The sequence below is a fragment of the Typopeltis vanoorti genome, chromosome 9 (assembly GCF_054136105.1).
Source record: "Typopeltis vanoorti isolate ZY-2024b chromosome 9, IOZ_Tvanoo_1.0, whole genome shotgun sequence".
NCBI lineage: Eukaryota > Metazoa > Arthropoda > Arachnida > Uropygi > Thelyphonidae > Typopeltis > Typopeltis vanoorti.
In genome coordinates, this window is record NC_143557.1 from 100849153 (window position 1) to 100972254 (window position 123102).

General features: G+C 34.9%; 1 protein-coding gene across 1 annotated transcript; it reads right to left on the minus strand.

Annotated features, from left to right (window-relative positions):
- Nucleotides 1–11950: 11950 nt before the first annotated feature.
- On the minus strand, nucleotides 11951–106481 carry dup (chromatin licensing and DNA replication factor double parked). The gene is made up of 11 exons (XM_090398439.1): nucleotides 105722–106481; nucleotides 93557–93844; nucleotides 81178–81332; nucleotides 73984–74217; nucleotides 67282–67451; nucleotides 59353–59537; nucleotides 59046–59234; nucleotides 47470–47601; nucleotides 31349–31461; nucleotides 24706–24794; nucleotides 11951–12072 (listed from the first exon to the last, which is right to left on the minus strand). Exons 1-11 carry the CDS (start codon nucleotides 106439–106441, stop codon nucleotides 11951–11953), a joined length of 2397 nt encoding a protein of 798 aa, XP_090254565.1. The 5' UTR covers nucleotides 106442–106481.
- Nucleotides 106482–123102: the final 16621 nt, after the last annotated feature.

Here is a 123102-nt window from a genome sequence, read left to right on the forward strand (position 1 = left end):
TTCCAGCCTATTCAAATAATTCTGCAAGTACTGCATATCAGCAGCATTCCTGATTATCCTACCTATCTTTGCATCATCAGCAAATTGCTGTATGTCACCTGTCAAATCCTTCCCAATATCATTAATATACAGATTGAATAAACAATGACCAACGACTGATCCTTGTGGTACACCACTAGGTACCTCAAATCTTACAGACTCATCCCCTGTGTACCACTTTTTGATGTGTCAGTCAGTTATCCTCTTAACCATGCTAACATTTTATAATCCAGACCCATATTCTCCACTTTATGCAACAGTCTTCCATGCTGTATTCTGTCAAAATCCAAAAGTATCATGGTGTATCCATTCCCCTTATCTAGTTCAATGGCATTATTATAGAATGTGACCAAGTTGCTAAAACATGACCTTCCCTTAGTAAACCATATGCAGTGAACAATATGTTCATTGCAAAGTAGAGATTCCTTGTTAACCCATTTCTGAATGCAAGCCCTGACCAATTTTTCCAAAACCTTCACCAATATCAGGCCTAATGCCACTTTCTTTCATAATGCGATCCATATAGATGATGAATAAGAGTGCAGATCATGTGCATCCTTGTCTTACTCTTGATTTTACATCAAACCATATTCCTGTATTTCCTTCAATTCTAACTGCTGACTGACAACTTAAATATAGACTAGGGGTGGCCAACTATGCATCCTTTTGGAGCTAAAATAATTCCGGTAAGAACTTAGAAGAGCCGTAACCTTAGAGCAATGCAATGGTATGGGAGTAAGTGAGTGTGTGCATGGCGAGGTTGTAACGAGCTCGTAAGAACTGCTTTGACTAATTTGACTAATTACACACCTAATTTTAAGGAGCATACTAAGAAAATGGATACAAGGAAGGCCTCTACTAGTAAATAAGTAACTAAATTTATTGTGTTTCAACTTTAAAATTATTCTAATTGTTCAAAGCAAACTTCATTTTAATGTGTTTCGAATTCAACTTTTTTTATTGCAGTAATTTTTATTAACCCTGTTTTTCTCTTTTTTTTATTTTGTTCCTCTTTTTTGGTATCTCTTCTATTTTTTCCTGGTAAATCATGACGTGGACGTGAGCTGCATGCGGCTCACAAGACACATTGTGGCCACCCCCTGATGTAGACTATGTATTGCTTTGTATAATTGTAATGTTTCAAAAAGATTTTCTCTGGGCACCTTGTTGTGTGCCTTTTCTATATCTATAACAAACTTAAGTAGAAATCCTTGTCATATTCCTACAATTTCTCAACCGTTAACCCATTTCTGGATGCAAGCCCTAACCAATTTTTCCAAAATTTTCACTACCAGTAAGTATCAGGCCGAATGGCATTTTCTTTTATAATGTGATCCATATAGATGATGAATAAGAGTGGAGAGTTTTAAAGTGAAAATCTGATCTTGACATCCTCTATTTGGCCTGAATCCAGCTTCTTCTCCATTGATTGCATAAATACCTGGAACACTTAGTAGAGAAATTCCTCTGTAATTCTCACTTGCATTTAGCTTTATTCCTTATTTTTTTATATAGATGATACTATGAGAGTTCTACTCCAATCATTGGGAATTTGACCTACTCAAAAGGCACTCTGAATTATGCATTGTAGCTCCTGCAAAACATTTATACCTCAATTTTTAAACATTTCTGGTCAAATATCTACTCCAGCTGCCCTTCCACATTTAAAGTTTTTGACAGCTTTTTTGTACCTCAAGTATTGATATATATATATATATACTCTTTGCATTCCTCTTGAAAATTTTCTAGTATAGTTCTGTCACTGCTTGCTTTTTTTAACAGGTTTTCAAATTACTCCAGACATCTAAGATATCCTTATTGTCATTTTTATCATCTTTGATTCCTTTTACAGTAGTATTTCCTCCATTCTAAGCTTCTTCAATAACCTCCAGAACATTTTGCTACTTCCCTCATATTTATCTTCCATACTCTTACCATGACTTTTGTTTAGCTAATTTTACAAACGGCTTGGCTTTCTTACATTTTTCTCAGTATTATTCTTTTAGGATATCTGCTGACTTATTTGCTGGGAACTTTGGTATGCTTTCTTGGAAGATTTTTTTTTTTTTTCACTTGGTTATACTATAAGTTATATATTTAGTTTAATTCTTTATCCAAGTGCAAGCAAACAAAGTTTGCACCTGAATTATCTTCAGGACTGGGGCAACTTGTGGCAAAGGTGGACTGACTTCACATCACTTGCCTTAGTATCCCGTAATGCAAAGCACATCTCCTTGCGGACATGTATGCTGCTACGCATTATGGGAAGGGTCACCACCCAGACCAATTTTGACCTTTATTGAGGTCTCTTCAGTGGGAGCCAGACCCAGAGGTAATACCAAGGTAGAAGCAATGCAGAAATCATATTTCCATATTCGAGCTGCCAAAAGGTGTCAGACTCGTCTCACCTTCCTTTTACCCTCTTTTACCTTGCGGTGTCGAGGGTTAATTAATCATCAGACCTCAAACTGTTCACAGGATAAGGTTGTCAGCTCTACACTCCAGTGTATCCTATATCTGTAGTGTTAAGTTCTCAAGGCCGGTTTGTCTGCTTTGCGGGATGAAAAACCTTACTGTCCATGCCCAAAGCTGAAGGATCTTCCTCGGCCATAGCCGAGGAAGATCCTTCAGCTCCTCATGTCTCCGATGGGAATTGAACCTAGGACACTCTTTCCCCAGGCATATGGTTGCGAAGCGCACAGCCACTACGCTAAATGCACGGATAAGGTATCCACCTTATTATTAAATTACTCTGGATTAGAGAAAGATGTTGGAAGTTTTTTTTTTACTTGGTTAGACTATAAATTATATATTTAGTTTAATCCTTTATCCAAGTGTAAGCAAACAAAGTTTGTACCTGAACTATCTTCAGGCCTGGGGCACCTTGTGGCAAAGGTGGACTGACTTCACATCACTTGCCTTAGTATCCCATAATGCATAAGTGATGTGAAGTCAGTCTACCTTTGCCACGAGTTGCCCTAGTCCTGAAGATACTTCAGGTGCAAACTTTGTTTGCATAAACTTGGATAAAGGATTAAACTAAATATATAATTTATGATATGCTTCCTTTAACAGGACTGCTTCTCTAACTTCTTGTGTTCACTATGGTGTTCTTATTTTTCTATCCATGCAGACAATTTTACATATCTCCCTAGCTGAATCAATCACTGTCTTTAGAGTTTGCCACTGACACTCCAAGGTTCTTGTTTAGGAGTCACTTAAGGGTCAAAGCCAAATAACTGGGAGGAGACCTCCAACATTGTCTTTCAGGAATGCAACGAATCGACTGGGGCTTCTGACCTAACATCGAATCCTCACCTTTCATGTGGTTCACCCTGTTAGTAGGTATCTAAAAACAAAGATGGGCTAGCAGTTTAGGACTTAGCCGACCAAATTGCACTCTCTATTGGCTTAAACCACAAATGTTTTGATATATACATACATATATCATCATCCAATTCCTGTACACCCCTTGAGGATGTACAGGAATTGGATGATGTTATATATGTTCTATCACATAAGGATATGATAGAACTACATGAAAAACTTACATCATTACTAACTTCCTATCTACAATTTTCCTCCAATCAATTTGTTACCTGTCAAGACTCCAGCATTATCAGATTTTATATTTTTATCTTCTAAGGCACTTTTTACTGTATAAATCCACCTATATCTTGGTCTTTTTTCTGCTAACCTGACAGAGAACACTTGTTTTGCTAATCTTTCCTCTCCCATTCTGTTTTAGTGACCATACAAGCTGAGATTAGCCCTGCTAACACATTACTCGATGCTAAGATGTCAAGTTCTTTCCTAATATCCTCAGTTTTAATATGATATTGCCATTGATGCCATCTGTTCACGCAGTTAATCTTTCTCAGGACTCGTATCAGCACATCCTAGTCTTTGGTCAAGTGTTTTCTTTCTAACCCAGCTCTCAGATCCATAATGGTGTGGAATTTGTGGATGTGTGGAGTGAGTTCGATGGGTGAAAGGATTTATATAAGATGGACGGGTTACATTTGAATGGATTTGGTGTACGGAGGCTTGAAAAAGTGTTGATGAATGAAGTGGAAGTGGATGTACAGACTCAGTGAAACTAGATTTATTAAGGGGGGGGGGGAGTAGATATGCAGATTTTAGGGAGGCAGTTGAGCGTATGAATGAGTATAATATGCCGAGCGAGTACGAAGAACAACAGATCAGAATGGGACAGTATAAGGCATCAAAGTAGGGATGGGACTAATGGGCTTCTGCAATTCATGTACACTAATGCCAGGAGTATTAGGAACAAGAAGGAAGAGTTTTTGGCCTTGGTTGGCATTTGCAGGCCACAGGTTGTTGGTATTAGTAAAACATGGCTGACAGAAGATGATAAAGCTAGTGGGATTGAATGCGATGGGTATGGCGTGTTCAGGAGTGACAGGGAGAATAAAAAGGGGGGAGGAGTGTTATTGATGATAGCTGGAGTTGCAGCCAAGGAGTATAGAAGTTGAACTGCAGGATAGAGAAAAGAGCACATTTGAGGCTATTTGGTGTGAGATAGTCTAGCAGAACAAAATATACAATTGGGTGCTGCTATAGACCAGGTGATGGAATAGATGGTAGGGATAGTATGCATAGGCAAATAGAAGAAATGAGTGGAAGGAGGGTAATTATTATGGGTGATTTCAATTATGGTAACATTGACTGAAAAGAGGAGAGAGCACATGGGAGGAAGGAATTGGATTTTATGCGGTTATTAAGGGACAACTATCTGCGACAGCATGTAGTGGAAAATACTAGGGGGCAGACAGTGCTTAACCTAGTATTTGCATCTGAGAATGTGGCTGTAACGAACATGACCATGTTGCCACCAATTGGTGAGAGTGATCACATAAGGTCATGATTTGGGAGATGGCTAAAGGAGTGGAATTTACAATTAAGACAGGGTACATGTGAAATTACCGGGCTTGTAAGTATGACAAGCTTAGGAGTGTGTTTGGCTCAGTGCCATGGCATGTAAAACTGCAAGAGCTGGATGTTGATAGTGCATGGGAGGTGGTTAAGAAGTGTTTGCAGGAAGCAATGGTTGACTGTATACCTAGAGTCCAAATAATAAATCAAGTAGGGGTTAAATGGATGAATGACACTATTAAACTTGAGCTGCAAAAAAAGAAACAATTGTGGAGGGAATTTAAGGAGAAAGGTGACCAGCAGGTGCAGGAACAGTATAAAGCTCAGGCCAGGATGGTAACAAGGGTGGTAAGAAAAGCAAAAGCGGACTACGAAAGAATATTGGCCATGCAGGCTAAAGAGAATCCCAAACAGGTTTTTCAATATGTTGCAAGTAAAAGGAAAAATGTTCATGGCAGAATGATTTTAAAAAATGCTGAGGGTAGGGAGGTAACCGAATCAGTCGATATAGTGGAATTACTGAGCAAGCACTTTGCAAGAGTATATCATCCAGGTGGTGACATTGCAGGAATGGAAGAACCAACAGCTTAGACTGGAATTGAGATGAATGAAGTAGAGGTAAATAGTCTATTACAGAACCTCAATATCAATACATCTGTGGGATTGGATGGTATACCAGCTCGTGTTGCACGTGAAGTGGCTAAAGAATTGTCAGTGCCCTTGACCATTTTGTTTAATTTGAGCCTTGGGTCTGGATGAATCCCAAGGCGGTGGAAAGAGGGGAAAATAGTTCCGCTGCATAAAGGTGGTTCCACGGCTGCTGTTGAAAATTACCGGCCAATCAGCATAACAGGAATTGTTATCAAGGTCTTGGAGAAAATAGTCAAGAGGAAAATACAAGATTGGATAGATGAAAATGGGATACTGTATCGGGGACAGCATGGTTTTGTGAAGGGTAGGTCATGCCTCAGTAACTTGCTCACGTATTATAACATAGTGACAGCTGAACTGGATAAGGGTAATGGGTTTACAGTGATTCTACTGAACCTTGCTAAGGCCTTTGACAGGATACCACATGGAATTCTAATCAGTAAATTGCAGTATATGGGGATGGATGTAGGGTTGGTGAGATGGATAGGAGGGTTGACGGAATATCAGAGAGTGGTTTATTCAGGAGTAGAGTTCCAAGACGGCCTGTGACTAGTGTGCCACAAGGATCTGTTCTTGGACCACTGCTGTTTAATTTGTTCATTAATGATATAGAAAAGGATCTGAGAGGAACAGTTCATTTGTTTGCAGATGATGCAAAGTTGGGTAGGGCAATAGTGAATGCAGATGATGTCAAAATTTTGCAGGATGATTTGGATAGATTGGAGGTCTGGGCTAAGGAGAATGGATGTCAATTTAATGAGGCAAAATGTAAGGTTATACATTTGGGGGTGAAAAGATTAGCAGCAGTTTACTACATTGGTGGAACTGTACTCCAGGAAATTGATAAGGCATGAGATTTAGGAGTGTTGGTGGATAAGGAGTTGAAGTTTAGGGGCCACATTGTAAAAGTGGCCAAATCAGCTCATCAAATCACTTGGTTGCTGAAGAACATGTTGACAAGCAGGTTATTTTTCCTCTGTATCGAGCCTTGATAAGACCCCATCTCGACTACTGTGCCCAGATTTGGTCACCTAGGTTTCTTCTTGATGGGGAGGAGGTTGAGAGGATCTAGAAGCGAGTGACCAAGATGATAGCAGGTCTGTGGAATGAACCTTATGAGAACAGGTTGAGGATTTGTGGGTTGCAAAAATTGGTTGATAGGCAGAGGAGGGGAGATATGATTGAGACATTCAAATTACTGAAGGGTTTCTGTAAAATTAATTCAGAAGATATATTTGAGCACAGGGCTGGTTGTGGGAGGACTAGGGGACATCCATGGAAACTTGGCAAAAGTGTGGTTAGTAAAGGTGTTAGAGCTGGGTTCTTTACTTTTAGAGTGGTGAATGCTGTGACAGTGAATGAGTTTAAGGTGAGGTATGATAGATACCGTATGAATATCGAATAGTTGTGACGAACATGATTTGGGGCCTCCCTCGATGAGTCTAAGGACTCCCTGGAGTTGCCCGTAATAATAAGTGAAAATTGGTTTGAACACTGTCTTGTATACAGCTAATTTAGTGTTTTGACTAATTTCTCTTATTCCATATATAAATTTATTCAGTTGACTTTCTACCATATCAACTTTGTTGATTCTGTTGTCTATTTCCATATTTAATTTACCATCTTCACTAAAAATTGTGCATAAAGCACATGAAATGTTTTACTTGTTTTATCAGTTCTACATTCACAATGTAGTTTATCTTTTCAGTGCTTCTGCCTATTTCTATTGTCGTTGTCTTGTTATTGCTGACTTTCATACTGTATCTATTAAAACAGTTATTCGATTTAGTCAGGGAATCTTGCAGACTTGTAGCAGATTTATTTAGAAATATAACATCATCCTCATAAAGCGAAGAGCTGAGATTAACACCTCCAATTTTGATATCAGGTTTAATATCACTTTCCTTCATAATGTGATCCATATAAATACTGAATAACAGAGGAGATAATGTACATCCTTGTCTGACACCAGATTTAACGTTAAACCATTTTACTATACTTCTTTCAATTGTAACTACTGACTTAAAACTCAAATTGCTTCATTTAGCACTCCAAAGTAATTACTCCATACATCAAGGATATTTTTCTCCAGTTTTCATGTTACCTTTATCATCTCTAATTCCTTTTATAGCATTCTTTCCTCCATTTCTGAGCTTCTTCAACAACCTCCAGCATATCTCGCCACTTTCTTGATATTTATTTTTCTATGTTCTTACTAAAGTCTTTCCATGACTTTTGTTTAGCTAGTTATACATCGTGTTTTGATTTCTTACATTTGTCTCCGTATTCTGTAAGAGCACAAGCTGACTTATTCGCCTGGAACTTTTGATATGTTTTTTTCTTTTCTTTTGCTGCCTCTTTAACTTCCTGTGTCCACCATGGAGTTCTGATTTTTCTATCCTTGCACACAACCTCACCACATGCCTCTCTGGATGAATCAATTAATGTTTTATTTAGGATTTGCCACTGAATCTCCAAGGTTTGGTTCCTCTTCTCAAACTCTTTCATTTTTTCTTCAATTATGTTTCTGCATTTTAGTCTACAGGTCACATCTGAGAGCTGCTCAACTTTTATTCGTTTTAAAACTTTCTTACATGTTTTTCTTTTCAATATGAAATTCAATTTTATCCTGCTCAATGCTAAACGGTGATCACTTCAAATTTCAAATCCTCTGTACACTATGGTGTCCTGCATGAGAGAGAAAACATCACTATCAACAATAACATAATGAGACTTCTTATTACTTGCCTCTTCTCTCCATGTTTATGTTGGAACATTGTGTTAGTAATAACCAGTTCATGTCCTGAGCAGAAATCCAACAGGTATTTGCAATTATTATTAGCTTTCCTCTTTTCTCCAAATTTTCCCAAAATATTTCTGTATGTCTCACAGTCATTTTCCTACTCTGCTGTTTAGATCTCCCAAGGATCAACTTTTCCACTTTCAAAGTGTCAGTTGCTTTCTCTAAAGCCTCAAAAAATGCCCCCACTTCTACCTTAGTAGAATTTTCTGTTGGACCATAGGCACAAATAAGTCTCATTGTTCGATTCCCCATTCTGACATTTGCCCACATCTCTACTTGATATTGCTTACCATTCAAGGTTAGCCTCGTATTTTGTGTTGAATACTATGGCTACTCCTTCTTTTCCTTGATTGTCATTGCCTGAATATAACATTTTGTATTTATTGCTCAGAAAGATCTCACCAGTTTTTGTCTCAGTCACCCCTATCATGTCAATCTGGTACTTATCCAATTCCTCAGCTAGCTCCATTTCTTTGCCATTCAGGCTTCTTATGTTGATAGTACAAATCTTGAACTCTGGTGATGTTGAGTTAGGGTGTGTTTTAGAATTTGTCCCAGTAGCTGACTCTTCGCTGTTCACCCTGGAGAAAACAACAGAGGTCTTGTTTAACTGAGTGACACCTCAGCTGGCATGAAATTGTGTCATGTTGCACCATAATTTTATATTGTGGTTTAAGCCAATGAGAATACAATTTAGTTGCTAGATCCCAAATTGCCAACCCATCCTCGTTCATTCAGCATCTAGGTAGATACCTAACGATGCACCGCAAGAAGGTGAGGATTGGACATTGCGTCAGAAACTCTGGTCAGTTCTATACATTTCTTTAAAGGCTGTGTAGAGGTCTCCTCTCAGTTATACAGCTTTGACCCTTAAGCACTCCCTGATATATATATATTTACACATCTGATATGATATATATCTAAATCAGCTAATGCCTTTATTTCCTTATAGGGAGTACGCAAGGCCTTTTAATCCTATCTAGCTTTGGAGACTGAGTGGGCAGTTCAATCTCCACCAGTAGCCAATCAGCTGGCCCAATCATTAAAAAAATGTAAACTATAGTTCATTAACATTTTTTAATGTTTTTAAAAATTTATTTCTATAATTATGTACTACTTTATGGAAACTAAGAAATTTTAAATTCATATGATGGAAAGTGATTTGAATGAACAGAATTATCAAAATTCTCTGAACGAAAAGATTGATCACTTGTCATTTATTCAAATAAGCCTACTGTATAAATATTTCAGATTTTCATGATTTCACAAATCAGAAGGCTGCATAACATGTTTATAATTTAGAAATTAAGTAATAAGATAAGCAGTAGTTAGAGTATTGAATAATATAGAGGGAGTTGGCTTGAACAGCTGAGCCGGAAATTAATCACCATATTTAGAGAAATTTGAAGAAAAAAGCAAGGCTAACAATAATAGTAAGTACTGATGGCTGGCCTCCTCAGGATGTGGACTAGTAAATGCTTATGTTATTGTTGATAGGAATGTCTTCCATATGGTTTAGAATACAAGTGTCTACATAGAATATGGAAAAGGAAGTAATCACAACTTAGTTTTGTGACAGTATAAAAATGAGTATCACAATGAAAAGATTTTTAAAAACCTTGTTTTGTTTTTTTTAAAAAAAACAAAAGGTTTAGACTTGAACTGCATACCCAAACCTTACAGAAGTAAGGTTTCAGTATGCAGTTCAAACCTTACTTTCATTGCCCTATAGGGAGTAGACAAGGCCATTTCATCCCTATCTAACTTTTGGAGACGGGCAATTCAGTTTCTACTGGTAGCCAATCAAAGATAGCTGGCCCGACTATCACTAACTATACATGCCAACTGAAGAAAAAGTCCATGAATGTAAATGCAGATCACACTTAGGAGCAAAATCTGAACAAAAATCTTCGATGGAGTTGGTAATAACATTTACTCTTATTATTACCAATTAAAAGATGCTGAAACTATGGCTATATATACACCCTCTATCCTAAAAGAAACCCAACTTTTCGAAAATAGAAACTAGTGGCGCCACCTGTTGTATCTTTTTTTGTTGTCGAAAGCAGCAACCTTCATTAGTGTTGTGTCAACTGTTTATGACATTTGTTTCATTAGAAGTCGAGTTATAGTGCCAAGAGTGACTGTTTTGACGAACAGTCAGAAAATGAGTTTCAGAGAGCTGCGATTGACTTTTGTGTTAAACTTGGTAAACGTTTTACCGAAATGCATTAAATACTTCAAAAAGCATACGGTGATGAATACTTATCCTATACTCCAGTTTATGAGTGGGTTTAAGCGATTTCAAAGTGGTTGTGAGATGCTTGAGGACGAAAAGCCGGGCTGTCCAAAAACTGGACTGAGTGAAGTTAAATCCAAAAAGTGTGATTTCATCAAAGAAAACCCGAAATCGTCCGTGAGATCGATTGAAGATGAATTGCAGATTCCAAAATCAACTGCACACAACATTTTGACCGAGAGTTTGGGCCTTCATAAATTGAATTCGCGATTTGTTCCCCACAAGTTCACTTACGACCAAAAAAATGTATCGAATTGAACACTGCAAGGACCATTAAAACCGTTCATAAGGACTCAAACTTCCTTGAAACGATCGTTACTGGTGATGAAACGTGGTGTTTTGAGTATGAGCCCGAAACAGAGTGCCGAGTGGAGACCACCAGAAAAGGGGCATCCAAAAAAAAAAGTCGCTTGGAGAAGTCATAAGTAAAGACAATGCTCATTTATTTCTACGATTCCAAGGGTATTATCCACAAAGAATTCGTTCGGCCTGGTCAAACGGTCAATGGCGAGTTTTATCTCTAAGTTTTGAAGTGAGAATTTTTTGCCTTATGGCATTAAAATCGTGATGCAAGCAGTTGGTCACTTTTGCACGATAATGCACCATCTCATCATTCGAAAATTGTGAGACAGTTTTTTGAGCAAAAACCAAGTTTGTGTTGGATCACTTGCCGTATTCAATTGATTTAGCACCCTATGACTTCTTTCTTACCCCCCCCCCCCAACTTCATTTGCCGATGAAAGTAAAACGATACAACATTGAAAATGTTCAAGCAGCAGTGACCACGATCCTCAACAGTATCTCAAAAATTGATATAAAAAACTCATTTAACGAATTAATTGACTGCCAAATGCTGTATCGAAGCTGAGTATATTGATTGAAATAAATGATTTGAATAATTATTATTGGCCTGTGTTTTATTTTCTATCAAAAGTTCAGTTTCTTTTTGGACATAGTGTGTGTGTATATATAGTAATTTAAATTATGCCATTTGATCTCTCAGTGTCATCTTACCATTTCTCAACTAATTACAAGGCCCGAGTAATAAACTTGTTATACACAGAATTTTTTTTTTCTGTATGACAGTAACCTTGGAATAGCAGCAATTTAATTATTGTGCATTACTATCAGAGATATTTAGGAAAGAAATTTATCTTTTATCTTTACTATATCACATGGTATTTTTCTCTGTTTGAAAACTCAGATTTTTCATACAATCAAATCAGTACAGAACATACACAATATAGAAACAAAAAATACAATTAGTGAATGGTGCCATTTGTATATGGAAGGTTAAGTACTGGAGAAAAAGGATTATGTGGAATGTCCTCTTGTGATGAGTCCTTAGACGTGTCATACATGGGTGGTCTCAAAATTTCTTGGCCTGACAATGAAAAAACGAATTTATAATTTCAAAATTATTCTTATTTTAACAATCTTCCATAAGACTAATATATTTATTCCAGCGTTCTCCAGTGCCTGTAGTGGTTCTCAGTAAGATCTGCAAAATACCCCTCTACAGCTGCAATCACCTCTTGATTTGAAGAAAAATGCTGACCAGTGAGGAAGATGTTTAGTTTTGGGAAGAGATAGAAGTCAGAGGGAGCCACATCTGGGGAATAGGGTGATATTCCAATTCATAGTGCAGATTCCTTAATTTTCCCATTGCCAAAACTTTGTGGACAGGTGCATTGTCCTGATCTTACATGATCAAACAGAGTCTTTTCTCATGAATTTTTTCGTCCAGTCTGGCTAAAAGATCAGAATAATATTCCCCGATTATTATTTTACCCTTTTCAAGATAATTAAAACACATAATGCCTTTAGCATCCCAAAACACCAATGCCATTACCTTGTCTTCTTTGGCGCTGAACAACCGACTTCTGTCCACTGTTTTGACTGCTGTTTGGATTCTAGTGTGCAATGGTGAATCCAAGTGTCATCCATAGTAATAAATCGACGCACAAAATCAGTTTTATTCTTGTTAGCACATTTTTGATCTGCGTGGCATCCATCTTGCACAAAGCTTTTTAATTTGTAATTCTTCATGCAAAATGCCTAGACTATAGGCATTTTGAAATGCCTATTGTCTCAGTAATTTCATGCACTTTGACTTGCCGTCATCCAATACCATATCATGCACTGATCAATGATTTCTGGTGGTGTTGCATTTTTTGGATGTCCTTCATGTGGATCATCTTCAAGGCTGGTACAGGCACGTTTAAACTCAGCAGCCCATTTCTTAATTGCCGAAAACAAATGAGAAGAATGCTCAAACTTTTATGAACTCTGAATGAATTTCTTTTGCCGTTAAACCTTCTTTTACAAAGAATTTTATAATCGCATGATACCCAATTTTATCCATTTCAAGGGATACAGACAGCACTTTTGTTTCAGACAGCTGTATAAAAAAAACTACTTGACAGAATGACTTGAAATTTCACATGGATGCTTATGACGGATGTACCAACTTAGAGAGAGGGAGAGAAGAAAAAAAAAAAAAACATTTATGGTCGAGGCCGAGAACTTTTCAGACCACCCATGTATATAATAATAATATGGAATGATCTGCAATGTACATATTTGAAAAGATGGACTTCAGGTTTTATATAATATGCTGCTGTTCTGGCAGCTAGTGTTTAAGTCATTTTACTTAAATTTCACATATACTTTCATAGTTAGAATTAATTTGGCTTTCTATAATTTCATTTTTTTTAAAACATTTTTTAATGAATTGCATTGCTGATAAGGTTGACATTACATTTCATACAGCACTTAAGATTACAGATTTATAGGGATTTAATCAAGATCCTAAAGCATGGAACTGCTCTGGCATAGATTGCATCTATAATCTGTATATTACATTCTAATACCTCCCAAATTCTCACATTTGAGATTTGGAAACTGAGGTGGCTGTACTCCATAATTTCAACTTTTTTTTTTTTTTTTTTGCAACACCAATAAAGAAGTTTCTAGCCGAGTAATTTATATCACATTATGTTATGTATGCAAAATACCACAATATATGGAAACAAGTACTAAAATTTTAAGAAATATTTATTTTTCCAAAACATTTGTAGTCTTACAATCATGCTAGGCTTCTTTATGAAAAAATTGTTAAAAAATGAAGACAATAAAACATCAAGCAGCAAATAATGTTTCTTGATTACAGCAGTACAAAATATAATACAAAAGAGTAAGGGTTGATGCATCAATAAAAATTTCTCATGCAATAAAAATTGGTCTTGCAGAACAAATCACAACCAATGAAGTAGCTCATTATAAAGCATTTATAGTGATAGAATATAAAATAACATAAAAACTAAACATTTCTTGTTTAAAATATTTCAATGTAATAAAATAAATAGCATGCTTCATTTTTAATTGTAAGGATAGAATATTGTGATAACATAAGAACTCATTTTATCAATTAATGAATTTTTCTTTTACATTATCATGTATATAAAACAAACAAAAAAAAAAAAAACTAGTTAAAACTTTTTAAACTCTCAATCAGGCAACTAGTGCACAAAGTGCTCTACAGTTTGAATATATAAAATGAAATATAACTACTAAAATCCTACTCAAATTTTCTGTTTTCTATTTTTTTTTTTTTTTTTTGGAACACATCCAGCATACTCAGGGATAAAAACAGTTATCCTGAAAAGTTTGAAATATTCTACAGTGATTTCAATCTTAGCTAACATAACTTGACTATGAATCTTTTTGAACAGCTTAATATCCACCATACAGAGGCAGACTATGACATACAAAAAATTAAAAATAATACAAAAATTAACTATGTATACTAGTGACTGTATTGTACATGACAAGGTTTGCTTGATATTTTTTTTTATATTTATGTAAATTGCAAAAATTTAGACAAATAAAAATTGCATATATTAACTGTTGAATAATAACAGAGAAAATAGTTTACTTTCAGTGATGTTGAAAGGAGGAAGGGAAAAGAAAGGTTAAAAAAAAATAAAATAAATATATAACATGCATTAATAATCTTTCTTTATGAACAATGCTATTATTACAAAGCAAATCATCACAGTAATAATATGTGAATTAATAAATGTTAATGAGTAAACATTAAGTATATAAGTGCTATTTAAAGCAGAAATGTAAAACAAAATATTTGAGAAAAAAAACGAGTTCCTGTCTTTAGAAGATGCCAAGTAACAAATTTGGTAATTATTCTAAAAAACATTTACATTTACATTTAGCATGGCAGATTTTAACATTCCACTCCTCAAACATTTTATTTTTGGTTTGTATACATTCAGAACTAAGAGTGCAAAGCAATTAGCAAAGATGACTTTTTCAAAGAATGCCACAGAAAGGATTTTTTTTTTAAAAGTAAAAATACTAAAATGCATAAAATTGCTACCTTTTAAGGGTACCCATTTTTTCTTGATTAATACCATTTATATCAATACTAAAGTACCAGGTACTTTTACTGACATAAAAGGTATGATAAAAATAAACTTTGTGGTATTATAATTAACAAATTCTATACTAATACCAATAAATTTGAGATATAATAAAAGATAAAAAGTGATTAAAAAAAACACGCACACATACTATAGTTTTCCTAGCAAATCTTATGAAGTATAAAATCTCAAAGGTGTAAAAGTCAAAAGTTTTCACACCAAGAAATGTTGAGTATTAAAAATTATGTTCCAAAATATAAACATTTAAAAATATCCACATTATTTGTACATCTAAATAACTTATCCAGCTTAAAAACTTCTAAAATCCATATCAATTAAAGCAGCTTATTTGAACTTTTCTGTTGCTGTTTTTATCTGATGATTAAGCACATTAAGGTCAGTATTTTTGTTAATCTTCAAGAAAACTCCTTTGCGAATAGTTACTAAGAACAGCCACTCTGGTAAAAGCTCTGCCATCAAATGCAAATGTTCTTGCACTAATTCTAGAAATGGATATTTGTTGAATGTGTATTAACCTTTAATATAAATATAAACCTTTAAAAATGATAATGTGAAACTATGTATATTAAGGAATTTATAAAATGCTTAAAGGATTTAGATTTACAAAACTAATTTTATAAATTCAGAAAATGTATTAGTTTTTTTTTTTTAAAGAAATATAAATTTTGTTATTTGACATTTATTTAATATATTAATTTATCTACACACACACACACACACACACACACACACACACACACACACACACACACACACACACACACACACACACACACACACACAAGGTATATTTGAAATTCATTTCTATTAAAAAGGGTTTACAAATTCTTAGGCCCCAGAAGAAAAGGGATAAAAGTTATAATCACATTCATTTGCATAACATTTTTAAAAAAATAATCATGAATGTAAATAATAATGAAACAGCTACAAATAGAAAAAAAATTGCTTAATCTTAATTCAACCTTGAGATGGATATTGGGCTTACTCTCAAAACAAAGAACTTGATTTAATAAACCTTCTTCCAATGAGCACAGGCACAAAACTATACATAAGCACAAGAACTGTTGCTGATCATACATGCTAACCGATCCTCAGATGAAAAGGCTTAGGATATGAACCCAGATCTTTTCACCAAAGGGCAAATATTGTAAGCAATTAAGTACTTCTTAATTGGGGGTGCTTAAGGGTCAAAGCTGTATAACTGAGAGGAGACCTCCACATAGCTTTTAAAGGAATGCGGAGAACCGACCAGGGCTTCTGACCTAATGTCCAATCCTCACCTTCTCGTGGTGCACCCTGTTGGGTATCTACTTTGATACTGAATGAACGAGGATGGGCTGGCAATTTGGGATTTAGCCGACCAAATTGTATTCTTATTGGTTAAACCAAAATAAAAAATGATGGTACAGCATGACAAAATTTCATGCCGGCTGGGGCGTTGCCCAGTTAAACAAGGCCCCCGTTGTTTTCGCCAGGGAACCAGGGCGAACAGCGAAAAGTCAGCTACTGGAACAAATCTGAAAACAAACCCCAACTCAACATCACCAGAGTTAAAGACGGTACTATCAACGTAAGAAGCCTGAATGGCAAAGAAATGGAGCTAGCTGAGGAATTAGATAAGTACCAGATCGACATAATAGGGGTGACTGAACAAAAAAGACCAAAACTGGCGAGATCTTTCTGAGCAATAAACAATAAATACAAAATGTTATATTCAGGCAATGACAATCAAGGAAAAGAAGGAGTAGCCATAGTATTCATCACAAAATACGAGGCTAATCTTCTTGAATGGCAGTCAGTCTTAAGTAGAGTAATGTGGGCAAATATGAGAATGGGGAACTGGACAATGAGACTTATTTGTGCCTATAGTCCCACAGAAGGTTCTACTAAGGTAGAAGTGGAGGAATTTTTTGAGGCTTTAGAAAAAGCAACTGACACAATGAAAAAGGAAAAGTTGGTCCTTGTTGGGGATCTAAATAGCAGAGTAGGAAATGATTGTGAGACATACAAAAATATTTTGGGAAAATTTGGAGAAAAGAGCAAAGCTATTAATAATGGCAAATATCTGTTGGATTTCTGCTCAGGACATGGACTGGTTATTACTAACACCATGTTCCAACATAAAAATGTGCACAAATTCACATGGAGAGAAGAGGCTAGGAATAAAAAAAGTCTCATTGACTATGTTATTGTTGATAGTGATGTTTTCTCCCTGGTGCAGGACACCAGAGTGTACAGAGGATTTGAAATTGGAAGTGATCACTATTTAGTCTTGAGCAGGATAAAATTGAATTTCATATTGAAAAGAATAACATGTAAGAAAGTTTTAAAGCGAATAAAAGTTGAGCAGCTCTCAGATGTGAACTGTAGACTAAAATACAGAAAGATTATTGAAAAGAAAATGAAAGAGTTTGAGAACAGGAATCAAACCTTGGAGATTCAGTGGCAAACTCTGAAGAAAACATTGATTGATTCTGCCAGAGAGGAGGCATGTGGTGAGGTTGTGTGTAAGGATAAAAAAATCAGAACTCCCTGGTGGACACAGGAAGTTAAAGAGGCAGTGAAGGAAAAGAAGAAAGCATATCAAAAGTTCCTGGCAAATAAGTCAGCTTTTACTCTTACAGAATACAGAGACAAATGTAAGAAAGCTAAACAGTGTGTAAAACTAGCTAAACAAAAGTCATGGAAGTACTTTGGCAAGAATATAGAAAATAAATATCAAGAAGGTGGCAAAATATTCTGGAGGTTGTTGAAGAAGCTTAGGAGGAAAGAGTGCTGTAAAAGGAATTAGAGATGATAAAGGTGACATGAAAACAGAAGAAAAAGTTATCCTTGAAGTATGGAGTAATTACTTTGAAAAACTGCTAAATGAAACAAGCAGTGATGACAGCACAGTGATAAAAAACACTGACCAGGCATGCAGTCAGGAATACATATCCATACTTGAAGTAGAAAAAGCCATCAAAGGCTTGAAATGTGGAAAGGCAGCAGGAGTAGATGATATTCGACCAGAAATGCTGAAGTATGGTGGTATAAGAGTCTTACAGTGGCTGCACTGCATAGTTCAGAAAGCCTGGAAAGAGGGACGAATTCCCAATGATTGGAGTAGGGCTCTAATAGTACCCATATATAAAAAGGGAAATAAAACTGAATGTGAGAATTACAGAGGTATTTCCCTACTGAGTGTTCCTGGCAAGATCTATGCAAGCATACTTGAGAAACGGTTGAGAAGAATTGTGGAAGAAAAGCTTGGTGAAGAACAAGCTGGATTCAGGCCAAATAGGGGCTGTCAGGATCAGATCTTCACTTTACGACAAATAGTCGAGAAAGCATGGGAATATAACAAAGATCTGTATTTAAGTTTTGTCGATTTGGAAAAGGCATATGACAAGGTGCCAAGAGAGAAGCTATTCAATATGCTGCAGTTATATGGTGTCAATGGGGCATTATATCAAGCAATACTTAGTCTTTATTTGAGTTGTAAGTCAGCAGTACAGGAAGATGGTTTAATGTTAAATCTGGTGTGAGACAAGGATGTACATTATCCCCTCTGTTATTCATTATCTATATGGATCACATTATGAAGGAAAGTGGTATTAAACCTGATATCAAAATTGGAGATGTTAATGTCAGCTCTTTGTTTTATGCAGATGATGTTATACTTCTAAATAAATCCGCTACAAGTCTGCAAGATTCTCTGACTAAATTGAATAGCTGTTGTAATAGATATGGTATGAAGGTCAGCAATAAGAAGACAAAGATAATGAAAATAGGCAGAATCATTGAAAATGTCAACTGTGTTGTGAATGGAGAACCTGTGGAACAAGTAAAACATTTCAGCTACTTAGGCATGATTTTTACTGAAGATGGTAAATTAAATATAGAAATAGACAACAGAATCAGCAAAGCTGGTATGGTGGGAAGTCAATTGAATAAATTCATATGGAATAAGAAAGAAATTAGTCGGAACACTAAATTAGCTGTATACAAGACAGTGTTCAAACCAGTTTTAACTTATGGATCTGAGAGGTGGGTCAGAAGTAAAACACTTGACCAAAGACTAGAGACCGCAGATATGAGAGTCCTGAGAAAGATTAGAGGCGTGAACAGATGGAATCAATGGCAATATCATATTAAAAATGAGGATATTAGGAAAGAACTTGACATTGTCAGCATCCAGGAATGCGTTAGCAGAGCTAATCTCAGGTGGTATGGTCACTTAAATAGAATGTGAAGGAAAGATTAGCAAAACAAGTGTTCTCTGCCAGGATGGCAGCAAAACGACCCAGAGGAATACCACGATATAGGTGGATTGATACGGTACAAAGTGCCTTAGACGATAGAAATATAAGATCTGATAATGTTGGAGTCTTGACAAGTAACAGACTGATTTGGAGGAAAATTGTAGATAGGAAGTTAGTAATGATGTAATTTTTTCATGTAGTACTGTCATATCTTGTACACCCCTTGAGGGTACATGGCAGGAATTTGATGATGATGATTAAGTACTTCTTACTAAATGAGGCATCGTTTTCTATAAACTCATTGGGTATTAGCAAATAGTTGTGTGTTTCTGTGCAATCTGGCATTCCACTCATACTTGACTATTGGTAAGAAATAGTGCTAAATAATTCACATTTCAAAATTCATTAGCAAATGAAGATCAATACTACTTCATTAATTCAAAGGAAATCTTTTCCCCAAATCTCAAGGGATATATCCTCGAGCCAGTTGATATTTCTTTCATGTAGAAAGACTGTGTGCAATCACATGAGAGCTGAAGATACCATCTTTTTTAAATTTATTATTATTTTTAATGAACAATATGCTATATTCACTATTATTACTTAATGGGTCTTATATAAAACAAACCTTAGAGCTAGAACACAGCACTGTCCTATAACAGTTGTCAAATAAATTTATTTCGCATTTCACTGCAATATCAGTTGTTATCCATATGTTTCCATTTGAATATATGTCTTTCATGCAGTATTGAGGAAACTGATTGCTAATGGCTGCTCATGATTTTGAATGCTGGGCTTGAAAGAGTATTCTCTAGCAGTTAAAAATTTTACATAAATAAGTTATGTCTGCAAATGGTGTTTCAACCAGGTGACATTCATTAGTGTTGGGTAAACTGATCACTGGTCTGTATGTTACAAATGTGTTTACATTATGCTTAAGCTCTTAGTACTATTATGAGTGCTAATGTCATCAGGATTACAGTAGGCCCCCCCGTATCTGCGGGGTTTGGTTCCATCGTCTTCCGCAGATAGTAGCGAACCCTATATATACTATGCTTTTTCCTATACATAAATACCTATGACAAAGTTTAGTTTATAAATTACGCACAGTAAGAGATTAACAACAATAACTAATAATAAAACAGAACAATTATAACAACATACCGTAATAAAGTTATCTCAATGTGAACAGAATCTTAGCAACCCCAGATGTGTGTGTGGCTTTCACCACCTTTGAAACGAGTTGCCCTGGTGTTGGACAATCTCTGCGATCATCTGAACTGTCTATCACTAAAAGAAAGAGCCATACGGCTTAATTTCGGCAATGTAAAATTACACAAGCAAAGTGGATATTAGATCCAACATTATTTCAAAGCCGAATATTTGTAGAGACTATGAAAGTTTTGTAAGTTGACCTTTCGCATGTTAATATCTTCGGACCGGGGTTGACCGTGGATATGGGGGTCCAACTGTACTTTGTCATGGCTGGTAACAAATAAGAGGACTCATCTATTACTTATCTCACATAAGTATAAATTGGAAACAAACCCTGGACTGAAAAAGAATGACACCCCAAAGCAGAAAAGATACAACCAAAACATTAGTTCTTTAACATGAGATGCTGCACATAAAGATAAGGTGGAAAAAATATTAAAGCAATATGATATAAAAATAGCTGCCATTAAAAACTAAATGATTATTCAAATACAATGGAGCAAGGTTTCCCAAACTTTTTTTTCCGTGATAAGGTTATTTTAATATTTCATCTTCGTGACCCACTAAAATTTTTATGGCCAATAGGTAAAATAAAACAGATTTGAATGTTCATAGAGGTTTCATTTATTATTTATTTAGAAACAATTATAATAATTACGGTTGTTCAGCCGAACCCATCAGGCAAGTTACACGTAATCGGTAAATACAAAAAAAATACGCTAACTCCAAGTGTGAGCAAACAAAGTTTGCACCTGAAAGTATCTTCAGGACTGGACTGTTGTACTACCTTACCCCAGTCCTAAAGATACTTTCATGCACAAACTTTGTTTGCTCACACTTGGATAAAGGATTAAACTAAACTTATTATAGTCTAACCAAGTGAAAAATAAACTCTCATCATCTTTCTCTGAATCCAGAGTAATTTAATAATAAGGTTGTACACCCTTTGGCAACTTCTATAGGTTAAGATGACCTCTCATTGCTTCTGCCTTTGTGTCTTCACTACTGGGCCTGGCTCCCACTGACCAGACCTCAATAAAGGTTGAAACCGGTATGGGTAGTGGCCCTTGACTTAATGCATAGTGTTGGATTCTGAATGAAGAGAAATTTAAATTATTAATATTCCTTTCAGAATCCAACATAATCCACCATACCAAAGGCTATACTTGTAAATATTATTTGATATTAATCTTTTGTTATAAATTATTATTCATGTAATTGCCTTGAGTTTATTTATTAAATTTTCTTAATTTAAAATATGTGTTAGCAATAATAGAACTCTGTATTGAAATATTACTCTGTTTATTTCTGATTTAATATTATGAGAAACTGTATATATAAATTTAATATGCCTTATGTGAAATATAATATTTTAGTTTTTATTTATTATTACCAGTGTGTAAAGGTATAATGTTATGCAATACTTCTGTTTTTATTTTATTTTGTTTGTTACTATGGAGACGGGCGAGAAATAGCTGGCGCGTGCGTGAATGGCAAGATATTGTATTGAACTGAGAGAAGGAATTTGACATAAACAAGAGCACAAGAAACATTTTGGCAGGAAAATAGAAGGGAGGTATATAAGCTAAGAGCGGAGAAAACTGGGGCTGTTTTTTTTATCAGGACGGATCACTCAGGGATAGGAGAGCATTTTAGTATAGCACAGGCAGACGAGGAAAATACGGAGTAGCAGAAAAGGAATGCAAAGATTGCTGTAACTAGAACCTTGGTGCTGTAATTAAGCTATTAAATTACCGGGAAAGTATTAGGCAACTGAGAATAATTCTAGAAGTTAAAGAATTACTGCGTGTTCCATTAGTTTCATGGAACTTTAACAGAGTGCTGAATTAATCAAATAGTGTTAAGGAAGGAATGAGCATTTTCCTTTATCCAAATATGTCCATACATGTAAAGTGCAACCATCAAAAGTTCAGTTATCATTGAGAAGATTTATTCTAATTAGTGCTGCCATAGCGTGCAAAATAAATACAGTTATTAAGTATGCCCATAGTGAAATTGATGAGCAAGGATTTACCCGGTAAGAACTGTCCATTTATGTGTTACTTCAGTGCAGAAATATGTGCGATTCCTCCTGTTATTCCCCACATTAACTATAACGTTTTTTGCTGAAATCAGTGGGAGTAAGAAGTATGAAAGTGAATACTTGTGAAGCAGTTGTTGCCACCATTAATATATTGAGACTTTGCTGACTGTGTGATAATAGTAAAAATTGTTATTAAGAGATTTTGTGATATTGAACTCTATTAGAAGTTAATACAATGTTGTGAAAGCTGTAAGTCTGATAGCAGAGTGATCATAAATTGAATCTATAAGATGTTGTAACCTGTATACTAAGATATTTATATCATTTTCTTGTCAGAGTTGAGCTTAAGTGTATATTATATGACCCTGAATTAAATATTTTGTTTTATTGATTTTAAATTTGTGTTTGCCTGAATCTTGTTTATTGCACCGTTCATAAAATTATCGGACCTAGTGGGAGCCTTAAAATTAAGAGATAAACTCGGTCTGTATAAGAAGTAAAGTTACTATAAAAAATTAGTTATTGGTTGGTTCCACTATATTCCAATAGACTAATCTAGATATACAGTGGCGCAGTCTAAAAATATAAATTTCTCTATATTAAAATTAGTAATCAACCAGCAAACTAATCACTTGTTTAAAAACTAAGTTAAAACAAGATGGCGGATCGAATACAAGGAAGAAGTATGATTCAACAATAGCATTACACATATCTGCAAGGAAATGTGCTTTGCATTATGGGAGATACTGAGATAGGAGTGATGAGAGAGCTTTTTCCACATTTGCAACGAGTTGCCTGGAGTTGTACTACCTTACCCCAGTCCTGAAGATACTTTCAGGTGCAAACTTTGTTTGCTTGCACTTGGATAAAGGATTAAACTAAATTTATTATAGTCTAACCAAGTGAAAAAAAAATTCCATCTTTCTCTAAATCCGGAGTAATTTAATAATAAGGTGACACACCTTTTGGCAACTCATATAGGTAAATATGACTTCTTCATTGCTTCCACCTTGGTATCACCACCTGTGGGTCTGGCTCCCACTGACAAGACCTCAATAAAAGCCGAAACGGTCAGGGTAGTGGGCCTTCTCTTAATGCATAGCATTATACATGTCCGCAAGGAGATGTACTTTGCATTATGGGAGATACCAAGACAAGGAGTGATGAGCTTGGTCCACCTTTACCACGAGTTGCCTCAGCTTCTGGTTACTTACACAGAATGGGAGAGGAAAGGTGTGCAAAACAAATGTTTGTTGCCAGAATGGTAAGAAAAAGACCTACAGGAGGAAGATCAAGATCTACGTGGGTTGATGTACATTGTCTTAGAAGACAAATATGAAACATCACTGGGGATATAATATGAGAACTGTAATGATGCATACATAAAAAATGCAAAAAAATAAGTGAAGAAATGAGACTGTAAGTCTAAAGTCATATGAAAGGATGCTTTCTGTGGGATGATGGTAGGTAGACTTGGCTGTTAGGTGGTAGAGCTAAGAATTACCAAACATCAGGAAGTGTCACATTTGTGTTCTTCAAGATAGATGTCAGCAGATCTTCCAGTTGATCAGGTTGGAAGAATAGGCAACCTTGTATACATCTGAAACAGAGAGAGAGAGAGAGAGAGAGAATATATTTACATATTCAAAATAAATTCAAATAGGGTTTGAAAGCAATGTTGAGAGGGATGTAAGATGCAGGGAAGAAAAAATCTGCTAATTTAAAACACAAACCATATCATAATAAATATGGTTGTGTGAAACTTCTCAAGATTTGGGAAAGTACTTAAACCTCCTGCCCAACAGCCTTAGCACAGCCCACACAGGGCATCCCACTCAGAATTTTAGGCTCCCAGTCTAATTTCTTCACTTATATAAATTGCAAAAAAAAAAACATCCCTCTTAGGACTTAAAAGAAAATTTATCATTACTATTATATTTTTAATGATCAAATATTTCAAATGATTAAAATTTATATATCAGTATTTTTCAGAAAAATTAAAGTTTATATTGTAATTTAAATTAAATTGCAATTAAATTAAATTTTACTCTTACCAGGAGAAACTGTAGAATGATAACTGTCTGCTATCTTTTGTGTTGCATCTTCTAAAGAAATTGCTGCCTTACGTTCTGCTATGAAATAACTATCAATAACAAGTTAAAGGAAATATTTACTTCATATAAAAGATATTATATGCAAATATAAATATCAAAAGACGCATACAATCAACTTTAATTATCAGATTAACTGAAATGTTGGCGGGAGGTTTAAATGAACTGAACTTCATTAAATCTGAAGCATTTTGAAAAAACATAAAATGCGCATCATTTTTAGCTAAACTAAGCTAAAAGTTCTGTATTATTTACGGAAAGGAAAAATATTTGTTTCCTTGAACTGAAAGCAGCATTTTGCAGAGCCTTCCAAAGAGTTAACATATAATTTTTCAACACACAGGAAATTTTGAAAAATTCATTTGTGATAAGAGTAACCAATTTCTGGTTTACACTTGATGCAATCAATGAGTGTGAACAAAAATTGTACATGCTCATTCAGCTGAAAACAACAGAATGATGCCAAGATCAACAGAAACCACAATAACTTGTGTTATTATCAATCAAAGTGTACACTGTGTTCAAAAAAAGTAGCAGAAGGATTTTAACTGCATGAATTCGCTTTCCTTTCCATTCTGTATATGCGACCATACTACATTGGATTAGCTTTACTCACACATGCTTGAATGCTAACAATGCCAAGTTCTTTTCTAATATACGAAGTGTGACAATTTAATTCCTAGAACGACCGCGTACCGCCCGTGTGGTGATTTGGTTGGAGTCACGTAAGTAATCGTCTTTGTACACATTTTAACTAATGCGTACGTAATTTTCAAGCCAATAGAGACATTTGCTCGTTGGCTATTGCAAAACCAATAGAGATTTGACTCTAAACTTTGGTAAAAATGTGTAACTGAAATTTGGAGCAGCATGTTAACATCAAATTTTGCATGAAAATAGACAAAGCTGCTACTGAAACATTGGAGCTGTTGAAAGTGGCATATAGTGTGGATACTCTGAAAAAGTCAAGTGTCTTTGTGTGGCATAAGAGATTCAGAGTTGGGAGAGAAGATGTGAACAACGACCCCAGAAAAAAAAAAAAAATGAACAGAGTGCAAGATAGTCTGACAGACGATAAAGTGTGTGATTAATGGGCGATGAAATGCAAATCAATCGAGATACAGTCAGAGTAATTTTAATTGAAGAATTGGGTATGCGAAAGATTTCTGCAAAGTTTGTGCCTTGGTTCTTGACGGACAAACATAAGCACTGGTGGCTTCGAGTTGCAACTGATCTTTCTGCAAATAAGCACATTTCTAAGAGAAATTATGGGCGACGAAACCTGGTACTTCCAGTATGATCCCAAAACAAAATGGGCAGCGCATGCAGTGGAAAACCCTGAGTTCGTCATGTCCAAAAAAAAAAAAAAAGCACACATCACATTCGTAGTTCAATACCTTGCTGATGTGTTTCTTTGATCAGGGACAAACTGTCAACCAACAATGGTATGTGGAGGTGCTGAAAAGATTATGAGATTCTGTTTGGAGAAAAAAAGACCTGAATTATGGCTTGACAAGTGGATCATCCATCACGACAATGCGGCAAGCCACAGTGCGCTCATCATGAGAGAGTTTCTGGCCAAAAAAATCGATTACCGAATTAGGTCATCCTACTTTTTCATCCAACTCAGCTCCCTTTGATTTCTGACTGTTTCCAAAATTAAAGACTGTGCTAACAGGACAAAGATTTTCTGATATCGCTGATATCCAGCATAATGTGATAAAGGAACTCAAGAGTATTCCAGAAAAAGAGTTCCAGGCCTGTTTCCAAAAATGGGAACACTGTCTAAACCAGTGTGTAAATGCACTAGAGGATTACTTCGAAGGTGACAGTAGCCATTAATGTATAGTTCCGAACGTAGGTTTTCTACAGCTGCATTCTGGGAATTAAATTGTCACACCTTGTATTCATTTTCAATATGATTCTGTCATTGATGTAATTCTTTTTTACTCCTCTAATTTTTCTCCGAACTCTCATATCAGTGGTCTTTAGTCTTTCATCAAATGATTTCCAACCCAACTTTCCGATCCATAAGTTAAAATTATCATCATCATCATCATTTAAATGTATTCACTGTCCCTGCACTCCAACACTCTCAGGCAATGCATTCCAATCACCCACCACTCTGCATGCAAAAAATCTACTCTTCATCCTCTTGCTCACACCCACCTTATACAGCTTCTAGGGGTGGCTTCTTGTTCTCCCCATGTCTCCAGATATTCCATGAAAAATCTCATCCACACTGATCTGGTAATTAACTCTTACCAGCTTATATGTCTCGATTATGTCTACCCCTCTTCCTTCTATCCACTTAGGCTCAAATTCAATTTATGCTTCATATTCATCTTATTTCAATGGCATTCAATTATGATTTCAATTTCATTGGACACTTTCCTTCATCCATGTATTTATTAAATGCAAACACATTATGGATAGTATTAGAGTTTGCCTAAATATACTGCTAGTTCAAGTGTTCTAGCCAATCTCTCTGTATTTCTACATAAATTTATTCAATGACTCTCCACCATACCAGCTTCGTTTATTATATTATCTATTTCCAGATTTAATTTACCATCTTCACTGACAATTGTACTTAACAGTTGAGGTATTTTAAATTTTATTTATTCTATAGGTTCTCCATTAAGAATGCAATTAATGTTTTTTTTTTTACAGTTCCAGCCTATTTCCATATTTTTTTTTTCTCTTTTTACTGCTGAATTTCCTATGAAACTTGATTACAGCAGTTATTCAGTTTAGTTAAATCAAGAATCATGAAGACTTTGATTTACCTTTGAGAATAAAAACTACATACAGCAGTGATTCCCAAACTGAGTTCTGCAAGAATTATTATACAGGAACAAAATTGCAATAAAATATTTTATATTGTATCAAACACAATAACAAATCTGGTGTGTGTGTGTAAATCAGTCAGCTTTTTTTGAAAAATTTTCAGTTATTCCAACTCTGATTTATGGGCAGAGCATGATTATTGCTTCATTACCACCTTTTGGGTGATAACCAACCCACAAAAATCAGATGTAAGACAAGTATGCAAGTTATCATCCTATTATAATTCATATAGGTAAACCAGATATTAGAATAATTGGAAATATTCACCTCAACACCTTCCTTTATGTCAATGTTTCCCACACTTTTTACTGTGGTGGACTCCCTAAAATAATTTTTCATACAAGTAAACCCTCATATATATGTGTGTTAAAGATACCAAGAAATTTTATTCTTAGTTTTGATCCTTATCCCAAGGAAGCAAAAACAGTGTTTTGAATGTGAAATATATTCACAAAAACATTGTTTTTGCTTCCTTGGGATAAGGATTAAAACCAAGTATAAAATTTCTTCGTATCTTTAACGTATTTTTCTAAAACTTTCTACACACATATTGTGTGTTCATACATACAGATTCCGTAGTCTACTTCTAAGCCAGCTGTAAATGTCAATAAGATTCCAATTCATTCTAAGTGGTCCACCCATGCTCACATTTAAAAAAAAAATGCACAAAGTATCACGTGCGCAGCGTGCATTTTTTTTTTTTAAATGTGAGCATGGGTGGAACACTTGGAATCTTATTGACATTTACAGCTGGCTTAGAAGTAGACTACTGAATCTGTATGTATGAACACACACACATGTGTAGAAAGTTTTTTACCTTGGGTTTATTATACGTTAAAGATACCAAGAATAAAATTTCTTGGTATCTTTAACACACATATATATGAGGGTTTACTTGTATGAAAAATTATTTTAGGGAGTCCACCACAGTAAAAAGTGTGGGAAACACTGACATAAAGGAAGGTGTTGAGGTGAATATTTCTAATTATTCTAATATCTGGTTTACCTATATGAATTATAATAGGATGATAACATGCATACTTGTCTTAGACCTGATTTCATATCAAACCATCTTCCTCTACAGCAGTGTTTCCCAAGGGGGTCCACGGGATAGTTTATTTTCATTAAACTTTATGCTATTATGTTGCTCATAACTGGCCTAATTGATATGTTCATATTCTTACGAATATCTCCATTTATAACAATATTGCATTGTTATAAATGACACATTTAGTGTTGTAAAATTGTATTACTTCATCTTTATGATATGTAAAATATAAAAAATTTCCGTTTCGGATTTTATGGGGCCATGGTGAATTAACATTCGCTACAGGGGGTCTGCGGCATCAAAAAGGTTGGGAAGCACTGCTCTACCGTATACTTCCTTCAATTCTAATATTGCTCTACATACCATTTCATTCACAATTCTATAATCTTCACATCACTTTTATTTTGCTATTTACTTCATACATTGCTTAGCTTTCTTACTTTTTCTCTCTCTCCCATATTCTTATTATCCTACCGACTTTTTTGTGTCCACCATGAGGTTCTGATTTTTCTATCTTTATAGACAACTTCAACATATGCCTGTCTGACTGTACCTGGCCGAATCATTGTTTTTCTCAGATCTTTATATTGAGTTGGCACATGAACATGATACTTGTTTTCAAAATCTTTCACATATGTTTATTTTAAGAATATCTGTATATTTCAGTGTGGAACTCACTTCTGAAAGCTACTTGATTCTGATTTTATTTAAAAAATCATTGCACATAGTTTTCTTTCCAATACGATATTCATTTTTATCCTGCAGTAACTTACTTTTCTTTGTTCTATTGGTTCCCTGATGAAAATAACAGAGGATTTGTTTAATCAGGTGATAACCCAGCTGGCATGGCCACTTCATCACATTGTACCTTCATGATTGTTGTGGTTTAAGCCAATACAAAATACAATTTTAGTCAGCTCAGGAGAAGAACACAACGAATCCTGTTTTCGAGACTAAAGTTTTTCCCCCTCTTAACTGCTTCGAGCTTCTAATTATTCTAATATCTAGTTTACCTATATGGATTATAATAGGATGATAACATGCATATCTTACACCTGATTTCATATCAAAAGTATCCCACTAAGTAATGAAAACTATTATTTATTTATTTATTAATTATTATTATTTTTAAACACTTGTGAATTTTCAAGGCTGGAACAAGTTTTATAAATATTCATACTAAGGTGGAATTTTGACTCACAGTCTGCAGAAAAAGCAGTACGTATTTTTCATGTTTGCCTTTTATTTATTTATAGGTACTCCACAGAAAATGGAATAATAAAACCAAGCATGGGATTTTTTTTTTTTTTTTTTTTTTTTTGTGTGTGCATGAGAAATCTTGAGATTTTATTCGATAAAATCATGTATCAAGTATAACTTACTTGTCCCCACACTAACTAATTATGAGATAGAGAAGAAAGAAAGAAATTCTGTGTCCTAATTTAAAGAACACATCAATTGGATTAATCTATGGCTGTAACAGATTATCCTATTTCCCAATATAACCTAATTTAAAGAACATAGTCACTTCTGAAAAAGAAGTTTCAATACTAAGAGAAACCAACTATTTTCACATCCAAACATTTTGGCATAATCTCAAGTCAAAAATAAAAATTTTGGGAACAATCTGAAAATGAAATAGTTTGTGTGAAATAAAACAAATATTAATATTCCTATATAGAATATTAATTTACATTTTTTTTTATAACCACATAGATTTACCTTTAAAGATATTATATTATTCAGACTTAAAGAATCAAAAGCAAAATTACACATGAATAGTTTATATCTAGCAACTAAGTTACCGTGAGTTGTTTCACAGCGAATTCTTTAATAACTGTTAAAGAAAACATCTGCAAGTTAATTAAACCATCAAACATAGTATGGGTCTTATACAAAAGCTATTCTTTGCATTGATTAGCAATGATAGCTTGTGTCTAATAAATATCATAAGAAATCAATGGATAATCGAAGGTCGGTATATATTTCAATAATCAGACCAAATAACAGTTTAGAATTTTTCCTGGTTTGTATTTTCTCATAGCCTTCTATGTTTTTCAGTTGTGCATGTTTTGTTTCCAGCTTTGTTTAATTGTATTATTTTCTTCTAATGCTAGAAAAAAGTAAGTACTGCTCTCTAACTCTTAAATTCTGCTCTCATTTATGAATTCATCACTGACCTTCAATTCAAGTAAGTACAGTGAGAGATGATTGCACTGACTTTCAAGTAAGTATTGCCAGCTCTTACTATACCAAAGTCATCATGATCAAAAATCAGATAACAGAATAACACTAGCTTTTTTTTTCCTTTTTTTTGTGAGCAATCTTGAGATTTTATTTGATAAAATGATGTATCAATGCATCACTGTGCCCAATAAGCACAATGCTATTCTAAAAGAAAATCACTATGGAAAACTTTCTGCTGCTCCTTCCACATCTGCTATAGCGAGAATCAACTGCACATAAAAAACATGAGATTTTTATGCTTTTCATATTTCTTCATATAACTTATATGAAATAATCAAGACATATGTCTCTCATTGAGAAAATCAATTTCTACTGTCAAATTTTATTTAAATAAATATAAATGCACTGTAATCATTTTTAAAGAAAATACATGAATAAATTAGTTATGAATTTATTAAATACATGCAAAATATAATAAACAATTTTGATTAACAAGGATACGTTCTTAATATACGAATCATTTCTGGGAGACATGCCATCATCTGAAGTCGCTTCTCATTTGCAGGTGAACGGGTCATTTCTTTTACTATGTGAGCAGCTTCTTTTGCCCTGATCTAATATAATGGAAGACATATTTTGATAAGACACTGAATCTTTTGTTTAACATGATACTGTTTTCTTAGTTAAGCATAAGAAATGCTGGCTTTCTAAATGTCAATGAATTCACATCCAAAAAATTACCTGAAATGACATTTGAAATAAAGAAAACAATTTGTCATCATCATCAAATTCCTGACATGTACCCTCAAGGGGTGTACAGGATATGATAGTACTACATGAAAAATTTACATCAATACTAACTTCCTACCTACAATTTTTTTATCTGATAATGATAAAATATTATCATTATCAGATCTTATTGTTTCTATCATCTAAGGCACATTGTGCTGTATCAATACACCTATATCTTGGTCTTCCTCTGAGTCGTTTTCCTGACAACCTGGCAGAGAACACTTGTTTTGCTAATCTTTCCTTGCCCATTCTGTTTAAGTGACCATACCAACTGAAATTAGCTCTGCTAATGCATTCCTGGATGCCGACAATGTCAAGTTCTTTCCTAATATCCTCGTTTTTAATATGATATTGCCATTGATGCCATCTGTTCACGCCTATAATCTTTCTCAGGACTCTCATATCTGTGGTCTCTAGTCTTTGGTCAAGTGTTTTACTTCTGACCCAGTTCTCAGATCCATAAGTTAAAACTGGTTTGAACAGTGTCTTGTATACAGCTAATTTAGTGTTCTGACTAACACGGTAAATTAAATATTTCCATATTTAATTTACCATGTTCACTAAAATTCGTTCCTAAGTAGCTGAAATGTTTTACTTGTTCCACAGGTTCACAACACAATTGACATTTTCAATAATTCTACCTATTCTCATTGTCTTTGTCTTTTTAATGCTGACCTTCATACCATATCTATTACAACATTTATTCAATTTAGTCAGAGAATCTTGCAGATTTGTAGTGATTTTATTCAGAAGTATAACATCATCCGCATAAAGCAAAGAGCTGACATCAGCGTCTCCAATTCTGATATCATGCTTAATACCACTTTCCTTCATAATGTGATCCATATAGATAATGAATAACAGAGGGGATAATGTACATCCTTGTCTCACACCAGATTTAACATTAAACCATCTTCCTGTCCTTCTCACAACTCAAATAAAAACGAAGTATTGCTTGATATAATGCCACATTGACACCATATAACTGTAGCGTATTGAATAGCTTTTCTCTTGGCACCTTGTCATATGCCTTTTCCATATTGACAAAACTTAAATACAGATCTTTCTTATATTCCTATGATTTCTCAACTATTTGTCGTAAAGTGAAGATCTGACAGCCTCTATTTGGCCTGAATATAGCTTGTTCTTCACCAAGCATTTCTTCCACAATTCTTCTCAACCGTTTCTCAAGTATGCTAGCATAAATCTTACCAGGAACACTCAGTAGGGAAATACCTCTGTAATTCTCACATTCAGTTTGATTTCCCTTTTTATATATTTTATATATGGGTACTATGAGAGCTCTACTCCAATCATCAGGAATTCGTCCCTCTGTCCAGGCCTTCTGAACTATGCAGTGCAGCCACTGTAAGACTTTTATACCACCACACTTAAGCATTTCTGGTCAAATATCATCTACTCCTGCTGCCTTTTTGAAAATTTCAAGCCTTTGATAGCTTTTTCTACTTCCAGTATGGATATGTATTCCTGACTGTATGCCTGTTGAGTGTTTTTTACCACTGTGCTATCACTGCTTGTTTCATTTAGCAATTTTTTGAAGTAATTACTCCATACTTCAAGGATATCTTTTTCTCCTGTTTTCATGTCACCTTTATCATCTCTAATTCCTTTTACAGCACTCTTTCCTCAATTTCTGAGCTTCTTCAACAACCTCCGGAATATTTTGCCACCTTCTTAATAGTTATTTTCTATGGTCTGGCCAAAGTCCTCCCATAACTTTTGTTTAGTTAGTTTTATACAGTATTTAGCTTTCTTACATTTGTCTCTGTATTCTCCAAGAGCACAAGCTGACTTATTTGCCAGGAATGGTTGATATGCTTTCTTCTTTTCCTCAGCCTCTTTTACTTCATGTGCCCATCATGGAGTTTTGATTTTTCTATCCTTGCAGAGAACCTCACCACATGCCTCTCTAGCTGAATTAATCAGGGCTTTCTTCAAAGCTTACCAATGAATCTCTAAAGTTTGGTTCCTGTTCTCAAACTCTTTCATTTTTCATCAATAATCTTTGTGTATTTTAGTCTACAGTTCACATCTGAGAGCTGCTCAACTTTTATTCGCTTTAAAACTTTCTTAAATGTTATTCTTTTCAATACGAAATTCAGTTTTATCCTGCTCAAGACTAAATAGTTATCACTTCCAATTTCAAATTGGAGGTGATCACTATTTACCAGAGTATACAGTATCCTCTGTACACGTTGGTCTCTGCACAAGGGAAAAAACATCACTATCAACAATAACATAGTCAATGAGACTTTTCTTATTTCTTGCCTCTTCTCTCCATGTGAATTTGTGCACATTTTTATGTTGGAACATGGTAATAACCAGCCCATGTCCTGAGCAAAAATCTAACAAATATTTGCCATTATTATTAGCTTTTGCTCTTTTCTCCAAATTTTCCCAATATATTTTTGTATGTCTGACAATCATTTCCTACTCTGCTATTTAGATCTCCAACAAGAACCAACTTTTCCTTTTTCGTTGTGTCAGATGCTTTCTCTAAATCCTCAAAAAATTCCTCCACTTCTACCTTAGTAGAACCTTCTGTGGGACCATAGGCACAAATAAGTCTCATTGTCCAGTTTCCCATTCTCATATTTGCCCACATCACTCTACTTGAGACTGCCTGCCATTCAAGAAGATCAGCCTTGTATTTAGTGCTGAATACAATGGCTACTCCTTCTTTTCCTTGATTGTCATTGCCTGAATATAACATTTTGTATTTATTGCTCAGAAAGATCTCACCAGTTTTTGCCTTTTTTGTTTCACTCATCCCAATTATGTCGATCTGGTACTTATCTAATTCCTCAGCTAGCTCCATTTCTTTGCCATTCAGGCTTCTTATGTTGATAGTACCAATCTTTAACTCTGGTGATGTTGAGTTGGGGTGTTTTTTCAGATTTGTTCCAGTAGCCGACTTTTCGCTGTTCACCCTGGTTCCCTGTTGAAAACAACGGGGGCCTTGGTTACGGGCGACACCCCAGCCGGCATGAAATTTTGTCATGCTGTACCATCATTTTGTAATTTGGTTTAAGCCAATAAGAATTATAATTTGGTCGGCTAAATCCCAAATTGCCAGCCCATACTCGTTTGTTCCCTACAGGGTGCACCACGAGAAGGCGAGGATTGGACATTAGGTCAGAAGCCCTGGTTGGTTCTCAGCATTCCTTTAGAGGGTATGTGGAGTTCTCTTCTCAGTTATATAGCTTTGACCCTTAAGCACCCCTTTTAAACAGTAATTCTGTTTATTTCCTTTTTATAATAATAATCTATCCATTGTTAGTTATCCATCTCTCTAATATCTATCGTTTCTTTCTGTAAGTTCATTCTGATAATTATCCCAATTTTTTCTATGAAGTTTTTTTTTTGTCTTTTTTTGCTATTACTCTTTTCCTCTTTTATTATATTTAGTCTTCCAGTTTCCTTGAGGTATGCCATTTAATATATGCAGTTTTTTATTTTTTTAAATCTTCAATCATATTCTTGATTTCATCATTCCATATTCAGAGTCCATGTTTTCTTTTATATTTTTTTCCCTCAGAATTTTTTCTGCTGTTTTATGTATAATCAGTGCAGATTTTTCTATTCTTCTTCTATCTCTTCTTTGCATTCTGTTTCTGTTAGTATTTATTTATGTTTTCTTGGTATGCATTCTGTTTGCAGTAAGAGATATATTTTACATACATGTTCATTGTCATTTGATTTTCTTTTCCTTAACAAGTTTTTTGGTGGTACTGTTATATTTCCCATGACCAAATGATGATCAGAATCAATATTGTAACCTCAGTAAACTCTAACTACATTTATTTATTTTGCTAGTTGATTATTGGCTATCAAGTAGTCGATTACTGATTTTTGATCTCTACCTGACCAGGTAAATTTATGAGAATCTTTATGTCTAAAAAACTAATAATTATTCTTATGTTACTATTACATGAAAATTCTATTAATCTTTTCCCATTTTCAGTACGACAATTTTCTCTACAATTATTCATCACAGATGGTATTGATTCATTACCTATTCTTGCAATTATGTCATCTGCTATTAGTATAAAAACATTTGGGTTTATTTTATCTAGTATATCCTATAATATCTCATGAAATTCTTCATTTTCTTCATCTTCTACTGGGCATATGCTCCTATAATTGTTAGGTGACCTCTTTTTGTTTTTATTCTTGTTTCTAATAATCTTTCACTTCAACTTCATGTATTTTCTTTCCAATTTTTTTATTTTTTCATTATATCATTAATCCTGATCTAGCACACTCTCTCTCTCTCTCTCTCTCTTCTCTTTGCAATATATCTGAACTTAATGTCCTGATTCTTTTTGTTCCTTTTAATTTCTTTTTGTATCAGTGATTATTGCTAAATCAACTTTTGTCTTCTTTAGTTCTACATCTAGTTCTTCTTTGTGTGTTATGATCCTAATGTTCCAGGTAGTAAGTCTGATTTTTCCATTTATCCATTTTTGGAAACCATTATTTGGCCCTAGGTCTTTATCCAAAAGAGCTGTCCTTGCAGACCTTTGAGTAATATGATTTCCCTCAAGTTGGTTACCAGCTAAAATGACACAAGTTTGGTGGTAGGGTTACCACCTCAGCCTCCAAGACCAGTGCTAGGAAGACATTTCTTCCAATCCAGATGTTATGTTGTCAATACGTGGTCATCAGAGCCCCATTTGCTTATTTCAGCAATTCTAGGAAAGGAAAAAATGCAAAAAGAAATAAAGTAAATAAATATAAGTAGAAAAGAAACAAAAACAATGTGATTTCACACTCAACCTATACTGGGAAAGGAAAGCGAAAGCCAAATCTAAAAGGGCGTAGGAAAAAATCTTCCTCTTAATGCATGGCAATATGCCTTCTGGTTCTTCGGATGTAACTCCTGTCACCCATGCATTCATCTTCTCTCTCTCTCTCACACACACACCTAGATGTTACCATTATAATATCATCCAAAAATAAATCTGACTACCTGGCATCATTCTTTTCTTCCAATTCTTCTATAAAATCCCATGAATGGCTTTCCACATGCTTCCTCTGGTCTTACTTGTACAAATAAGTAATGGGCTCTACTATTTTGTTGCATATTTCAAGGATGCCATCAGAAAACATACAAGGATTAAAAAACTAACCCATGTCACATAGGTCAGTCATAAAAAGAACCACTATTTAGGTTCAAAGAAAATAACAAACAGTTATGAATATCTAATCCGAAAAGTATGTACATCATTAAAAACACAACACAATACAGTCCAAACAATTCTGAGTTGGATGAAGAAGCAATGTTTCACATGTTTACAGAAGAGATCATCAATCCAAACCTGATTGCCTTATTCTAGTTTGGTACCAATGAACTCTGACTAGTGCAACGGCATGATGTGCAAGGTCAGATTTATCAGATTCCAAGTCTTTTGATATTAATCTTTGTGTTTTTAAATTCTAAATCTCAGAAGAACAGTCAGCTTATTCAAAATAAGATGCTTGATATGCACAATGCAGCAACAGATCAGGTAATTTGTCCATGGGAGTAGAGAGAATGACTTTACAAAATGGTTTGAAATGGTACATGGATTAAATTGTGAATAACCTGTGCTATCTACTCTGGTGCTCAGACTTATATGTTGATTATTACACATGATGATTTTTGATATGACTAAAAATTTATTTTTTGCAATTTTTTGCCAAAGTTAAATCAGCATCTTCAGGGGAATAACACACTTGTATCAACATGTGCATGCTGAGAAAGGAGAAATACAGGGAGGCTTAAATTAGTCCTAAAATTATGCCACCTATTGGCTGAGGTCAGCAGATAAGAGGCAGTTTGATGCAACAACCATACTTGTTTAAGTTAGGATAATTCACAAGGGCAGAAGCAGATTTGAGGAAAGCCTCTCAAATTTAACTTTGCTTTAATCGAGTAAGGTGGTTTTTTCCCACCTGATTCTGTGTGTGTGTGTGTGTGTGTGTGTGTTTGGGGAAGGGTCAAATCCATGCTTTTTTTCCCCCTTCTTGTGTCTTTTCTCTCTCTACATGAATTTCTACATATCTTTATGCTGAAACATGGTATTAGTAATGATTAGTTCATGATTATGGATGATGATTAGTCCTGAAGAAATCCAGCAGGTACTTGCATTATTATTAGCTTTGCTCTTTTCTCAAAACATTTCTGTTTGGGAGTTTGGGATTCATTTCTTACCCTGCTGTTTAAATCTTCAACAAGGACCAGCTGTTTTTGTTCTCTTTTTCTCAACTGGCTTCTCTAATGACTTGAAAAATCCCTTTCATTCTTTCTCAATAACATCTTTTGTGGGATCACAGACACAAACACATTTTATTGTGCATTTCACCATTTTGAAATTTGCTCACATACCACTACTCTGAAATTGCTTGCAAATCAAGAAGTTTATCTTCATGTTTAATGCTGAATGCTATCACTACTCTTTCTTTTTCTATAACATCCCACATGCCTTTGTGTCCGCAATAGCAATTATGTCCAAGTTGTATACTTCTCTAGTTTTTCTGCCAGCTTTGCCTTCTTTTCCATTAATACTTCTCATTTGGTTTCTTGACAAAACTGCAGAAGCCTTGTTTACTCCAGTCAGCATGACATTTTATTGTGCTGTATCATCATCGTTGTTTTTGGTTTGAGCCAATACAGAATGAAATTTGGTTAGTTAAGTCCCAAATTGCTAGATCATTCTCATTCATTTGACATCCAGTTGTGATCTTCTAAGATCATGACAAGAAGGTGAGGACTGAACATTAGTTCAGATGTCTGGTTAGTTCTCTGCATCCCTAAAAGGCATGTGGATCTCCTCCATATTATCTAACTTTGACTCTTAAGCAGTCTACTGGTTTAACTGATGACATTCAGTAAAAAAACTGACAGAAATTGTGTTCAGTGTATCAGTGTTTTGATAATTCCTATTTTCTATGATGGATGATGATGCAAAGATCATTGATATATATTGGTCAATAAAAGTAGGTTTCTAACAGAAACTTACTTTTTACAGAAAACTGAATAATATTAAGCAGAAGTACTAGTTATTAAAGTATCCAGGAATGGGAAGGAGTTGCCAGATTCATGTTCAATGGTTAACTTGATATGGTTGTACAAGAAGTTAATTTTATTTAAAACCTGTCATAATTCAGTCTCTGAGCATGATCAAACTGCAAAGATGACTCTCTCCTGATGTTCCATAAAGTATTCAAGTAGAAAATATAGGATTTTCTACTTGAATATAGGAACACCAGTATAGAAATATAGGAATACTAATGCAGAAAATATAGGATTAGCTACTTCAATTTGTATAACTTGTTGTTACAAGTGCAACAGCTTGCATTAATTGTAAATTTAAATAAGTTAACATCTTCAGGGAAATTTTCTTATAAAAAATTAAGTTTCTTGGAAAAGAATGTTGGCAAACAAAGATATTACATTCAAGGAGAGAATTATTTTGGTGCCAGGTAAACAGAATTCTTCTTATTTATTTTTTTCAAATGAATGCAGCTACCTTTAATGTTAGGATTAAGGTGGTAAGTAAATTTATAAAGTACATCTAAAATACATCCCCCTTTTCTGTTTTTTAATGTGTTAAATAGCTCTTGATTTTTATAAGTATCCAATGTATGTTTCTTTAATAATTCAATCTCCTCTGGCCTTTTTGCCATACAACTGTTGGACACTAACTTTTTTTCTAACAACACCATTTTCCCCCAATTGTACTCCAAAACCAGCATATGTCCTATATTGCTTAAGAATCTTTCATATTTATCCATCACCTAACTTAGAGCATTGAAGCAAGCTAACATTCAGCCCATTCAACTATCGTCCCATTATTCTCACTTCCATTTCTCAAAAATAATGAAGGTAAACTTCTTCACTGTATCCTGCAGTCCCATCAATTTTGTCACTATTGATCTGCAGCAGATCTAGTCAACATTATTCAGCTTTGGACATAAGCAATGAAAAAATTATGGAAAAATTTATGTGGTGGTAATTCTCAACATTTCCAAGGCATTTGATAGTCTCTAGAACAGAGGTTTATATACAAAACTACCACCTTATGATCTGCCAACACTCTTTGCAATTGGGTTACCATTTGGTCCTCAAATTACGGCACAGTACATGGCTTCTTTCTTCAGATTTCATCACAAATGTTGGTGTACCACAAAGCTCTGCACATTCCTCCGCTCTCTTCTTTCAATGACCAAGCTCTATCCATTACCTTCATCTTTTTTTGTTGATAACAGTACATTCCATTTCTCTTCTCAGTGTGACAAACAGTGTAGTGATCAAGACATAAACAATGTCTTATTTTATCTTCCTTCTCCTCTGATGATATTCAGATCTCTAGTCAAGATTTCTCTTCTTTTCTGGATATTATCCTCAGAGCCTTCAAAAATTTGGTGTTCCCATTTTCTGTTCTAGAATACCTCTCATCTACACTTCTACTCTATATAAATCCTGACTCAATCTAGCTCTGGAATACCAAACATCTCTCTAAAAATACTTGATACTATCCAGAAGAGGGCAATCGGATTGCCCTCACCTCTCTCATTAAGATAACTCAAATCAGTTTGTCATTCTGTTTCTGCCTTTGCTAAAAGAATTCTTATGGGTTTTTATTCTTTAACATCTGGTCTTTGCTAAAAGAATTCTTATGGGTTTTTATTCTTTAACATCTGGTCAGTCCAACTTGACTGGTTTGTGACCAATGGTCATAGTCCATAAGCCAGACTATGATCATTTGTTGGTTTGAAGCTGGACTGCAAATGAATGTTAGTCTGATGCTGCTCACATTTTTTTTGTTTAATTAATCCACTGGATTAATTAAATGAAAAAGATTATTTGTCTTGGAGAAAAGTAAGCTTTTCAGTATCAAAAGTGAATTAATAAATCTTGGGATTTGCAAGCTAAGTTCAGTTTGAATTGTTATGGAAAAACTAGTGATTGAAGCTGAGAAAACTGCTGAAGTATACTGCATAACTTCGTTGACATTGAGCTTGACATTATTACCATTCAGGAATATGTGAGCAGAACTGATTTCAGGTGGTATGATCAATATGGTAGCTTAAACAGAATGGGAGAGCAAAGGTTAGCAAAACAGGTATATATTGCAGAATGTAGGAAAAAGATCCCGAGAAAGATTAAGCTCTAGATGGAATGATACAGTACAAAGTGTCTTAGACCTGAAATATAAGATCTAATATATTGGAGTCCTGACAGATAACAGATTAATTTGGAGATAAATCATTGACAGAGCGTTAGTAACAACGTAAACTTTTCATGTAGTACTATCATAATATCCTGTAGCCTCAGGGGTGGACATATTAGGAATTTGATGATGAATCACAGTGCATTCTCCATGTATGCAATATAAAGGAAAAGTTTAAATGCAACATAATAAGAACTAATATAAACAAATACAACAGAATAGGGACTAATATAAACAAATACTGTAACAGCAAATAGTTACATCTAAGTACTCTGTGCCAATATGGAATGACAGTCAATTGCTCATATAGCAGTTGGCTGCCATTTTAGACAACTTGAATTATAAGTCCTATGATCAATGTATCAATGTGATACATTGATCGTAGGATTACTTGGTTATGTTACTGAAAACACTAACAAGCAGAGACAGAGGTTATTATACCTCTTTATATCTGTAGAAAGAATCCAGAAACAAGTGATCAAGATGGTGGCAGGTCTATGGGATGCAGTGTAGATTTGTGGGTTACAGAAACTGGCTGATAAGCAAAAAAGGGAGTGCTATAGGATTCATAAAGAAGAAATTTTTCAGTACATGATTAGTGAGGGGGAAAATTAGTGTCATCTCTGAAAATTAAGTAAGAGCATAGTTTTTTTTCAATCTAGTCTGTCCTGCATAAGCATATCAGGTCTGTTCTGATATGCTTATGCCTGTTCTGCTTCCAAAAGAGCTTGGAATTCTTTTTCGTTCTAAACTGAACTTTCCACCCAACCTTAGAATACCGTTCCCACATTTGAGGTGATTCATCTAGGACAGGGATCGCCAAACTTCTTCGACTGTTGACCCCTACGAGTTCCTTGACTTTTTATCGACCCCCTCTATTTTACTGTTACGTAATTATAATAGGACAAGCAAAAATGATGCTGCTTATGCGAGTTTTTAGATTGTTTATTTTATAGTTACAGTTTTATTGTATGTATGATATAGTATATATTGGCTTAACATCAAAGGGATACATTTTTGTTTTTGACGTCCTTCTTAACATTACATATTTGATAGGAGGGATAAATAATATATAAAATATAAAATTTAATTTAGATAACAAAATAACAATAATACAATCTTCCTTATATATATATGAAAATAAGACTTTTATTAACTTAGTATACAATTTACTAACGTTGTCAACGTGAAGGGTGTGCTTCGTGACTCTTGACAAGATTAGCAATGTTGGGTTCAAAATTAGTAAGTTTCAGCCTTAAATTGCCATGGAATTCTATATCTAGTTTATTTCTTTATTTTGTTAAAATGGAATTAACATGGTTGAAACCAGCTTCAACCATGTACGAGCTTGGAAATGTAAGCAAAAAAGGGGAGTAACACTTCAGAAAGTTTTGGATATTTTTCTACATTTATATTCGTCCAAAAGTAACTTAAAGTCCTATTTTTAAAAAGCGTCTTAGCTTCAAGATCAACTGACAATTCAATAAGTTCATCTTGTAAGTTACATTTGATATTTTCAATATCTGCAGAAAATGGAGTGATAACCCAATCTGGAATGTGCATGTTTTCAAATTTTCATGACCTTGCTCCATCTTACAGGTCCTATTCATGTCACTGTTCCCACGATTTACTCTTAATTGTCATTCAGGATGGAGATAATCCAAGTTAACCGAATTAAATATTACCCGTACAATGATGTTTTATATTTTTCAATCAACCCCTGGGGGTCAATATCAACCACTTTGGCGACCAGTGACCTAGGACCTTGCTTAGAAGGCATGATTGATTAAGAAAAGAGCAATCCACTTACTTGATGACTCACTCCAAGCCACTTTCCCATAGACACTCTGCTGCATTATTTCTTTTTCTATTTTGTAGGTATTTCGACAGGCACTGCTTCACTGAACTGACTACTATCATTTCCCCACTTTCTTCTAATTATGTATGAACATGAACAGCTGCTGGTTTACACTCATATACAGTTCAGCTCCAAACTACTCATTGAACTAATTTCTCATCTTCTTCCTTCATTCCCTACACTTCTGCTCTTTGGAAGTCTTTAACAAAAACAAAGTACTGTCATGTCATAGGTCTTGGGATCTCTTGTGCATGTAGGTTGGTGCATGTGTATGTGTATTAAAAAAAATGTTAGCAAGTGTTCGATTCTGAATATATAGAGATTTGAGTAATTAATATTTGCTTCAGAATCCAACATGATCTTCCATCACATAAGCTAAACTTGTAATTATTACTTAATGTAAATCACTTGTTTATAAATTAATATTCATATATTATTCATATATTAATTAAGTTTATTTGATATTTAATCAAGGATATGTATTAATAGTGAAAAGACTCATAGGTCTTGGGATCTCTTGTGCATGTAGGTTGGTGCATGTGTATGTGTATTAAAAAAAATGTTAGCAAGTGTTCGATTCTGAATATATAGAGATTTGAGTAATTAATATTTGCTTCAGAATCCAACATGATCTTCCATCACATAAGCTAAACTTGTAATTATTACTTAATGTAAATCACTTGTTTATAAATTAATATTCATATAACTACCTTTAAGTTTATTTGATATTTAATCAAGGATATGTATTAATAGTGAAAAGACTCTGTATTAAAATATTATTAAGTTTATTTTATTTACTGCTATGTTAATATTGTAAGAATTTGTATCCAATATTTTAACTGCGTATTAATTGAAGTGTCATTAAATACAAATTTTCTCTATATTTGGATTAGAAATCAACTAGCAACTTATTTTTTGTTTAAGAACATCGTAGTGACAAACATGTCGGATCCAAAGTATGGGTTAAGACGAAATAGGATCCAACACAAGGGTGTGAGGGCAACATTTTTTGCTTGGAGAATGGTGAATGAGTGGAATAGGTTACCAAAGTCAATTGTGAGTGCTCTGTGGTGAATGAGTTAACAAAGTATGATAGGTAGTGTAAATGATGGTTAGTGTTTGGTGAATCTTAGTGGCTCTCCTGCTACAAGCCTACAGACTCCATTAAGGTAAACATATATATAGTAAGCATGTTTACTGAAATTATGTAATACTCTTAAGCATTAGTAAACTAATTTCATCTGGTATGATTTTACATGCACTTCATCTACAAGATTTTAAACTTTATTAATCATCATCATCAAATTCCTGCCATGTACCCTCAAGGGGTGTACAGGACTACATGAAAAAAAGTACATCATTACTAACTTCCTATCTACAATTTTCCTCCAAATCAGTCTATTACTTGTCCAACATTATCAGATCTTATATTTCTATTGTCTAAGGCACTTTGTACCATATCAATCCACCTATATCTTCGTCTTCCTCTGGGACGTTTTGCTCCCAACTCGGCAGAGAACACTTGTTTTGCTAATCTTTCTTCGCCCATTCTGTTTAAGTGACCATATCACCTGAGATTAGCTCTGCTAACGCATTCCTGGATGCTGACAATGTCAAGTTCTTTCCTAATATCCTCGTTTTTAATATGATATTGCCATTGATGCCATCTGTTCACGCCTATAATCTTTCTCAGGACTCTCATATCTGCAGTCTCTAGTCTTTGGTCAAGTGTTTTACTTCTGACCCAGCTCTCAGATCCATAAGTTAAAACTGGTTTGAACACCGTCTTTTATACAGCTAATATAGTGTTCTGACTAATTTGTCTCTTATTCCATATGAATTTATTCAATTGACTTCCCACCATACCAGTTTTGCTGATTCTGCTGTCTATTTCTATATTTAATTTACCATGTTCACTAAAAATCGTGTTTAAGTAGCTGAAATGTTTTACATGTTCCACAGGTTCTCCATTCACAACACAGTTGACATTTTCAATGATTCTGCCTATTTTCATCGTCTTTGTCTTTTTATTGCTGACCTTCATACCATATCTATTACAACAGCTATTCATTTTAGTCAGAGAATCTTGCAGACTTGTAGCGGTTTTATTTAGAAGTATAACATCATCCGCATAAAGCAAAGAGCTGACATTAACATCTCCAATTTTGATATCAGGTTTAATACCACATTCCTTCATAATGTGATCCATATAGATAATGAATAACAGAGGGGATAATGTACATCCTTGTCTCACACCAGATTTAACATTAAACCATCTTCCTGTACTTCCGTCAATTCTAATTGCTGACTTACAACTCAAATAAAGACGAAGTATTGCTTGATATAATGCCCCATTGACACCATATAACTGTAGCGTATTGAATAGCTTCTCTCTTGGCACCTTGTCATATGCCTTTTCCAAATCGACAAAACTTAAATACAGATCTTTGTTATATTTCCATGCTTTCTTGACTTTGTCTTAAAGTGAAGATCTGATCCTGACAGCCTCTATTTGAACTGAATCCAGCTTGTTCTTCGCCAAGCTTTTCTTCCACAATTTTTCTCAATTATTTCTCAAGTAAACTTACATAGATCAGATCTTGCCAGGAACACTCAGTAGCGATATACCTCTGTAATTCTCACATTGTTTTATTTCCCTTTTTTATATATGGGTACTATTAGAGCTCTACTCCAATCATCGGAAATTCGTCCCTCTGTCCAGGCTTTCTGAACTATGCAGTGCAGCCACTGTGAGACTCTTATACAACCATACTTCAGCATTTCTGGTCGAATATCATCTACTCCTGCTGCCTTTCCACATTTCAAGCCTTTGATGGCTTTTTCTACTTCAAGTATGGATATGTATTCCTGACTGCATGCCTGGTCAGTGTTTTTTGCCACTGTGCTGTCATCATTGCTTGTTTCATTTAGCAGGTTTTTCAAAGTAATTACTCCATACTTCATGGATATCTTTTTCTCCTGTTTTCATGTCACCTTTATCATCTCTAACTCTTTTTACAGCACTCTTTTCTCCATTTCTAAGCTTCTTCAACAACCTAGAGAATATCTTACCACCTTCTTGATATTTATTTTCTATGTTCTTGCCAAAGTCCTCCCATGACTTTTGTTTAGCTAGTTTTACGCAGTGTTTTGCATTCTTACATTTGTCTCTGTATTCTCTAAGAGCACAAGCTGACTTATTTGCCAGGAACTTTTGATATGCTTTCTTCTTTTCCTTCACTGCATCTTTAACTTCCTGTGTCTACCATGGAGTTCTAATTTTTCTATCCTTGCAGACAACTTCACCACATGCCTCTCTAGCTGAATCAATCAGGGCTTTCTTCAAGGCTTGCCACTGAATCTCCAAGGTTTGATTCCTGTTCTCAAACACTTTCATTTTCTTTTCAATAATCTTTCTGTATTTTAGTCTACAGTTCACATCTGAGAGCAGCTGAACTTTTATTTGCTTTAAAACTTTCTTACATGTTATTCTTTTCAATACGAAATTCAATTTTATCCTGCTCAGGACTAAATAGTGATCCCTTCCAATTTCAAATCCTCTATACATTCTGGTCTACTGCACCAGGGAGAAAACATCACTATCAACAATAACATAGTCAATGAGACTTTTCTTATTCCTTGCCTCTTCTCTCCATGTTTATGTTGGAACATTGTGTTAGTAATAACCAGTCCATGTCCTGAGCAGAAATCCAACAGATATTTGCCATTATTATTAGCTTTGCTCTTTTCTCCAAATTTTTCCAAAATATTTTTGTATGTCTCACAATCATTTCCTACTCTGCTATTTAGATCCCCAACAAGGACCAACTTTTCCCTTTTCATTGTCTCAGTTGCTTTTTCTAAAGGCTGAAAAAATTCCTCCACTTCTACCTTAGTAGAACCTTCTGTGGGACCATAGGCACAAATAAGTCTCATTGTCCAGTTCCCCCATTCTCATATTTGCCCACATTACTCTACTTGAGACTGCCTGCCATTCAAGAAGATTAGCCTCGTATTTTTGTTGTATACTATGGCTACTCCTTCTTTTCCTTGACTGTCATTGCCTGAATATAAAATTTTGTATTTATTGTTCAAGAAGACCTCACCAGTTTTTTGTCTTTTTTGTTTCAGTCACCCCTATTATGTCGATCTGGTACTTATCTAATTCCTCACTAGCTCCATTTCTTTGCCATTCAGGCTTCTTATGTTGATAGTACTGATCTTTAACTCTGGTGATGTTGAGTTGGGGTGTGTTTTCAGATTTGTTCCAGTAGCTAACTTTTCGTTGTTCACCCTGGTTTCCTGGCTAAAACAACCAGCCTTGTTTAACCAGGTGACGCCCCAGCCGGCATGAAATTTTGTCATGTTGTACCATCATTTTTTATTTTGGTTTAACCAATAGGAATACAATTTGGTCGGCTAAATCCCAAATCGCCAGGCCATCCTCGTTCGTTCAGTATCCAAGTAGATACCAAACAGGGTGCACCACGAGAAGGTGAGGATTGGACATTAGGTCAGAAGCCCTGGTCCGTTCTCCGCATTCCTTTAAAGGCTATGTGGAGGTCTCCTCTCAGTTATACAGCTTGACAGCTCCAAGTGATGAAAGACAAAAATTAATAGTTTGCAATTTATTTTACCACAGTTATCATTATATTTTTAGAGTAAGTAAAATATGCTTTTTTTTTTTTTTTTTTTAAATTACACTTGATTTTTCTACTACTTTATAAACTTACCTTCTCTAATAAAGCACTAGAGACTCCTTTAAGAATACCATTATTTATTTTACCAGAGGATGCAGACACTATTTTTCTCTCTGATGTACAATTCAAATGCATACTGGCAACACTTTTGAGGGCTTGTTCAACCTAATTTTTTTTTTTTTTTTTAATCAAATGAAAGAACAATCAAAATAATAATACAATTCTTAACGGAAATGTAATAATTACTTGAATTAAAAAATAATTATATACTGTAATTGGGAGTTTATTATGTATATGTTGTGTAAGAATTATCATGACTTGTTAGATTACATCAGAGGTAGAGAAAAATTCTGAACTTAACCAACTAACTGCATTATATAAAATACCACAAATTTTTTGCTATTGTATGAAATGTAAAAAAGTTTCACAGAAGAGCATGATCAACTGACCTGCCACTTGAGTTCAATGGAAAAGATGTCCGGAATGAAGAACAATTCCAAATATCAAGTAAAAAAAGTCTGTTTTAAGGAGATGAATAGTCAAAATATTCATTTTTGGATGCAGTACAAAAATCTTGTGAGAAATGACATCAGAGAGGGTGCAGCATCATGTTCTTCCAGTCCTCTTTGTTGGCAGCTCTTCTTTTTGTTTCAGCACAGTCACGTGATTCTGTCCATGATCTTATATCATCAAACTGCATTCTTCTTTTATTTTTACCTCTTGATCCTTTTCCCATAATCTTTCCTTCTAAAACTATTAGTGTCTCCTCTGTCCTGCTAATCACCTCAATACATGTCCTGCCAGTCTCACCTTTCTTTGGATCATTTCTTGCAATAAAGATTTCTGTGTTTTTATTATCTGTAGTACCTCTGCATTTGTCACATGCTCTGCCCATGAGATTTTCAGGACTCTTCTGTAGCACCACATTTCAAAGGCCTCTATCTGCAATTAGAATGGTATCATCAGCACATCTAAGATTGTTGTATTTTATACCACTGATTCCTATATTTTGTTTTTCAATCTTTTTCATCACTGTCTCATTGTAAATATATAAATTTGGTGAAAGGATGCAACCCTGTCTAATTCCTCCTTTTATTTTCACTTCTTAAGTCTCAGAGTTAAACAGCTGTTTGGAGTAAATATTTTTTATGTTTCTGTACATGATCTTCGAAGTCTAATTTTTCTAGAATATTAAACAGTTTATTGTGTTTGACTTGATTGAAGGCTTTCTGAAAGTCTATGAAGCAGATGCTCCTGTTCCTTTCAAGTGATCTTTCTAGTAATATTTTTAGTTCCAGGATAGCATTAATGGTTCGCATTCCTCTTCTGAAGCAGCCTTTCTGTTGTTCACGTAGTTTAACAGTTCTATTAGTTCACACAGTTCTATAATCCTCACGATTTTGGGCATTATTTTTTCCTTTGGAATTGGTATGCAGAGTGATGATGTAAAAGACTCAGGTAATTCTATTGTTTTATAGATGTGCTGAATAGTGTCCACTAAGTAGATGTTATTGTAACCAGTCAATGCTTTTAGCAGTTCTGAAGGGATGTTATCACTAGCAGGTGATTTATTATTAGGAAGATTCTTTATTATGTGTCGTATCTCATTTTTTAGGTAGAGTGGTATCTGTTGTTGCACATAACCTAAAGTGTCATAAATTGTCGATCATGTTCTCTTCATCATCGTAGAGATTTGATAAATATTCCATCCATCTCTCATATCTTTTCATTATCAATGATTATGTTTCCATCTTTGTACTCTATGTTGTTAGACTGAGTACGTTTTGCTTTTCCATTAAGTTCTTTCACTTTCAGAATGCTTCTCTGGTTTTGTTCTTTTTTTTGTAACACTTCTATCTCGGCACACTGGTTATTTATCCATCCTTCTTTCAATCTCTTGCATAATTGTTTGATTCTCTTATCCATTGATTATATCTTAATCTTTCTTCTTCATTTGCTCTTCTTTTCCATGTTTTTTCGATAAGGTTAATTACTACTTCTTGCATTATACATGTTTTTTTTTTTTTCCTTCATGTTTACTGATGTGGTTCTCAGCAGAAGTTATGATAGCTGTTTGTAGTTTGTTCAATTGAGAAGGTTCACTTTCATTTTGTAACTGTTCTGAAACATTTTCATTAAATTTTGATTTTACTGTTGCATTTTGTAGCATCTGTAAATCCCATTTATAGGTTTGTTTCCTTTAAATTTTTATTGATTTCAGATGAACATTTATCATCGTTAGAACTATCTATGATCATATCCACAGTCAGCACTTGGCATAACCTTTGAGTTTCGTATTCCATTGAAGTAACGCTTCCTGATCACAATATAGTCTAATTGATTTTTGTATCTTCCATCAGGACTTTCCCAGGTATATCTTGCTGTTGGTTTTTGTTCAAAATAAGTGTTAGTTATGATGAGATTGTGTTTGTTACAGAAATAAACTAATTTTTGTCCTCTCTCTCTCATTCTGAATTCCAAGTCCAAATGATCCCACGTGTAGATATTTTTTCTGATCCAACTTTTGCATTCCAGGCGCCTATAACACAAATAACTCTATTTTACTTGCCTCCAGCTACTTTTATACACCACATCTATTTCATAATACATGTTATTGGCATCTACTTCTTCAATCTGTTCTGTAGGAGCATATATCTCTGGGCTTGGAATTCACTAGAAATGCAATTACTCTGATTTTTTAATTACATAAGTAATTTTTTCACTAATTTTCTTCTCCACAATGAATATTACACCTCTCCTTGATATTTCTCCACCCAAAGTATATAATTTACGCATCATATCATTTGGAAGTTTCAACTCAAAGTCCGACAAATCCTTTAAGAAGGTTTCACTTATTCACAATATAGTAATATTCAGTCTCTCCATTTCTTTCATCACATTAGCCAATTTCCCAGGTTTATTCAAACCTCTTACATTCCAAATAGCAATCTTCAAGCAATTTCTGCATTGAGCTTCTTTACAGCAGTCACTGACTGACGATGACGGAGGGTCTGGTACATCATCCTGACACCACCATTCCAGGCATATTGAGACCATATGCCATACATGTGACCTGAGCTTTATTTCTTTTCTGTTGAGACATGGTATGAGATATGACATATCCCACTTACATACAATTCAAACTAGCAGCAACCAACAAGAGATTTCTATACCTCACTCTTCATCATGATGGAAATGTAGTTGTTTCAGTTCCTAGATCTCTGAGCTTATTATATTAAGAAAGTACTTAGTTTTATTTTATATATATATATAAAGTAGGAAACCAGAACAATATATTAATAATTACTTTAATCAAAATCATGTCTCATTCTAATTATATGACTTTTTTCAGATGTAAAATGAAAACCAGCAGACAAAGCAACAGTAAAAGATTAACAAGGTGACAACCGTTATACAGTTATACAGGAATCCAATGAATTCAAAAATATTTCTAGTTATGCACCGCATTGCTGAGCATGCTGTGCATATTTATGCATTCACATTTATGTGTTTGGCATCAATGCCATTTCTAAGGATTCCCAAATTCTTATCTTGGTTATATTATAGTAATGGTGTAATAGTTCAGACCTCATTCTATAAGACTTGAGGTCTCACATGCCGAGGCACCTTGTGGGTCAGTTGAAGAAAGTACATGTGATGACAGAGCTGAGGCCTCACTTTTCGCGTATTCAAAATCTCTGATATGTTCTTTAATGCACTGTTCAGAAAATTTTACTGTTTGTCCATAGTATTATGTCCTGCACTTGCACAATATTTGGTAAACACCTCAGTATTTTAGGGTCATGTAAAGATTTTATAGATCAGAATAGTGATATGTAAAATAGACCTTGTCCTGATAAAGGGAGTGAATACTGTTTTGATTTTAATGTTCTCTAAGGATTTTTGTGAGCTTTATGGAAACAGAACTAATATATGGAAGAGTAATAATAAAACTTTTGATTTCTCTCTCACTGGAAGTACCTCGAATGGTGTGTTGATTAGAAGTCTTGAAATAATGCATTCATTGGAGCCATTTTCTAGAAAGTTTTTTTTTCTATTTATTTTATTTTAGAAATTGGAGTTCCTCAGCTAGCTCATCCTTGTCAGTAATGAGGCTTGTCACTAGGCTCTTGCTTCTAATGTTGAAATAATGCCTATTTTTTGAGGTCTGTAATGATGGGAAGAGGCATCTAGATATCTGTCAGTGCATGTAGGTTTTCGAAATATAAAGACTTTTAATTTACAGATTCTTTACTTAGTCAAAGATCCAGAAATAGAAGTGAACCATTAGATTCTAACTCATAGGTAAAGTTTATCTTAGGATGTTTGCTGTTGAGGTACTCACAGAAATTCAAAAGTGAAGGTAGTCCATGGTCCCTGACTAAGAATATGCCATTGACATATTTTTTCCATAATTTGGATTTTAGATGGTATTTTTCTAGGACATTTTTTTCAATTTCGAATGTTTCCATATATATATATATATATATATATATATATATATACTAAAACCAGAAGAAAAATGAGCCCACAGACAATCCTCTTCAATAACTCAACATACAAAACAGTTCTGTTTGTATGTTAAGTTATTGTATCAGAGGAGATATGTTTAAATAGTGCCATGATTTTTTTGAGAATTAATCTTGTAGCAGGATGAGGAGTTCCTCAGTCGTAACATTAGTAAACAGATTGATTATATCGAAACTTGCCAAAACGTGAAAATAGTACCAACGGTAAAAATTTTCCGTTGGTACTATTTTCACAATTGGATCGAATTCAGACTTTCTCTTCAAAATCAAAGATTTTTTAGTACCTACTTCCATAACATCGTATTTTTTTCCATAATAGTACTGTTTATGTGTCCGTTGCAGTTTAAGTAGTGGTGCTAATTTAAATTGTTCAATGATTGTGACAGCTTCTTCTATCCTTTCGCGAGTCCACAAAGGTTTTTCTTTTTCATGCCGCTTGTTCAAAAACTTCCTGACAGTTTCATTGAACTGTTGTTCGGATACAAATTCAGTCAGAGTTTGATTTTTTTTCTATATCTGAACTCATTTTTCTACGGTAGGTACTTGATAAAACTCGAAATATAGAAAACAATAATAAAAATGCGCGCAACCTTCCTCGCGTAATGTTTGGCCGGCACGGACGCCAGAGGGGAGCTTGTATCCACGAAAAATGTTTAGAATTTCACTAAAATACCTTTTTGTTTTTAAAAATATCAGCTTAAATGACTATTGTTGTATTAACTATTCTACATTTAATAATGCATGGTTTACTAAATAAATACTTTAACATCTAAACAATATTATTTCATCTTTTCACCAGTTAAGGGATTTGATCAAATCACTAAAACAGTTAAGGAATTTGATCAAATCACTTACTTTCTTCAGGGAAATCACCCCACAGAGTTGTTATTTTAACATCTTCCGTGAATTGATCATATCCCTTAGGGATTTGATCAAATTCCTATTTTCATCATTTTCCTGCGACATATACATACAAATATACAAGGACAAGCTGAGTTACATTTCATGCAGTAAGCTAAAGAAACAATGATTTGATCACTGGTTATTATACTGGCATGACCTCTAGTGAAAAAAAAAAAAAATACAGATAAAATAAAAAATTAATTAAACATTTAGAAACTACATCAAAACTAAATTCTATTTAGCTTCGATGTAGTTTCTGTAATGTAACATTTTAAGATAACATGGGAGAAACATTCTTTCATATTGGTAGTTTTCCTACAGTAACAATGATATCCTATTTTTTAACATAACAGTTGTTATATTAGATTTAAGATTCTGGATTATCTACAGTCCTGTTTATAGTTAGCTCTTAGGAAGAAAGGTTCTATGGGAAGAATATGTGCCTTCCATATGTTTGGGATTTTTAGACCCATATTATTGTTCAGATTGGGGTGGTTGATAAGAATCTCATAAGCTTCCTTAAATTTGCATTCATACCATGTTTTGGTGTGATGTAAACCATTGGTGCCTTTCCAGTCAATTCTATGTAAAGTGTTCAGGGCATAATCAGAAAGGCCAGCTTCACCATAGTTATTATATTTAATGTATCGTTTATGTTCCTTTTGCATGATAGGAACTGTGCATCCTGTTTCCCCTATGTATAGTAGATTATTAGAGGTACAATAAATATGGTATACTCCAGGATGGGCCAGCGAAGGGAGTGGGTCTTTGGATGAGCTTTTTAATTTTGCAGGAGGTTTAAAGATGGCATTGAGGTTGTATTTCTGTAGTATTCTGTTTATTTTATCTGATGTCCCTTTAATGTAAGGAATGGTTATAGTTTTATTGTAGTCTGGTTTATCTTTGTTTTTTATTGAGGTCTTGTAGAGAATTTTGTTAATGGTGATTTGGCTGTAACCATTTCATAGAAAAGTATTGCTGATAACTTTAAATTCATCTTTCAATGCTTGTTCATTGGAGCAGATGTTCAAAGCAATGTTTTATAGAGTATTAACGACACCTAGTTTTTGTGTTGGGTGGGAATTTGTGTATATATTGGAAGGGGACAAATCGTTTGATGCTGTTGGTGCCCTCTCCCTCGATGAGTCTTTGGACTCCCTGGAGGTATCAAAAAAAAAAAAAAAAAAAGGCCAGTACGTGTCGGTTTCCGGTAAACAGTGAACGAAAGACTGCCAGAAGGAAGATGTGTGACAAGTGTATCTAGAAATGGAAGTGTGTTCTGTTTTTCAATCTTAATTGTGAACTGTATGCATTTTGTTGTTTGTTTAGGTGGCTAAGGAACTTGTCTAGTTTCTGGCGGCCATGGGGCCAGATCGCGAACACATTGTCAATGTATCTAAGCCAGACTTTGGGTTTTAAAGGAGAGGAATCTAAAGTGTGTTGCTCAAAATGTTCCATATGAAAGTTAGCAATAGGAGGGATATATCTCCCTCCTATATCAGAAATACATAACACTTCATAAACATAATCAAAGACACTACATTAGAAAAAGATGATTTATTAGTCAGTTTTGATGTCTGCCCTCTTTACGAATGTCCCAATCAATGACACAATCCTTCTTTTAAAAGAACAAATTCCCACCAGATATCACGGCGCTCTTTGTGCATGTATTACGTTCTGGTTATTTTGTATGGCAAAATGCTTTCCACCTACAAAAAGAAGGCACAGCCATGGGCTCGCCATTAAGAGTGCTGTAAAAGGAGTTAGAGATGCTAAAGTTGACATGTAAACAGAAGAAAAAGATATCCTTGAAGTATGGAGTAATTACTTTGAAAAATTGCTAAATGAAACAAGCAGTGATAGCAGAGTGGTAAAAAACACTGACCAGCCATGCAGTCAGGAATACATATCCATACTTGAAGTAGAAAAAGCCATCAAAGGTTTGAAATGTGGAAAGGCAGCAGGAATACATGATATTCGACCAGAAATGTCCAAGTATGCTGGTATAAAAGTCTTACAGTGGCTGCACTGCATAGTTCAGAAGGCCTGGACAGAGGGACGAATCCCCGATGAATGGAGTAGAGCTCTCATCGTATATAAAAAGGGAAATAAAACTGAACGTGAGAATTACAGAGGTATTTCCCTACTTGTTCCTGGTAAGATTTAGTCAAGTATACTTGAGAAACGGTTGAGAAGAATTGTGGAAGAAATGCTTGGTGAAGAACAAGCTGGATTCAGGCCAAATAGAGGCTGTTAGGATCAGATCTTCACTTTATGACAAATAGTAGAGAAATCATGGGAATATAACAAAGATCTGTATTTAAGTTTTGTAGATCTGGAAAAGGCATATGACAAGGTGCAAAGAGAGAAGCTATTCAATATGCTACAGTTATATGGTGTTGATGGGTATTATATCAAGTAATACCTAGTCTGTATTTGAGTTGTAAGTCGACAGTTAGAATTGAAGGAAGTAGAGGAAGATGGTTTAATGTTAAATCTGGTGTGAGACAAGGATGTACATTACCCCCTCTGTTATTCATTATCTATATGGATCACATTATGAAGGAAAGTGGTATTAAACATGATATCAGAATTGGAGATGTTAATGTCAGCTCTTTGCTTTATGCGGACGATGTTATACTTATCAATAAATCCACAACAAGTCTGCAAGATTCCCTGACTAAATTGAATAACTGCTATAATAGATATGGTATGAAGGTCAGCAATAAAGTGACAAAGACAATGAAAATAGGCAGAATCATTGAAAATGTCAACTGCGTTGTGAATGGAGAACCTGTGAAACAAGTAAAACATTTCAGCTACTTAGGCATGATTTTTAGTGAAAATGGTAATTTAAATATGGAAATAGACAATAGAATCAACAAAGCTAGTATGGTAGGAAGTCAATTGAATAAATTCATATGGAATAAGAGAGAAATTAGTCGGAACACTAAATTAGCTGTATACAAGACAGTGTTCAAACTAGTTTTAACTTATGGATCTGAGAGCTGGGTTAGAAGTAAAACACTTGACCAAAGACTAGAGCCCACAGATATGAGAGTCCTGAGAAAGATTAGAGGCGAGAACAGATGGCATCAATAGGAATATCATATAAAAAATGAGGATATTAGGAAAGAACTTGACATTGTCAGCATTCAGGAATGCATTAGCAGAGCTAATCTCAGGTGGTATGGTCATTTAAACATAATGGGAGAGGAAAGATTAGCAAAACAAGTGTTCTCTGCCAGGTTGGCAGGAAAACGACCCAGAGGAAGACCAAGATATATGTGGATTGATACGATAGAAATATAAGATCTGATAATGTTGGAGTAAAATTTTCCTCCAAATCAGTAACAGACTGATTTGGAGGAAAATTGTAGATAGGAAGTTAGTAATGACTTCCTATCTACAATAATGACACCCCTTGAGGGTACATGGCAGGAATTTGATGACGGTCATGCCAGTAGAATAACCGGTGATCAAATCATTGTTTCTTTAGCTTACTGTGTGAAATGTAACTCACCTTGTCCTTGTATATATTCTAGATGATGACCTTGATATGAAGGTTGAAATGTCCGGAAATTAAAAATAGTTATTTATAATATGGTTGTAAAGTCTATAATTCCCGAAATGAGTGTAACTTTTTATGTAGTACTATCATAATATCCTGTACACCCTCTGAGGGTAACATATCAGGAATTTGATGATGACAATGATATGGCTTTGCTAAATCATTGTTCTTCTGGAGTACAGCAATCCCTCGATTAATGCGTCATTTGTTTTTCGATACCCAAATTCGATTAGTGTGCCTATATACATCTTAAAACTAAATGTTACAGATTTAAAAAATTTTCTATCTATACATTTTTATGGCTAACTATTTTAAAAAAAATCACTCACCAGAATGAAACAATTTTGTTACCAATTTAAAACATTTTCCAAAGTTATTTTTAATGGCATAATACACTACTTCCATGTAACAGTATGTATACTATGTTCCAAATTTTTACTGCCAAAATTTATGTTGTCTGCTATAGTACGCTCACAGATTCGAAACCCTTTGACACTTCTGTGCATGTCACAAAAAGCAGAATCCATTCTGATAATAGGGTCATCTATCCGGGATGTTTATTATTACACATCGGAAAATTAACTGCTCTTTTATGATCATTGTAGTTTTTAAAGTGGTAACTATTTTGCTTGTATAAGAGTTGGGAAATTTTATCTATAAAGCACGCGATTTCGCATGTTGGTGACCAATTCGTACATCCTTCATTTCTTTCTCCCCTTCAATGATAATGTCCAAGAGTTAATAAAATCTTGGACGTTATCTCATTCTAAAGAACTGAGTGATTCCGACTGCTAAATTTAGATGCACAGCGGGAAGATCCCAAAGAATATGAAAAAAATTTAACCACTGACAGTCAGCCAAAAGACATTTCACAGAAACAATTTGAAAATATTTTTTGTACAATCGAAGTTTTTAAGCAGCAATGATTAGAGGCTGACCCTGATGAAGAGAGAAGCAGTAAAATTTGCAGACAGGTAGAAGAGGCAATAGGGCCATACCGTCGGTTGGCTTTATGGTTTTTCCTTTAAATAGGCACTGAGACATACCCTTAATTCTTTTATAAAAAAATTAAGGTTCAAAAAAGAAATTTAAAAAACGAATTATACTTTTCCCCATAGGTTATTATATTCGATTAGTGCATTTTCGATTAATGCGCCTGTTTTAAAGAATGCATTAGGCACACTAATCGAGGGATTGCTGTATTACCTTTTTTTGTTAAGAATTTCATTACTGTATCAATTCTTATTATATTAATTTTTTTTATGTTAGTAATTTATTCCAAAATTTTAATATGAAATTTTGAATGTAAGATTGTATTCCTAAGAAGACCATAAAATGTTTGGTAAAATGACCAAAAGAAAAACCAAGAATAAAATGTATAGATATTTTTTCAAGAATGGAGAAGTTTTTTTTTTTTTTAAATAATAACTATGAGGACTTTTTATTACCTAAATAAATAACCAAGCAGGTTAAACTTGTAAAATTCTACAACTTGTAAACTCAAGTTGTAGAAGTTTACTAATTTAAACGGAATGTTACTTTAACGTGTCACTTTTTTGGGGCTAACTTCTTCAGGGGAGATCAGAAAAAAACAAAAAATCTGAAATGCTTTAGACAGCTGTTATTTCACAAAGTGAAAGATACTGAATAGACAGTTCAGTCATGTATCATTAGGCATAACATGCAAAACCTGTACATTGTTAAGTAAATCTGCCTTTGACTGCATAACAGTAGTCTTGAATGTTAAATACACTAATTAATGACTTCCAAAAGTCAAGAAGTATAACTTCTTGGTTTCTATTTAATGTGCTGTGTGAGCAAATTATCTTAGATGACTCCTTGAACATTCTGGCAAAACATATTTTCTTAGAAGAAATCATAAGGAATTAAAATTAGAAGAAAATCAGTGAAATTCTACTTCTTGACATCTGGAAGTCATTAATATGCAACATTCAATCATGGAGACTGTGCTTACCAATCTACAGTTCGATGTTCTGCATCTGCTTCTTTCTTCTATTTTATTTTTAATGTTGTCTACATTGTTTTTTTTTTCTTTTCTTTCTTACAGATTTCAAAAGCTTCTCCCATTATGACTCTCATACACCTTTCTGCAGGGACAAGAGATCTTATATATCCCAAGTCACCTATTGTGATTCGCTCACATGGCACATTAAATAAAAACCAAGGAATTATACTTCATGACGTCTGGAAATCATTAATCAGTATAAACATTCAAGACTTCTGTTATGCCAGCAATCATATACAAGGTTTACACAACATTATATATAGGCTTCACTGAAATAACAGCTGTGTAAAGCATTTGAGCCCCCCCCCCCACATATAGCATTTTCATGAAGATGCAAAACATATCAAAGTAACATTCAGTTTAAATCAGCAAAATTCTTTGATTTTAACCTGCTCAATTACTATTTATTTATCAATAACACAGTAAAAACATACTGCAATATTCAAACATGAGAATCAAGGATCAATTTGGGCTGTCGAGCCATAAGGAAAAACAATTTTTCTTAGAATTTCAGTGGGTAATTTTGAATGTCAGTGGATTATTGTTATTACTCATAATAAATGACAGAAAAATAGCTTACTTTTTCTCCAACTTTTCCTCTTACTTTATCTAGAACATCTTGTGCTGTGCTATATTTCTGATTATCTGGAGGCTCAGGTAAATCAGAAGGCAAAATATCTGCAACTGTATCTAGTGGAAATCGAGGGTGCCATCGAACCAGTTCATCCGTATGAACATAAATTGGTGGAGTCAAATTGGCCAAGAAAGTCTAAAAACAGTCGATTTTTTTTCAGTAAGAAAAGGTACATTTATAAAGACAGTTAATAACTACTTTTTTATACAATATATTTCAAATAATCAAAAAATTAAGTAAGCTTTTTAATTACCTCATGGTGTGTCTTTACAATTTCAATAAGATTATTAGAAAATATAGCTCTTCTTTCCAGAAGGTAAGAAGGTGGTACAATTTGGAAAGAATCCTTATGTGACAAATTTTTCTGATTGGAAACATTAGAAGTTGCTGATAATGATGATGTTCTGGTTTCAGTACCAACTTTCCTACCCAGGAACCCTTAGAGGGAAAAAGTAATTAAATGTTTAATTACATTTCAAAATATTAGGAGTAAGTATAAAAGAATTAAATATGCAAGTCACTTCAAATGAATATTATATTGTGTATAGAGGTTTCTATAAATGTCACACTAACATAATAAATGTCAAAATAGCTGCAAAAATTATAAAGCATAAATACATCTTGTAATATATTGATAACTGATATTGAAAATTTATTAACACTGAACTTCTGAAAATTCAGAAGTCATACAAATGAAAATATAATGCAAAAGCGATGCAACAAGAATTTAGAACAATACAAGTGATAACAGCAGATAGTAAAAGTAATTATGACATACATTATAAAAAATATCCTACAATTACTGTTAAAGTGATAGAGATTAATAGTTTAGGGAAAAGACTTAATAAAGAACAGAAACTCTTAAAGTAACAGTACAAAGTATGTAACTAAGGGCTGTAGTCATTCTGGTTATTATAAAAATACAAATTATATGTGCTACAAAAACTATAAAATTAAACGAGGGGTCTATATAGTTCAGTGAAGTGGCAGTTGCTCTTCTGCACAAAGATGCCTGAAGATAGACTTAAGTTCAAGTCTAGTCGCCAACTGGAGGAACTTTTTCTAAGCCTTTCTTCAACTGGTTTCCATGTTAGTTGATCTCTGGCACGGGCAAGCGGATTTTTTCTCCTATAAACTAGGATTTTTCATCCCGTAATCGACATAACAGGGGGTGACTGAAACAAAAAAGACAAAAAACTGGTGATGTCTTCTTGAACAATAAATACAAAATGTTATATTCAGGCAATGACAATCAAGGAAAAGAAGGAGTAGCCATAGTATACAACACAAAATACGAGGCTAATCTTCTTGAATGGCAGGCAGTCTCAAGTAGAGTAATGTGGGCAAATATGAGAATGGGGGAACTGGACAATGAGACTTATTTGTGCCTATGGTCCCACAGAAGGTTCTACTAAGGTAGAAGTGGAGGAATTTTTTGATGCTTTAGAAAAAGCAACTGACACAATGAAAAAGGAAACGTTGGTCCTTGTTGGGCATCTGAACAGCAGAATAGGAAATGATTGTCAGACATACAAAAATATTTTGGGAAAATTTGGAATAATGGCAAATAATTGTTGGATTTCTGCTCAGGACATGGACTGGTTATTACTAACACCATGTTCCAACATAAAAATGTGCACAAATTCACATGGAGAGAAGAGGCAAGGAATAAGAAAAGTCTCATTGACATGTTATTGTTGATAGTGATGTTTACTCCCTGGTGCAGGACACCAGAGTGTACAGAATTCTACCCATTTTTAATAGAATTTTAATTCTATTAAAAATGGGTAGAAAACCACACCTTAAATAGTTCAGACCTAATGGTGAGTTTTGATATCACCTCGTTTTTCACTAATGTACCACTGATTGAAACACTTAACTTACTAAATGCACAATTTCTCCCAGATATATTTCAGCTATTTAAATTCACAGTACAGGCAGGTTATTTTACTTGGAGAGGGAAAATATACAAACAATTAGATGGGACAGCTATGGGTTTGCCCCTTTCTCCCCCCCCCCCCAGCCAATTTCTACATAGAACATCTGGAAAATTTAGCTATCAACACAGCCACTCTCAAATGTAGTCTCTGGCTACGCTATGTTGATGATGTGTTTGCTATTTGGCCACATGGCCCAGACACACTGAATACATTTTTAGTGCATCTAAATAGCCAGCACCCTAAAATCCACTTTACAATGGAACTAGAAGTCAATGACTGCCTACCCTTCCTGGACACACTGATCACACGTCTTCGAGAAGGTTCATTATCATTTTCGGTTTATAGAAAACCCACACATACTGGAAGATACTTACACAAACAATCACACCATCACCCTTCTCAACAATATGGTGTCTTAAAAACACTAACCCACAGAGCTAGAGCAATCTGTTCTAATGACATTGCTCTCGCTGCTGAACTTTCTCACTTATGACACACCTTCTTAACCAACGGTAATAATCCCCATAAAATAGATAACATACTAAATGCTACCCAGAAATCCCCTCAATCTACCAGAGAAGACTACAACAAAACTATCATCATCCCTTACATTAAAGGCACATCTGAAAAGATATCTAGGGTGCTTAACAAACACCAACTACGCACAGTATTTAAACCTTATGTAAAATTAGCAACTCTCATCCGTTCACCTAAGGACAAATGCACTCCTTTATCACATCCAGGAGTCTATGAAGTACCCTGTTCTTGCCATCAAGCCTACTACGGACAGACAGGAAGAACTGTGGACATCCTCAGTGAACACAAAAAATATATCTGTCACTTTCGCTATGGCAAGTTGGGTCAGGCAGACCATGCTTTGGATACCCCCTGCACACAGGATCAATTGGAAAGAAACAAAAGTAATGCACAGAAGCTTCTACAAGTCAGAGAGATTGTTCCTGGAATCAATAGAAGCCTTAAAACATACTCCAAACCTTAACAAGTATGGCTGTATAAATCTACCAAAGATTTGGGAGACAGTCATCTTCAGAACAAATTAATATTTATTACTTTTATTTTACTTCATTTTTTTAAACTTTCTAAGACTATCATTTGGACTACTATTTCAAAACTTTGAATTTTTTTTTTTTAAACCTAGATGGCGCCATATCAGGACTTTAGTCTTGTGTTGCATGCTACAATTACTTTTACTAGCCCCACCGTTACACCGGATTGTGGTTGTTTTGCATCTGTAACAAACTTTGTGTTGTGTGCTCTGAAGATGCTGGATATAATACCAGCAAAATATTAGCTTTTAAGTTAATACATAGTTATTTTCTTATCCACCTGTGTTCATATCAAACCATGAAATCTATTACAAAAAAGAGTGTACAGAGGATTTGAAATTGGAAGCGATCACTATTTAGTCTTGAGCAGGATAAAATTGAATTTCATATTGAAAAAAAATAACATGTAAGAAAGTTTTAAAGCCAATAAAAGTTGAGCAGCTCTCGGATGCGAACTGTAGACTAACATATACAAAGATTATCAAAGAAAAAATGAAAGAGTTTGAACAGGAACCAAACCTTGGAGATTCAGTGGCAAGCCTTGAAGAAAACCCTGATTGATTCAGCCAGAGAGCGTGTGGTGAAGTTGTCTGCAAGGATAGAAAAATCAGAACTCCATGGTGGACACAGGAAGTTAAAGAGGCAGTGAAGAAAAAGAAGAAAGCATATCAAAAGTTCCTGGCAAATAAGTCAGCTTGTGCTCTTAGAGAATACAGAGACAAATGTAAGAATGCAAAACACTGCGTAAAACTAGCTAAACAAAAGTCATGGGAGGACTTTGGCAAGAACATAGAAAATAAATATCAAGAAGGTGGTAAGATATTCTCTAGGTTGTTGAAGAAGCTTAGAAATGGAGAAAAGAGTGCTGTAAAAAGAGTTAGAGATCATAAAGGTGACATGAAAACAGGAGAAAAAGATATCCATGAAGTATGGAGTAATTACTTTGAAAAACCTGCTAAATGAAACAAGCAATGATGACAGCACAGTGGCAAAAAACACTGACCAGGCATGCAGTCAGGAATACATATCCATACTTGAAGTAGAAAAAGCCATCAAAGGCTTGAAATGTGGAAAGGCAGCAGGAGTAGATGATATTCGACTAGAAGTGCTGAAATATGGTGGTATAAAAGTCTTACAGTGGCTGCACTGCATAGTTCAGAAAGCCTGGGCAGAGGGATGAATTCCCGATGATTGGAGTAGAGCTCTAATAGTGCCCATATATAAAAAAGGGAAATAAAACTAAATGTGAGAATTACAGAGGTATTTCATTACTGAGTGTTCCTGGCAAGATCTATGCAAGTATACTTAAGAAAGGGTTGAGAAGAATTGTGGAAGAAAAGCGTGGTGAAGAACAAGCTGGATTCAGGCCAAATAGGGGCTGTCAGGATCAGATCTTCACTTTACTACAAATAGTCGAGAAAGCATGGGTATATAACAAAGATCTGTATTTAAGTTTTGTTGATCTGGAAAAGGCATATGACAAGGTGCCAAGATAGAAGCTATTCAATACGCTACAATTATATGGTGTCAACTGGGCATTATATCAAGCAATACCTAGTCTGTATTTGAGTTGTAAGTCAGCAGTTAGAATTGAAGGATGTACAGGAAGATGGTTTAATGTGAAGTCTGGTGTGAGACATGGATGTACCTTATCCCGTCTGTTATTCATTATCTATATGGATCACATTATGAAGGAAAGTGGTATTAAACACGATATCATAAATGGAGTTGTTAATGTCAGCTCTTTGCTTTATGCGGACGATTATACTTCTGAATAAATCCACTACAAGTTTGCAAGATTCCCTGACTAAATTGAATAACTGTTGTAATAGATATGGTATGAAGGTAAGCATTAAAAAGACAAAGACAATGAAAATAGGTAGAATTGTTGAAAATGTCAAGTGTGTTGTGAACGGGGAACCTGTGGAACAAGTAAAACATTTCAGCTACCTAGGCACGATTTTTAGTGAAGATGGTAAATTAAATATGGAAATAGACAACAGAATCAACAAAGCTGGTATGGTAGGAAGTCAACTGAATAAATTCATATGGAATAAGAGAGAAATCTCTAGAGCCTGTGTAGCTCAGTGGATGTGGCATTTGCACATCCACTGAGCTACACACTGAGAAACAAGTCTTCCCGAAGGAAGACTTGTTTCGAGTCTAGTTAGCGATTAGATGAAATTTTTCTAAGCCTTTTTTCAACCGGTTCCCGAGTTAATCGATCTCTGGCACGGGCAAGCGGGTTTCTGCTCCCGGAAACTCGGGTTTTTCGTCCCGTAAACTCAAGAAAATCGACCGTAGAACCCACATTATTTCAGACATTAAATATATTGTTAGGGTTAGGGACCACGAGATGGCGGCACATTTGAGCCGTCTCTCTTCACTGTGTACTGCTTAATTAGTGATAGCCTTGGGCCATCTATCTCTGATTGGTACCAGTGGAGATTGAACTGCCCACTCAGTCTCCAAAAGTTAGATAGGGCTAAATGGCCTCGCCTACTCCTCGTATACGGGAATAAAAAGGCGTTAGCTGATTTTTTAAGAGAGAAATTAGTCAAAACACTAAATTAGCTGTGTACAAGACAGCATTCAAACCAGTTTTAACTTATGGATCTAGAGTTGGGTCAGAAGTAAAACACTTGACCACAGACTGCAGATATGAGAATGCTGAGAAAGATTAGGGGGATGAACAGATGGCATCAATGGCAATATCATATTAAAAACGAGGATATTAGGAAAGAACTTGACATTGTCAGCATCCAGGAATTTCGTTAGCAGAGCTAATCTCAAGGTGGTATGGTTATTTAAACAGAATGGGAGAGGAAAGATTAGCAAAACAAGTGTTCTTCTCTGTCAGGTTTGTAGATAAAAGACTCAGAGGAAGCCCAAGATATAGGTGGATATAAGATATCTGATAATGTTTGAGTCTCGACAGGTAACAGACTGATTTGGAGGAAAATTGTAGATAGGAAGTTAGTAATGATGTAATTTTTCATGTAGTACTATCATATCCTGTACACCCCCCTCGAGGGTATATATCAGGAATTTGATAATGATATAAATGATCATGGGTAGCATTACTGTAAATGGATGCTGGCCAGCTGCAGCTCCTATATTAACAGGTGCAACAGAAGTGTAGGAATGAAAAAATCCTTGATGCCATCCTAGCTCTGGATGGTATCAAGGATTTTAGGTGCACCATCCCAAACCTTGTTAGGAGACAGCCTTGAGGCACTCCAGTCTTGGTGGTGAAGCTCGAAGAGAGGGAGCCATTTACCATGACTTGCAGAGAACGACCAGAGGGAAAGCTGGGTACCCAATTACAGAGGGGTGGCAGACTGAAGGATGGGAATTTGTTCAGTAGCCTTCAATGAAACATATGCTCAAAAGTTTTGGAAATATCAAGGACAACAGCACAAATTTCTCTGAATCTTTTCATGGTACATGCCCAGCGGTAGGTGATCTAAGCTAAGTATAGGCAGAATATGAAGCTGAAGTTCTTGATGCAAGCCAAATTTTTGGTTAAACCAGTGTTTGGAAAATATCCGGTAGTGGATCTTGAATGGCAAAATCTGTAGTGGCGGTCACTGATTAATTTCTGGGCCAATTTGTAGTGAAGGAGTTGGCTACTGATGACTTTTCCATTATTTTGGAGAGGAGCATGGCAATTGGTCAGTAATTTGACAGTAGACTTCTACCACCCTTTTTTTGGAATAGGATGGATATGAGATTGCTTCCATGTATTGGGATAAGTACCAGATATGTATAATAAATTATAGAGACAATATAGGATGGGTGCTAACTCTGGAGCACAATGATTGAGAACAACTGAGGAGATGCCATCAGGACCAGAAGACTTTTTTCGAAGAACTACAAGTATACGGTGCTTGGATACTGGTATAGCAGGAGGTAATTTCCCTTAGTCATCTATCACGGCTCTCTTCTATCACCTACTCTCTCCTGTACATAAATGACCTCACAATAACCACTAATCCTATCTACAGATTTGCAGACAATAGTACTCTCCATTCATCCTACTCATTTGACAAACCAAGCAGTACTCTGACACCCCAGGCTACAAGATCGATGTACTATCCTTGAATGGGGCAAGGACAACTTGTTATGTTCAATGCCACTGAAATACAGTCTTGCCTTTTTCTCGCACAAAAGAGATCCCAGCTCACCTATCCTTACCATGAGTAATACACAAATCAGACAATCAGATCTCTTTGCTTGGACTAATGTTTACCTCCCATCTTACCTTGCATAAAGACATTACATCAATAGCCTCCTCAACATCTAAGAAACTTGGCATTCTCTTTTGTTCAAGAGCCTATTTTAAGAGCCAACTCTTCACTATACACAAAAAACTCAAGGAGTTTGAGAAAAAGAGTGATGCTAGGAGGTCAGCTTAATCTTTGGATGAAGTAATAGTGGTGCCATCAGGATGAGACAGAGGCAAAGTGCAGAACAGAGGTAGGTGCATTCAACAGCCTAAGCAAGAAACCAGAAGGCATGGCTTCCATTTGGACAGGAGGAGATTTCTGCTGGCAGCCTTTATGAAATCAGATTTGGATCTTTGCATATGCCATGTGCTTTGGTATAGGCAGAGTATGAAGCTGAAGTTCTTGATGCAAGCCACATTTTCGGCTAAACCAGAGCTTGGAAAAAAAAATCCAGAGTGAAACAGTGTGACTGTCTAGATCTCTTTCATGTCCTTCTACATCTATGTACAAAATATTTTTCTGGTATTGGAACATACAATTCCTGAAATGCAAATTTGGTAGCTTATTCCATATCTTAAGCTAAAAACACGTATGTTGACAGCAGGCTTCCCTGTTAAATCTTGAACTGCAAAATAAACTATGATTTCATAAAAGTTCCTACTGTGGAGCTAATGGTTTTAATCAATCAATGATTAAAGCCACGGATAGGACAGTATTTGTAATTACCGAACCTAGTTTAATCCAAATTATTCCCTCATCCATTCTCATTTTTTTTTTTAAATGTAAAAGGATGCTAATATCAAATGAAATATAAATATAATACTTCTTCTTTCTAATCAACAGGAATGTTTGTGGTGAGGTATAACAAAGTAGCAAGAAGTCAATAAACCATTCAATTGTTATTATAGTTCAAAAATGTTGCATTATTCTAAATAAAATATCTTACCTTTATACAACTCCTGATTATCTTGGTAGGTAAAGCTGAAGTTTATAACTAGCTGATAATTAGATGATCCTTTATTGCATACGAACATAGGAAATCCTTTCTCTTGAGAAAAGTTATATGCAAATGGAAAAACTGTTTTGATCTGTCCTAACTTCACTTTGTCAAATGATCTATAATAAATAAGTTTTTCTTTTAAGATTTCTAAAATGAAAAATAATTTTACTAAATGCCAAAAATCAAACTTTTAGTGTAATTTCACTGCTTTTAAAAATGAAGCACAAAAAATTATTTACTGAAGACTTCAAAAACTCTGAACTCAAGATATAAATATCCTCTCTGTTCTTAAACTGCAGAAAGCTTTTATAATTAGTTATATCCAGTACTTAACAAACATGCTCACCCACTCATAAGTGGTGACCTGATTTTGCCAGCTGGCAAGTAGATACAAACTGAACAAAATAGAACATTTTTTATTTGATAAAAAAACTTTCTAAACAAAATCTTTTTAACTTGAAGAAAACATAGATGCAGCACCACTAATCATTTTATGGAACCCTACTTACTTAATGGGACATATCATTAAAAAAAAGGGAAGGATCTTGGGTAAGTATAATTATACATTTTTTGCATAATTTGTCGAAACCTAGTTATATCTATATTTGCAAGCACACATACAGTCATCTGTTGCTATAAAAAGATATAGTTATAACAAAACATCAAAAAGTCTTGACCAAAGCTCCTAAGCCTATAAAGAAAATTCACTATGACCAACTATTCCTGTGATCTATGTGCATTTTTCCTACCATGAATGTTGAACATACAATGAAATACTATTTGAGATTCTTAACAATGAATTAAAAATGTGTTCCAGTACATGAAGACTATTTTTAATGTCCTGCAGTCGCCAAAACATTTCGCAATGATAGCCATGTTAAATAACTACTCATCCCAGAGGATGCCAATCACAATGTTGAGAATAAATTCTTAATTACATAAAAAAAAAACACTATCTACCTATACATTTTGTGTTTAAGTCTACAGTTCACAAAATCTCCTTTGAAGCATTTTATTTATTTATTTATTTTTTTCCCCCCATGACTATTTTGAACATCATTCCCTCAATGTTGCAATATCTATTGAAAAATTCCTTTCTTAAATTAAAATCTTTTATGCCTATTACCTTTAATATTCAATATAACCTATTAGGATGATGGTAGTGGTATATGTGTGTGGGGGGAGGGGGGAATAGGAGTACAATGTCGCCAGCTCTGAATTTGTTTTCTTCTAGGCTTGATAATCCAGAGATTAAACATCTTAATTATTATTATTATTGTTCCAGGCAACTCCAAGGAATCGACAGACTCATCGAGGGAGGCCCTAACATCATGTCAAGAACAACTATTCGACATTCACACAGTATCTATCATACCTTGCCTTGAACTCATTCACGGTCGTAACACCCACAACAGACTCTGGAAGCTTATTCCACTCATTCACTACTCTCCAAGTAAAAAAACCTAGCTCTAACACCCTTGTCAACCACGCTCTTGCCCAGCTTCCATGTATGGCCCCTAGTCCTTCCACCACCAGTCATATTTTCAAAAATATCTTCTGGATCAATCTTATAGAAACCCTTCAGAAATTTGAATGTCTCAATCATATCACCCCTCCTTCGCCTATCAACCAATTTCTGCAAACCACAAATCTTCAACCTATTCTCATAAGGTTCATTCCATAGACCTGCTATCATCTTGGTCACTCGTCTCTGGATCCTCTCCACTTCCTCCTCATCACGAAGAAACCCTGGTGCCCGTAACTGGGCACAGTAGTCCAGATGGGGTCTTATCAAGGCTCGATACAGTGGAACAACAAATTGTTTGTCTCTGCATGTTAAAGTATTTTTCAGAAGCAAAGTGATTTGGTGAGCTGTTTTAGTCACTTTTGCAATGGGCAACTCCAAGGAATCGACAGACTCATCTAGTGAGGCCCTAACATCATGTCAAGAACAACTATTCGACATTCACACAGTATCTATCATACCATGTCTTGAACTCATTCACGGTCGTAGCACCCACACCAGACTCTGGAAGCTTATTCCACTCATTCACTACTCTCCAAGTAATTTGTCAACCTAAACTTCAATTCCCTACCCACCAACACTCCCAAATCCCTGGCCTCATAAATCTCCTGGAGTACGGTTCCACCAATGCAATATACTGCTGCTATTCTTTTCACCCCAAAGTGCATAACCTTACAATTTGGCACATTAAATTGACATCCATTTTTCCTAGCCCATTCCTCCCAACTATCCAAAATCATCCTGTGCACTCATAATTGCTCCACCCAACTTTGCATCATCAGCAAACAAGTGAACACTTCCTCTCAAATCCTTACCTATATCATTGATGAACAAATTGAGAAGCAGTAGTCCAAGAACAGAGCCCTGTGGCACTCCACTAGTCACAAGCCGTCTTTAAGACCCCACTCCTGAATAAACCACTCTCTAGTATCTCTCCTTCAACCACCCTCCTATCCATCTCGCCAACCCTATATCTATCCCCATCTGCTCCAGTTTACTGATTAGGGTTCTATGTGGTATCCTATCAAAAGCCTTGGCAAGGTCCAGTAGTATTACTGTAAACCCATTACCCCTATCCAGTTCAGCCGTCACTGTGTTATAAAACGTGAGCAAGTTACTGAGGCATGATCTATTCTTCACAAAACCATGTTGTCCCCCATACAATATCCCATTTTCATCTATCCAATCCTGTATTCTTTTCTTGACTAATTTCTCTAAGACCTTGACAATGATTCCTGATATGCTAATCGGTCAGTAATTTACGACAGCAGTCTTGGAACCACCCTTATGCAGTGGAACCATTTTCCCCTCTTTCCACCCCCTCGGGACTAACCCAGACCCGAGACTCAAATTAAACAAAATGGTCAAGGGTACTGACAATTCTTTAGCTGCTTCTCGTACAACACGAGCTGGTATACCATCCAATTCCACAGATGTATTGACATTGAGGTTATGCAATAGACTACTCACCCCCACTTCATTCACCACAATTCCCGTATAATCTACTGGTACATTCGTTTTTGCAATGTCACCACCTGGATGATATATTCTTGCAGAGTGCTCACTCAGTAACTCAACTATATCAACTGATTCAGTTACCTCCCTACCATCGGCATTCTTTAAAATCATTCTGCCATGTACATTTTTCCTTTTACTTGCTACATATCTAAAAAACTGTTTAGGATTCTCTTTAGCCTGCATGGCCAATGTTCTTTTGTAATCCTTTTTTGCTTTTCTTACCACACTCGTTACCCTTCTGGCCTGCGCTTTATACCGTTCGTGTGCCTGCCGGTCACCTTTCTCCTTAAATTCCCTCCATAGTTGTTTCTTTTTTTGCAGCTCACGCTTAATGGTGTTATTCATCCATTTAACCCCTAGTTGATTTATTATTCGGACTCTAGGTATACAGTTAGCCATTGCTTCATGCAAACACTTCTTAACTACCTCCCATGCACTATCGACTTCTAGTCCTTGCAGTTGTACATGTCATGGCACTGAACCAATCAAACTCCTAAGCTTGTCATACTTTCCAGCCCGATAATTCCACATGTACCCTGTCTTAATTGAAAATTCTACACCTTTAGCCACCTCCCAAGTCAAGACCCTATGATCACTCTCACCGATTGGGGGCAATGTGGTCACATTTGTTACAGCCAAATCCTCAGATGTAATTACTATGTCAAGCACTCTGACCCCTAGTATTTTCCATTACATGCTGTCGCAGATAGTTATCCCTTAATGACCGCATAAAATCCAATTCCTTCCTCCCGCGTGTCCTCTCCACACTCCAATCAATGCGACCATAGTTGAAAAATCCCAAAATCACCCTCATTCCACTCATTTCTTCTATTTGCTTGTGCATACTATCACCACCATCTTTTCCATCACCTGGTCTATAGCAGCACCCAATTGTATATTTAGTTCTGCTAGCCACAATCTCACACCAAATGGCCTCAAATGTGCTCTTTTCTCTATCCTGCAATTCAACTTCTATTCTGCAGCTCATCAGCTATCATCAACAATACTCGTCCCCCCATTTTATTCTCCTTGTCATTCCTGAACATACTATACTCATCGCATTCAATCCCACTAGCTATATCATCTACAGTCAGCCATGTTTCACTAATACCAATAACCTGTGGTCTGGAAGTGCCAACCTTGGCCAAAAACTCTTCCTTCTTGTTCCTAATACTCCTAGCATTAGTGTACATGAATTTAAGACCCCCATTAGCCCCAACCCTACCTTAATGCCTTATATTAACTATCCCACTCTGATTTGTTGTCCTTATTTGCTCGGGCATAATATATTCATTCTTACATTCAACTGCCTCCCTAAGGACTGTATATCTACCTCCCCCCCCATTAATAAATCTAGTTTCCCTGAATTTGCACATCCACCACATTCAGCAACACTTTCTCAAGTCTTCTTACACCGTAACCATTCAAATGGAAGCCATCCATCTTATATAGATCCTTTCGCCCATCGAACTCACTCCACACATCCACAAATTCCACACCACTCGTCATACATAACCCACGCATAAAGTCATTCGCAATTATGGCCCTCCTTTTAAACATTTCACTGTCATACCGTGGCAAAAGACTAATCATTATAACTCTATCACTCTTTTCTTTTGCTATCTCAAACAATTCATCTAGAATAATCTATAATAATCTAGAGATCAAACATGGTATTTTTTGCTGAGCCGCTACAGATCGCCAATAAGCAGAGAAGTGGCTCCACATATCTGTTGATTGGAAAGCAGGTACATTATCCTTTCAGCCAACCATGCTGGCATAATTACAATTTTGGATTAATAGAAATGATAATGGCAATTGTACATATCTCTCATTCAATGAAATGATTAGTGTTAACTGCAGAGCATATATTCTAACCACATGATGTTGTACTCCTAAACACATCCAGTGCAAGTCCCATTTATTACTGATTTTCATTCCAAATGAAAATCAGCAATAAAAAGACCAAAATGATGAAAATAGGTAGGAACATAGAAAACTTCAGTACATTCTCAATGGAAACCCTACAGAACAAGTAAAATATTTGAGCTATTTAGGCATAGTTTTTAGTGAAGATCTATCTATATGTTCACTGGGCATCTATAGATGCTGTATGGTCACTCCGATGCTCGGTGATGTGCCACACCAGGCCTCGCCATGTAGTCCTGTTGTTTGTTTTTCTGGCGGCTTCAACTCTCTGAAGATCAGTCACTCCACACACACCATCCATCTATCTCATTGATGTCTACTCCTTCCTCCTTTTCCAGGAACTTTACCTTCTATTACTGTTCTGAGAAGTCCTCCTTCGATCCTTTTTATGTGTCCAAAATATTTTAACTTTCTTCTGTCAATATCCTTAAGGAGCCTTAAAGTTCACTGATCTTTTCTAACACCCATTCATTTGTATGCCTTTCAGTATATGATATCCTCAACAGCCTTCTGCAACACCACATCTCAAAAACAGATATCCATTTCTTATCTGACTTCTTTAGGTTCAAAGTCTCACATCCATAAGTTGCTGTTGGAAAAACAACTGCATCCCAAATCCACAACTTTGTTCCCATGGAGATAGATCCATCCTTCCAGATTTTAGACAGGTCTCTGACTGTTGACTGTTGATTCCATCTTCTGAACAGCAATTCTTTCTCCATTAAGGGACACTTGTTTCTCAAGAGCTTCTTTGTTTGTATTTCCTTTGAGAATCATAATCTTTGTCTTGCTAGGATAGAGTTAAAGTCCTCTGTTATTACAGATCTTGTTAACTTTGTCAAGAATTAGTCCTAGTTCTTCCATGTCATTAGTGACGATGGCAAATTAAATATCAAAATAGACAACAGAGTAAACAAAGCTGGTATGGTGGAGAGTGAGTTGATTAAATTTACATTGAATACGAGAGAGAAATTAGCTCAAACACTAAACTATTAGCATACAAGATAACCTTCTTCTGACATCAAACTAGTTTTACATTATGGATCAGAGAGCTGGATTAGAAATAAAACAATCAAATATTAAAAACCAGAGATATGAGAGTTCTGAGGAAAATTAGGGGAGTGAAAAGATGGTATCAATGGCAGAATCATAAAGATATTAGGAAGGAACTTGGCATTCATTGGAGGAAATACAGGAGAATGAAATGGACCTAAATAAGGAAAAAAGCATGCTTGCATGTTATCCTTCATAGGACAAAGCACAAAACTGAAAAGTTGCAGAAGCGGTAAAAGATCAACAGGGCTGAGAAGATAATCAAGCAACTGGTTCAAGGTATGAGTCGAGATCACCTGAAAAAAAAAAAGGAGAAAAACAAGGAGAATATTATGTACAGAGACTATGATAAGAGGAGTACTTAACAAAAGTATAACAAAAATCATGTTTCCCTGATGCAAAAATTAATGATATTAATGATGCCATCTGAATACGGAAAAGTAAAGCGAAAGAACTAATTGTCTTGGTTGGCACTAATGATCTGAGAGGCGAGAAGTATTCTATGAGGGAGGATGTGAAGAAGTTGTTGGACAAAGCAAAAATAGAGAGGAAGACTGCAAGTCTCCTGCTACAAAGAATGAGAAGACAAATATTTACTAATTACAAAATATATTAATACTTACTTTTTCATCATATGCTGAACTGACTGTTTTAACTTGTGAAAAGTGCAAACTTCTTGACGATTATGTAACATACTGACAACAGTATCACAACAATGGAAGGTTTCAGCCAGAAGCTTGTATTTATAAGGCAATGCTAAAGCTGGAGTTTCTGATAATGCAAGATTATGAAATCTCTCATAAGCAGGAACAGATTTACTTTTGCTATCTGAAAATTCTGCCTTTTTTGGTGAGTCTCTGTAATTGCAATAAAATAAAATCAGTTATATATCTATAAACTAATATGTATATACATAAATTTTTAAAATATATTTTATCTATTCTAAATTTTTCTCTATAGACTGTCTGACATGTCTTTGTTCCTTTCTTCTTTTTCCATATCATTCCATATTATTTCCTACTATTTTTTTTGTCATCTTATCTTTCTCTTCACATTAGGCTCGGTGACCTGTCCTAGCAAACTTAGCTTTATAGAACCTAACTAATGCTATGATAGGGCAGTCAATCCTATTTGTATCATCTGCTATTTAATAAATAACACAAAACATTATGTTAACAAACAAAGTATCTACTTTTCAAGGCACAATTAAAGATAAATTTCTGCCTTTAGCCCACCCCGGAGCATATCAAATTCCTTGTCAATGTGGATTATTGTATTGTAGCCAAACAGGTAGATCTGCTGCCATGCATCATGATGGACATTTAGAATACAATAAGTTCCATGAGCCTGAGCAATCGGGACTTGCAGAGAACGCTATCACCACCAGATACTGCGTTCTTTGTAAGAAAATTAAGGTTCTCTAAAAAAGTAATAATCTCTTGGAACATTTATACCAAGAATTATGAGACCTTGCTACATCGATTAAATCTAAATAGAAAGAATGGACTCAAATTATCCCTCTTATGGGAAATAGTTCTTCACAAATTCAGAATGAACTTAAATTTAATTAATTTTTCTATTATTAAATCTTGCTAAAAGATTAAATTTTACTAGAACCTTAACCATGCGGAGATTGCAGTTGAAAAAATTGCAGCTTAGGTGAGTATATCCGAGAGATACATTCATTACTAGTATGTACTGAAATGTGATTAAAAAAAAAAAAAAAACTTTTTTTATAATTGATTTAATTTTTTTTACATGATAGTTTATTTATTTTCCGTTACAATCTAGAAATTATTGAACAAAGAAAAAAAATCCCAACTAAACCAATACTATACTGACATCGGAGTTCACGGTATCTCTCAGATACAATATCAAATATCACTTTCACCTTCGCTTTTGACTATCATTCTCATCATCGGACTCAAGTAACATTCGCTGAATCTCTTCAACATCCGATAGATTATCCAATCGATATATTTTTCCAGCCATTTTCAATGGTAAATTAAAACAAAAAAACACTAAATCAATACTATACTGACATTGGAGTTCGTGGTATCTCTCAGATACAATTTACTATCAAATATCACAAACCGTTACATAACGTGTTAAACTAAACTGATGGCATAAATAGTGCAGAATATCACTTGTAATATATTATGCACAGCTAATCATGACCTCCAAGGTATAACTGGATATGTGTAAGAATATTTATATTAAAACAATTTCTTTGTATCAGATCAGTTGCGACCTCCTCAGGGTTAATATAATTAGACCACGATGCTCTATATCACATATATGGAGTTCATGTGTATCACTGTTGAATATACTAGTTTCTGTTCTTGTTGTTTAATTTGAAAGTCATACTGAAGATATCCTTGATACAAGAGCAAAAATTTTATACTAATAAAATATATACACTGGTGAAAAAACAGCACTGAATAACTACAATATATGTTATGGAGTAAACTGGAAAGCTGAATGAACAGGAGGAGAAATTTGTTCTGTGAGTTTGGAGATGCACTATGAGGGAGTGCTGATTAGTTGTTGTATGCATTTGGATGGATTTGACAAAGAGTAGGGATAATACTATGAACAATGGCCATAGTAGTATTTGCAGATGATGTAAGCAGTGGAAACTGAGTGCCAGTGTGAAAGTGAGTGAAGAGTACTTCAAAGAGTGTAGTGAGTCATTAATCATTCAGACTGGCTTTTTTCTGTATGGAATCTAGTATCTTTCAAGGAATTCTTACAGGCAGTACCCCAGATGTGAGAGCAATGTTCAATGGTAAGACAGATTTGCATAAAGTTAGAAGTTGCTTGCGTTTTTGAAAATTATGGAGACAACTACTGTGTTTGAATAAAAACTTTAGTTTAATATAACTAAAATCTACATTCGACGTTTAGACCTTTATGTCAAGGTCATCTTCTGGAGCATATAACTATATACAGAAAACAAGCTACACTACAATCAAACTGGTTTGTTAAAGTTACTGACCAACCGCTACAACAACTGTTGGCCTGACCTCTGGTGGAAAAAAAAAAAATTATACATCAACGCTAGAGTCCTATTATTAGTGTTACCTGTTGGATGTAGACATACATTGGGCACAACAATAAGTCTATGTATCTATCTATATACAAATATTAACATCATGATTATACATGTACATTCCAGCCAGTTGGTATGGAATGGTTTCTAATACTAGCTGAAGATTGGCTACAGTCCTGACTTATGCTGGATCTTATATATTAGGTTGGCTGAATGTGTGCCATCGAGATCCTTGGAATTTTCATGCCATCTTATTGTTGATATTTGGGTGGTTTATCAGGATTTCGCAGGCTTCCTTAAATTTCCTTTCATACCAGGTTTTTGTACGGTGTAAAGAGTGGGTGCTTTTCCAGTTGATTTGGTGTAAGGTGTTGAGCGCGTGATCTGAGAGGCCTACTTCACTATAATGATTATATTTAATGCGTCTAATATGTTCTTTCTTGCGTATAGGGATTGTTCATCCTGTTTCACCAATGTACGGTAAGTTACAGGTGCAGCGGATGCAATAGACTCCAGGATGTGCCAATGGGAGGAGAGGATCCTTAGAGGAGCTGAATATGGTTTTAAGTTTAGTGGGTGGTTTAAAGGTGGCATTGAGGTTATAATGTTGTAAGATTCTGTTGATTTATTCTGACAACCCTTTAATGTATGGGATGGCTATAGTTTTCGTTTTTGTTGTTGTTTTATGGAGTATTTTTGTTATAGCCATTATTTATGAATGTGTCGCTGATGATTTTTAGTTCTTGTTTCAGGACTTGCTGGTTAGAGCAAATTGTTGTAGCTCTGTTTTTAAGGGTGTTAATGACTCCATATTTTTGTGATGGGTGGTGGTATGAATTAGCATGTATGTATTGGCCAGTGTGTGTGTCGGTTTTCGGTAGACCGTGAAGGATAGACTGCCTGAAGGAAGACGTGCAACTAGTGTGTCTAGGAACAGGAGTGAGTTTTGATTTTCGATTTCGATGGTAAATTGCATGCATTCCGTGTTGTTTGTTCAGGTGGCTAAGGAATGTATTTAGCGTTTGTCGCCCGTGCGGCCAGATTGCAAACACGTCGTCAACGTATCTAAGCCAGACTATCGGTCTTAGCGTGGCAGGATCAAGATCCCTTTGCTCAAAGGTTTCCATGTAGAAGTTAGCGATTGGGGGGGAGGATAGTGGTGAGCCCATGGCTGTTCCTTCTTTTTGTAGGTAAAATTTGTTTTGCCACATAAAGTAACCGGACTGTAGTACTTGGGAAAAGAGGGCCGTAATGTCGGGCGAAAGTTTGTTCTGTAGTAGGAGAATTGTGCCATTGATGGGGACATTAGTGAAAAAGGCAGAAACGTCAAAACTGACTAATAAGTCGTCTTTGTCGAGTGTTGTTTTTAATTTTGTTTATAAATAGTTGTGTGTGTTCTTTATGTAGGAGGTCCCTACTTAACAATATAGCCGATAAAATACGATTAGAAACTAGTAATGTCCTAAACATTAAGAAAACCATACAGAACAATCTCACAAAAACAGAACTAGCAGCAATTAAGTCATTAAAAGACAACCAAGACATAATAATAACGAAATCGGATAAAGGCAATGACACTGTCATCTTTGACAGGTCAACATACATACCTCAGATGAATCAACTAGTAGCCGATAGCAACACATATAAACTGGTAAATTATAACCCAACAAACAGGATAAAGGATAAAACAGAGAAACTACTCAAGTCCGTCACTTCTTGGCCACCGGACACAGTTAAAAAACTCAAATCCCCCCCCCCCCCCCCCCGAATATATGGGGTCCTGAAAATGCACAAACAAAATGTTCCCTTTCGACCAATTGTGGAAGGAATAGACAGTCCCAATTACCACTTAGCCAAGAAATTAGTGTCAACACTGAAGAAGTTGGTAGGTCATTTATCCAAACTATCCGAATTATCCAAACACCACTGACGGATGGTTTTTGGAGATCTGTATTTAAAGTAGTAGTGATTAAGGCTTTAGAGATTGTGAATTTTTCATTGCCAGGTTTGTCGAGTGAAAAGGAAGAACACAATATGTTGTTGTCAGCAAAACTATGTATTGGTTGGTAGTGTTACCCTGATAACTTAAAAATGTAAAAATTTCAGTTATCATGATGTAACAAGAGAAAAATTAAAAATCCTGTATAGATAACCAAGTAAGCAAGCTTGTTCCTAAGCAGATATCGTTAAGAGCCTTTGAAAGTAACGAATACAAAAAATTAAAAGAAAGAAAAATATGCCTGCATCCAAGTGAAAATTATAGCTGAAATTGTTTGTTGAACTAAATAAAAAAAGAAGGGAATTTTATTACAGTTGTGATATGATAAAATAAGGTTAAGTAAAGCAAAGAAGATTAGTCATAGGATTTTGTATGTGAGAGGTTAGTTTTTACACTTGAAATAAGAGATTAACGATTCGAGTTAATTCTTAGAAAATTTTGGAAAGGGGATTAATTTAGTATAGATGACATAGAGGTTAGCTTAAACAAAAACCAAAGCTCAAGGTCATAGTTCCCGAATTGAGACTTTGTCACGTGCACAAGGACCGGATGATGTTTTTGGCAGAAAAACGCCACTCTAATTGGTCAGTGAAATTGACTCCAGTAAGAGGGGAAGAAAAGAAACTGAAGAAGGTGCGGGTAGGGGTCATCGTATAAAAGGGTTAGGAAACCCCCCCCCCACGAGGCTTTTTTTCTCGGAGTTTTCTTCACGAGTCTTCGTATAGGTCTCATGCGGTTTTCCTGAGTGACGGGTTAGGAGTTTTCTTCGCCTGACACAATAAGGAAACAAAGTGTGCGGGATTTTGATTCCGTGTTCCTATTGTAAAAAATGAGGGACGCCATTTAGTTAAAAAGAAAGAAGATAATGTCAGTGTGTTTCATCGTCCAGTGATCATAAAGAGAGAAAGAAAATTCTATAAAGAAGTCAGCGCCCACGTGGTGAATTTCACAGCCATAGAATAGATGATCCTATGTATGTCCTTGATTGAAGAATGTAAGGTAAAGATTGTGAAAGCCCATCTTAGTGTCCAAAGAACTTAGGAGTGATAAGTTATAGAAGAGTTCGTACTAGGAAGGTAAAATATCGGAAAAAGGTAGAGACCAGTGTAGAAGACCCAAGTCAAAAGGTACTGTAAAATCTCGTGTCAATTCAAATCATATGTAACTGTAGTCATTGTTCAATTACTGAACAGTTGAAAGGATTAATGAGAATTATACTAGGACTTTAGTACATGTCAAACTAGAATAAAAAATGAGCTTGTTACTATTAATTAATACGTATGCCTAGAGATTTATGCATGTACATCGTTTTAATTAAGAGAGTTTTAAAGGTCAAAAGTGTGTATTAGCTCAGCGAAAAGATAATTTTAATCCATATTGTCTTAGTGAGAAAATTAGAGTAACTGATTATATATGTCCTAGAATATACAGAATTATAGCGTGATCAGACCAGTAAGGGGTTAGACAATGTAAGGGATCAACTAGTTCTAGGATTATACATGTTTGTATGTATAGAATCTGTTATGGCACATATGATCACAATTCTCATGTAGGATCTTAACCCACTACTTGTGTTTAGCTAGTGAAAATTTGTATTATATATTCTTAGTATTGAATTGAGTTTTATTTGATAAAGAATGAATTGTACCATGTTTAAATGTTCAATAAACTTTTGTTCATTGAAAATACAGTTGTCTGAGATTGCTGCTCAATGCACCACTTGTAACAACGTATGAACCTAATCATGCGGGGGAGTGGGGGGGGATTTTGTTGAGTTATGAGATAAAGGTCACGACTGCATATTAGTTTCACACTCAGACAAATTTTGGTAATTGCTCCTTGTTTTTGAATTTTATATCTTAAACTAAATGTCCTGAAAGGTGCAGTATAAAATAAATATTTAGGGACACTAAGAGGAGAAGAAGCTTGAACATTTGTATTTGGGTGATATCTTGTATATAAATAAGATTTGGGGAAAGACAAGTAGTTTCACATGTAAGGATAGTTGAAAGCCTAATAATCGTAAATCAGGACACAACAGTAGTCTGCTGGAGGAGGGTAGTGGAAGTATAACATAGTATAACAAAAGGCGCAGCTGACAAGAATACTAAACGTACAACCACAGACAGATATTACAGTACAACTGCAAACACAGAGAACCTGTTTCTCCTCTTCCTTTTTAATTCTATCTACCCCTGTCCTCTGGAACAGCCTTCCTCATGAGGTATTCCCAAACAGCCACCCTCCAACTATTACCAATAAACTTCTTTTCCAGTCCTCAACCTGTATGCACAAACAGCACTGATGTGCTTACAGGTTCTTCTACGTCTCATGTATGGAATTAACATATAAAAATTACTTTACCTGAAAAGTCCTGGCAAAATTTACCTAGTATTCCCCCCCACCCCCTCCAAAAGTCACAAATCTCTATAACTCAAAATCTGAGAACTAAGTCACTTAAGAAAAAAACCTGAAATCCAGTGTGATTCTGCTTTCTTACACTCAATTCTCCAACGTATGACAAACTTGTAGGGATTACAGGAGTAATTTGTTATAGTGAGCAAGTAAAGGAGCACAACTACTTATGTTATGGCTTTTGTGTGCTTTCAATTTTTTGTTAACAATACAACATTCTGTTTTGTACTTTACTTATTTATTTATTTTATTCACTACAATTTCCACAGGAAATGAAATGGTACTTAACAAACCTAAATAAGATAGATATATAAAATCCATATCATTTAAATGAAAATTATTAATACTCACTTTTCTGATATCGCAGAACTTTCTGGCTTAAACTGTGATCTAAATTTTTTTAATTTTGCTGTACAATTATCAATTTTACTCAATGTCTTCTGTAATTCTGACAATTTTCCACATTTCATCAATTTTGCTTTAATTTCTGATGGTGCTAATTTTACCTGTAAGTAAATTTTACATAACTGAATATTAGAAATTTAAATTTAGAAATCTAATCAGTTAAAATATCAATATATATATATATATAAAACTAAATAACAGCACATTAAAAAATACCAGCTCAGCAATTTTGTTACTATTTGATAAAGATGGAAAATAAAAGAAATTCATTTCACTAAGCAAAAGGCAGGCTTATACGTTGGTTATGCATTATTAAAATGCTTAAGGAATTGAACAACATAGTTAAGGATAAAAATTAAATTAAACTTTAATAAATATTTTTTTTTTCTGATATTTCGGCAACGTCACGTTGCCATCTTCTAAAAGGAACTTATGGCAACGTGATACGGCAACGTCATGTTGCCGAAATATCGGAAAATATTTATTAAAGTTTAATTTAATTTATATCCTTAACTACGTTGTTCAATTCCTTAAGTATTTTAATAATATAAGCAAAAACTAAATAATCATACTTTTTTTTCCTATATCCTTTAAGTTCTAGTTAGCATAATCAGTCTCCCAAACAAGTCCCTTTGTTATGAATAATTTTCTTCTTACAGGGACAAGTTTTTTAACTTGTGCAGTAAGTCAATCAACTTTTTTTTTCCCCATATATGGCCATCATTAAATATTTCTTGTGTTCCTTATGGTTCTAAATCTTCTCAATCCATAACAGGAATTCTGCACATGCATGTTACTGATTAAAAAAAGAAGAGATAATCTTTAGTAATATAGATAAGGGAAACTTGAAGATAAGCTTATATGCAGTTGGCCTATTTGCAACCCCCCCACACACACACACACCTCTGATGTGCTACAAATATAGTCAAAACTCTGGTATAGCAATTCACATAATGACAGAAACAGTTCAAGTGAAAGTTTTGCTGTAGTAAACTTTCATCAGAACAGCTTAAATATGACACTTTTGTGAGGACTTCTGTAGTTTATTATGCCTTCTATTAGTGCTATAGTTAAAACTGATCTTCACAATTTATATCAGTCTACTGTAGCATTGTTAGTTTATGGAAAATTGTTGAAGTGCCTTCAATACATGTATTTGTGGAATTACAGCTATCGTAAGAAACCCGTTTAGTATATTATTCAATTAATTTTGGAGTGCAGTGCTGTTAAAGCAAATGGCTCTAGCCAGATGTGTATAGCTCTAGCATATACCATATACAGGGTGTTCGGGATAAATTTGACAGTTTCGTAAGGAAAAAGAAAATCTTCTTTGTATCTATTAAATTTAATGAATTGACAAAAAAACATTACAGGCAGAGTTAATTACAATACTATCAACAAGATTTACTCAAAATAACCACCATTAGCATCGATCACAGCTTCAATTCTGCTTCGGAACCTCGAACAAGCTGATGCTACAGTCTCCCTGGGAAGGGCCGCAAAAACTGTTTTAATTTTATCCATTAACTGGGCTTTTGTATTACTGGAAGTGCGATTGGTGTCTTTTTCAACTGCGCCCCATACAAAATAATCCATGGGGTTAAGGTCTGGGGAGTTTGGAGGCCAAACATTTGGACTGGTGAAGTCGTAGAAATTTTCAGACAACCATTTTTGACTTTTCCCAGAGGTGTGGCAAGGGGCCGAATCCTGCTGCCATACATACGGCCTACCATTGGCTACCCTTGTTATCCAGGGCTTGACTACAGTTAGCAACTCCACGAACAAAGCCCGAATTCCAATGCCAGGGTTCTTCAACACCTGTTCCTGCAGATTTGCGAGGAATTCTGCTGTACGAACGCAATCAGATCGTCTGCTAGGGATCTTTCTTCTTGCTACATCCTCGTAGTCACCATTGCAAGTCTCTAGTTCATGCCTGATTGTTTTTACTGTATTCAGGGAGCATTGGGCAGCAGTCGTAATATCCTTATTTTGATGGCGGGCACGAATCATCATGATACAAGTTATTCTCTTCCATGATTCAGGTGGGTTCCAGCTATCCATCCTTTCTGACATCTTGTATATGAATGAAGAAGGGTCCAAACTTTTAAATGAAGAGAAGTGTGTGTTAATACATGTAACTTACGGAAAAATATAATTAATTATAAATATGTCAAATTTATCCCGAACACCCTGTATATACAGTGGCTATTTATTATTAGTTAGTTATTTATATATGCAAACAAATCTCTTTCCTTCTCTTCGTAGGTTTTTTTTTTTTTTTGTAAATTATAACTTCATAAATTCATTTCTGTCTAGAATTTATGGATCGCATGCTATTAGCTCAATCCAGCAACTTACAGAAACACACATATAGCATCACAAATGTTAATTATTAATAATTCATTTGCCAGTAATGAAAGTATTTCTACTCACACTTGTTCTTTCCTAAACATTTGACTATGACTGCAATACTAGTAACAATTTTTCATGAGGCAATGAGATCACCTCATATGATGTGATGAGGCATCCACATCATATGAGGTGGATCTGTTGCTAGTTACAAAGAAATGCATCAACAAATAAATATGATGGGTACGAAAAGAGTAATCATAATGGGGGACTTTAATTATCCTAACACTGATTGGGTAGCTATGAAATTGCACAAGAAGAATGAAATTGAATTTATTGAGCTGTTGCGAAACAAATTCCATGAGCAGAATGACAGAAGGAACTTGAGGTCAAAGAGTGTTAGATCTGATTACAGTGTCTGAGGGGGTTTCAGTTAAAGTAAAAGAAAGAATGAATATGAAAGAATAACTCTACTGAATGAAGATGGTATCTGGGATGACTGATGCAGAAGTGATTGTTTAATAAGCAGCCATTTTGTTAAAAGTGATCAACCTGGTATATGCAACACTGAACTTACCGCTACCTCTTCACTGTATGAGGAAACTCATGTGGACTAGAGCTGTTGCACAAACTCAATAAGAATTCTGCAATAGGAACTGATGGGATATCAGCACAGATGCTAAAAGGATGTTCAGCTGAACTGGCTATTCCCTTGACTAAGCCATATAATTTGAGTTTCAGAACAGGGAAGATTCCACAAGGGTGGTGCAAAGCCTGATGTATCCAACTATTGACTGATCAGTATCTCAGGAATGGTGGTGAAGATTTTGGAAAAATTGGTTAGGGCTCGCATTCAGAAATGGGTTGACAGAGAATCTCTATTTTGCAATTAATAGAATGGTTTTAATAAGGAAAGGTCATGTTTCAGCAACTTGCTCACATTCTGTGATAATGTTACCATTGAGTTAGACAAGGGATATTGATACACCGTGATACTTTTGGGTTTTTGCTAAGGCTTTTAACGGAATACTGCATGGAAGACTGTTGCATAAATTGAAGATTATGATTATATGTTTATAATCCAAATATGATTATATTTGGATTATAAACTATTGGCATGGATAAAGAGGATGACTGACAGATATCAAAAAGTGGTAAATGGGTGAACTGGGGAGTAAATCTGCAAGATTCAAGGTAACCAGCGGTGTGCCTCAGTCCTTGGTCTACTGTTATTCAATCTGTACATTAAAGATATTGGGAAGGACATGATTCACAGCTGTTTGATATTAATTGATTGATAAAGATGATGTAGATGTCTTACAAGATGATTTAAATAAATTGGCAGTGTGGACAAAGGACAATGGTTGTCAATTCAATGTTATAAAATGTACGGTAATGCAGTTTGGGATGAAAAGATTTCATGCTTCATATCATATTGATGGTACTAGTTTAAAGGAAATTGATGAGGCTAAGAATATGAGGGTGATGGTGGATAGAGATTTGAAATCTAGAGGATATATTGCATATATACCGTACCCCCCCCCCCCTTGAGGGTATATGTCAGAATTTGATGATGATGAGGATATATTGCAAGAGTTGGCAAAACAACTCAGAGGCTTAAATGGATGCTGAACAGAACCCTGACAAGTAAAGATAGGGAAGTTATTATCCCTCTTTATAAGGCTATGATTTGGTCACATTGACTACTGTACACAGATTTGGTCATCTGCATTTCTTGGAGGATCAGAAGTTGGTGGAGAGGATTCAGAGTCGAGTGACCAAGCTGGTACAGGTCTGTGAAACATTCCCTATGAGGACAGATTGAGGGTGTGTGGATTGCAGAGTTTAGCTGACAGGCAGAGGAGATATAATAGAAACTTATAAGTTACTAAAGGGAATCTATAAGATTGATGCAGAAGATATTTTGCAGTACATGGGAAATAAGGGGAAAACAAGGGGAGGTGGGGGTCACCTACTCACACTTGGAAGCTGTCTAAGGGTGTGCAGACTAGGTTCTTTTCTCGGAGAGTGAATTAGTGGACTGGATTGCCAGAGGTGTTTATGAGTACTCCAACATTGAATAGGTATGATAGCTATTGTGTTAATGGATAGAGCGGGTCTCCTGTGATGAGTCTTTTGAGTACATGGAGTGTTCATATATAAATCATAATGTTAAAAATAACAAATAATGATAGTGGACTAAATCGTCATCTAATAGGATTTATGCAGTTATAGTCAGGGGCAGCTCGTCTATAGGGGCCAGGCCCCACCTATATTTGTATAACTAGCTCAATAATTGTAGTTTTAAAAAATGTTTCTTGTAATTATTATTTTTTGATCTATTTCCAACACGTTTTATTGTTTAATAAAAAAATTACTGTAGTATTTTGTGGCAATATTGTATAATGCGACTTAGTACGGTCTCTGGGACCAGCCACGACAGGCCCTATTTTATACGTGTAGAACACAGGGCATGTATGAGGCACGTGCACTAGCGATCGTGTTTGTTTACCGGGTGAAACACTTATCTTGGGGCCAGTTAGTCTGGCCCAGTCACTGTGTTGGCACGTACGTACATAGTGCGCGATTCTTTGAATGTGAAGCACGTGCACTAGCAATCATGTTTGTTTACCGGGCCCAACGCTTATCTTGGGGCCCGTTTAGTCTGGCCCAATCACTGCATTTGTACGTAAATAGCGTGCGATTCTTTCATTGTCTTATTATTTATTCTCGTTGTTGATCTGTTTTATTGTTTTTAGTGTGTTTAATTATTATTGTCGTTTTTTATTATAATTTATTTTAAAGTTTAAATTTTTATTATGTCCATAAACAATACATTTTAACTATAAACAAAATTGATAGTTTATTGGAAAAACGTTTCTCGTTATTAAGTGTAGAAGAAAAATTGGAAATCAAAAGACTTGCCGCATACCAACCCAGAGATGTGTGTATTACTCAACAAGATGGTAAAAAAACAAGAGCATTTTATGTAACCTGGTTTGACAAGAAATCATGGCTTAGTGTGAGTGATGAAAAAAAATCTTTGTTCTGTTTTTATTGTGTTTTGTTTGGTGATGAGAGCTTGTGGACACTCGGCGGCTGTAAAGACCTAAAACATCTAATATGTACTACATATTATGTTTACTTTGTTTTGTTTGGAGACGAGAGCTTGTGGACACTCGGTGGCTGTAAAGACCTAAAACACCTAATATGTACTACATATTATGTTTACTTTGTAAAAAATAAAATTTATGATTTTTCTTTGACTTTGATGTTTATATTTATTGGTTCTATTAGTCAATCTTAATTAAACAATTTTAACTTTTAAAAAATTTATTTTCTCTGAAGTTTCGACATTTATTTATAAAATAAATAATATAAATAATAATCTTTTCTTTTAACACTTGAAAAATGAAAACTCAAAAATATTTTTCAGGGAGCCAGCTGGAGTTGAACCAGCATCTTTGGAATTCCGGTACACTGCACTAGTCCGTTCAGCTACGCCCATAATTGCAAATCTCTCGAGTTTTCGTGTTATTAATACGTTGAGCCTGTATAGGTTATGTCCTAACAATTTTAAAATATTAATAGATCAATGCATCAGTGGATTCTGACTAAACATTATTGTAATAGAAATAACTATAAATCAATAATAGAACCCACTATATAAAATCTATATAAATATAAAAAAATTAAGTTGTCTTTGGCCCCACCTTTTCTATTGTCACCAGCCACCACTGGTTATAGTTATGTATTTGAAAAAATAAACAGGAGAAAAAAAAAGTTAATATGCACAAATTTGATATCAATAAACTAGCAATAAAAAGACAACTGACTGTGTTGTGAATAGAGAACCTGTGGAACAAGTAAAACATTTCAGCTACTTAGGCACGATTTTTACTGAAGATGGTATATTAAATATAGAAATAGACAACAGAATTAGCAAAGCTGGTATGGTGGGAAGTCAATTGAATAAATTCATATGGAATAAGAGAGAAATTAGTTGGAACACTAAATTAGCTGTATAAAAGACAGTGTTCAAACCAGTTTTAACTTATGGATCTGAGAGCTGGGTCAGAAGTAAAACACTTGACCAAAAACTAGAGACCGCAGATATGAGAGTCCTGAGAAAGATTATAGGCGTGAACAGATGGCATCAATGGCAATATCATATTAAAAACGAGGATATTAGGAAAGAACTTGACATTGTTAGCATCCAGGAATGCGTTAGCAGAACTAATATCAGGTGGTATGGTCACCTAAACAGAATGGGTGAGGAAAGATTAGCAAAACAAGTGTTCTCTGCCAGGTTGGCAGCAAAACCAGAGGAAGACCAAGATATAGGTGGATTGATACGGTACAAAGTGCCTTAGACGATAGAAATATAAGATCTGATAATGTTGCAGTCTTGACAAGTAACAGACTGATTTGGAGGAAAATTGTAGATAGGAAGTTAGTAATGATATAATTTTTTCATGTAGTACTATCATATCCTGCACACCTCTTGTGGGTACATGGCAGGAATTTGATGATGATGATGATAAACTAGCAATCACTGAAATTCACAAGGAGTTTAATAAAAGGATCTAATTGGAGAAATTTTAGTTTCAACAGAAATTTGTTGCGACTCTTTAGATGGAAGATAAATTTCTTCATTCAAAATGAGTCTACTACATTGCTTATTGGAGGTCTGAACTGATTTAAAAAAAAAAAAAAATTCACATCTGGTCTCTAGAGCCGGGTCTGGTCTGGTCTCTAGAGCTTAGTCTTAAGACTAAATGAAAATAAATAAAATGATGACAAATTCCTCAGGTACCTCCACAATGCTGATGCATTATAGTTTTGCAACCTTCAGTGGACGGGAAACAAAAAAAAAAAGTACAAACTATCTGACAAATCTAATTCCTAACAAACAGATTTCATTTTTACTTTTCACCAGCACTCCTTTAAAAAAAAAAACCGAGTATATTTAAATAAACACACCAAGTCAGAATGAATTGCAAAGCACGCCAGGTGCCACTGTATTATTGCTGATGCTGCTATATGATTTTGCTCAATCTAAAGCTTTTCTAAAAACTTTTGCATGTTATTTCTTTTCTTTTTCAATACCAGCAATTTTTATTAACTATAAACAAAATACATATGCCAATTTTCAGATAATTAAAGTTTATTAAAAAAGCAAAAATTCAATTTTTTTTAATTTGGATCTACATTTTACATTTTAAATTTGCATTTGAGTTCTAGTAATTATATGATCATTTTTTACCAGATTGCAAATTGAAATTTATAGTAATTTCTTTATATAGTGGTTAATTGGTTCCAAGAAGCATCTGCGCTATGCGAAACTACGTTGTTCGAGGTCAATTTATAAAGATTATCAATTTAATTTGTTTATTATAAAAATTTAGGATAATAAAAATGTTTAAAAATGAAAAAAAAAATTGTTATTTTTATTAACTAAATAACAAATAAAATCCTTTTAAACTGATATAAAAGTTATAGAAAACAAAACAAACATTGCTTCAATTTTAGCATACAGTCAGGGCCGGGGGAAGCAGGCATGCGGGTGCCGCTACAAAGGGGGCACTGCCGCCGGGGCACCGTTCATAAGTTCATTTTTAAGAAACAAAATTTTTATCATGAAAACAAAAAAATCTTAGAATGATCAATATTAAAATAAATATTGGCCGGATGCACTGAATAAAAATTTAAAAAAATTGTATATTGCCGCCTCTTTGATCAGCCGGCTGTTTACAATTTTGCAGTGAGAGCTAAATGCTTGCCTGCAGAATGTTGTGTCTACAGTCTGTCTAAAGTGAAATGGTGAATGGTTTTTATGTGCAGAAACGAATTTTCGTACAAAACATTTGATGCTAGTTAACCAGTCATATGGTACGCATCTCAGTAGGCTACTGACAGTAGCACAGTGCAGACTATTATTTCTTCTCTGTGTCGTGTTGTGTAATAATTTCTTGTGGGTATAAAATAGAAATGGAATCAAAAATTAAAAAAAGTTATCCGGTGCACAAAATTGTAAGCGTCATGCTGCGAAAGAAGCAGATGTTAAGAAACAAACTGGGGTTCTTAATAAATTTGTTAAAATATTAAAATATTCTGATGCAGATTATAACCAACTCGATACATCAGAAATCAGAGTTGAAGAACAGTGTACATCATCCAGTTTTCATGGAGGTACTATTGCAACTATTGAACAAGATGCATGATTTAAGTGAAAAATAGTTAGAAGATTTAGTTGTAGTTGACCACAAAACTAACACATTGTTAGTCTCTGTAAATTTAGAAGATCCAGGTGAATGGGGAAATATTAATGAAAAATTATGAGTTGTTTTAATTGAAATGGGGGACTGTTCAAATGAAAAATATAATATATCCCAGAGATACATATGGTCATAAATTTGGCGACACGTATTATAACTGAAAAATGGAAAACGACCTCGTGCCAAGAACATGGCTCATTTATTCCGAAACTTTAAATTCTGTTTTTTGCTTTTGTTGCAAACCTTTCGCACCTATCAAATCAAGTAGTCTGGTAGAAGGCTATAACGATTGGAGAAATGTAAGTACAACTTTGCATATACGTGAGACTAGTTTAACTCACATGAAAAATTTCTTAAAATGGAAGGAAGTTGATAAAAATTTAAAAAACAAAACTACTATTGATTGAGAGACTCAATGGAAAAGAAACATTGGACGAGTGTTTTAGAACGCTTGATTGAAATTATAAAATTCCTTGGTAGCCAAAATTTAACTTTTCGCAGATCATCTGATAAATTATGTGAAAGGAATAACGGCAATTTTTAAAAATTAGTCGAACTGTTTGCGAAGTTTGATCCCGTTATGGAAAATCATGTTGAAAGGACCCTACAACGAAACAATAGAGCACACTATTTGAGTAAAGACAGTCAAAATGAAATATTGGAAACTTTAAGTAACACAATCAGGAATACAATTTTATTATCAATTCGAAAATCTAAATATTATTCCATAATTTTAGACTGCACACCTGATGTAAGTAAAACAGAACAAATGACCATTATTATTCACTTTGTTTCCTGTGACAATGGAATTGTTAAGATCAGGGAAAACTTTTTAGGTTTTGCAGATATATCAGATTCCACAAGACGTGATTTATGCGCAACAATAATGGAACAACTGGAAAAATGGAACATTCCCATTGAAGACATGCGAGGTCAAGAGTATGACAATGGGGCAAATATGAAAAAGAAAAAATATGGGCTCCAAAATTTACTTTTAAACAAAAATCCTCGAGCTTTTTACATGCCATGTGCTGCTCATACTCAAAATTTAATCATTAATGATTCAGCCAAAGTGAATGCAGATACAATTAGTTTCTTTGCAATTATTCAAGAAATATACAATTTCTTTTCATTATCTTACAAACGTTGGGCAATCCTTTTAAAGTTCGTAAAAAATTTAACATTGAAACAACCATCAGAAAAGCGATGGGAAAGTAAAATTAATGCAATTCACCCTCTACGATATCAGTTACGAGAAATTTACGATGCACTTTTTGAAATTTTAAATAATGAAGATTTTAATAAAGAAACTCAGCAAGAAGCACAAACATTATGCGCTAAAATAAAGGACTACAAATTTATTTGCTCTCTTATAACTGGGCATGATTTACTTAACAGAATAAATCCTGTGAGTAAAATGCTTCAAGACAAAAATATGAACATTACACTTGCTTTAGAATCTATCAAAAACTTAAAAATATTCTTACAAGAGTAACGATAAGATACAAATTTGTAAGAAGTTCTAAAACGTCAAAAGAACTGGGTGAAGAGGAGAACAAGAATTTAAAACTGGTACATAAGTCCGAAGACGAAAGAAGACACCAATTTGACTACAAGCATCATGACGAAACGCTACAATCGCCAGAAGATAAATTTACAGTGAATGTGTTTTATACACTTCTAGTCATTGCAATGTGTTCGTTAATAGAACATTTTGAACAACTAAAAGCATATTATGATCATTTCAATTTCTTGCATAGATTACTACAAATTAATAACGAAGATTTAGGGATTCTCTTGAAGGACAGCGACAATAAAGACGTAAATGCAATAGAACTATATGACGGGTTATGTACTTTCCGGGATATTTTTCGGAAGGATAATTTAAATATTCAAAACTCTTTCGATATTCTTAATTTTAGTTTGTCCAATAATTTATCTATCCCTAACTTTTCAATTGCTTTAAGAACACTATTAACCTTACCTGTTAGTGTAGTGAGCAGTGTACGTTCCTTTTCCAAGTTGAAATTGATTAAAAGTAGGTTTTAATTTAAAACCTATTTAAGAACAAGTATGTCACAAAAATACATTCGTTCACATTGCTACAATCTAAACTTGTAAAACCAAGATCTTTGCCAATCTGCACAATTTCTGTGTTGCAAAGGCAACAAAGTCCTTTGAACAACGCGGCAAGATATTATGCCATATGACTCTCATGTTGCTTTGAGTCACCTCTTGCCAAGATTCATAAATATTTTGAATGGCATCTTTTATGTTAAATTTCTTCCAAAATTCACTCAAAGTCCAAGAATCTTCTTCTGCTTCAGCTTTAATAGCTTGAGCAAAAGCGTTGTAAGGCTTAAATAGTAAGCCTTGAAAGTGGAGATAACCCTTGATCCATCGGCTGCAGAATTGATGTTGTGTTTGTAGGAAAAAAACGAATCTTGACATTTTCATATAAGTCAGTTAATAGAGTTGGATGGCCTGGCGCATTGTCTAATAAAAGCAAAATTTTGAAAGGAATATCATTATTTTTACAATAGCTTTTAACTTTAGGGCAAAAACAAGTTTTAACCCAGTCTTGGAAAATTGAACGAGTCACCCACGCTTTTTTATTCGAACGCCAATGAACAGGTAAATTGTTTTTTGTAAAGCCCTTAAGAGCTCTTGGGTTTTCTGCTCTGTACACTAATAGTGGCTTCAATTTTAAATCACCTGATGCATTGCCTCCTAGTAAAAGTGTCAATTGGTCTTTTGACACTTTATACCCAGCTTGTGTTTTTTTTCCCTTCTCTGCTAGAAATGTGCGTGATGGCATTCTTTTCCAGAACATGCCAGTCTCATCAGCGTTAAAAATTTGATCATCTGCGTAACTTTCCTTCTCAATAAGCTCCTTCAATTCATTGGGAAATAATTCTGCAGTTTTAGTGTCAGCACTTGCACTTTCACCTTGGATTCTTACGTTATGGAGTCCCATACACTTTTTGAAATTGTAGAACCACCCGTGACCTGCTATAAAAGTTTCACTGGTTGTACCTCCTTCATTTTCGCTTTCATTTTCTTTTATTTTGTCATATAGACTTGTTGCTTTTGCCTGGATTATCATTTGACTCAAAGGAATCTTTTTCTGATTACAATCTTCAACCCAGATCATTAGAAGGCGTTCCATATTTTCCATTGTAGAAGAACGATTTCTAGTGATCACTTTTGACCTATAAGAAGCGACGCTCATTCCATGTTGTTTAATCTTTTCTTTGCTCTGAATAATTGTTTGTACAGATGACTCATTCATTGAATTCTCACGTGCTATTTTAGCAAACGAAGCGCCATTCACGTGACATTTTATAATTTCAAGTTTCTTGCATTTTTTTTTGTTACTCCAACAGTGTCTTCTTTGTTTTGTCTCTTTTCACTCATACTTAAATAATAAAAAATATTAAATACTCATAGTAATGTAAATAATAAAATGCTGTGGGGAAAGAACATGTCTACGTGAGAGTCAATCGAATAACTACTGCATAAACGTGGCTCTCGACTGTCACTTGCAGCACCCGGGAGTCGCCGGTCAGTGTTGAAAATGTTAGTGTAATAATAAAAAACGCATTATACCAAAACCCGTGTTGTTCAAAACTGCGCTATACAAGGAATTCCTGTACTTAAAAAAAAAAAAAAAATGCTTAGATATTTCTACAGCTTACCTTTAGCAGATCTTTTGCTTCTCTGATAGACTCTAATTCACTTTCTCCAGTACAAGAATCAGATTTTGGAGGAGAAACAGACAACACAGAATTAGTAACAGTGGTGACTACTAAAGAGGAATTACTCTGCTGGGATGATTCTAAAATTGACCAACTTTTTTTCAAATTTGCATTACTGTTTGACTGTACACTACCAACTGATGAGGATTCAGGGGATGGCAAACAAGTCTTTACAACAAAATCAGACTGCTGCTGTTGATTGCTGAATGAAGATGTCTCATTTAATTTCTGAAAGGAAATATTTAATTATTATTAAATTTTAACATTTATTTAACCTTATACAATAAAAACAACATGAACAGCTACATAGTAATTTATACTCCCTGCATAAAAAAAGGCGAAAACTGTTCATTAATGAGCTGGTACATTTTTAACTCTCAAAATTTCTGTGATATGCTTAATACTGAGGAATTCTCAAGAAGGATACTAGAGGATTTGAAGATTTTAGTATGATTCTATGGGATAGATTGTAACTACCATGGAGTCACATATATATATGATCAGAATAGGCAGCTAGATCTATAATATTACTTGATCTTCAAGGAATACCACAGCATACCCTTCTTTTCCCACAAAAAGACACTCAAAAATGACTCCAGCTAGACATTATTTTTATGAAACCCTTCCATCATATCATCAAACATCATGCTGTACTCTTAATTAGCAACAGATAGTATATTATATACTATCTGTATATAATATAGATAGAATAGTATAATAAACTCTTGCTGACCATCTTATTGCAAGTACATAGTTATAAATTACCCCCCTCCCTCCCAGTTCTAAGCAAGCAGCTCCAGTAGCAATGCTATATAAATACATTTGCACCAATTTTAAACCATATAATAAGGGACAGAAACATAAGGAGGCATTACTAATAAATCATATATCATTTGCATGTAGCCTACACATTTTCATTGTGAAGTCGCCCAGTTGTCTCTTCCATTTGTTTAATTTTTAAATTAAACATTTATACTGAGGATGCTCTTGTTACTAGAGAAAACTTTATTTTCTCTGATATATGATAAATAAAAAATCATCACATAAGTTATTCCATTGTTATTATTTATTAGTCAAACCACATATCAAATATAAATACAATGTGAGCAGCACTTTTAAATCACTGATCACACTAATAATCCTTATTAGTAGGAAGAACTATTAACATTTGTCTTGAAAAAAAAACAACAACAAATTGATATGAACAGACAGTAGAATGGCAGACTAACAGATTAGAATTTCACTCCTTTCACATGGGATTAAACAGAAGAAAATATAAAGCCATAACAAAGGAAATAATTTTTGGAGTTAGCACTAGCAATGAAATACTCTCTTAATTTCAACAAGTACAGAAATATTAATTTAGATATCTATATTAGTTTATCCAAAATTTAGGAAACCTAAAGATTGTATGGCCACTGAGCTGTAGGTGATCCTACGAGCACTTCAGCTCAATGTCTATAAGTTACTTATAAAACCAAATATAAAGAGCATGTCATGGTAGGATATTTTTTCCATTGTGATTTCAACTGTTTCTACAAGAACTAAATGATAGTGCTTTGTGTGCTCTGAGGAAATCCAGCAAAACAGCAACTGAATTGTATCATTTAGCATATTTTGTTTTCATACAGAATGGTAAATAACACTAAACACTGCACAGAAATAAAATATTTTAAGTAATATTGTAAATAAAACAATATTTTTCATCCCATAACTTATTTTTAATGGTATTAACAACACCAAACAAACTATTTTTTAAAAAATATGTTTATTAACTTGCTTATATTTTTGGTGAAATTTCAAATCAGCATCTTCAGAGCAAAACACAGAATGTATACACAACAGTGAATAAGTGAAACAATACCAACTGTAATGAAAAAAAGATCTAAAAGTCCTAATTTGGTGCCCTCTAATGTTGTAAAAAAGTATTACAGCTATGTGGGAGTTGTTCTTAAGATAAGTCTCCCAAATATGCAAATTAATGCAACCATATTGCTCAGGTTACGAGAATTCTTCACAGCCATGGCTGGATCAAAAAATAATCTTTTGAATCTGTAATGACTTCTAAATAGCACATTAGTTTTCTTCCATTTAATCCTGTGAAGGAGTGTCCAAAGCATGGTCTGCCAGTCCTGACTTGCCATAGTAATGGTAGCGAATGTATTTTTTATGTTCTTCCAGGCAGATGATAACAGATCTTCCTGTCTGCCCATAGTATTCCAAGTCACAAGGAACTTCATACATTCCAGGGTATGCCAGATGGTGAAGTTTATCCTTAGGAAAGTGGATCAGAGTTGCTACTTAACATGAGGTTTGAATGTGGTGCAAAGCAGGGGCGAATGCTGGTCTTGAAATTCACGCTTGCTCTTGTTATCATTCAGGGAATGAGAGGTGTGATTGAAGTCTGATTAGCGGAATAATGAATTACTGACCATTTAAAACTATGCACAGGTAACAATCGTATAACGCAGATGTTAGGTTCTGCAGAAATGCAGCGTTATATAAATCGCGTTATGCGAGCCTCAGATCACATAGAAAAATTAGGGTTATGTTCCAAAATCTTTTTTTTTAATTATATAAACAAGAATGACATATCCAACAAAAAAAATTTTTTTTTTTAATTCAGGTAATTAATGTAAGTTAAGAAAACATACAAACTATGAATTAACTTAATTCATCTAAGTTAAGAAAGCATATAAACTATGAAACAAATACATAGTATAAAAGTATAAAAATTACAAATTGACTTAAACTTCATTGTACATAATGCATAAATGTTCTAGGCAAAATAAAATAGTGCATATTTTAATCTTTCATAGCAAGAGGATTTGAGGATTGGTTAATAAACACTGGTTTTGTCATGTAATCACCTGAGGCATTACTACAAAACAGTAGAGTATTTCTATCTTTGGAAACTTTGAATCCAGGAGCTGATCTTTCATTTTTTGAAATATAAGTGCGTTTTTGCACTTTTTTCCAATATAACCCGGATTCATCCATATTGAACACCTGGTTTGCACTATAAATGCTTATAAACTTTGTGAGTTTTTTATTTAATAAGATTTCTCCGTAGGAATTTTCTTTTGAGCTGCAATCTTCATTAAAAATCATAAGTGTGTTCATCTCAAGCTGAGCACTTTATTTTCTGGTGAGATTTCTCCATTTTTTCCATTAGAATATCGCATACACAAGCAACGTGCTTTGCACTTATCGTTGACCCAGCAATAAACACTTTCTCCGATTTTATGTTCATTTTGTTTGATTGTTCGAATTGTTGATTCATTTAAATTCAAAGTCCCTGCAAAAACTCTTGGTTTTTCGCCATTTTTCAACTGATCCAAGATTTTGAATATTTTTCTTCGAGAGAAATTAATTTTGTTTTCAATGTTGGTTTTTCCCTTACGTTGCAGTTTGTGGCCATTACTATAAAAATAATTTTTTAGAAAAAAAGCAAGCATTACATATTGTATGTAACTCACCAGAAAATAAAGTGCTCAGCTTGAGATGAACACACTTATGATTTTTAATGCATTTTCCTGGCAGAAATGAGAATAATTTTCAACAATATATGTTTTATACAGTAAACAATTGAGATACATGCGTGCCAAAGAGTATTTCCCTTAACATAAATTTGCTACTTATAATTACATGTGGGATACAAGCTGATACAAATTTAATGAAAATAAAATTTGATTTTTAAGTCGCGCAGTGAAAAACATATGAAAAGATAAAGGGTTACTACAATTTGTAGACCGTGTTGTATAAGTACTGCGTTCAACAAGGGTTACTACAATTTTAGACTGCGTTATATCGAAACTGCGTTACGAGAGTTACCTGTATATAGAAATTTATGTACATTTAATCATACAAATACAACATTTATTTTACAACTGATATTCTATCTTTTTCAATTTAGCTACTTGAATACAAATTCTACCCTACAGTTCTTCTTTATGAACTGGTCAATAACATCGTCACAAAAAGTTGGTTGTAACTTAATTTTCCCAAGCAATATGCACACTTGTAAAGGCTGGTTGAAGCTCACTGGCTAGAGCAACTTTGATTGTGTATGGCCCGTGTTTAAGCAACAGGGTGAGATGACGTGGAGGGAGCAGAAATGGCTATGTGCGCACATGAAATCACAGTGCTGCTGCAAGAATCTGGATGCTCCCACAGCCGAGCAAGCCAAAGTAGCTCGACTAGTGTCGGCCTTCGATACACAACACAAAGCTCAATTATTGCTGCGCAAGCTTAAAACATCTTCTGCCTACAAAAATAAAGGCCTAAATGGAATACTTATAAATGCATGCATTTATTAACAAATAAATATTATTTCTTTCTCAATTAATGAGCTTGCGCAGCAAGCATGGAGAATTCGTCACTGGTGCAAAGGCCATATTTTATTAGTACTTTGCTATCTTTTCTGATGTACTTCTGACATAGGGAATAGGAATGTGTTGTGTTCCTGTGTATTAGAGGAGGGAGAAGTAATGGGCTATGTAGTACAGTAAAACCCCGAATTTACGCAGTAGGTGGGACCAACAAAAAGCGCGTAAGTCAAATTCGCGTAACTCGGGGTATAATTTTGCATGTGATTTATATATACAAACATACAATTGGGACCAAAGGTTTACAAAAACATCTATATTTTTTAAGAAATATAATCATAATTGTAGTTTTTCGTACATAAAAAAAAAGAAAGTTATTTCAATGTCAATGGTTTTCATAAAATCTAATAGATTCGTCTGACGGCATAATGTCTTTTTCTTGTCACGCAAAATTTTTTCATAGCAAGCTGATGATTTTTTTTATTCCTTGCCTTTTGCCTTGTGGCTACAGTTCATTCCTCGATAGAATCTATATCCTCCAAAATCTGTAAACCTTTCTTTTATGATTGTTCTTACTGTGGATTCCTGTAGATCGAACTTCTTTGCTAGCTCACAAATTTTCATTCCACCTTCAAAATCCTTAATAATGTTGAGTTTTGTTTCCAAAGTCAAAATTTTTCTTTTCTTGTTAGCTGCAGAAGAATTGGACTTGCTTCTTTTGGATGACATTATTATTTTTTATGTGATAAAATTTTTATCAAGAACATAACATTAAACAATCACAAGGTTTGTAGACTATAAAACTCGTGTATGAATGGAGACCGCGCGAAACATGTCAGTGCTTGTTCACAGCATATGTGACACTCGCGAATGCAGCCGGCACCTGAAAGATATGACTAGTGGTGAGGCATGAAGCGGGACGGGAATACGTACATAAGAAACGTGTAACTCCGGATTCACATAAGTCGGGATGTGACTGTATTTTATCTATTTTGTAGAAAGTGTAGCAGTTGGCTAAGAAAGTATGGCACAGATATTTGAGTACTGTGGATAGAGAGCTGTATCATTAGAACAAATATCTCTGGCTCTGTGTGCAAGTGTTTTTAAAATACCGTACTGTTGGGCTGGATGATGATGTGATTGTTTATGTAGATATCTTCCTGTGTTGGCTTTCTGTAAATGGAAAAAGATAGTGATTCATCTGAAAGGCAGGTGACTAATGTGTCAAGAAAACAAACAGTTATCTACAATGTTCTTTTCTACTGTGAAGTGGATTTTATGGTGTTAGCTGTTTAGGTAGGTGACAAAAGCATCAAAAGTGTTCAATGGAGCCAAATGGCATACACATGATCAAAGGCGAAACCACACTAGGGGCTTTGTATATCACTGTGTTAAGTATTTTGTTTTCAAAGCGTTCCATGAAAAAGTTTGCTAAAGAGGGAGGGAGGGGGGGGGACCCACATAAGTGCCATTAATCTGTTTGTAGATTCTTCTTCCCATGTAAAGTAACCTGCATACATAGTAAATTTGAATAATTCAATATTTAGACCTTATCTAATCAAGACTGTCTATTAGTGATACAATGGCAAATAGCAGGGGCGAATATTCTGGGTGTGCTAGGTGTGCGGTGCTCATCCACGAAATATCAGTATCACCAATATTATATTTTTTTATATATTCCCGTGAAAGACTCCCCTAATTGTTTGCAGACTTTGCATGAAGTATTAGTGCTTCACGAAGAGGGCAGTTTTCAATGCGTAACCATTGTGTCACATTCGCGTTAATAGCCCGGGTGTGCTTTCGAAATGCATACACCTTTGCGCCCATTGAAAAGATGTAAAAAGGGTGCAGCAGGTCAAGTTCTTAGTGTTCTAGTATTTTTAAACTGCTGAGAAGGCAAGGCTGGGTGAGCTCGCATATCAATCTCACATCTGTGAGATTGATAAGACAGACAAACAATCTGATGATACTTAAAAAAAAAAAATGAATATAGGATTCCCGAAAGTGTGAATAATTCCAATAATGATTGGATCTTTATGTACACTGAGTCTCAGTAAACAAAAGAAAATTCTTGGAAAATGGAGCGAAATATACACAAACCAGAGAAATACACATAACATGGGCAACAAATTTTATGAAATGATTGGCTGCTCCATCAAATCATATTTATTCCTGCCATACTCTGTCTCCTCGTAAGTGTTTTTTTTTTTTTAAATTATGCCATCATAAATTCACTTATTCATGTCTAGACTTTACAGGCTCGTGCTATTTGCTCTACCCAGCAACTTATAGGACGCACATACCACAAATGTTAATTATTAATAATTCGTTTAGCATTAATGAAAATATTTATACTCACACTTATTCTTTCCTTTCATTTCCTATTCTCACATGTCTTATAAATGACAGTTCACATATTTTTATCTTTGAGTATTTCACATATACCAACCAAATATATCATTCTCCTTCATTGTTGTTTTCTAATAAATCCTAAAACAAACCGATTGTTCCCCCCACTGCAGAAGTATCCAAAGTTATCCTGCAATTAATTGCACTGATGTGCTATCTCAAAACTTTCATACACCAATAAAAATGCAATCATATGGCCATGTGCATCCACAGATTGGGGGGGGGGGGGTAGGCACGGGGAACTCCCCTTGGATCGAGTAAAAAATTCCACAAATTATAATCATAAAAGTGATTGAGATATGTAACCTTACACCCTCGACCATGGGGTGCTTTTTCTGTCTTAAAATTTTATTATGAGTTGGCATGTTTCGGCCCACAGTGGGGTAGCCATAGAACACGTTTTATTGCACCAATAAAGCACGTGTTCCTGTTTTTGGTTCATCCTTTTCTGATTTGTGAAAAAAATGTTCATTACTGTTGTGAACAGCAACCAGTGTTCATTTGTCCTCTTTGTCTAGTGAATCACTGAGTGAGGTGTGAATTGTAAATTTATAGTGAAACAAATTTAAACAGAAAAATACATTTTTAAAAGGTGAGTGTATGCAATTTAATATTATTTTACTTGTAAGTTTTATGATTTGTTGCTTTTAAACTAAAATAATTTGATTTAGGATTTTGGGATTAATTTATTAGTTGATTTTTAATAAAATATGGCGGACAATTTTTTTATATGAAATTATGCTAAAAACTATATTAATTCTGAATACTCCCCCCCCTACCAAGGATTAAAGATCATTAAAATCAATGTAAAATGAAAATAATGTATTTATAGTTTACATCGACAAATAATTACATCAAGAAATGCTAAAAGACGTTTTTGATGTAATTATTTGTCTCCAAGCTCCACCCCCAGAAAATTTTCTGCTGATACCGATGCACATGGTCAAATTGATGAAAAATTTGTAGTGCAAGTTGAATAACCCACACGACTGCACACCCAACCGAAATGGACACACGATGCCACTGGTAAACAGAGAGGTGACATCAAAACTAACCATTATGTTTGATTTTTAAGGATATGATTTTTAACTAATGATCTGAAAGAGACTGATTTTTTATTTGTTTTTAAAAAGCAGAGATGCTGCTATTAAAGGGAAGGGGGATAAGGGACTTGGCCAACTGTTGGGCAATTTTACAAGTGGGCCTATCTATGCTATTGACTATATAAGGGGATATTTAGATTTGTAGATTTTAGGTAATTCATAAATGCGGACACAAACAGGTTTTATTTTCTGATGATTTCTTTGGGCGAGGAAGTAACTTTGAGGAAGTAATTTTGAATAATTTGCAGCCCTTTTTCTTTTGAAACAGTGCATTCTCAATCTATAATTTGGTAAGTATGATAGAACCATCACATAGGAGATCATGCATTTTTTGTTATAATCCTCTTAATCCATGATAACTGTTGCATTACCTTTATCAGCTTTTGTCATTGTCTTTTTTTTTTTTTTTTTTTAGGTACTAGGCCCAGTGGCTGATTATGAGGCTGTCCTTAGCCATACCCTTCCAAGAATAAGGTGGTTAGCCCTATGCCTCCTATGTCTGTAGATGCATGTGTTCGCTGGGCTGATTTGCCTATTCTGGGGGACGAAAAATCTGAGTTTCCAGGTGAAAAAACCCCTACCTCTGTATGAGACCAGCTAATTCACCTTTCATTGAAAGAGACCAGATAAATGTTCCTCGCGTCACTGATGGGAATCGAGCGCAGGTCTTTCCGACCAAAGGGCTTTGTCTATACCGATTGAGCTATGGAGGCTCTATCAGCTTTTGTAATAACAATATTTTTATTCGTATACAACTTTCTTAAGGCAGCTATTTCATTCGGTGGTATATTACTTTTTGGTGGTTTAGGTTTGTTTAGGATGCTTGCTATGCCTAAATGCACATTATTAGACCAAGTCACAATTAAAAATTGCAAAAAGGTGGCACACCTTTTGGCAACTCCTATAGGTAAAGATGACCTCGCTATTGCTTCTGCCTGGTATCTCCACCTCTGGGTCTGGCTCCCACTGAAGAGACCTCAATAAAGGTTGAAACTAGTCTGGGTAGTGGCCAATCCCTTAATGCATAACATTATACATATCCGCAAGGAGATGTGTTTTGCATTATGGGAGATACTGGGATAGGAGTGTTGTTAGCTTGGTCCACCTTTACTACGAGTTGTCTGGTGTTGTACTGCCTTACCCCAGTAAGGTAGTACAACACCATATTCAGTCCTGAAGATATTTTGAGGGGCAAACTTTCTTTGCTCACACTTGGATAAAGGATTAAACTAAATTATTATGGTTGCATTAATTTGTCAAAAATTTGGGAGACGTATTTTAAGAGCAACTCCCACATAGCAGTAATACTTTTTTTTTTACATTAGAGGGCATCAAATTAGACTTTAGATCTTTTGTCCATTACAATTGGTATCATTTCACTTACTGTTGCATATACATCCACATGCTATGTGTGCTCTGAAGATGTTGATTTGAAATTCACTGAAACATAAGTTAATAAACATTTTTTTAATAAAATAGTTTGTTTGGTGTTGTTAATACCATTAAAAATAAGTTATGAATTGCATCCTATATAACTATATGATATGACCAAATTAGGAGATAAAAGCTAATCAGTTATGGATCAGGGTGAACAGGAAAACTTTTGAAGCAACAAATTAAATGCAATCTTATTGTTATATCATCAGTATTCTAACAGCTACCTATAAAGATCAGTAGAAGCTTTGGGTAATGCTAATAGGTATGCAAGAAAAAAAAAAAGGAAGAAATGAGTTGTATTTATGGTTCATTACATTATACATATTAAGAGACAGGTGCAATTTACTGAAATTAATGTACTGCATCTAATCTTCTCTGCATTGATATTACACTGAAGAAGCTACCAAGATAATAAAATGTGACAGGTTTCTATTATTGATATGTAATGACAATACAATCTATTAATCAATTATATTTTTGAGACGATATCTTTTCAATCATCCAATTGCTTGTGATTTATTACAGCATCTACAATTTCTCATGTGTGGAAGTGATATACATTCGTATGTAGATAAAAAACCAGTTTCAGAAGGCAGACGATATGATGGAGGCTTACTTAATAGTCCTTATCCCAAACAAGTATCAGGAACAATTGGTGGCAACCAGTGGTGAGCTATGGAAATTTTAACAAAGGACTAGCATCGTCGAGCCAAAAAAAAAAAAAAAAGGCCTAACTTAGTCCTTATAATACTTATATTGAGACTTTGTAGAGCTTCTGACAGATATGATAATTCCTGTAGAATATCAATCATTAATGCTAGATCTTTTAAAAATTCCAAATTGAGAAGTCGGTTTAAGAAGCACTTATATTTATCATTCGATGCAAAATGCTTGCATAAAGCTGGGTAATTTCTCCACAAAGCAAGAACCGTTCTTAAACTGCAAGCTGCCCATCATGGTCCAAACACACAGCCGATCTTTAAAATTTCGATACCAAGGTCTTTTGCAATCGTATTTAATTCTCATTGATTTTTGATGATAAAAGGCATATAATTTATCCATAAATATTTCAAAATGATTTATTTCCTTAATGTTTTTTTATCCAATCGTCTAATGCTAATTGTAATCAATGAGCTACGCAATGCCAAATCACAATGTTGGGAAATTTTTGGAGAAGTTTCATTGCAACACCTGATTTGTTTCCTAATATTACACTAGTTCCATCAGAACAAAATAAAATGAAATGATTTTTTTATATAGTTATCAGGAAATCCATATGAATTTAAAGTAGCAATTATAATAGCATGTATACATTCCAATGTAGTATTTTCTAGTTCTACAAGATTATTAAACAAGAAGAACAAGGGACTCGCAAATTTGAGAAAAATTTAACAAAGGGCTCACGCGAGCCCCTTATAGCTTACCACTGGTGGCAACTATTTATTAGCTAAGAGGCTCCAAGGTGTGTTAACAATTGTCTCCACTCCTCCAGAAGTTAGTAAAATTGGATAGTAATACAATGATGATGGCAAAGATTTGTTGCCATTCTTAGGAAATATTTATATATGAGCTAATTTCCATGCTGAAGGATAGATACCATGAATAGGAGAGAATAATAATACAAAAAAGTACAACTCAGCTCCAGAGCACAAATCTTCAGAACAATCAACAAAATAATATCAGGAATTGTTTTTTTTTTTTTTTTTTTTTTTTGGCATCCAGTTTGAACATGATTCTTTTGACAAAAATCAAAAGAAGAATTGGATATCGCTTGTTTAAAATGGTAGCAGGATATTTATCAATTCACAAAATTACAACTGAAAAGCATTATTTGACAAATATAAGCCATTATGCTGAAAGATCTTGATCCATCTTTTTGCAAGCAGCTGTTGTAAGAAAACTGAGTTTTTTTCTCACGACTGAAGTGTCAGTACAAAAATGAAGAGATGGATTGGAACAAATGATATTCAAATGGCAGATGTGGTGTGCAGGCATCCAAAGTGCTGTTTACAGAGCAGTTTGGCATGACTTATTGGAGGGGTCCCTGCTTTCAACCAACCAGTGATGCAGGATACCTTATCTTCACTCTAGATCAGTGGTTCCTAACCTTTTTCCATTTGTGTACCCCTTTTAAACCCATTTCTTTAAATTGTATCCCTTTTTTATTTTCTGCCATTACTAATTATTTTTCGTGTACCCCTGAACAGCCCAGTTACTCCCGTGGGTACACGTACCATCGGTTGGGAACCGATGCTCTAGATGTTAAGATGGACATACTATTTAGTATCCTTCAGCACTGATGGTGCCCTTCTGGAACCGTCTTAATCTTCATTTTACATTTTTTTATGTTTTGTACCTTATTCTTTGAATGGTACTCAAAATGATGCTTCACATTGCTGAAGTGGAAGTAATATTCTTTTTCATTTTCTTAAAAAAATCCCTTGATCATTGACAAGATCAAATGAGATCGAGCATATATGTTATCAAGTAAATACAAATGAAATGAGTGAATAATTTTTACTGTGCTAACTGGATGTTTTTTATGAAGAGAGATAATTTAAGCAAAAAATAATAATAAATAAAATAAGAAAATCAAAAAATATTGACATAAGATATAAGGACGTTACATAAATTACAGATGGGAGGGGGGGGGATACAATAGCGAACATTTAAGTAGATACCTCTAAAAGGTGTAAGTGTAAATATATGATAAAAATAAAGGAATTATTTTATTTTAATTACAAAAAAGGAGGGCAAATGCCCTTAGTCTACATGATTAAATTGATGATTACTGCAATAAAAAAAATAAACTGTTTAGTGCTACATACTTTTTGTTTCTTATTTTCCCCAGAATCCACAAGATCATCGTGATACTCTTCTAAAAGACGTTTGCATACACGGACTGTACACTGTTTATTCTTAATAATTGGGGTTTTTGCAAGTGTGCCCTCAGTAATTTCATTTGTTTTTCTACTGTGTTTCTTACGTTTTCTTTCAGCAATTACACTTTCAAGTGAACTACTCGATGCACATCTTTTGGGAGTTTTCTGTTTTGGGGATGTAGAACTATTTAAACCACTAGAAAAATTATCCACTTCATGTGTTGTGACTTCACCTACACAAACAGTGAGAGGAGATATATCACTGTGCAGCTCTTCAGGTGCATCGGTCTTCTGAGATTTTTCTGAAAGTTTTTTCTGATTCACAAAAGCGTTTCGGATATCTATTATATTATCATTTTTTGCTTTACCTTTTACTCTGTACTTGTCGTTTCTCCTGGTAATACAGTCATCTTTATGTGTCTGAATGGATGAAGGCAAAGTTGATTCCACTTCAGTCCTTTCAAGCACAGAAATATCACAAGCAGAATTTAATTTGTTCAACAGCTTTTTTTTACATAATATACTATCTGGGCACTCGCTTACTAGAAGTCTTTTACGATTAACATTTTTCCCGCCCGATATTAAGAGATCATCTGCACGTTTTAATATTCCATGATCACTTCTCTTTCTACTTGCATAAAATTCTGTAACCTTGGCTTGCGCCATGATACTAGAATTTCGCGCTTTAAACAATTGTATTCATGACATGTTACAGCGCCATCTTTCACAAAAACGAATCAATAAAATATTGTTATATGTGTGATGAACGGTAATAAAATGCAACATTTTTCACGATTAACGATTAACATTTTTCCCGCCCGATATTAAGAGATCATCTGCACGTTTTAATATTCCATGATCACTTCTCTTTCTACTTGCATAAAATTCTGTAACCTTGGCTTGCGCCATGATACTAGAATTTCGCGCTTTAAACAATTGTATTCATAACATGCTACAGCGCCATCTTTCACAAAAACGAATCAATAAAATATTGTTATATGTGTGATGAACCGTAATAAAATGCAACATTTTTCACGAATTGTGAAAATAAATAAATAAATAATATATATATATATTTTTTGAAAGTTTATTTTTCACTTGGTTAGACTATAATAAATTTTGTTTAATTCTTTATCCGAGTGTGAGCAAACAAAGTTTGCGCCTGCAAATATCTTCAGGACTGAGGTAAGGTAGTACAACACCGAGCAACTCGCAGCAAAGGTGGAACAAGCTCTCAACTCCTTGTTTCAGTATCTCCCATAACGCACAGCACATCTCCTTGTGGACATGTATACTGCTATGCATTAAATGGGGGCACTACCCATACCAGTTTCGACCTTTATTGAGGTCTCGTCAGTGGTGTTGTACTACCTTACCTCAGTTCTGAAGATATTTTCAGGTGCAAACTTTGTTTGCTCACACTTGGATAAAGGATTAAACTAACTTTATTATAGTCTAACCAAGTGAAAAATGAACTTTCAACATCTTTCTCTAAATCTAGAGTAATTTAATAGTAAGGTGGCACAGCTTTTGGCAACTCCTATAGGTAGGATGACCTCTCCTATTGCTTCTTCCTTAGTATCTCCACTCTGGGCTGGCTCCCACTGACGAGACCTCAATAAAGGACGAAACCGGTATGGGTAGTGCCCCCCTCCCCTTAATATATAGCAGTATACATGTCTGCAAGGAGATGTGCTGTGCATTATGGGAGATACTGAGACAAGGAGTTGAGAGCTTGATCCACTTTTGCTGCGAGTTTCCCAGTGTTGTACCACCTCACCTCAGTCCTGAAGATAATTTCAGGTGCAAACTTTGTTTGTTCACACCTGAATAATGGATTAAACTAAATTTATTATATATATATAAAATGACGTCTCCTATTTCAAACGACTATCGATATGTCCACAAAATTTTGGGATATCCGAACTTCCGGTCTTCTATGATGCCTTTATTACCTAAACTAAACTTTATATAGAGTGAATTATAAAAAGGAAACATTAACACAGTTAAAAAAAATGGAAAGGAGATTAGTTAAATCTGCAAAGTGTCAAAAACAGGATATTAAATTAATAGATCATTAATATGATTGATGACATTGAAACCGTCATTAACATTAGTATTACTATTACTTGACACTTCCAGGGAGTCCAGATGCTCATCGAGGAAGGCATCTACTCCACATCTCTCGTCTCCATCACTCAACCTCATCTACACCATCATCTACACCAACACCATCTACTGTCCCCCACCATTACTACTATTTTAACAGACAATCACAAACATCCATGCCCACGGCAGGATTCGAATCCACAGCGTTTTGAATGGAGAGCAGATACGCTTACCATTCAGCCAATCAAGCCGGAACTCTAGGCATTCATACGTAATTCATAGTATGAATTATGAAAAACATTAAAATTTTTTATAGATTCTGCTGATGTGAAAGCTGTCAACGTCTTTTTAATGGAACTTCCGGCATATGAATGAATATGCATATAAACGAAAGCACAAGAATGTGGTTAAATAATTACTGTCATAAAATACAACTGATATTATGTCTGAAAATAACAAATCATTCTCAGTATCCACTAAGAATGATCTGCTAGAGTTTAAATTTGCCTATGAAATAAGGCAAGTTCAAAAATTTAACCAGTTTACAAAAGGTTAGGTGGGGATAAAGGAGCTCCGCCTACTCCCGTTGAAGAATAAAAAGCGTTATATAAACAACATTCCTGAAAAAATTTTACCTAAAGTTTCTTCAGGAATTTAGGAATTCAGCTTTTTTCAGTTTCTTATTGGAAATCTCCACAGAGCTGGTTTTGCTTATTACAGAGCAAACACAGATCATAGAATACATTGCTGAATACGCGTGGCTAATTTGAAGGCTTATTAAAAAAAAATCCGAGATATCACTACACAGACCCAACCATTATCAGCGATTGTATATTGTTACCAAGAGATTATTTCAATCAAGATAGAATCTTATTTTCAGACCTCAATATGTTATTGTTTTTTTTAAGATAATTATTACGATTAAACATTTCTGGTGGTTACTGGTATTTGGCCCAACTTATCGCATCAAAATACTAGTAACAATTATGCCAACTTGAGCAATGAGTAGTTATAATTGTTGTTCTTGTTGTTGTTTTTCATTATATGTGGATACAAAAACCATACTAACTATTCATTGCACAATGCCTATCAAACACTCCTAATCTCATTCACCAACAATATGTCACAACATATCTGGCAACCTATTCCATTCATTCTCTACAGATCAAGAGAAAAATGCAGTCCTCATGCCCTTGTTAAACCTTCACCCATTCCCTTAGTTATGTGGAAAAACTATGACGTTAGCAAGCGAATCGGTCCAGGAGGGCCATTTAGCAAGCAAGAGCTTCTGCATCAATCATGGAATCATGACTTTGAATAACCCTTGAATGGCAGCCATCTGATAAAAGTATATCCCGTTCTAGGCTGGCCTTGTTAGCCGACTAGATAGCTTGTTGACTTTGCCACCAAGTTTGAATTCCACTATGCACATAAATGTTTGAGAATGTCTTGCGGTGATGGTAAATTCCATCACCTGGTATGAGACCAGTCTCTTCACAAGGGAAATTAGCTTCCTCGGAAAAAAAAATCAGCCCCAACTCCCGTAATTTGCATATGAGGATTTGGGAAAGTGAGGATAATAGCATAGTAATATGCATTTTTAATGAATTGTATATACAGTATCTTTTTATATGAGTATCTTATTATATTATCGTACACTCATTTGAAAGACGTCAACGGATATCCCCATAGGCAAGGGCTGGGTGCATCGTGCGATCTAACAACTCAAGTGTTTGAACCCAATATAAATTGCAAAAATATTATGCTCCCAAGTCAGTGCAACTATGTCCATGCGAAATGGATGCATGAAAGAAACCTACGGAGTTTGAAAAGGGGCGTTGTAATAGGATGCCATGTTGCAAGCCCAGATGTACAGACCGTTTTTGATAAATTGGGCCAATGTCAACAATCAGTGACACCATGCTGAAATGGAAACGCAGGGAATCAACTGCAAATGCCACCTACAAAGGAACACTCATCACACTCACCGAACGTAACCGCAGGGTGATACGAAAGAAAATACGGTTTATACGTATTCGTCGGCCGACACATGGACTTAAACAAGAATCTGCACAAAAACCCGAAGCTCAAAACATGAGTTTCCATGATAGGACCGCAATATGCAAGTCCCTCATGCAATGTCATCTGCAATGGCGCAAAGAGCGTGTACAGAGGACGTAGAAGCGTAGAAAGCGGTGTTATGAAGTGACCGATCACGCTACTCCTTATACCGGGTTGTGTAATTGTGCAATTGGGATGTGTAATCCCAACTATGAAATTCGATGGTGGTGGCGTTATGGTATGGTCCTGGTTTGGCCTCTGACTTTTATTTGTGGAGCTACTACGAACATTGAATTCAGAGAGTTATCCGGACATTCTGGACAATGCTAAGCTTCCTATTTTTGTGGCGTTTCTATGGTACTGACTGTTGACTCTTTCAGCAAAATAATGCGCTGTGTCAAAAGGCTGCTACTGTAACTGGGCAGTTTGTGGACATGAACATCATCACACTTCACTGGCCTCCACAAAGCCCTGTATACTCAACCCTATTGAAAACATCTGTGAGATGAAAACTGGAGCATTGGATGATATCAAGGGACTTCATCCCGCACAGAATTCCTACAAGAAGAATGTTCTGAAATTCCCATTGACCACTGTCATACGCTTGTGAAAAATATGCCCCATAGGACAGCAGCAGTGATTATAGTGAAAGGAGTTCCTAGACGTTATTAAGGTGGATACAATGACTGATTGTTCCTCACGGTATTGTGTCTGTAACTGTCTTTCAAGCTGTTTATGTAATTAATTGAATTTCTGTATATGGTACAACTACCCTTTGAGGCCTAAGACGACCACTTCACCCTGTCTGCTCTTTAAAATATTTAGGAATCTTCTGTTATTTTTATGGCTAGAGATCATGCTGCTCATCCCCTGCACTCTATTATGGCGTTATGTGAGATCACTGCCCTGTTTATAAGAGACTTGAAATGACTCGAACAATGTTGAGTGTTTTGTCTATAGAGAATGATTTCTGAATTATTCAACATTTAGGCTTCCTACAGTACTAATGTACAACAGTTATATACAGTTATAGATTGCGAGTTTTTGGATGTGTGGAGTGAGTTTGGAGAAAGATTAGATTTGTATAAGAGGGATGGCCTACACCTGAATGCATTTGGCATCAGGAGTCTTGAAAAACTAATAACAATGATAACCAGGTCTCACTTTGCATTAGTGAGACCTGGTTATCAGCAGACATACTAACAGGATAGAAGAGGAGGGAGCATGATGCTAATGATATATGTGAATCTAATTAGTGTTGGAATCTATGATTATTGTACTAGTTACAGTATTTCATGTGGCAGTGAATTTGAAGCCATCTGCTGTGAGATGGAATCTCACAAGGTCAATTACAAAGTTGTTACAGACCTGGTGGATCAGTTGCTAGTGATGAAGAAATGCATCACCAAATAGAAAATATGAGCGCAAAAAGAGGAATCATAATGGGAGACTAATTATCCAAATATTGTTCAGGTAGCAGTAAACTCTCACAAGAAGAATGAAAATGAATTTATTGAGCTGTTGTGAGACAGCATGCTCAAGGAGCATGTGACAGAAGGAACGTGAGATCAAAGAGTGCTAGATCTGATTGTTTTGTCAGAGGGCATTTCATTTAAAGGCATAGGTATTCTGCATTATGTTGGTGACAATAATCAGGCAGTATTCACTTGGGAAGTGACTGACTTAGTTTATGAATGTTCAATTCAGAAAATTTTACAAGCAGAGCCTGTGTAGCTCCGTAGAAGTGGCGTTTGAACTTTACGGCAATTGGCAGCACGAAGAAAGGATTTGGTGGTTCAAATCTAGTCGCCGACCAGACGAAATTTTCTAAGCCTTTTTTCGTCGATCTCTGGCACGGGCTAGTGGGGTTTTTTTCCCGGAAACTCGGGTTTTTCGTCCCGTAAACTCAAGAAAATTGACCATCGAACCCACAATATTTTCAGACATTAAAAATATTGTGCTAAGGTCAGGGACCACGAATTGGCGGCACTTGCTTGCCTCCTTGTTCACTGCGTACCGATGAATCAGTGATAGCCTTGGGCCAGCTATCTCTCTGATTGGCTACCAGTGGAGATTGAACTACCCACTCAGTCTCCAAAGTTAGATAGGGTAAACGGCCTCGCCTACTTCCTATGAGGAAACAAATAGGCGTTAGCTGATTTTTTTTTATTTTGAACTATAAAGCAGGAAATTATGACCAACTGAGGAGTATGAGTTTAGCAGAATGACATCAGTCGCAGGATGAGAACTATTTAAAAAACACATAAATGATGCAATATAAGGATGTGTCTCGATCTTAAAATTTCATTTCTTTTTTCTAAAGAAATGTTAACTTTTTTTACTATAATTGAACAAAATTGCATTAAGGTATAAAATTATGGTTTCATATATCAACTTCTAAACAGAATAACTGAGTAGAAATTTCACTGTGGAATACGCATCCACACACAAAACGTTGGTTCATTTAAGTTTACAAATGCATATTTTATTTTGCTGAAATATTATTTATAAGTATATTCACAGAGAAAATTAAGTTTATACTGCTAACATTTTCCAATGAGTTCAATAAAGAAAATGTTTGTTACTCACTGTTTCTTGATTACATTACATCAAAACAGCTGGTCATGTAAAAGAGTCTCAAGATCAGTCACCATACATCTGATAAGGTGTTAACTTAGATATAACCTTGCCTCCCTTTTCATGTATTCTTTTGTTACCAGATATTCACAAGCAATCTGCATATAATGTTCCAAAATAAAGAATCTTTTTCGAATTGAATAAAGTCTTGAAAGTCTAATTTTACCATTGATGAATTTAGATGGTTAGGGATAATTTTTCACATGATACGAATACATTGTAATTCAGTTTCAAAAAATAGTAAATGATTATCAATGTCGTATATTTTTGGTGAAAATCTCTCAGCTTCTTCACTTCCATCAGCTGCTGTATCATCGACCATAAGTTCCCTATCTTGACATTTGAGAATATAATAGTCTCTGAGGCCTAATTCGTAGTCAACTCTTCTTTGCAAGTAGACGAGGATATCAGATCACTTCCTGTGTAACTTTTCCCAAGCGGTCCTGGATAACAACATCACAATGTTCGCATCTTCTAAAATAATAATCGGTTTCCATCCTTTTAGAGCTATGTGAAGAGTTTTGTCTCGTGCTATTTTCCTGAAGAAAGAAAATTTCAAAATTTTTGGCTAAAACTGCCTCACCGACTACTTATAGGGAATAAAAGGCATGCAAGTGGATTTATTTATTTATTATTTTTTTTTTCAATTAGAAGTGAAAATATAGAATAAAAACCAGGAATATGAAATAATGGCATTCTTGTAATGCTGACAATACGAAAATGGGAGTGGAAGTGAATTACTCCATGTTAAATAAACATATCAACAATTGCTTAGTTGATAAAAAAATATCCAGTCAATTTAAAATATATCTTGCATTTAATTGGAGGATATATTTAGAATTATTAAGAGGCCTACCAAACTCACAAATGTTGGGAGGGGATGGGGAAGAAGACTTGTTTACTGCAGTCGAGCAAGAAGTCGTTAAAAATCAACATGTACTTTGGTTATCAGTCGTTTAGAATTCCAAGGTATGGCCTAATTAGGTATTAGAATTTGTGCATTCTATCTGGTTATTTCAAGAATATCTTCAGATCCTTTCTAAATTAAAAAGTACTTTACAAGTTGCTTTTGTTTTTTTAAAGATATGGAAGTAATGGAGAAAATTATTAACTGCCAACTTCTACACTACTTAGAAATCTTTCCAGGTAATAGTGAAGTAAAACACGATTGCTCACCTGAATCAATCAATCGAGAAGAGAAAAGTGTTACAAAATGAAGTTAGTTCCTTTGGATATTTCCAAAGCATTGATCAGGTTTGAGCCGAATTAAATAGCACCCATTTTATGGTCTGATTTCTGATTTTTGCAACTGACTTTTTCCTGATTGCGCTTTTCATGTGGTGATGAATTGATGCCTTCTTGAAATTTTGCAACTAATGATTTTGCCAAGAGCTTCATTCTTTCATATATGTGCTTGCTTTCTGCTTATGGAGTAGATATATAGCCATATGATAGGATTGTATAACAAACAATAACATTAGAACAATAACTTCACAGCATTCTTCCTTGGTAGCTTTTAATATTCTTACTAAATTTAAAACTGACAAAAATACCTTTTCCAAATGAAGAACACCTTCTTTCCAGTCTTACTTGTTCTCATCATCCAAATCTCTAAACATGACGAAATTTGTGTTCTCATGATAATTCTAAACATCAGTCTTTCGTGGTATGAGCATAGTTTCTCTTTCTCTACAAGTGATATCCTTACCTCTGAAAAACTATTAACTCTACAGTAATCACAAAATTTATCGATTATTGAACACTGTTTTCATATTTTGGGTGGTTACTTTAAAAGTTAAAAAGTTTAAAAGTTAAACTGCCTTTAACTTTTCTAGTCCTATTAAGATTGATTCTTGAAACGATAAAAATGAGACTAGGAGAGATTATGTGACTAAAACATTTATTTCAATAAAAAGACAGCAAGTTTTTGTTGTCTCCCATTTTCTACAGGCATCGCTATGGCCAATGTTGCTGAGCGCTGGTATTATCATTCTAGTTCTCCAATAAATGTGTTAAGAAATAAGCAGGAACGAATCACTCACCATTCCATCACAGTTTAACTCCAAATTTCCACATGGCACACTTTCTTCTTTTGTATTCATTCCCTCTATTACCGTCCTTTGTGAAAATCCGTTCGTTATGTATTTCCAAATGAGCATCCAGTCCTCAGATTGGATGTTAATGTGTTTCTTTTTGTTCCATAGCTTTCTTCCCAGCTATGCTACTAATATTTTGAGTATGAAGCAAACTCTCGTGTATGAGATTACGGCAAGAAATACTTTTTCGCGTCCTGGGAGTGAGGTTCTGATATTCTTACTAAATTTAAAGGTCATTGCTTTGATTGGGCTACTGGCACAATGAATAAATGTAGGCTAAGTAATTTAATAATAATATTCACTGAAGAGGAAATTGCAATTACATTTTTTGTATATACGATTTTGATTTGATTTTATCACATTTTGTAAACTTAGTTTTATAAACTAAATTCCATCGGAGTGCATTTTATCGTTCTATTATTTTATGATATTCCTTCTGGGTATGTAACAATTCCATTCCTTTCAAATTTCCGTTAACACCTTTTATTCCCATACAAGGAACAGGCGAGGCCGTTTCGGAGACTAAGGGACGGGGAGTTCAATCTTCACCAGGAGCCAATGACAGATAGTTGGCCCAAGATGATCACTAATTATAAACGACATCGAGTTAAGAGACTGCTGAAAGTGCGCCATTTCGTGGTCGATAATAATAACACTATACTTATTGTCTGAAATCGTGTTAGTTGTACGGAATATTTTCTTAAGTTTATGAGGCGAAAAACACGAGTTCACGAGAAAAAAAATCCCGCTCGCAATAGCAAGACACTAGCAAGCGGGAAAGATAGCTTCAGTCGCCAGAGAGCAACTGACACTATCTCAGAAACCGATCGATGGAAGGTTTTGAAAACGTTCCTGTAGACAGCGTCTAGATTCGAACCAAATCTTTCTTCAGAAAGCCTAGCGCTGTGGAATGCCAATTCCGCGTCCACCGAGATACACAAATTAAAACTTCTAGCAGTTATGTTTCAATAAAAAATAAAATATAAAAGAACAGACAGCATATTTTTTACCGAAAAGAATTAAAATATCAAAATTTGTAAAAAATGCCAACCCTAAAAAAAAGATATGAATGTATTTTTTTATAGTGCCTTTTGATTCATTTTGATCAGGTTAGTGATCAAAATGAATCTGCCTTTCAGATTCATTTTGATCACTAACCTGATCAAAATTGGTCTCCCCCCCCCCCTCTCTCGTTGCCTCTTTGCATCTCTGGCACGAAAATTGCCTGTAACATTTCTAGTCACATTCAGATTGATTCTTGAAACGATAAAAATGGGACCAGGAGAGATTATGTGACTAAATTACTGAACTGCACCCATCTCTATTTTTAATAAAATTGTTAAAATAATTATTTACCAGAGAAATTTATCTACAAGTGACTAATATCAAACAAATATAAAATCAGCACTACGACGGCATCAAATATATTATTTAATTTAAGCTAGACTGTGTAATAAGTTGAGTATAAATTTTGTAAAAAAGTTGCATCACTTTGTTATTCATATTAATGAAATATATTAATAAATTTCTTGAGAACAAAAATCACAATAAATAAAATCAGCACACACACACACACACACACACACACAAACAGACACACACACACACACACACACACACAGATATATGCGCCCAAACAGATACGTAATTACCGCAATTGATTGATATTACTTGACAAGTGGTGTTTTTTTTTTTAATTCTAAATTATTTATTCTGAACTTTATATTATTATACTACAAAATTTTGAGTAGTCATATTTGTAACCTAAGAGGGACAGTTCGTCCAGATTACGATATGCATATGGATACAGAGAGAGAGAGAGAGAGTTAAGGCGAACGAAGTAGTGCTCGAGCGGACCGAGTGCTACTTGGTTTGCCCGAGCCGGGCCAGAGGAGATCACGGATATCATGTGTTGGCGATCGAAAAATAAATATTCTTTGATTAGAATGCTGTATTTATTTGGGTTGGTTTCACGTCTTACAGTTGAAGGTAGTGTATTGAATATTTTTGGCACTAAATAAGTAAAATGTTTGTGTATTGCTTCTTTAGTTGATTTAGGAACTACGACGTAATGAAATATATCATTTAATTTGAAGTTAGACTGTGTAATAAGTTGAGTATAAATTTTGTAAAAAAGTTGTCTACTAAATTATGTCTTATGTCTACTAAAGAAAACATCTTGTTTGATATTTATGTATTCGTAATCTTTTTTTATGAATAGCAGTATCCTATAAGCGTATAAATTCTAAATGTAGTATATTTAGTATGGTATATTTGTTTCGGATTGCAGTATCCTTGTATTTGTTTCTGGTTAAGATTTAAATTACTTTATTCTGAGTAAAGTAATTTAAATCGAAATTAGAAGTTTCGGTTTAGTATGATAGATTCCTCCCTAACTTAAAATATCATATTGTAGTGTGCTTTGAATCCATGCAGAATGTAATCTTTTTAACATATTTAAATTTAAGAATCTATTTAAATAATAAAGTCTGTTTAACATAATCCTAACTTTATTATGACATCTGTGATATGCGGCTTCCAACTTAAATTACTATCAATTTTTAATTCCAAATAAGTTATTATGTTGCCTTTTTCTATTTCCATACAGTTGCAATTTGAGCTTGTTCCAAGTCCAATCATATAAGAATCACTGTGCAGCGAAGGTCATTTTACTTGTATTTCGCAAGTTAAAATTTACATATTTAGTTTTTGAGACATTCAGACTGAGTTTATTTGACTCGAACCAATTGTTACTTTTAAAAGAACAGCATTCACTATGGTTGGCTTTTGTTCGGTTGTGTCCGTACAGAAAATTAGCACTGTATCATCTGCTAAAGTATTCGTTTTACAGTTTAGTTTAAGACTGCAGAAGTCATTGATGTAAATATTAAATAAAATGGGTCCTAAGACAGATCCTTGTGGTATACCGCAGTCTACTGTGTTGGATCTGCTACAGCTGTTGTTTATTTTTACAATTTGTGATTTGGCATTTAAGTAATTTTTGAACCAGTTTATGGCAGTACCTCGTATTCCTATGACTTCTAAATTATTTAATTAAAATTTCATGTGATACAGTGTCAAAAGCTTTGTGTATATCTAATGCTGCTAATGTTAGTTTATGCTCATCTAGGAAGGTATAAACTGTGTTTGCGAAGTTCAGTAAAGCATCTCCTGTGCCAAAATTTTTGTCTAAATCCAAACTGATCTTTTGAAAAGAAGTTATTTTTGTCCAAAAATTTCATGATAATTTTTGTTTCCCTTTTTATAAATCGGTACTACTAAGGCCTTCTTAAAATCCGATGGAAACGTCCCTGTCATTTGTGATAAGTTAAAAATGTTACATCAGAGGTTCCGCAATGCATATTTTGACATTGTTTCACAATCCTAGTGTTAATACCAGCGTAGCCTGAAGTTTTTGTTGTTTTTAGTCTAGCTATAACACTTTTGATTTCGTTTTCATAAGTGGGGAAAAGATATAGCGAGTTATCAATTCTTTTGGGAGTGCAATTCAGAAGGGCTGGTTTAACATTCTTTAGAATGCTTTCACTGATTGTGTCAAAATGATTATTGAATTCTTCAGCTAACCCTCTGTCTTCTCCGTTTTCGCCATTCTCCTTGATATCTTTAAGCGTGGAAAGGGTTTGTTCACGTTTATCTTCGCCAATTAATGCATTAACAAACTTTCATTGTTTGCTGGAGTTTTCTTGGCATTTTAGGAATTCACTTTTGCAGTATTCATTTTTATTTTCTGTTAATTTATAGTTTATCAGATTTCTATAATACTTGAAACAGTGTTCATAATATTGATTGTATGAGTATTTTTTTTTTTTCGTTATTTATAATTTTTATGTAATGGCTGATTTCCCGTGTAATCCGGGCTTAATTTCTTTCATTTTGCATATTTTAAAACTATGATTGAGTTTTGTATTTCACTGTTTAATATATCAACAAATTTATGATACGAGTTATCAATATCCGCTTCCGTCGTTATTTCTTCCCAAGAGGCGGTGCGCAAGTTATGTTTGGATACGCTATTGCAGTGGTTCTTAACCTGGGCGGTAGCCCCCCGCCCCCCCGAAGCGGCGGACGCTGAGGGGGGGATGGTAAGAGTTAGGGGGCGCCGAAGGGGGAGGAAAGCGTTATAATACTACTAATATAATAAAATCAAAAATTCCGTATTTAATCTAGCATCCCTATTTATATTGTATGACTGGCAATACTGTTCAAATTTGTTCGCTATTTATTTTTTAGAATTTTTATATTGAAAGTTAAGTAATTGGGCTACTTTTTGGTCTGAATTTTTCTACATTGAATGTAATTATTTTGGGCTATTTTAAGCAGAATCCACTGTATAAGCTTTATCTGCTACTTTTCCTAACGCCCATCGGACAACCTTGGTTTGCAGTTTATATCTAGCCCGTGGTATCGTGTGGCGCACTTGGTTGACATTGTGTAGCACTGTAGCCCTTTAAAATGTGTGAAAAAGGAAAGTGTCGTCAATATTCAAGTGAATATTTAAAATATGAAGTTATTCCGTCTATAAATAATGAGCAGTTATCAGTGTGCTTAATATGTGATAAAAACTTTCTCAAACGAAGAATGTGGAGTACTTTTGCGAATTAAAGACTAAATTTAAAATCATCCTGGACTTAATTACGAGACGAGATTTTCTGCAGTTCCCAAGTCTACAAATAATAGATGATGATTTAATATTAGATACAGATTTGGACTGTTATTGTTTCCATCTTCTGACACTGAAAGAGGACTTAATGATCAGATTCAAAGACTTTGATGAGCTTAAAATATCCGATTGGGTCATAAATTCATTTCTTTCTGATGCTACTTTTGTTCATCCAAATTTGTGTGAAGAAGTTATTGACAAAAAAATGATTTTGAAGCTCAAGTACAATTTCAGCAAGTGGATATGAAAGATTCTGGCCAAACATGCAATATAAATATCCTCAGCTTTGGCAAGAAATAAAATTACTGCTTATTGCTTTTCCTTCTTCATGCTTGGTCGAGAAAAAGATTCAGCGTCTTGTTGCAATTATTAGCAGCGAAATAGATTGCTAATAAGTGAAAGAGGAGATTTGAGACTTCGTTTGTCGAACATTGAACCTGATATTGAAAAATTAGCAGGATATCATCAAGCTCAGGATAGCTATTAATGATTGGCTTATTAAATGCAGTAAGTTTACATCTTTTTTTTTTGAGTAAAATGAATTTGTACCAAAGTCATTAATTTTTAATTAACTATCACTTCAAATTTGTTGATGATAATTTAGGTTTGCCTAATAATATATTATAATTATTTTATTGAGTCATTAACCTAGCGTAAAATTAAGTAGGGGGAGCCCAGGCAAAAAAAAGGTAAAGAACCACTGCTCTATAGTCAATTGTTGAGTATTGCTTGTGCTATACTTGCAATTGTTTTTTTAATACCGATTGGAAAGTAATCCGCGAGAGGTTGACGCAGAACTGCTGCTCGGATTTTGTTTCTACTTAAAGTTCTCCTAAATACATGATCTAGGCACGATATGCAATCATTAAATTCTCTCGCGGGGACATAAATATATTGTTTAAGTTCATGCATGGCAAGCAAATCCAGATAATATTGAGAAGAGCCGCTATTCCTTAGTAAGTCAATATTCATGTCTCAATTACGAGAATGTTGTCACTTCTGATCTCATCTAGAATTCGCTCGAATTGTTGTATAAAGTTTGACTCCGAATAACAGTACAATCTATAAATATCCATGATATATACAGGGTGTTCCCAAATTCATGGCACAAACGTGAGGGGATGATAGTACTCACGGAAACCAGCAATATTCGTCATAGAATATGCCGCCGCAAACGCAGTGAGGAGTCGGAAATGAAGAACAGACAACACAGGTTTCCAGAGTCACATTTATTGGAGATAATTACAACAAATGCTCAACGTCCGCCTACCAAAATTGATACACGCGGCAAAATGGCGGAGTAGTGATTGGCGTGCCTGCTCGAAAACACCGGGCTTGTCGCGCACATCGCCGGCTGCGATGAACAGTCGGGTGTCTGCGCCCCCTACCGGCACCGGGCTGCGTTTGCTGCCGCATATTCTATGACGATTATTGGTGGTTTCGGTGTGTACTACCATCCCCTCACGTTTGGGCCATGAATTCAGGGACACCCTGTATATATCAGGTGATTATAAAATAACGTCAAGTGTTCAGAGCGCTCTAGCGAGTAATGTATTGGAGGAAACACACCAAATTCGGTAGACGTACACAGTGGAACATGGGACTTCGATTTAACGAAAAAAAATAGTACCAAAAGTCGCCAATAGGGAAATTTTGTTTACCGAGTAAAATGCATTAATTTGCATTATCGCGTCTTGTGAGCGATCATGCAATAAAAGGTAAGAGTGTGAGATTTCTTATCATTCGTAGACGAACTGCTTTTTGATGCCTCTTACCTTACGTGAGCGTGGTTTGTTAGTCAAACTCTATTATCAGCAGAACAATAATGCCAGTGCTTGTCTTCGTGATTTTCGGCGTATGAAAAATTTACGAGAAGGACCGATTAGCGTAACAAACTTACGAAAACTGATTCGGCGATTTGAAACTACTGGAACTCTAGCAGTGCAGGTAGGCAGGGGACGCAAACCAATCAATCACCAACAAGTTGAACAAGTTGCAACTGCTATTGTGGAACAGGAGATGACGAATGTGCAAGTTACCAGCAGTGCACGAGCAATATCCCGGCAAACGGATATCGCATACACAACGGTGTGGAAAATTCTACATCTGATGTTGAAGTTTTACCTCTATAAAATCAGTCATGTTCAAGAATTGCGCCCTGGTGATGCGACCACACGAATCGATTTATCTTTGAGATTCTTAGCGTGCATGGAAGTGGATGATGCATGGCTGTGGCAGATTTTCTGAAGTGACGAAGCGCACTTTTATTTGAACGCGATATTAACACACGCAATTATCGCATTTTGGCTGCAACTAATCCGCACGTGTGTCAGCAGAAGCCTCTCCACTCGCCCAAAGTCGCAGTGTGGTGCGGATTTATGACATCTTTTATCATCGGTCCATACTTTTACGATGAAAATCGCCAAAATGGACCAGTGAGCTGTTCCGTGAATGCTAACAGGTATACCAATATGCTACAGAACTTTGTGGTTTCACAACTGCAGCAAAGAGGATGTCTCGATTTGACCATCTTCATGCAGGATGGCGCACCATCCCACTTTGGACATCAGGTAAGCGTGTTTTGCGACAACATTTCTCTGACAGAAGAATCATTAGTCGTGCATTTCCCACGCCATGGCCACCGAGATCGCCTGATCTCAACTTGTGACTTTTGGCTGTGGGGATTTCTTAAAAGCATTGTCTATCAAGGACATGTACCCGATATTCCAACTTTGAAAGATCGAATAACGTTACACATGAGACAAATCAATTCCGATATGTTGCGAGCCACTGCGGAAAATGTCGTGACCGTATGCAGTTCCTGGAACATCAGAATGGTGGTCATATTGAACTTCATTTGTAATTAACAATAAACGTAATGAAATTAATGTGTGCTCTCTCTCATTTGCCATTTAGTCATTCATTAGTCGCACTTACTAAAATTAATTTGGAATTAATTTCGAATAAAGATAATCATACGTGAAATTTCTCCCCCTCTTTCTACCAAATCCATTTGGTAGAAAGAGGGAAAAATGAGTGATGATAATTCTGATGAATATTTACCATGGAAATATTTATAGAAGTTACATGCAGTAGATACTAGACGCCTGTGGGAAATTGGTTGGAGTGAAATTGGTAAGAGACGAGTCTTTAATCAGTGTGAATACTCTCTTGTGTACTGTGTTGGATATTTTTAGGGTGCTCTGAGGGGCATCTCCCCCCAGATGTTCCAGCAGTACTCAATGGATGTGCGAATTTGCGCTTTGTGTAGAGTTAATAGCTGTTTGTGTAAAAAAAAGTAATGCCTTGAACGAAAGAGGATTCCTAATTTTTTCCTAACAGACGAATACTAAATATTCAGAGTACTTACAGTGTGTGAGGATAAAGCGTTCCTTAGTTCTCCTGAATCATAACATATTATACATTTATTAAAAGTGACATCACAGTTGTTATCTTCATCTGCCATTGTTATTCGTGATTCAATTTTTACTTTCGCTGTTTTTTCTGAGTTTCGGCGGATCAGAGATCTTCGCATGTGATCCGCCATATTTCTAATGTATCGTTGCTTTCTTTAAGTCCATATTTTTGTGTCCGTTCAGCCATTTGTCTCTGATCGCTTTTGATTTAAATATAGCCTTGATTTGTTTCATTGCTCACTGAGAACACGATGCATAGCCTCAATATCATCTTCATTATAGTTAATCTTGATTTAATGTACGATTTCCTTTGCTATTTCATTCACC

Bases quoted from the DNA above. Each gene is read 5' to 3' on its own strand.
- dup (XM_090398439.1), bottom strand. From the start codon at position 106,441: ATGGCGCAAGCCAAGGTTACAGAATTTTATGCAAGTAGAAAGAGAAGT. The intron at 74,218-81,177 runs GTGAGTATTAAT...TTGCAATTACAG, and splicing joins AGTTCTGCGATATCAGAAAA to AGACTCACCAAAAAAGGCAG. The intron at 24,795-31,348 runs GTATCCTTGTTA...TGTTATTGATAG, and splicing joins ATGATTCGTATATTAAGAAC to TTATTTCATAGCAGAACGTA.